This window comes from Rattus norvegicus, chromosome 5 (genome assembly GCF_021556685.1).
Source record: "Rattus norvegicus strain SHRSP/BbbUtx chromosome 5, alternate assembly SHRSP_T2T, whole genome shotgun sequence".
In the NCBI taxonomy this organism is placed as follows: Eukaryota; Metazoa; Chordata; class Mammalia; order Rodentia; family Muridae; genus Rattus; species Rattus norvegicus.
In genome coordinates, this window is record NC_141538.1 from 145,479,723 (window position 1) to 145,616,711 (window position 136,989).

Below are 136,989 nucleotides of genomic sequence, written 5' to 3' on the forward strand. Positions count from 1 at the left end.
ACAGTTAGATATTGCAGATGGATCAGGATAAATGGCACAGAGGATTCTAAAAGCCACTGAGGAGAACTCAGCTATGCCTGAAAGGGGCGGGACTCATGGACCAACTCTGTCAATAGTTCCCAGATGACTGATTCTGGGTACAAAGCACAGGGATGAGCCTGAAGTTAACTCCAGTCACACATCTGTTGGCAGGTGTGTATCCCGAGAGGCTTGGGTTATGATTTTGCACCGGAAGAATTAAATGATGGGTCTCAAAACATCACGGGGGGAATTTGTTAGCCTTGCTGTGACTCCTTTCATCCATTACACAGCTCCAGGAGTCACTCTCTCGTTGCCAAGGACTTTCTGCAGTGGGGTGTCCAAGTTCTGTGGCCTTCGGGCTGTAGCTGAATTGCAGCTCCACCAGCATGTAGCGCAGCCGAGTTCCTGCTTCGCTGGTTCCTGGTGGTAGCATCGATGATAACATCAGCGGGAATGGACTTTCAGCAGGAGGATGACTCTCCGGAATCATTAGGGCCTGGGGTTACGGAGCCCCTGCCTGGATGTCCATGGCGTTGAGCAAAAGAACAATGTAACTAACGGCTCAAGCAATTTTACTCTGGGACCTCTCCAACCGAGCACGGCACAGAAAAAGTATTCTTTCCATTTCACAAGAGATAACTTTAATCTCGGGCATCAAACCAAAGCAGCAGTGTTTCAATTCCACTAACAATGGCACATGGCAGCGACGGGAAGTCAGCGGCCAGGGCTGGGCAGTTTCTCTTCCCCGAGCTATTGAGTCCTAAGCCGGCACGGTGCTGGCTCAGCTAACAGTGGTCTAAACACTCCGCATCTTTCCTGCTTGCAAAATTCAGCGCCTTAAGTTCCTGAGATTTAGTTGCATTTAAGCGCGTGCAAATCGTCTTAATTAACCAGTAATATCTGAGGTTCCTAGTTAGGTTTCTGGTTAGCTTTGAGAGATTTTATAAAAACATTTCTCAGAGTGAAGGTCTATGGCTGGGCACAGCGGTGCACATCCTAATGCTTGGAGAGTGGAGTCAGGAGGATCGGAAGCTCAAGGCCGTTATTAGCTTATATATCAAGTTTAAGGACAGCCTGGGCTACAAGAGAGCCTGCCTCAAACAACAATAAAACCCTATCTCAACCAAAACAAAAGAAGAAAACTGAAGGTCCGTGATGCAGAAAGTAATGAGAAACAGGCCAAGCGTGTTAGGACGGACCTGTAATTCCACAGCTAGGGAGGTTGAGGCAGGAGGATCTTTTCAAGTTTGAGGACAGCCTGGGTTACATATTGAGAACCCCACTAAGACAAAAAGAAAAGCAAAACAGGACAAACAGTACAGAACTCTGGGTAAATAAAAATAATCCTTTGCTGTGCAAAATAATAAATCTGGTGGCTTTCTCCAAGGAAAAATTAAAACAACTACACACACACACACACACACACACACACACACACACACACACACACTTCCACTGCCCTCTGGATTCCTTTACTGCTTTATTAAGCCAGTTTTCTGGCTTTTTTTTTCAAGTTCTTTTTCTTCTTCCCCCGCCCCCCCTCTTCATTTTTGAGACAGGGTGTCACTGGGTAGCCCCGGCTCAGCTTACATTACATAAGACCTTGGGGTTGGGGATTTAGCTCAGCGGTAGAGCGCTTGCCTAGCAAGCGCAAGGCCCTGGGTTCGGTCCCCAGCTCCGGGAAAAAAAAACAAAAAAACAAAAAAAAACAAAAAAAAATTACATAAGACCAAGCTGGCTTCAAACTCATAGCAATCTGCCTGGGTCTGCCGCCAGAGTGCTGGGATTGAAGGTTTGCAGCACCACGCCTGACCTCCATTCTTGAAAGAGCCATCTGTTCTCTAGTTTGGTTTTTGTTGGGTTTTGTGGCACAGAAGATAGAACCCAGGGCACCATGCCCTGGGGGTAAGCTGGTTAGCTGTTCTCTGTGGTCCCTCTGGTTTTTCTTTCACTGTGCAGCTCTGGTTGGCCCAGAATTTTATATATAGACCATCCATGTTCACCTCAAACTCACAGAGATCCACCTGCCTCTGCCTCCCAAGCGCTGGGATTAAAAATTAAAGGCTTGTGCCACTGGGTATTTTTTTTAAAGCTTTATTTATTTTATTTACTTATTTCATGTATATGTATATATCTGTTGGTGCCATCAGGGACCAGAAGGGGGCATTAAGTCATCTGAAACTATAATTATAGTCAGTCGTGAGGTGCCTCACATAGGTGCTGGAATTTGAACTCAAAATCTCTGAAAGAGAAAAAAAATGCTCTTAAATGCTGAGCTGTCTCTTCAGCCTACAGAGATTCTTTTTTAAAAAGATTTATTTATTTATTTAATGTATATGAGTACACTGTCGCTGTCTTCAGACGCACCAGAGAGGGCATCGGATCTCTTTACAGATGGTTGTGAGCCACCATGTGGGTGCTGGGAATTGAACTCAGGACCTCTGGAAGAGCAGTTGGTGCTCTTAACCACTGAGCCATCTCTCCAGCCCCCTATGGAGATTCTTAAGTGCCTGGTTTTTTTTTTTTTCTTTTTTTTCCGGAGCTGGGGACCGAACCCAGGGCCTTGAGCTTGCTAGGCAAGTGCTCTACCGCTGAGCTAAATCCCCAACCCCGCCTGTTTTCATCTTTGATTTTGCAGTCTTGTTATAATGTTGAAGCACAGACACACCTTAATGATAATAGTAATAATACTTTTTAAAATTAAGTAAAACAATTGCTCTCATTCATCCCTTTACCAGAAATATATACAAAATCCAGTTGGCTCACACTTTGTCTAACGCTTAGAATTGTCAAAAGTAAAGAAATTTGCCAGTCTAGGGCTGGAAATGGCCGTTAAGGGAGTTCTCTCATGGAGGACTGGAATTCAGTTCTCTGCAGCTCACAACCACCTGTAAATCCACCTCCCGAGGATCGGATGCCCTCTTCTGGCCTCTGCAGGCACTGCACTCATTGACCAAACACAGATATACACGCACACACATAATCAAAATACAACTCAGATCTTTAAAATTCTGCACCACTTCAGCAGGTGTACACGGTGCCGGTGCCCAAGCTCTGCTCTTGACAGGCACAGGCCACTGATGGATTTGAACTCATTTCCATGTGCACAGCATTCAAACATTCTGCCTGTAAGGTTCTGTGCTCACTCTCTTTTCCCTACCTGGTTATAGCTTAAAATTGTCTTTAATGAGCTCACGTAGATTGGATTAAAAGAATCCTTAATATCAATTCTTAGCCAGCTACATGTGTGACAGGATCTCCTAATTCAAAGCTTGTGTTTTTGCTTCCTCTCTCTCTCTCTCTCTCTCTCTCTCTCTCTCTCTCTCTCTCTCTCTCCTCCTCCTCCTCCTCCTCCTCCTCCTCCTCCTCCTCCTCCTCCTCCTCCTCCTTCTCCTCCTCCTCCTCCTCCTCCTCTTCCTCCTCTTCTTCCTCCTCCTCCTCCTCTTCCTCCTCTTCCTCCCCCTCCTCCCCCTCCCCTCTCCCCTCCCCTCCCCCCTCCTCCTCATTCTTCTCCTTTTAAAGACAGGGTCTTTTTACATAGCCCTGGCTGCTCTGGAACTTGCTCTGTAGACCAGGCTGACTGAATTCACAGAGATCTCCCTACCTCTGTCTCTCAAGTCTTGAGATTAAAGGCATGCACCATGCCTGGCCTTCAAGGCCTCAGCTCTTAAAACAAAACAAAACAAAACAAAACAACAACAACAACAACAAAAACAACAAACCAAAAGTAAGCAAACAAACAAACCCCAAACCAAAACTACTTATAGTTCTAGAATGCGCTGGCTGGCCAACGTGCCACAAGCTAAAGTCATTTTAGAAGAGGGAACCTCAACTGAGAAAAGGCCACCATCAGTTGGCCTGTGGTACATTTTTTTTTTTTTGAGTGGTGATTCATGTGGGCGGGTCCAGCTCAGTGTTAGCAGATGCCACCTCTGGGCAGGTGGTCCTAGCTTCTATGAGAGAACCGTGTGAACAAGTCACACGGAGCAAGCCAGGAAGCAGCACCCATCCACGCCCTCTGCATCGGCTCTTGCCTCCAGGGCCCTGCCCTGTCTGACTTCCTGCCTTGACTTCTTCAGTGATGGACTGTGATGTGGAACTGTGAGCTGAACATGTACCCCCCACCCCATTCCCCTGCTGCTTTCGGTCAGGGTGTTTTATTACAGCAATAGAAACCCTATCTAACACAGATGGATCTTGCTATCTGCCAATTTAACTGGGCTTCGGCGTGCCCAAATACTCAGTTGGCTAGTGTTTCTGGGTGTGTCTGAGAGAGCGTTTCTTGTGAGGTTACCATTTAAGTCGTGGACTGGAAGCTTGCCCTTCTCACTTGGACGGTCTGACTAGTCTATTGAAGGCTGAGGAGATGTAAGATCAGGCCATGCTCTCTGTATGCTACACCGGCTTGTAGAGAACAGTGGACAGCTTTTGGGTGTGCCTTGTACTGACTGTTTACAAAGCAACAATTTGCTGCAATGTAGTCCCGAACGCTGAGGCAAAGATTCCACCTCTTTGTGCAAGTAAAGCCCTGAGCACGTGCCCAGCACAAACCATAAGGCACAGGCTGCTAATTTATCTACGCAAATAAAACACCACCATCTATAAACTTACCAGATCAAACCAGGAATGCATGGTGTAGTGATTTGAAAAGCTTAGCCCGGGGGAGTGGCACTATTTGGAGGTGTGACCTTCTTAGAGTAGGTGTGGCCTTGTTAGAGGAAATGTGCCACTGTGGGCATGGGCTTTAAAACTCTCATCTTAGCTGACTGGAAGTCAATCTTCTCCTGTTTGCCTTTGGATTAAGATGTAGAACTCTCAGCTCCTCCAGCCCCATAAGTTCTTGGATGCTGCCATGCTCCCCACCAAGACGATAATGGACTAAACCTCAGAAACTGTAAGTCAGACCCAATTAAATGTTTGCCTTTATAAGAATTTCCTTGGTCGAGGTGTCTCATTACAGCAATAAAATGCAATCTAAGACCCATGGGCACACAGGCATGTAAAAACCCTATCAGAAAACCCGGCCTGTGAACTTACCAAACACACTAGACCAATGATTGATTTTCATGTGAAAGGAGACACCTAACTCTCCTGATGCATACACACCCAATACTGGGGAAGACTTCAGCCTGTCCCCCAACCTCCGTCTCATTCCCATACTACTTAGCGTGTTCCCGTTTGACACAGCCCGTTTGAATTGCTGTTCATAAGGATCTGACTCAGTGTGTTGTGGTTTGCCCTGGAGTTATTTGTATTTTGATGCTAATTCCGATGTCCCAAGGACAGCTGCCTAGTCAAATACTCAGGACTCAGGTGACTTCACCAGAACCTTCTCCCCATTGAATTTGTAAGATGATGGGCAGGTACAGGATAGAAGGAGGCCTGTCATTGGAGGAGAAGGAAGGATGGGCGGGAGAGAAGTTTGAAGGAAGAAGAGGAGACTGGAACGGAAAGGAGGAGAGAAGAGGGAGAAGGAGAGAAGCCGTGGCAGGATGATGGAGGCTGACCTTAAGATTCCGCTCTGTGGGGCTGAGGATTTAGCTCAGTGGTGGAGCGCTTACCTAGGAAGCGCAAGGCCCTGGGTTCGGTCCCCAGCTCCGAAAAAAAGAACCAAAAAAAAAAAAAAAAAAAAAAGATTCCGCTCTGTGTATTTGCAGGTTGTTATTAATGTTCTTAAGGGATGGATGGCACCGGGCTTGTATGATTAAGTGGGCAATTATATCTTATCAATTGGGTCAAAGATTATTGTGTTGTGTATGTGAGGGTTTGAGTGTAGGAAAGTGTGCGGCGGCGGCAAGAGACACTGGGCTGCCATGGAGTTGGGATGTGTTTCCGCCATGATATCCAGCAGATATCTTGGGGCACTGCAGTGCTGAACCCAGCGAGGTAAAAGACAACCATACTTTTTTATTTTTTATATTTTTACAGCAGCATCAGTGCCTTGAGCCAATTCTGCTTAGAACCAGCTCAGGTGCTGAAACTCTGTGGCTGGGTTCTTATGTGAACGTCTCATGTAACCACCTGCATCCACTCTGCTCCCACGTAAGCTCTTGTTCCAGTTCGCTCTCTTTGAACCCTGTAAACTCTTCAAACCCCCTCCCACCTCTTCTTTGGTTTTCTGAGCCAGTGTTTCTCTGTGCAGTTCTAGTTGTCCCGGAACTTGCTCTGTAGACCAGACTGGCCTCAAACTCAGAGATCCACCTGCCTCTGCTTTCCAGTGCTGGGAATAAAGACATATATTTTGTGATATGATGTGATGTGTAGTGGTGTGTGTGTGTGTGTGTGTGTGTAACAGTAATGTGTAACTTGAGAGTTCATATTAAGTATTAGGGTCAGGGGCCAGCAAGGTGGCTTAGTAGGCCACACAGCCGGATGACCCGAGTACAGCTCCTAGAACCCACATTGTAGAAGAAGAAAACCGACTCTCACAAGCAGTCTATGACAAGTGCACCCACACATCCTCACACATACAAATAAATAGCTAAATACATAAAAACATGAATGTAATTTTATAAGAATTAAAAAGTGAAGGTTGGAACCAAAGAAGCTGTGACGGCCAGTGGCCACAGCTATCAAACGAAACCTGTGGTCTGTGGCGGCGAATCGGAGGCGGTGAAATCTCATTGTCTGTTACTCAGTGAATTCTGATAGAAAGAGACAAGCCTGTTTCTGATGTCGCTTTCTCATGACAGAAGGAAAGAATTCTTTCTCTCTGCCTGACTGCCTTGTGGTCTTTGGGACTTTGTCTCTTGATTTGGGACTCGGATTGGAAGAAGGTGGTCAGTTCTCCTCTTGGGCCCCCAGCTTACCTCACACAGACCCCCCAGACTTCAAAGCTTCCATAACCACGGGAGCCAACCACTTATAATAAATCTATCTTCCTCTCCTGGTCTGTTTCTCTGCAAAACCCAGATTAATATAACTTCTATTAATAACTTCATACTTGTCCTTTAATTAATTAATTAATCCAATCCAAGTGGAGTTGGTGTGTGTGAAGTCAGAATTCAATTAATTTTTTTTTCCAAATCGGTGGCCAATTTTCTCCTTTCTCATCTTATCTGCTACACCCTCTCTGTCAATCCAGTTTCCATATATAAATCCTCTTATGATCTCTAGTTCATTGTAGTAAGTGTCTTGCCTCTCCAAGCCAGCACAGACCACATGGCCTTTTAAAAAAAGATTCGTTCTTTGTTTTTATTTGAGTCTCTTGTGTGGGTTTGTGCCAATAGAGACCAGAAGAGGGCATCAGATCTCTTGGAGTTGCAGTTACAAATGGTTGTGAGTCCCTAGAAATGGATGCTGGAACTGAACTTAGGCCTTCTGGTCCATCATCTCTCCCACCCCACACACAAGGTCTTGATAGTGTATGTTCTTCCTAAGTTCTGATGTATGATAGGGAACGGTGTATCTCTTTGGTCTTCCAACAGTGTTTAGAGTACTTAATGAGAACTCTGTCTCAAATTCGAAACTTTTAAGACCACTTCAAAGTAATGGCACCCTGGATCATTAGGGGGAAAATGCTCTGTTAAGAGCTAGTACAAAATGAGTTGAAACACTTTTTTATTTTATAAGGCAAGGAAAAGTCCAAATATCTTGGAGTTAGTGGAGGACTCAGAAACCAATTGAAAGAGTCCACCTTTACAAACAAACAAACAACAAACAAACAAACAAACCGGGAACGGTGGTGCACACCTTTAATCCCAGCACTTGGGAGGCAGAGGCAGGCAGATCTCTGTGAGTTGAAGGCCAGCACCTGGTCTACACAGTGAATTCCTGGGCAGCTGGGGTTCTGTTATACAGAGAAACCTGTCTCGAAAAACCAAACCAACCCAAACAAACAAACAAAAATGGCAACCTTTGGTTCCCGTTGAGAAAAGAGCAGATAAGTCAACTTGACAGGGAGACTGAGGACACTTCTGTCTCTGCTGGGAGGTTCTCAGGGCAGCCTCCTACTCCAATTTGCTTATTGTGTCCCATGCCAGGAACAGCAAGTGAACAAATGGATCAGTGACAAGAAGAGTTTGGGGAAAGAAAGATCTTTGTTTTAGAGATTTACAGAATTAAAGAGCATCTTGCCTGGGTCTTTAGGATCAGCGGTGCATCTTCCAAAACCCTCCCCCCCACCCCCCACCCCCGTAACAGTGAACTCATCATCAGCCTATCAGACCTATGGCTACTCCTTAAGTCCCTGTTGAGCTGGATGGTGATGACTCAGACCTTTAATCCCAGCACTTGGGCGGCAGAGGTAGGCTGCTCTCTGAGTCTGAGGCCAGCTTGGTCTACATGGTGAGTTCTAGGACAGCCAGGGCTACACAGAGAAACCCTGCCTCAAAAAAACAAAACCCAACCCAAACCAAACCAAACCACTCTTAAGTCAGCTCCCTAGCCAAGCAGATACCATGACAAGAGGTCTCCCACTTCTCATCTAGCTGTCATTGTTAGATAGCTTGTCTTGCTTACCCCAGCACTTTGTATCTCAATTTAATCAGCAGCTGGATTGACACCCAGTGTCTGAAGATGGTTGCGATGGACTGAAATATACCAAAGAGGGGACTGTAGAGATGACTCAGTGGTTAAGAGTGCCTGCTGTTGGGCTGGAGAGATGGCTCAGCGGTTAAGAGCACCCGACTGCTCTTCCAGAGGTCATGAGTTCAATTCCCAGCAACCACATGGTGGCTCACAACCATCTGTAAAGAGATCCGATGCCCTCTTCTGGTGTGTCTGAAGACAGCTACAGTGTACTTATATATAATAAATAAATAAAATCTTTAAAAAAAAAAAAAAGAGTGCCTGCTATTACTGCCGAAATTTGTTGTTGCAGAATTTGGGATCTAGCATCCACATCGGGCAGCCTGTAACTCCAGTTCAAGGGGATGCAATGCTCTCTTCTGGCCTGAAGTGACCCACCCTTGCATATCCACATATAATAAAACTAAAATAGAACAAATATAAAGAAAAATAGAACAAAATTTTTAAGGTGGTGGAGGGCACTGGCGGGATGGTTCTGTGGTTACAGCACTGCCTGCTCTTGCAGAGGCCTGGAGACTGTGCTCCAGCCCCCACATTGGGTGACTTAGAATTGCCAGCGACTCCATGTCTTGGTTCCTTTTCTAGTGTTGTAAAGAGACACCGTGACCAAGGCAAGTTGTGGGAGAAAGAGTTTATCAGGGCTCCGTGTTCCAGAGGGTTAGAGTTCAGGACCGCCATGGTAGAGAGTGTGGCAGCAGACAGGCAGGCAGAGTAACCACCCCCAGTGACACACCTCCTCCAACAAGGCCACACCTTCGCTTTCCAAACAGTTTTCCCAGCTGGGGCCAAGCGCTCTAATTTATGAGCCTGTGGAGGCCATTTTCACTCCTGCTCCAGGAGATCCAGTGCCCTCTTCTGGCTCCCGGGCCATGCACACAGAGACACAATGCAAACACACAGAAATGAGTCTTTAAAAATAATAAGATAAAGTAAATCAAACCAAAGATGTTTATTATGAAGTCTTTATCAGTCACCTTTGGTACACATTAGTGACCCAAGATATTTTATTTTATTTTATTTTTTTTAGTTTTTTGAGACATGACAGCCCTGGCTGTCTTGGAACTCACTCTTTAGACCAGGTTGCCCTCAAACTCACAGAGATCCATTTGCCCTTATGTCCCAAGAGCTGGAATCAAAAGCATGTGCCACCATCACCACCACCTAGTGCGTATTTTATTGTTTAAGCTATAAAAATACAGATAGCAAAATACATGTTAACTGTCTCATCTTGACCATTTATTCGTTGGAAATGAGGTTTACTCACATTGCTTAGGCTAGCAACCGTCTGCTGCCTTCAGTGGATCCTCCTGACTCAGTTCCCCAAGTAGTGGTTTGGTTATAGCTTCCCCTTGCTATGCCTGGAATGGTATTTTGTAAATATTACTCTTTATATGTACGTGTGTATCTGTGCATGCTAGTCAAACACCTCCACCAACTCAGCTACATATAACTATGGGAGGTTTCTGTAGCCCAGAGTCTGTTTGTAATGAGCTCCCAGGCAACATTAGTGGGAAAGGTGCTGGCCTATGGACCACACTGTAAAAAAAAAAAAAAAAAAAACTTTGAAAAAGATTTATTTGTTTTATGTGTATGAGTGTCTTGCCTACATGTATACATGTGTATCTTGTCCAGGCCTGGAGCCCAGAGAGGTCAAAAGAGGATGCCAGATGACCTGAACTGGAGTTATAAATGGTCACGAGCCACCATGTGGGGGCCTGGGACTGAGAACCAAATCGGGGTCCTCTGCAAGAGCAAGTGTTCTTAGCCATCTCGTCAGTCCCCTAGCTACTACATTTTGTGAAGCTAGACTACTAAGTTCTACAGGAGAGCAGTTTTTTTTTTAATGTTTATCTACTCTGCAACTGGTTTTGTAGACCAACCCGACCTGACGCTTCTGTTAATTCCTCCTGCCTCAGCCTTCTAAGTGTTGGGAACCCAGGGTTGAGGTTAATCATTGTTTTCTCTTCCTAAAGTTTCTATCTGCTGCATGGTTTTTCTAATTTAACATTATCGTATACTCTAACCTTGTTTTTCCCCCACTGGCAGACCTTTTTGTCGTTTCCAGTTGGGGTGTCTGATATCTCGTCTCCGTTGTCATTTTGGCTGCATCTGCAATCAGCTGAAGACACTGAACACGCCTGTGATGGATTTTCTTAATTCAGTTATTCGATGCTGGAAGGACACATGCTAAATCTGGGCCACACCTTGTGGCAGTCCAGATAAGAGGCCGTGGAGGAAGGAAGCTTTGAACTTCGCTTGCCTTTCTTCTCACTGGCAATCATTTTATCTTGCTGTTGCATCGTCCCTTCACCAGTGTTAGAGCTGACCTCTCAGGGCTTCCAACGTTTGCTGAAGACCAGCAGCTCTCTGGGAATCCCCCACGGCTTCAGGGCTAGGTTGAAGACGTTGAGACTTCGAGCTTCATCGATGAAAAACTACTGCGTTCTCAGCCTCTTTAGCGTAAAACGTCCACTGTTGAACTACCCTTCACCTCATAAGCCAGTGCAATAAATTCCCCTTTAATATATGTATATATAATCAATTTTAATAATATGTATGTGTTACTAATACAGGGCCCATTGTGAATTAAGTTGCTGTGGGCATATCTCTCTCTCTCTCTCTCTCTCTCTCTCTCTCTCTCTCTCTCTCTCCAGAGTTTCTCTGTGTAGCCCTGGCTGTCCTGGAACTCACTCTGTCTCTTGAACTCAGAGATTTACCTGCCTATGTCTTTAGAGTGCTGGGATTAAAGATGCCAGCCACCACTCAGGACTTCCTCCTCCCACTGCAACCTCAGATTGCTCTCTGAGACGGTTTGTATGTGCTTGGCCCACGGAGTGGCACTATTTGAAGGTGTGGCCTTGGTGGAGTAGGTGTGTCACTGTGGGTCTGGGCTTTAAGACCTGCATCCTAGCTGCCTGGAAGCCAGTATCCTGCTAGCAGCCTTCAGATGAAGATATAGAAGTCTCAGCTCTGCCTGATTGTGTCAGTCTGGATGCTGCCATGCTCCTGCCTTGATCATAATGGACTGAACCTGCAAGCCAGTTCCAATTAAATGTTATCCTTGTAAGAAGTGCCTTGGTCATGGTATCTGTTCACAGCAGCATAGCCCTAACTAGGCCACTCTCTTATAGAGAACTCCTACCAGATTAGCTAACCTGCCTCCTGGTTGGTGCTCTATATAATAACGTGCTGAATTTCTGGGCTGCTGCTGGTGTGTCCCCTTCATAGCCCACAGCCCACCCAATCCCAGCTTTTCTGTGCTGGTGTCTGTTATTCCTTCATTTCCCATCCTCTTAGGTGAGTCAACCTCTAATCTGTGAAGACAAGGTCTCAGGTATCCCAGGCTGACCTTGAATTCACTCTGAACCTTACAGCCAACCTTGAACTCCCAATCCTTCTCCCTTCTCATTCTGTTTTCTTTCTTTCTCTCTTCCTTCCTTCCTTCCTTCCTTCCTTCCTTCCTCCCTTCCTTCCTTCCTTCCTTTCTTTCTTTCTTTCTTTCTTCCTTCCTTCCTTCCTTCCTTTCCTCCTCCTCCTCCTCCTCCTCTTCCTCTTCTTCTTCCTCCTCCTCTTCCTCCTCCTCCTCCTCCTTCTTCAAAAATATTTTTTATTTATTTGAGTACACTGCAGCTGTCCGTGAGCCACCATGTAGTTGCTGGGAATTGAACTCAGGACCTCGGAAAGAGCAGTCAGTGCTCTTAACCACTGAGCCATCTCTCCACCCCCCAATTCTAAGTACTGAGGTTACAGATGTGAGCCACATCTGAGCCCCTCTACCCGTTTATGTGGCTAGAACACAAAGCTTCATGCTTTCTAGGCAAGCACTCTCCCAGCCAGCAACATCCCCAGCCTGATTTACTGTTTTTACTGGTTGCGTTAGTCAGAGCTCTCCAGAGAAACAGACCTAACTGGGTGGAGCTCTACACCCAGTTTCAGAAGAATGGGGTTACACAGCTGTGGGAGCTTTGAGACTTCCTGACATGCTCTCTGCATCTGTAAACAAGAGCTATTAGAACAAATGTCAGTCTGAAGCTGAAAGCCTCAGAAATCGAACCCCAATATCTAAAGGCAATAGAAGGGGATGTCTCAGGCTAAGACAAAAGAAAAAAAGGACATTTCTTCCGTCTTCTCTCTTGTACTAGACTCTGGGTGAATTGGGTCATGCTTACCAACATAGGTAAGAATAGATTTTACCCAGCCTGCTAATCTCTTTGGAAATACACTTATTGACCTTATAATACACTTATTATTATAGAGAAAAATAACATTTAGGGGTTCTGTTGTTTACCGCTAGCTGTATATCTCTTAACCTGTTCAAGTTGATACATGAAATTACCCCTCACTAGAGTTCTTATGCATGAAGACATATTTCCTTTCGTGTTCAGTGACATTTGATTGCTCATTTTCTTTGGAACTTTATTGGTGGAAATAATTTTCAATCTTAGGGGAAAAATGAGTTTACTTTTGAGGGCACAAATCGCCATGTACAGCCCAGGCTCCCTATGTAGCTCAGGCTGGTTTTGAACTCACAAACTCACGGTGATCCTTCAACCTCCTCTTCCTGAGTACTGAAATTAAAATAAGGAACTATCCCATTACGTTTTGCTAAAGAGATGTGTGTGTGTGTGTGTGTGTGTGTGTGTTCTGCTAAAGAGGTACGTGTGTGTGTGTGTGTATGTGTGTGTGTGTGTGTGTGTTTCTGTGTAGGTGCACATATACATGTAGGTCTATGTGAAAACCAGAGGTTGACATAGCGTGTCTTCCTCTGTTGTGATCTACCTTAGTTTTTTCCTACCTTATTTTTTGGGACAGGGCATCTCACTGAATCTGGCATCACTAGTTCTGTAACTCTATTTGGTCAGCGAGCCCCAGCCTCTACCTGCCTCTGCTTCTCCAGCCTAGGGTTACGGATGCTTACCGTCCTGTCCATTGTATCAGAGATCTGCACTCAGGTCTTCATGCTTGCAAGGCCATCGCCATAGAGTCTGAGACAGATCCCTGGTCTCCTAACGTTTGCTTCTGCCAGGCTCCTGGAGCACCACCTCCCCGGGATGATTTTCTGCTCATGTCTGCATTGAGTTTCTCTAGTTTCTCTAGACTAAAGAGTGAGCCAGTCTGGCTATGCTTGGATTCTCCAGAAGTCCAGAAGTGATTGTTTCTCTTGCACCCATTGCCAAGTTTAAGGGAAACACTTTTCTTGAAGTTTTCTTCATGTGATGATCAAGTGAATTTCTTTCATTTCTGTACAGTCAAACGATAGCCCTCTGGACTTTTATGTATGTACAGAAGAGTATTTGGACACTTTGGGCAGACTCTGGGTTTTGCTATTTTGTCTTTTTGTTTTTGTTTGTTTGATGGGAGCTGAGGACTGAACCCAGGGTTTCATGCTTGCTAAACCTCCAGCTCCCATACTCTAGGTTTTAACTCTTTCTTCCTTTCTTCCTTCCTTCCTTCCTTCCTTCCTTCCTTCCTTCCTTCCTTTCTTTCTTTCTTTCTTTCTTTCTTTCTCTCTTTCTCTCTGTCTGTCTTTCTGTCTTTCTTTCTTTATTTTCCAGAGCTGGGGACCGAACCCAGGACCTTGCGCTTGCTAGGCAAGCGCTCTACCACTGAGCTAAATCCCCAACCCCATCTTCATTCTTTCATTCCTCGGGAGATCATGAAAACTGATTCAATTCCACCTTTCAGCCAAGGTCCCTGTGTTGATTACTTACTGCTTCACTGCTGAGGTGTGAGGCATAATGCAGTAACTAACAAGCCTTTACTGTTGCTCCCGTGTTCTTTTTTATCTAATTAATTAATTTATTTTATGTATGTGAATACACTGTAGCTATATCTTCAGACCCACCAGAAGAGGGCATCAGATCTCATTACAGATCGTTGTGAGCCACCATGTGGTTGCTGGGAATTGAACTCAGGACCTCTGGAAGAGCAGTCAGTGCCCTTAACCGCTGAGCCATCTCTCCAGCCCTGCTTGTATGTTCTTGACTTGGCTCCCTGTCACCTGTTGCTATGTCTTCCGTGGCCTCCCCCTCGGACTGAAATCCAACATAAGCCCTTTCTTCTGTAAGTTGCTTTAGGGCTCGGTGCGTTATCGCAGCAACAGGAAAGTCACTGATACAGTTGGGATGCCCCGGCTCTCTGACCTCTTGCTACCATTCTCCGGTGTGCTAGCTTAGGCTTCCAGAGGCTGGAGGTCAAGAGAAAGAGTGGATTTCCCACTGCAGACTGCCAAAGCTAGTTAAAAAGTCACAGATCCACCCAGACAGAAGGGAAAGCAGAGTCTATCTCTTGGCTAGACAGTTGCAAAGTCACATGGCAAAAAAAATAAATAAATAAAAGCGCTATTTAGAGACAGTGGAAGAATTCGTCACTTAAAGTATTTCATTGACAGAGATAAATGGAAGAAGAGAGGTTTGTTGGTGGAACGAGCAGTACTGGGGTCAACAAATTCCAGAATCTCGGTTTTCCCATTTCTCTGTTAGTTCTTCTTGAACTACTTTCCGTTTAAGAGTCTGGAGGCCAAGAGTCCACTCATTCACAGCCCTCACGGTTTTCTGTCGACTAAAACACTGAGTGAAAAATATGCCCTGTGTCTCAGGTACCTCTGGAAGATGGACATGACCTGGGCACCTTACTGCTCTGCTTCCCGCACCACATCTCTTTCTCCAGGGTCTCAGTTTTCTAAATGTTTCCTCCTCTTCCAATTACGCTCACTGCAGTACGCACAATGGTTCAGAAAGTCGTGCAGTGCTCAGTTTCATGGAAAGGGCTGAAGCCACCGCAGAAGACAACGACCCACGACTCGCTGTGTAGCAAGAACTGGCTGGTCCACAGAAGACAAATGCTTGGGCACCTTCCATGTAACCCAGCACGGAGAGCCGCAAATGACCCCCTTTTTGCAACAGTTCTACCTAGATATCAGTGCTGGAGTTGGCTTTATGCTCTATTCTCTTTTGGTTCTGTCTTCATTTATATTTGGTACTTAGTTTTCTTGCTAGTACATTGATATATTTAAGAATATATTTAATATATTTAAGCTTTTAAAAAAGCTTAGCTTACATCTTACTTGATATATATATATATATATCTTATATCTTACATCTTACTTGATATATATATATATATATATATATATATATATATATATATATATATGGATGGCATGGTCTCATGTATCCCAGGATGTTTCAAATTCACTAAGTCGTCAAGGATGACTTTGTACTTCTATTCTTCTTGCATCTACTACCCAGGTTTGGGGATTGCAGGTGGTTACCACCATGCCTAGTTTTATACGGTGCCTTTAAGGATCAAACTCAGAGCCTCATGCATGCTAAGCAAGCACTCTACCACTGGAGACACATTGCTAGCCCTTACCTGTCACTTTAAAGATTTATTTGTTTTTATTTTATGCATATGAGTGTTTGCCAGCATGTACGTATGCATGTATGTATACACATTTACGTGTGTGTGTGTGTGTGTGTGTGTGTGTGTGTGTGTGTCTGTGTACCACAGGCATGTCTAGAGCCTCAGAGGTCAGAAGAGTGTGTGTGTGTGTGTGTGTGTGTGTGTGTGTCTGTGTGTGTGTGTGTGTGTGTGTGTGTCTGTGTACCACAGGCATGTCTAGAGCCTCAGAGGTCAGAAGAGTGTGTGTCTGTGTGTGTCTGTGTGTGTCTGTGTGTCTGTGTGTCTGTGTACCACAGGCATGTCTAGAGCCTCAGAGGTCAGAAGAGCATCAGATCCCTTGGAACCGGAGTTAACAGGTGGTTGAGAGCCACCATGTGGCTGCTGGGAGCTGAATCCTGGTCCTCTGCAAGAGGAACAAATGCTCTTAATAGCAGTTTCTCCAGCCCCCTACCCACGATTTATTTTATTATTTACTTTGGCTTTTCAAGACAGAGTTTCTCTGTGTAGCCCTGGCTGTCCTAGAACTCACTCTCTAGGCCAGGCTGCTGTAGGACTCAGAGATCTGCCTGCCTCTGCTTCCTGAGTGCTGGGATTAGAGACATGCACCACCTCTGCCTGGTGCTGTGAGACTGTGTATAGCTGAATGGATTTGAAATAATGACCTCCTTCCTTAGTTTGGAAGGCTTAGATAACAGATATGTGCCAACATGCCTTGCTTGGTTGACCGTTGAGTGACATATCTTTTTTTTTCTTTTTCTTTTTTTCTTTTTTTTTTTTTTCAGAGCTGGGGACCGAACCCAGGGCTTTGTGCTTGCTAGGCAAACGCTCTACCACTAAGCTAAATCCCCAAATGGTGACATATCTTTGCACATATGTTCCTACCTGAAACTTTTTCTTTCTGGTTCTACTAAAATGCCTTCTATATGCATCCTTGATTGCTGTCCTTAACCTACACAGAGCTAACTATTTCATACAGACTTTAAAATTATATTATTTTATGTGTCTTGCCTGTATGTATGTTTGTGTACCACATGTGTACAGTACTCTCAGAAGCCAGAAGACAGTATCAGATCCTCTGGTACTGTATTTTCAGATAGTTGTGAGCCAACTCTGTGTGGGTGTGGGGATTGAACTTGGGTCCTCTGGAAGAGCAGCCAGTGCTTTTAATTGCTGAGCTGTCTCTGCAGCCCCTGCTTCTAGACTATAAAAATATGTTTGTGTCTACCTGTTAGGCATAGAATTTCTAATCTCGGGGTCATACTTTTCAAAGTTTAAAGCCCCATGTTAAAAATGTATTTAAATTTCAAGATGGGCTGGGAAGATAGCTCAATTGGTAAAATGCTTGCTTTACAAGCACAAGGTCCTGAGTTTGGTGCCCAGAACACATCTTTTAAAACAAAACAAACCTACTTGTTGAACTCCAGGACAGTGAGAGACACATCCCCTCAAAAGAGTGGATAGTGACAGTCCACTAGAGACAGTCCTAGACAGTCCTCCGCGATTACATGCATGTAACCACATGTGCACGAGCACCCTCCCCCACATACATGTTTTCACACACTCAATCTAAAGACAGTGATGGCAGGACAGTGTGAGAATGAGGTCCTTCTCTCTGTGTGAATGACTGCATAGGCAGATTCCCAGGAAGAAGGCTCAGAGAGCCTTTATTATTGGTTTAAATAACCATTGTCCTTATTAATTACTGGATTGGTGTTCTCTATCTGAGGTAAACCTGTTTGCTTAATTACTAATTCCAGGACGGAATTACTAATTAATTACTTAATTCCAGGACGGAAACTCCATCATGTTCTTTCTGGTTTTGTTTGAAAGGTCTAAACTTTAATAATTTATTTAGTGTGGGGGGGGGCATGGGATAGTGCAATTGTGTGGAGGTCCCGACAACTCGGGAGAATTACGTATTGTCATCTCCTTCTACTGTGTGAGTTTTGGGGATGCAACTCAGTTATCAGGTTGGACAGCACGAATCTCTGCCGAGACACCTCACCAGCCCTTAGGTCCTCAATTTGAAAACACAGCTCTTTGGTAACAGAAAAGCAGGAAAGCTATATACTAAATGCCCATGTTCATTGTAAAATGCCTTCCGGTTTACAAAATACATCTTGGAACTGACAGAGTATGGAGGTACCTTTTAGCATCCTACATGATGGCCGTTCTTATGCTCCATGAGGAATGAGACATTTCTCTCTGCTCTACAAAGTGTTCCTGGACCAACTTTCTATCTTACTCTCTCTGACATCTGCTCTTGGCTGAATAAATGCTGGTCTGGGAATTGTCTGTAGCCTCAGTACATGATTGAAGGGACGATGAAGTGGTCTCGTGGGCGGAAAGATAGTTGGCCAGTCTGTTCATCTCACTAGACTGTTTGGTTTCCCGCGGGAGAAGGGTTCTCCAGGTTCTTTTTTGTCATTTACGTAATGTGGCACCTTAAAAGATCTCCCTGGGGAATTGCTGTGGGCTTGGCTCCAGGTTCTAGCTCGTTAGGGCACATGACTTCTACTTACCGTGCCTCAGTTTACCCGGTTACTCAGGGAGGGGAGACAGTGACCCCAAAGGGATACAGAGAAAAAGGAGTCATTGTTGGGGATCTTGACTCAGAACATCTCCCAAGGTCTGTCCCTAGGGTGGTGGACTGTCTCTCAAGGCTCTCAAGCCCACACCTCACCACCATAAGTTTTCAGTACTAGCCAAGGTGGAGGACGTAGCTCGCCCTCTACCACAACTTGGAGCGCCGGAGGCAGCGTGTCCTCACACCCGCTGGAAAAGTCAGAATCCAGAGTCGGCCCCTCCCCCATCTCCTCAGCCCCTCCTCCTGCGGCTTCCCCACGCGGCCCCCTCCCCCCCATTACAGCATCGCTCTGGGCGCCAAGACGGATTCCAGCCAGGGACTGCTGCAGTCCGCTCTCCGCGCTTCTGCAGCCTGTGTCCTGGCTCTGCAGCTTCGCGCTGTGCTTCGGACAGTCCCCTTTCCCTTCTCTACCCCACCCCCGCCATGGCACAGCCCCTGGCTCGGGGCCCAGAGGTGGGCGGGCACAGTGGGCACGGGTGGGGCCCCCAGCTAAGACGGCAGGTATAGCGGGGTTCTCCCTGCACACCGGGGATTGCCTCCGCTGGCGGACTGTGGGTGAGGGACGCCTGTCAGAGACTCGGAGGCCGGGCACAGCGCCCGGCCCTGGCAGGGGTGGGGCAGAAGGAACTGGAGAAGGAAAAGGGACTCCTAGAGCCCAGGCCAAGAGCTTAGGTCGGGGTCCAGACCCGGGAAACTAAGGACAGTAGTCTAAGGGGACGTGCCTGCGAGGGGGAGGCTGTGTGTGACATTCAGGGTGTGACTGCCTCGGTGAGGCTGCCGTGTGTCTCCCCTGCTGCCCGCGCTCTGGGCTTGGGTCCCGGTGCCCAGGTCTGCTGTGCGCGGTCGTGACACCGAATGTGCTGGTTCCTGGGTCCTCGGTGCACACCGACCCGGGGGACCTCATTCGCACCCCCGAACTGGGCCTCCCCGGCGCTGTCGCTCAGAGACGCCGGCGCTCCTCCGGGACCGCGGCGGCCGCTCGCCGGCTGCGACCTCGGTCCTCGCGGGGCCGCTGCGGGGGCGGGGAGCGCGGGCCCCCTCCCTGTCGCGGGTTCCTGGCTCGGCCGCCCTGCGCGGGGGCGGGGGCGGGGGCGGAGCGCGCGGGCGGGATCCCCCCGCCTCCCCGTCCTGGTCCCCGGGAAATCCAGCCTCCGTGGCTTGGCCGCCTCCGGCTCCCGCGCCCGCGGCCGCTCAGCACTCGCTCGGGGCTCCGCAGCCGGCGCAGCCCCTCCGCCGGGGGCTCCGCAGTGCCGGGTCCGGGAGCCCGCACTCGCTCCCGCAGCCGCAGCGCCCCCGGCCCGGGCCGCCGGCACCATGTAACCCCGACCGGAGCCCGACCGGGCCAGGTAAGCAACCGGGAGGGGTGGGGACCGGGCCGCGCTCGCCGCGCCCTCTGCAGCGCCCCCCAGGCTCGGCCCCGCTGCAGCCCCGGCGCCGCCCACGCCCGGGGCTCCAGCGGCCTGGGCTCGGGCCCCGAGATGGGGGGGAGGGGCTGGGCCTCTGCAGCCGCCCCCGACCTCACCCAGGGCCTGGAGGCCGGCATGACTGACCCCGGGGACGGGTTGGGGACCACGCGCTCCGCAGACGCGCTGTCCTGGCCGGGGCCGCGGGAAGCGGGCCAGCGCCCGCCCAGCCCTTGCCCGGCTAGAATGGAAGCTTGGATCTGGGAGGGAGTAGCCTGCTGGCTGTGGGGGGAAGTCGTGGTGTTGGGGAGATCCGGAGAGAAGTTTCCTCTGCAGGTGTGTGAGCGTGCGTGTGATGAGGGTGTCGCCGTGTGGGTCTGTGGGTGAGTGAATGTAATGCAGTGAGCGTGCAGGGTGTTAACCGTCCATGAATCTGTCGACATATGTGTGGTTGAGTGTGTGCTGTCACTGTGTGTGGCTGTGTATGTAGGTGTCTGAGTGTGTATGAATGGACGTGCGTGTGCATGTGCGACTATCTCTGAATGGGTCTGGGTATGTGTGCTGTGTGACTGTGGGAATATATCCAAGCAGGGTTCACCCACACCTGGGCTTTGCCCCGCCCCCATTCCTGGTGGGACTTAGCTCTGGAAGATCATACTTTTCCGAGGTCAGACCGCCCCCTCCCTCCAGGGTCTCCTTATCTTGGACCCAGACAAGAGAACTCTGCACCTTCATCTACTTCCTGGGGCACCCTCTGCGAAGCCACTGGTATCTTTCCCGGCATGCTGGGTCCCTGCTGGTGGTGAGCCTAAGGCTGTGTACCTGTGTATGGGGATACTTTTTTTCTTTTTTTGGGCGGGGGTGGGGGGTGAAGAGTGCTAGGAGCTTGTGTCATTTCAGTGATGCTTGGCCAAGGCCCTTTAGAGTCAGACGCTGAGGAGGCCAGGAGGAAGCCCTTACCTTGCAGGTGGCTTTTCTCCCAGAGTTCCAAGTCCCTCATCTCCAAGTTCTGGGTCATTGGTTTAGCTCACGGTTCCAGGTGGGTCTGTATTTAGCTCCTTGAAGTCGGAATAGAAGAATGTACTTGTATCAGTCTAGGACTTTTGAGAAAACGGTCTTCTCATTTCTTCCTGCTTCTCTAACCGCCTTGGAAGCAGGTGGGGATGCCGTCAGGTTAAGCCATATGAAATTGACAGTATTGAACTGGTTTTTGAGTTTGTTTTTTTTTTTTTAACCTGCAAAACAGCCATTCCACACGGTTCAATCTAGTATGATGCCAGTTTGCAAAAGAGGGTGTTGAGGCTTGGGAAGTGCATTGCATCTCTCAAATCACACATTGCCAGACAGTGAGTGGTAGAGAAACATTCTCACCCAGGTCTTCCATTGACCCAAGGAACCCAGCTAGGCCACGGCTGGAGAGTAGTACTTTCTAGTGTGTTTTCTCTGACACTGGATCACTGCCCTCCACTTCTGTCCACTATTCCCTGAGTGTGTGTGTGGGGGGTCTACTTCTGTACCCAGCTGTCAGTGCCTAAAAGAGAGATGAGGGAGAAGAGAGGAGGGAGGGGAGGGAGAGCTTCGTGAGTTGGCAGTGAATCAGGGTCTAAAAAGAGAGCTGGGAGGGCTAGGGTGGCAGGTGTTTCTAAAAGGAACGTGAATACAGGATGAACAGCCTCAAATGCAGCCCCCGCACTCCCCCCACTGCCCCACTGATCTGGCAGGCAGTGCCCACTGCATTTCGTGCCAGGGGGCTCACATCCAAGGAGTGAGCTTGCATGAAGCTATAGAGTGATAGGCAGAGGAAGAAGAACCTTTTACAGTTGACTTGGTCCAACCTCTTAATTACAAACTGGGGAGTCTAAAAGAGAGGAGACCTACTCAAGGTCACACAGTGAACCTGTGGATTCTCAGGCTAGTGTGTCCTCACAGGTAATTTCCTAACCTTCTAACCTTCACGTTCATCCTTAAACTCCCCACCCTCACCTCAGAGCTAAATGTGCAGGCTGGGAGGGGAAATGAAGACTCAATATGTCTAAGGCTGTCAATCTGTCACCCTGGGACTCCTCTCTGAATAGAGGAGGCTACAGGTATTCCCGGGGATGGGGATGCCTGGCAGGCCCACCACAGAGGAAGGCCATGGCCTTGGCTTAGTTCCAGCTGGCTACCAGCAGTTGCTGCTGTAGGCCCAACCTCAGACTTCCTTCTTTCTTGATGCCTGCTTTCAGCAGCTGCCTGGCATGCAGTATCTCTTGCAGCTGATGTCGGTTGGTGCTTTTCTTTGCCCCACAGTTTCTGATGCTCTTTGCTTCTAGCTGGGCTGACAGTGGTTATTTTTGGTTTTGGTTTTTTGGTTTTTGTTTTTGTTTTTTTGTTTTTTTTGTTTTTTTTTTTTTTTTTTTTTTGGTTTTGTTTAAATCTTATTGGGCTTCTGCCGGGTAGAGAAACTTTCATCCTGCCTGATTGAAAAGGCTGTATAGCTGCCTGGACCCTTTCTGGACCAGTCTTCCAGGAGTTTAGAGCAAATGGTAAACATAATTGCCCTCATTTTTACTGGAGAGGAAACTGCAGCTGAATGAGGGGCTTTCTGTTTGGTTTCAGGTGGCTGAAATGAAGGTGTGTGTGTGTGTGTGTGTGTGTGTGTGTGTGTGTTGGGAGAGGGTATAAGCATGAGGCTTTTATTGAGACAAGCTGTAGAGACTTTCCCAGTGTCTTCCCATCCCTATGGTCAAGAAGCCTTCTCAGAGTCTGATTTTACACCCACTTGGGGGAGTCAAAGCTTTGTTTCTCAGCGGGGGGGTTGGAAGAACAGCTGTGTACCCTCCACTCCGCAAGCATCATGTCTCAACTCCCTCTTTATCTACCCCCCCTCCTTCAGTCTGAAGGCTGCTGGCTCAGCGGGCCTCCTGCCGTCTGGGGAGTCTGGGTTTGAGCTGGGGTGAGGCAGTGGCACTATCGTTATGGTAACGAGCTGCCAGCTCATCGTTGCTAATAACTTGTCAGGGGCCCCTGGGCTCAGTGCAGCATCCTTTCCCATTAGCCCTTCTTCCCATGTTACAGACAGAAAAAGTGAGGCTTAGGAAGGAGGGGCCTGGGAAAAAGAGTCTGAGAAGGCTGGATGGCTTCTCCCCTGGGTTCCTTTGCTGGAGAGCCATGGCGAAAGAGGTGAGGTGGCTCGGGAGCTGAGTTATGAATGTGATCACACAGGTTTGATTCCTTGGGTTGTTAGTGTGTGACTAGATTCACGCTTTCCTAAACTTGTGCATGCTAGCTGACATGTTCGTGCGCATATACACAACAGCCCACAGGCAAGCACATTCCAAGCATCCGAGCACACTTGTGTATGAATACTGCCTCTGCCATCTGCACATAAGGCACCCAAGAAATCTGGGTTTGTGGGGGTGTCCAGGTATGTGGGTGGGGATCCGATCTTTTTCTGATGCAGCTTCAAAGTATCTTGTTAACAAAGGGACAGAATGGTCCCAGGGTTCGTCTTCCTTCCAGTCCAGAGCTCAGGATGGGAGTGGGCTGGAGGGTGGTACAGGGAATCCAAGCTTTCAGCTCTCCAAGTCTTCTGCCTCTGTGCCCTTTGAGCTCAGGTAGCCCCTGCCCCCCGCCCCCGCTCTCTATTCTTTCTCATCCTCTCCTCTTCCTGTGTGTAAATATTAAAGAGCTGAGCCTGCAGGGCTGATGTAGACATGGGGAGAGAATGAAATTAAAAAGGATTCCCTCGCCCCCATCCCAACACCCCCGCCCTGCAGTCCCCCGCTCCTGTTTCTTCCCCTCTCTCTTCCCCTCACTCAGTGGTTCCACATGCCTCTCCTCCCCCCAGTCCAGATGGGAGCTGGCTCCTTCAGAAAGGGGGTTCAGGACAGGGTGTGGGGAGCTATCTCTCTCTTCCTCCTCCCAGCACATCTGCCTACAGGGCTGAGAGCCCCCACGTAAGTATCTATTTTATTTTGGGGTGGTGGTTAAGAAGGAGAGTGCTTTTTAGAACCAGCTGTGAGTGGTGTTGAGAGGCTCAAGACTGAAAGGAGGTGGGTGGGGTCCTATCTCTAGGCTTCTTCAGGGAAACTCCGGGTCTGGGTTTCTTTTCTCTTTTGAGACCTCCAGGGAAGGGAGGGATGTGAAGTGTGCCAGGGGACTGGAGCAAAGGTGGGAGTTTTGTGGTTAGCTGGGTTTCATTGGGTAAAGCTTCTTTCTCTCTTGCTGTCTGGGTTTCAGAAACCCCCTGGCAGAATGACTGTGGGAACTGTCCTCAGTGCTGAAGGATACTCGGCCGAGAAGCGCTCCTTTGGAGCTGTCCAGGGTTCTGAAAAGGGTTTGCGCCATTGACGGAAAGTTGCCTGGGCAGTACTGAGAGTTCACTAGAAAAATTCTCCCAAGTGACCCACTTTCCAAGGGCAGAGTCCCTGGATAGAATTATAAATTCTGAGGTCATCCTTATGAATTCAGGTCTCACAGTTGTTAGTGGCATTTGGTAAAACGACTTTCTTTTCCCTATTTGAGTTCGCCTTCCTCTTGCCAAAACCTGTTAGTGTGGGGCTAGGTAGGGGCAATATGCTGTGGCTGTGAGCTTTATTCTTCTGAGGTCATATTAGTATAACAAACTTATGGACCCTGGGTGAGCCCACATGTTTCTTTTTGGGTCCCAGAAATTCAGACTCAAGACATTCAGAGTTTGAGTCTGACAGGGTAGACCATGGTGGATGGAGTTCAGGATAATTGACTGGCCACTTGGTGCCAATCTGCTAACCATAACTTTAGACTTGAGAAGAGGAGCCCTAAAATATTCTGCAAGTCTGCTTGTGCTCTGCCCATCCCCAGCCTTAGCTCAAAGCATCATTTTGGAGCGACTTTTGTTGGGGAGGAAGATTTCTCAGCAAAGGATTCAAGGAGTGGGTGGGGTTGTTCAGTGCCATGGAGAAGAGGAGGAGGAGGCTACTGGAGACAGGGCAGCAGGGAAAAGGAAGACCTGGGGGAGTAGAAAAATATCCAAGTGGAAGGATGAGTTCTGGGTTTCAACACTCGGCTCCTCCAGATAGCTTTTCCCCTACTGACCTGCGGTCGGGGTCATGTGCAATGCCCGGGTTCTTCTGCTTTGCTTTTGTAACCGCGAAGGGAATAAAAGCAAGGAGTTATTTCTCCAGGTCCCTTTCCTTGTCATCCCAGGAGGATGAGAGCCAAATGTCAGGACATGCAGATGAGAGTGCGTGTAGGGGGGAACAACAGGCAGGAGGGGTTGATGGGAGCTCACCTCCCATCCCCAAGAGCACAATCAAATATTCAAATGGGATCCTTCGGAGGGGGGGAAGGGAAGGGAATGGTTTCCAGATTACTCTGGGCAGCCATTGGGTGTGGCAGGAAATTCAAGACATGAGAGGGATTTCCAGAGGTCTCACACTGAACCAGTCTCTCCTTCCCTGACAGGACTCCTGGTTAACAGGGGGCCCTTCACCCATCATGTGTTTGATGTAGCTCAAGATGATTTCCCCTTCTTGAGCTGCTTGAGAGGAGCCGAGTTTTCGTATGCTTGTGGGTGCTGGGAGGTGGTGGGTGTGGGTGTGGGTGCCTGTTTGGGGAGGGGAGGTGTTTGTGCTCCACTCGGCTCCCTTGGTTACATAACAGCTTTGATAAAGCTCTGGAGCTGCTGTTACTGCCTGAAGCAGTCACCCCTCCACCCCCTCATGGAATGCTTGGTGTCCACCCCCTTCTCCCTGGCCCCTTAGAGAGTCCTGCTATTCATGATCCAGTGTTCTAGCAATTGTGTCTCTTCCAGGAGGTGGCCACAGCCTGCCTTTCTGTCCCCGAGTGGCTCCTGTTTAGAAATGCTTGCTTTTATGATTTCCAGCCCGGGTCATCCTCTTTACATTTGTGAGATTCCTGGTCTGTCTGCCCTCTCCCTTGTCAGGGCTCTCAGGCTGCCTTGGGAACCTGGACATCCTGGAGCTACTCTGAAGGGAAGAAGAGGGGGTGTCCCAGGAGGCTTCAGGACACAAAGTAGTTCATTTACTGTTCTTTCTCCGCCTCGATATCAGTTTCAGAGTTTGGGAGTAGAGAAAAATACTCAGGAGTGTTAAGAGAAAAACTATCCTTTCCCTTCTTCTGCAACTAAGGGATGTGGGCTGCCTCTCGGATAGGATGAGTTATACCAACTTTATTGCTATCCTCACCCAAGTTGTCTAAGCAGATACTGTTTTTGCCAGGCACGGGACAAGGGAATTTCAATATGTGCCCAGGAGTTGGGTGTACCTTAGAACTAACAGGAACTACTTTGTGAATGGAGAGGTGGGAGACTTGCAAGTTGCAAAAATAAGTTTGTTACTAAGAAGTATAATGATGAATTTCTGACTTTGTGGACAGGGTAGAGATGGGGGGAAGATGCCTATGCTGTGAGTGGATCTGTGATGATGATGATGATGATGATGATGATGATGGTGATGATGATGATGGTGATGATGTGTGTGTGTGTATACATGTGGGCACATACATACATGAGTGTATGTATGACTTTGTATACATCCATTTATACATGTAACTGTGAAGGCAGCTAAACCAGCAGATGAGTGTGCGATGTGCTCACCCAGGGATATAGATGCATGCACATGTGTACGTGAACATGAATGTGGGTCTGTGTATGTTCTTATGTATAAGTAAATACATATTTACTGAATGATTTAGGAGCACATGAATATATGTGCATAAACTTGATTCATAAAGAGAGGGAGATAGATATTGAGTTTAACTCAACATTGGCTTCGTCCAAAAGTTATTTTCCAACTAGCTTGAACTTGATCTACTCCGATGTCTGTGGCTCTTCTCCAGAAAGCAGGTGTCTCTAAGTCCCATGTCCTGGGAAGCCAGCTAGTGCCCATCACCATTCATAGGAAGGCAGTTGGCAGAGGGAATTCTTGAAGACAGCTGTGAAAGAGATCTGGTCCTGATGTTGTCCAGATGCTGTGCTGTTTAGGGTGTTTTTGGAAAAGTGTGGAGGAGAAACATCATCACTACTGTAGAGGTTTCATGAATTAAGAACACGCTAATAGAAGAAGGGGACAGGGGGTTGGGGATTTAGCTCAGTGGTAGAGCGCTTGCCTAGCAAGCGCAAGGCCCTGGGTTCAGTCCCCAGCTCCGAAAAATAGAAAAGAAAAAAAAAAAGAAGAAGAAGAAGGGGACAGGGGATATTAAAGAGGCTCAGTATGTGTGTGTATGTGTGTGTGCCCACATGGGGCAAATAGCAATGTGTGTATTGCTTATTTATGGTAATATATGCACATATAACATCAGTGTACTTTCTAAGATGCATATGAAAACAAATTTACACACACACATATGCACATGCCCATAAATGTTAACATACACACATATGTGAACAGTGTGTATGAGCTGTCCCAGTATATGGTGACTGTGACCAAATGGCAACTTGTGGCCATAAACCTCTGTATTTTACTTACTCAATCTTTTGTGTTTTGAGACAGAGTCTCTCACTCTGTACTTCAGGATAGCACAGAACTCAATATGTAGCCCATGATGGCCTCAGATTCATGGCAATCCTCCTGTCTCAGCCTCAGTTGGGATTACAGGAATGAGCCACCATGTCTGTCTCATCCAAGGCTGATGCTGGCTTTTCAGAAGTCCCTGTTCCATCTCTCGAGCCTCCCCTCGGGCACCTAGTCGCCCAGGCCATGTCTATTTTATGCTGACACTAATTCCACAGATTCTACTTGATACTCGAGATGCTCTTCAACTTGGAGTGACTTGCAATCTAAGGAGGAAATGTGGGGGCATGTGAGCATAAGGGGCACCATGAACCCCAGGAGAAAGTTAGGTCAGCTCAGGAGTGGGAGGGAGGAGTTTGGCAGGGACCCAAAGAAGGTGGAGGGGGTGGAGCTAAAGCTTAAAAGGAGAGCCAGCTTTTGGCATGGGAGCAAATGAGGGGACAAGTGGGGGGACTGGTATTACAGGGCAAGAAGTGTCCAGCGGGGCTGTGAGATGGCTCAGTGGGTAAAGACATTTAAATGACTCCAAACCTGATGAGTTCAGTCCCCAGAACCTACATGGTGGAAGGAAAGAACCACCTTCCTCAGATGCTCTGCCCTCCAGCATGCACACCGTTCACACCACAAGGGAATAAATATACACATAAACAAATGTATAAAAATATATGAAGGAAATGTCCCGGCCTGTCTCCCATCCTCCACCCTTGCTCCATGGACTCGGGGTTGAAATAGGATAAGGCTATACCATACCCTCCCCCCACTCTCTTCTTCTTCCCTGCCTCTTTCCCACCCCTTTCTGAGACAGGGTCTCAAATCGAGCTGGCCCCAGACTCACCAGACAGCAGAGAATGACCTTACACTTGTGCTTCCCTCTGCCTCTACTTCCCATGTGTTGCAAGTACAGGCCTGCACCACCATGATAGATTTTAAGTAGTGCTGGGGATCGAACCCAGGTCTTTCTGCATACCAGGCAAGCGCATCTTTGGCTATGGTCATGCTTTCTCACCGGGAGCAACATCCAGAGTGCAGAGTGGGTGGGGCCCGAGTATTAAGTGTAAAACCAATGCCCATCGCCTTCCTGGTCCCAAGGGGCTTCCTCTCCATCCCATAAAGAAGCTGGAAAGTTCCACCACGAGGCTTGATCTTTCCTTTCCCCTCAGCCTGAGATGCTCTTTTAGCCATTCACGCCACCCTCCCTCCCTTTCTTCAAATCTTGGCTCCAAAGTCTGTCTTCTGCAGAGGCCTCCCTCCCCAGCAGTCTAACTTAAATAGCCTCTTGTCACTCTACTCCCTCACCCCAGTTTATATATATTTTAAATTTTCGCTCGCTCGCTGCCGCCGCCACTGCCGCCACCACCATTACCTCATATCTCGGTCTCCCATCTCACCAGACCATAAACTTCCCGGGCATGGGAGGTTCGTCTGCCTTGCTCGTTGAGTCCTTGACTGTGTCAGGAAGCGTATCTGGTTCCGAGTAGAGCACTCTCAGTTTATTCGTAACAGATTATAGAGGGATCACACTAGAGGCTGGTAGGATGCCCGGATCAAGGTGTGAGGCAGGGAGACCGGTTTGGGATGCTGTTGTGATAGCCTTGGTGAGAAGTGAGTACGAGGGTGGCCTGATGTAGGATATTAGCCGTGGGGGAAGATGAAAAGAGAGAGTGCACACACATGTGCACGCTCACGTGCATGCACACACGGAGAAGGCAAAGGAGGGAAGTAGAAGTGTGTGTGCACGTGTATGCATATGTGTGTGTGTGTGTGTGTGTGTGTGTTCTGCGTCTGTGTCACGACTAATACCCCCATGAGAACCTGGACACCCTCCAGCTAACCCTGGCTGCCATTCTCCCTTCCTTTAGGATTTTGTCACTACCAACCCACACACGCCCACCTCTGCCAGCCAGGCTGCAGAGGGCTGCTAAGTAGGGTCTCTGTGGCTCCCTGGCATCCGTGACACAAAGCTCCTGCCTTAGGGAACTGACTAGAAAGCAAACGGGACACTGAACAACAGGGAGAGCCTTAGCAAGGCAGAGCCATAGACACAGCCTTGGAGGCGGGGAGCTGGAGAGCAGGCACAGCTCAGACTTCCTGAAATCAGATGTGGTATTCTCTCTGACCAGTCCAGCCCCTCCCCTCGTGGCGTGGGTGCCATAACCAAAGATGCTTGAGAGCTGTTGGTCATGGGCCTTTGATGTGATGTCAGGTCCGGTTTCTATAGGGTGGTCTGGGCTTGGCAGTATGGGAGGAATTTCTCTTTGTGTTTTGACAGATGGTTTCCCCCTCTCTCATGAGAGCCAGGGGCTTTGAGCTTGCATTGTAGAATTGGGAACTAAGGTCAGACCTCGGGCAGGACCAGTGGGCTGCTAGGAAGAAGGGACCAAGACAGTCTGTGATTACTGATGGTGAGAACTAGAAAAAGAAATGGGGGTGGTGGGTCACCCTTCCCCCACCCCCTGCCTGACCTCTGGGGAAAGGGATTACTCAAGGCTAAAGATCTCTTTGAGTGTTCATCCTGCAGACCTCTACACCTAGGACTGGGTTGTTTTGCAACAGAGAGGCTGGTACTAAAACCCATTCTCGGTTGTGGGGTGGAGAGGACCCCTCTGCTGCTCTCCTATCTCTTTGGGGACTGCAGCCTCTCCCTTCCCACCTGGGCTGTGAGCTTGGGGGTTGGGCCGAAACAGCCGCCAGAGCCGCCCACCTGCCCGCGGTGTCATGGCAACGACTCTGCCCACGTGGACGAAGAGGAAAGGGAGGAGAAGAGAGGAGAGGTGTCGGCAATGTGAAGATGGGAGGGGGCTTCTCAGAGTTCCTTATGCTAGGGTCCCCATTCCTCAGCTTGGACCAGCCCTAACTCCTTTCTCCCCAGGGACCCCAAGGGAGGGTGTGGTTGTGTTTCCGTCCAGGCTACAGAGTGTGCTTGTCCTTGAGTGGCCTGAGTAATGATGACCTTGGCCTCTTACACGTGGACCTTGGCTGGGGTTCTGAGGAACATGGGGTTTTTGCACATGCACACTTCTCCATGTCTCCCCATACAAGACGCGGGGTGGTGCCTGGGGCTGAGGGGATGAGAGCCCGACCTACTTCTCCATTTTCTCACTATTTTTCAAAAGGAAAATGACCCACTTTTCAACCAATCGGACTGGGGCCTGTTCCCAGGCTGATTCCCTGAGCCCCCCTGCCCGGGCCTCTGCCCCGTTCCTCAGCCTCTTCGCCACGTGCTGCCCCCACTTCGTGGGGAAGCAGGTGCACCAGTGTGGAGGGGTCCTTCGATGCCATCTGTATGTACTAGGTTTGGGATCCTGCTCTGCCAGGGGGCGGGGTGCGGGGCGGAGAGTAGGGCCAAAGCTGGTCTGAGAGAAATTAGCCTCTTGGGCCGATGTCCTTGACTGCCACAGCCCTTGGCTTTTTTGAGTGTTCTTTCTCCTAGCCCCGACAGTCCCAGGATACACCTCCCATTTCACAGAGTGGCAGAAAGGATTCTGGGGATGGTGGGAAGGCTGTGCCCTCACCCAGTTTGTTTCCGTGGCTGGTGGTAACCTGGCTTCCAAGACTGTTCATTTCCAAGTGAGAAAGGAAAGCTTGCTCACGCTTGCCTGCCTGCCGCAGTTCCTCCAAGAGACCCCCTCAAAAGGCTTCTGCCCGGGCCTTGTTTCTCAGCCCTTCCTCTTCTAGGATATTGGTCTGGGCCTCAGAGCTCCCCCTCCCTCAACTATATTGGCCTGGGCTGGCTTGGGGGGGTGATTAGGGATTTAATTATTTAGTTTCTCTAGCTCAGTAGATTAATTCCATCCATCACAGGCAGGCCGAGCCTTCTCTCCTTCTTTGGGCTGCCTGGCCAACCCCAGAGGAAGGGAGTGTATTGCTCACCTGGGCCTAGTATCGGATCTGGGAACGATGGATAAAGTTCTTGTTGGGGGAGGATTCGATGTATGACACTGAGCGGATGTGGGTGCCTGTGAGACAGGTGCACACACATAGCACTCTCCTAGGGAGATAAGGGTGGACGTATGTGCACCCAGACATCAGTGTCTTTTGGGTGATAATCAGACGTAGAAGAACTCTTGTGGGAACGGCGTTTCTGTATGCCAAGTGCCCAGGACTCTCTAGGAGAGTAAGTGCTGTGTAAGAGGTGTGTGGCTGGGCACTTAACATCGGGATGAACGTGAGGGGAAAAGTGAGTGGGCAGTTTGAGGTAATTGTGTGGCCACGAGTGAGGGAGAAGTGGGAGGGGGGAACTTTCCTGAGGTGAATGCTAAGCCAAACCTATGGGGGGGGGGGTGTCTCTCGGCTGACCTCATCAGAGAGCTTGACTCAGAAAGATGTTTCTGATACATACCCGTTCAGTCTGAACCTGGTTTCCTTGAGGTTCAGAGGATCAGTTTTCTTTACATTCTAAGCTCCAGTTTTCTTATCTGTAAGGTGGGACGGAGGGTGGCGCCCACCATGGGCAGTTGTGGTAACCGTGTGAGAAAATATTTTCTCCTGTACAGTTTAGCACCATGCTTGTTACATGGTTATAGCACTCAAAGAGCTGAACTCCTGTAACCCCAGTACTTGGGATGCTGAGGCACAGAGGGATCATAGATTGATGAGTTTGGGTCTAGCCTGGGCTATACATTGAGTTTCAGGCCACCCTAAGCTATATATACTTAGATGTCTCAAAAACCAAAACAAGGGGCTAGAGAAATGGCCCCATAGTTAAGAGCACTTGCTGCTCTTGCAGAGGACTGGGACTGAATTCCCAGCACCCTCACTGGATGGCTCATACTTGCTTGTAACTCCAGTGCCCTCTAGTGCTCCCTATGAACATTGCACGTATGTGGCGCAAGTGCAGAAGAGCAGTTTTACACACATATACATAAATAAGAGTGAATGAATGGATGGATGAACACTGTTTAAAGTAGCCGGGCATAGTGGTGCATATACGAAAGCCCAGCATTGGAGAAGCACAAGCAGGCGGATTGTTGGGATTTTCTGTATGTGATCACCATGCAGGGGATCAAACCCAAGGCCTCGTAGATGCGAGACAAACATTCCACCACCGTCCTATCTCTCAGCCTAACTTGTGGTTTTTGAGGTCAGCTTTGTCTATGTAAGCCCAGGCTAGCCAGAGATACATAGCGAGACTCTGTGTACCTCCGGATGTCCTGGAACTTGCTCTGTAGACTGAGCCAGCCTCGAACTCAGAGCTCCATTAGCCTGGCTTTTTTTTTTTTTACTCTTTCTTTTAAAATTAAAAATAACAAAATCTGGGCATGGCAGCACACACACCTTTAATCCTAACACTCGAGAGAGGTAGGTGGATCCCTGTGGCCTACATAGAGAATTCTGGGACAGCCAACGGATATAGCTCAGTCGGTAGAGTGCGCACCTGACATGCATGATCCTGTGTTCCATTTCCATCACCACACAGAGCTCACCTGAAATTCCAGTAGGCAGGAGGCAGAAGCAGGAGGATCTCTGTGAATTCGAGACCAGCCAGGTCTGTCCATAGTGAGTTCCGGACTAGCCAGGGCTATGAAGCGAGACTCTGTCACAACGAGCAGACAAACAAATGACTATAACTACCACTAATACTAATGCCATTCTTGGCTACATACCAAGTTCAAGGCCAGCTTGGGCTACAAATCCTAGACTTCCAAGTTAACAGGCAGGCAGCTGAGGATTTTCTGTTCTGTGCTGGACTCTGCTTGGACTCCTCCCTGGGAAGAACACAGACTCTGTCTGCTCTGGAAGTCTGGCCCAGGTGCAGCGCATCAGCTGCTGGTTGCTGCCTCTTGGTGACTCAGTCACTGAAGCTGAACTCATTGAGAATGTACTGTATGCTTTGCTTGGCCATGGAGAAATAGATATCTGATCCCAGCCTCTGAGGAGTTTAACGCCTGCACCCCACATTTATCCTGTCGCGCAGAATAAGGGATACGGGACAGAAGAGGAGGTAGCGTCTGCTCTGTCATGGGCTTCATGGGAAGACAACTCGTAGTTATTACTTCATTCGGGGCTGAGATGTAGCGGAACTGACAGAATCCTTGTCCAGCCTCTACAGAACCCTGAGCTAGAGCCTCAGCACTGCGTCAACTGGGCATGGCGCATGCCTAGGATTTCGGTTCTTGGGAGGTCAGGTATTTATGGTCCTTTCAGCTACAAAGTGAGTTTGAGGCTAGCCTGTGCTACTTATGAGCTTGTCTCAAATGCATCAGAGGTGCATCTGACGGGGAAGTCTGCTCTGTGGCTGGCCGTTACAGTTTATACTGTTTCTTGCCTGCTGGGCTCCTCACCCTTCAGCTTCCCCTTCTGTTCTCAGATCCTCAAAGTCCAGAGGTTCAGAGGAGAACAACTGGGCTTGGGCATCCCTGCAGCTGGGACAGGGTCAGCCGACTTCAGGCAGAGCAGAAGGGTAATGGATTCCAACCAAGGGTCAGCCAACAAGAGCCCCTTCTAAGGGTCCAGCCTTGTACTTCATTCTCCTGTGGCATGGACCCAGAAGGAGAGGAAGGGCCTTTGAGCTAGACATCCCTGTGCCACTTACATAGACGGCTTGGGCAGATGGGTCGGTATGTTAACCCTAAGCTGTAGGTTTCATGTTAGAGACACATGACCAGTTGGCGAGGCTGGAAGTAGAAAAGGCCGTGGACTTGGCTTGGCACAGAATCACATGTCCACTGGACCCCTGCTGGGACTTGGCCTCTGCCTCTTGTTCTCTGGTGGCCCTGGCAGGCTCCAGTCTGGCGTCACTTTGGAGGCCAGAGTGAGTCACACACAAATGAAAGAAGATGCTATGGTGTTCCTGTTAGAACAGACGTGAGGATGGGGATCAATGCACTAAGTCCAATTAGTTGACCAATTAGTTATGGGCGGTCCACAACTCAAGGAGGCAAATAATGTTGTCTCCATTTTACAGATGAGAACATTGAGACCCAGGCAGAGAAAAAAAGCTATTTAGAGTTCAACTGAAGTAGCACAGGCGTGGATAGATAGCATCCTGTCAGCCCTCAGTGTGAGACTGTTGAGCTCTCTCGTCTCCGTCTCTGGAGTGGGAAGAGAGATGGCGTTTATAGCTACAGAAGACTCTGGAGGTTTGTCCCTGGAGGTCTGTGAACCTAAGGGCTCTGATTCCCTCAGATTCCTCCACTTTGGGACACTGGGGCTGCTCTGCTGCCTTCTGCGTTTTTGAGATGTGCGTGGTGTTCGAAAGCATTCCAGGGAAGCGAATTTCTGGACGCAAAAAAAAAAAAAAAATCGAGAGTTTCCACAGCACCCATTTCTAATACACCAGGCATAGCTGCAGGTCTCTGCCCAAGGCTGTCTGAGAAATCCTCTTCAAGAGGCCGTGCATTTAATTCTCATGCATTTAAATGGCTTCCCCTTCATCTACAGCCAGCCTTCCGCACTGTGCTGGACACCTTACAGTGTTACTTTAACCCCTGTAGCATTGTAGACCTGAGAAAGAGACCATTTTGTCTCCTTTTTGAGCACAGGGGGACTTTGTCAGAGAGGAAGACGATTCCTTAAGGCCTATGTCTGGTGGGCTTTAAACCCGAATTGTTTAGCTCGAAACTTAGAAGAGACACTCTCTGTCACTAGCCACCACTAGATAGAGCCTCCTATGAGTTCTGGTCCTGAGGCTCCTCTCAGCAAAGGGGAAGCTCCCAAACTTGGGCTCTTGGAGACCCTTGAGGAGTTGGGGTGGGGTGAGGTGTTGGCAGACATAGCCGAGAGCAGAGGGACTGGAAACAGTTGACCTTGAGGGAGAAGGTTGGTCAGCATGGCCTTTTGGAAGCCCTGGAGAAGGAGGAGGAAGCTCACACGTGTTATGCAAGGCTTCTTGGCTCCGTGGACCCAGCTACAGAAGGAGCTGGGATCGAACAAGTCTGAGTGACGAGACCTTCTCCGGGCTGGTGGTGGGCACTGAGCCTGGCTTCTACGACTCAGTCAGTCTCTCAGAGCCTCCTCGAAGGAAGGCTCGTCTGTCTCTGCAGCACTCGCCGTAAGGGTCATCCCCTTCCTTCTGTCTTCTCCACCATACCCTCCCCGTGCAAAAGAGCACATCTGACTGATAACAGGCACACAGCAAGAGCAGGGCTGTGTTTAGACACAGGATTTTGAACACTGGTCTTTCTGAGCTCTCCAAAGCCTTTGGAGGGAAGGCTGGGGAGGTCTTTTCCTCGGGCTTCTGTGCACAGAGAGTGGGCGAGGGCAGCAGGGAAGCCATTCATTTCTGTCTGCTAGTACCAGGCACTCCGGATCACAGACAGCTGCAGGCTTAGTCACTGCCCCCTTGGAGGTGATGTTTTGCCACTGGAAGACACACCATGAAAACGTAATAGGTGAAGAAAGTAATTTCAAAGATCCCCTAAGTGCTTCGGGGCAGCAGAGCTGGGTGGTGTAGAAAGAACCCCAGGGAGGACAAGGCTGCACCAAGTGAGAGTGAGTGGTCAGGGAAAGCCTGTCAGGACCGAGCCCAGCAAGATGAGACAGAGGAAGCCATAGGAGTATCTGGGGCAGAGTGTTCTGGCAGCGAGAACAAGTGCGAAGCCCCCCTGAGGTGGGACTTTCAAAGAGATTAGAGGTGGCCTGGGTTATTCTCAGGTTTGCATGAGCGTTGTCAGACGGGTTGGGAGAGGCATTTAGACTCAGCCCTGCCGAAATGTCTTGAGTGTTTTGGAAGAGGAAGCCCATTTTCAGCAGCCCTCTTGCCCCGAGCTCCCAGAAAGGCTTGATTAAATAACGTAACTAGGGCAAGGGGATTCCCTGATTCCATTCTGTTCCCCCTTCCCCATTTCCTGTGGCAGGGATGGTAGGGGAGGCATTTTCTTGGAGTCTCGAGGACTAGGGATGGGCCATGGGGCTGGCTTGAGAGAAGTCAGGGACTTGGGGCCCCCACCTAGCAACACAGATGCTGATGGGGATACCAGAGCCAAACTAAGGTCAGATGGGTTAAAGGGGGCTCAGATAAGAGTGGATGTAAGAAGAGGCGAGGGGGCGGGAGGAATCCATGGGCGGAGATAAACCATTGTGGACTTGTGGGCCAGAGGTTCCATGTTATGTATGGTTCAGGGTGCCCCCCTCCCCGCCTTTCCTGTGGGCATCTAACTGCTGTCAGGTCGAGGAGTGGTGGAAGGCTAAACAGGGAGCCAGGTACACTCCTAGCTATATTAGTTCAGTTGACACAGGGAAAGGGGATGGTTAAGCACAACCTGAAGCCAGAACTCCCAACAGCACATGTGGTTCACTCATAGGCATGGAGGAAGCCAGGCTCCCAGCAACAAAGCAAATCCTAGGCCTCACTTGTTAGGGAATCTGTTCTACTTAAACCAGTATGGAGAGGACCTAATACGGGCAAAGAAATAAGGCTGACACCTGTCAAAGAGCCCCAACATCTGTTTACAACTATCTGGACCACCCCGTCTAGTTCTCCCAGCAGCTTCCCAAGGAAGGGAGGAGTCAGTTAACATTTAATCTTTACCTAAGCCATCGCATGTGTAATGAAAACCCGAGGCACTGGTTTTCCTTGAGCACATCTGGATCCCTGGTCCCCAGATACCGACCGTGAAGAACAACTTGTCTTTTGACTAGCAGAGGATCACCAGCCTTAGGTGGTTGTCTCACAGAGAGTAAACGACCTGCTCAAGGTCGCCCTGTAAACGGGTGAAGGAAAATAAAGCTGTACATCATGCTAGCCCCTTGTGCGGACTATTTACTGTGTCAGCTAGAGTGCTAAGGAGTTGATGTGCTAAGCATTAACCACGTCATTAACACCTTCACGGTGGCTCTAATGTCCCCATTTTATAGATGAGAAAATGGTGCAAGCTCAGCGAATCCCTGGTCTGCACCCCCCCCACCCAGACACAGCTAGCAAGCGAGTAGCAAGGGATTTGTACCTAGATCGTGAGGTGGCAATTCCACGCCAGTGAGTGCTTTGATGAGGGGTGGGCGTGGGAGTCACCTCTGTCTTAGGAAAGGCTTGTCACCCGACCCTGGGGCAGGGGACGAGGTAATCTGACTTCGATTGCACCTCCTTTCCTTCTTCCATTTTTCCATTCTTTTTCTGGAAGGTAATTGCTTGGGGCAGTGACAACCTCCTGGCGAATTACACAGCTGGCTTCCCAGTGAGATTTGTAACAACAACTTCACCAGCCTGGCAGCCCCCAGCAAGTTCCGGTTTAAGAAACTAATTGCTGGATTGTGTCGTTGGTGCTAAATTGGGTAATTTCTTGGTGTCGGCATCTGTGCCACCTTCTTCCATCCCCAGATGAGGTCTATCACGGAAGAGCCTGTCACACACCAGGTCCTCCTGGACTCCCCTCCCTTTCCACTTCCCAGGCAGCCACAGGTGATTGTCAAAGTGGCCGCCTTCCAGGCTCAGAGGTTCACCATCTGGGCCTCTCTCTCTGTGACATGGGATGAAGAAGAAAGGTGACTTGATTTGGTAAAATGGAAAAAAAAAACAGGGCTGGGGATGTAGCTCAGAGAGTAGAGGGGTTTGCCTAGCATGCAAATACATCACCCAGTGGTTTGGCCCTCAGCACCACAGGAAACAGACTTCAGGCATGTCTCTAATCCCAGAACTCAGAGATAGAGGCCAGATGGTTACAAATTCAAGGTTAATGCATAGTGAGTTAGAGACTAGCTCAGGCTACCTGAGACCCTGTCTTGGGTTGGCTTGGCTGAAGAAGAGCAGGCAAGGGTGGTGTGTGTTGGGAGAGGATGCTGGGAAAGCAGAAAGGGCCAGGTATGTGGCTCGGTTGGCCAGGTTAAGAAGCTAACTAACCAAGAAACTTCAGGGAGTTTCCGCTGGTCTCTTTATTTGACCTTGGGCTTGGCATGAAGTTATATTCCCCACCTAGAGGAAAGTTAAACGAGGGCTCTCATTAGCTGTGCGGTATGTATGCAGTCTTTCTATTTGTTCGGTGGCATTAATACCTGTTACTTTCAAATGACATTTTACAAGCTCAGCTTCTCAAGGCTAATCGTGCAGGCTGTAGCAAAGCCATCGGGTTGTGGAGCTGGGCAATGTTGGCTTTGCTGTCAGCTCTCAATGTTGTCTTGGCAGCTTCAGATTCCGCTTCTTCAGATGAGAATGTATGGGGGAATGAAGTCACATCCTGGGGTAGTTTTGGGGATCAAATAAAATGCCTGAAGTCGGAGGGCCTTGTTCTTTGCAGGCATACTCAACAAATACCTACAACTCGACAAGCATTGTGCCCAGGGGCTGGGGGAATTCGCTGAAGATGGTCAGAATTCCTGTGTGGAATTCACATCCTATTGGGAGAGAATAGGATAAGACAGTCACAGAATCACACAGCTTTAAAATGGCAACTAGATTAGAGAAGGGTACAGGATGCCTTGAGAGCAAACAGCAGGGAGATCTGACCTAGTCAGCGAGGCCAGAGAAAGCTTCCCCGAAGAAGCATCAACCGAGCTGAGATCTGAAGGGGAAACAGAAGTCAGCACGGCAGAGGTGGGTGGGGAAAGGCTCTCTGGACACAGAGTAGGCCCCATGATGTGAGGGCCCATGGAACTGAAAAAAGGCTGGTTTGGTTGAAGCAGAGAGAACAAGCAAGAGGGGGAGCATGTGGGGAGAGGATGCTGGGAGAGCGGAAAGGGCCAGGTGTGGCTCTGTTGGCCAGGTTAAGATGTTAACTAACCCAAGGTTATTGGGCGAAGAAAGCAGAGAAGCAGTACGGTCACATCTGCATCTCCAAGGGATAATTTGGGTTACCAGAACGGGGGAGACAAGCTATGAGCCTCCTGCATATGTCCCAGCAGAAGGTGATGTTTGAGGTGCAGCTGGATTCGGTAGCACCGCTTTCTGCCGCAAACGCAGAAAATCTGGCCAACCGGGGTTTAAAATAGAGTTTGTTCCTCATCGTATACAGGCCTGGAGAAAGGCAACTGCTTGTGTTGGTTGTGTGACTCGATGGTGTCAGTGCTAACATCTCTGCGACTTTCTAAGTCTCTCTCTCTCAAGCCGGGTACCCCGGATCTGACCATCATTGTTTTATCCCAGGCAAGAAGGCAGGGGGAGGAAGGATGGCACCTGCAAACCCCAACCCTTGTCACAAAGGCAGACTCTCCCCTCCAGGAACCTCACATTTTCATGTATAAATCACTAGCCACCGTGGAATGGCCTGGCTTCATCACAAGGGAGGCTGGGAAGAAGGGAAAGGGGTTTGGGAATCAGTCTCCGATCCTCCGCCGGCAGTGATTGGTGGGCATGGGACTCAGTGGGCACGGCTATTTTTAGGATGCAAGGGGTGATGGATTGGACGATGAGCTCTCTCCTTGATTGGTTCTCCCTCCCATTCACTGTATTTAGCGATGAGGTGGGGGCCTCGGGGGAGGCATGGGATCTGAGGAATAGGAGTTCATAATTAAATCTTCCCTTTAAAGCTCGGTGTAGTGACAAACAAATGCTATCCTAGCGCTCTAGCAGGAGGATCAGAAACTCAAGGTCATTTTTGGCTGTGTAAGGAATTCAGAGCTGGCTTGGGCTACTTGAGAGTAATTTAAAAAAAAAATACAGGAAAGAAATATCCCCTTCCTTCAGTAACCTGTATTTAGTTATATTATTTGCTGTTTGTATGTTGAAGATTTTAGACACCCAAATAAAGGCTTCTGGTGGATTTGCTTGGACAACTGTAACCCCGACTCCCAAGTGGCCGAGGGAGGAGGGCCTGGAACTCAGTCTGTAGACCAGGCTGGCCTCAAACTCAGAGCTCTGTCTCTGCCTCCCAAGATCTGGGATTATAATGGGTGTACCACCACCACCAGGTGGGGTTTTAAACTTTTAATTTTAATTTTATTATTTGCTTAATGTGAATGAATTCACTGGGGGTGTGCACACATGTCACGAGGCACATGTGTGTGTGGGGGGGTCAAAGGTCAACCTTTGGGACTCTCGCCTCTCCTTCCACTTTGTGGGCTTTGGGGAGCCAACTCATATTGTCCACTGAGCCTTCCATCTCATCGGCCTCCATCTTCCAGGGCTATCAAATGGTTTCCTAGGTATTGTGTCGTTCGATGTTCACTAATGTCCCGGATGACATTAGTGTGGACAGATGGATTAAACTTGGAAGATCACACCGTTTGTCTGATACCATAGACCTGGTCTTGGGGCGGTGTTTTATTCCTGGACAGTTCTTCCCTGTAGGGAATGAGTGCTGGCGGTCTACCTGGAGAGGAGTGATTACTGGGGCTTCTGTCTGAGACCTGAGCTAAGGGAACATGGATTGGTGAGAACGAGAATCAAGTTTAAAAAGAACTTGAAGACAAGACACCTATAAACCCAGCCCTTGGAAGGTGGATACAGCAAGGTCATGAGTTCAAGGTCACTCTTGGTTAGAGAAGGGGTCCTAGGCCAGCTTGGGAGTCCTGAACCTTTTGCTCCAAAAGCAAAACCAAGAGGGTGGGAGGGACAGATGCTGCCTAAGAGCACTTGCTAGGAACTGTGTGTTGGCCAGCACCCATGCTGTGGCTCAGAATGATCTCCAGTTCCAGGTGATTTGACACCTTTTTTCTACCTCGGCAGGCATCAGGCACACGTGTCACGCACGTACATGCAGGATGGCAAAACACGGATACATATAACATGCATAAATCTTAAGAAAAAAAAAAAAGAAAAGACCAAAGCAAAACAAAACATCCTAATGGCAACCCAGCAGCTTGGTGGCAGCAGGTGTAGGAAGCTGGTGGCAGGGAGCACCTTCGGACTTGGACGTCCACTGTTGGGAAGTTTAGTGTGAGGTCCAGTTTGATATGTGCCCCTTCTGGGTTAGGAAAAGAACATGTCACAGACAAAGCTCCAGAGTATTCAACGCTTCATCTACGTTGGGGATGATGCTTTGGTCAGTTTCCTCCACAGGAGGTTAAGCTTCTCAGTCAGACTTCCCTGTCTTATCCTGCCAAAAGGACAGTAATGCGAATCGCCGTAGAGCCAGGCTCTTGGTATCAACAATGTCACCACAGTGTCTCTCTAGGCAAGATAACGAACGAATATCTCCTTTGGTCCAGGCCCTGGATCTGGGAGCAGCTTATGTCTGAACCTTTCCTCTATAGACTCTTCCACAATCCTTTCCATTGTGTCACAATCCTCAGGGTCAGGAAGTTCTTCCTCATGTCTGACTGTGTCTCTTTCACTATTATTAATCATGACCCCCAAAGCGAGCTCTTCCCTCTGACATCCCCGTCTCTAATAATGGCATCATTAGTCTTCCAGTCACGGCTACCGAAAACTTGAGAGTCCTCTTCCTCCCTGACTCTCTGTCTTCCAGTATTTGCCAAATCCTCACCAGCTTCTGGAATGCTCCAAGCCTAGCCCTCAGATTTTGGTATTTGCACTTTTTTTTTATCTGCCTTGTAACCGCTGTTTTCTCCCCTGGGAATTTATCCCACACCCAACCTTTGTCTACCCATATCGTGCTTCAAATACTCTCTTCTCCAGGAAGCCTTCCTTGATTCTTCTCTACTGAATCTGCTCTAGCTGTTAATCCAAGCCAGACTAATATTTTGTCACCTCTCCAGCACAGCCATTCCCTCACCCATAGGGAACACTTACTTAGGACCAGCTCAAGTCAGAGATGACTGGAACCTATTTTCTTTCTTTTTCTTCTTTTTTCCCCCACCTTACTGGAGAGTGGTAGTGGCAAATGATTTCAATCCTGTGATCATGCTGTTTCTTGGGGGTACTAGGAGTGTCATAAAAGCCCAATGAGAGGCAAAATCCAGAATAAAGAGTACAGGAAGTCTCCACGGGAAGTTGAGGCTCCTTGTGAGGAAGTGTTAGCCAGGAGGAGAGCTTGGGGGAAGGGGAAAGGAGAACCAGGGAGGAAGGAACAACAGCTTGCTCCCAGGATATAGGGACCTGATAATTCTGTCCCTGTAGTTCTTCTCGTTAGGCTACAGACCCTTCAAGGACAGGACCGCACTCAAATGACCTCCGTACGTTCAATCTGCCTTCCGCTAGGTAGGCACTCAACAAATGTCTGTGGAACTCGGCCATATTTAAGGGCAATGAAAACGCTGTAGCTGAGCCTCATGGACAGATCACACAGACACCTGCAGTTGGAGGTAGTCCAACCTGTGCCCAAATTTGCATACATTTGCATAATGAAGCCAACTTCATTTCCCTGAGGGTCTGAAGCCTCTGCATCGTGGGGGATCCAACCAGTCCTGGTTTGGGGGGGTTGGGAAAGAAAATTGCCAGGGCAGAGACCTGTCCCGAGGACTCCAGGAGGAACGTCCTTCCTTGGCTCACTACCTCTCTCTTTCCTGTCAGGAGCCAGTGGTCCTGCGCCTGCTGAAGTTAGGATTCTGCCTGGTGGTGGGGATCCTGACATCAAGGATGGGACGCCCCGGATGGTGAGTGTTAGGAAATTTGCTATATGGGGGTTATATTTGGGTTCTTGAATCCAAATACTTGATAGGCGGTGACTCACCCATTTACCGGCTTTTTCATCTCCCCATTTTGAGCTCCATTTTCTCACGGTAAGTGTGGATAATGTCTACAAGACAGGATTTTGAGTCAGCTTAGAGACTGATGTGTGCACCATACCTGGTACATCACCAGTGCTAGGGAAATAGTGGATGAGCTGCGGGCAGGATCTCGGAGAAACCAGAGGTAGAACGGGTGAGGGGAAGCCGTGTCGGGAGGAAGGGAGATTGAGTCTTAAGAGGTGCTGCTGTCTGGAGTCTTTGAGACTGTCATCTCCTAGTCAGCAGATGGCCCAGGAGCTGGTCTAGAGTGGGGGAGGGCTCCGTCTGCCAGATCCTCTGTCCCTGTCCCTCCTGCTGTCACCTCCTCCTGCCATAGCTCCTGTCCTGGCAGCTCCTGGAGTCCTGATTGGAGGCAACTCTTGCTGAGAGCTGACCTCTCTTGTCCTGTCGCCTCGGCAAGCCTGGGATGAGGGCCAGGCACACTGGTTCCACAGTGGCTTCTCCACTGGCTTCCAGCTTCTCCAGCCCACTGTTCCTGGGAGGAAAAACTCCTGGGTTCCTTTCACAGTCCAGTGGTCCAATGTTGCCTGCTTTAGCCAGGAAAGCCCGGAGACTTTCCTCCCTCCAAGATGCCTTCTCATGGTCAGGGAGGTTGGCAAAGGATAATTGGCAAGGGGAGAGGGCGGGGACTCCAGTGGTTAGTGTCGGGAAGCCAGCAAAGGTGGGAGGAGCCAACTCTAGTTTTCCTGCCTATGGCATTCCCCAGAGGAGGGGAGCGGAGGAGCCTGCAGTCGGAGGTAAGGAAGTAGACATGGAAGGAAGAGGGGTTCTATGGAGTGGTGTGGAGATGTAGACCTGAAGTTAGTGTTCTCTTCCTGGAACCTGCAGCAGGGGGATGCGGGATAGGGCTGAGGTGGCGGAATGGCTGTGGATCAATTTGCTTCAGCTTAGCTTGTTAAAAGCCAGTTCACCTAATGACTGGTTTCTTTGAATATGTGGTCTGTCTGCTTGGGCTGCCTTTTGTTTTTGATAATCTAAAGATATTTAAAAGCCCATTTGGCTGAGAGCATTTCCTCTTGTGGATGAGTATTTATCAAATTTGCAACCGTGATGAATGATGGGATTATTCTGTGCCCTCGTGTCTTTGTCTATTATGACTGTTTTAAGGACTTTTCAGTCCATGTGTGGAAAGATAGTATAATTAATCACAATAAAATTGGTAGGCAATACCAACAGGGATGCCACGGTGCCTAGCGAAAGATGATTTTAGGTAAAGTGCCTGTTGTTCAGTCCAAATCCCTTTTCTCTTCTATTTTCTCAGGAGGTTCCTGGGGCCTGGCCCCCAACAGTATGAAGAGCCTTTACTGAGGCCATGAGGGGTTACCATGGCGACCGAGGCAGCCATCCCCGCCCAGCCCGCTTTGCTGACCAACAGCATATGGACGTGGGCCCAGCTGCCAGGGCCCCGTACCTGCTGGGCTCCAGGGAGGCCTTCTCCACCGAGCCCCGCTTCTGTGCCCCGAGAGCTGGCCTGGGACACCTTTCTCCAGAAGGGCCCCTGAGCCTGAGTGAGGGTCCATCATCTGTAGGCCCCGAGGGAGGCCCAGGGGGGGTGGGGGCTGGGGGAGGCAGCAGTACCTTCCCCAGGATGTACCCGGGCCAGGGCCCCTTCGACACCTGTGAAGACTGTGTGGGCCACCCACAGGGCAAGGGTGCCACCCGCCTGCCTCCCACACTCCTGGATCAGTTTGAAAAGCAGTTGCCAGTTCAACAAGATGGCTTCCACACACTCCCATACCAGCGAGGTCCGGCAGGGCCTGGTCCTGGACCTGGATCTGGCGCTGCCCCTGAGGCTCGCAGCGAGAGTCCTAGCCGCATCCGGCACCTGGTTCACTCTGTGCAGAAGCTCTTTGCCAAGTCCCACTCTCTGGAGGCACCTGGGAAGCGAGACTATAATGGGCCTAAGGCCGAGGGAAGAAGTAGCTCTGGGGGAGACAGCTACTCTGGTCCAGGCTCAGGAGGCCCCCCCACCTCCCACCACCACCATCACCACCACCACCATCACCACCACCAGTCCCGCCATGGCAAACGGAGCAAGAGCAAGGACCGCAAGGGGGATGGGCGACACCAGACCAAGGCCACAGGCTGGTGGAGCTCTGATGACAATTTGGACAGTGACAGTGGCTTTCTGGGTGGGAGGCCCCCTGGAGAGCCCGGAGGTCCCTTCTGCCTGGATGCTCCAGATGGGTCCTACCGGGACTTGAGCTTCAAGGGGCGTTCGGGCGGGTCAGAAGGCCGCTGCCTTGCCTGCACTGGCATGTCCATGTCCCTGGATGGACAGTCAGTCAAGCGAAGTGCCTGGCATACCATGATGGTCAGCCAGGGCCGGGATGGATACCCAGGGGCCGGGCCAGGCAAGGGGCTCCTGGGTCCAGAGACCAAGGCCAAAGCCAGGACTTATCACTATTTGCAGGTGAGGCTTGGTGGGGTAGGGGACCATGTTTTGAGTCCTCACCAGTCTGGTCAGCTGGGGGAATGATGGATATAATTGGGTGGAGTCCAGCTGTCCCCGTATTGGAGGTCTTGAAGGAAGGAGGCTCTGCCTCATGAAAGCTTGAGCCCCTTTGGGGCCTCTCTTTCCTCATTTGTACATTGGAGGGACCCCTCTAATCTGACCAGTGATGTTGATACCAGGAAGACTTCTTGGCTTGGATGAGATGTGCTGACCACTGTCTTCTGGGGTGGAAGAAGGCGGTGGACAGGACATAATGGCATTGTCTTTGAGCTTGGGGCTTGGGAGTTGGAAAGAAGTCTCTTCTGCCCCAAGCCCTTCCCTAGACCTTTTATATGCAAATCCTGGTGGTCCAGTTCATTGGAATATGAAGGTCAGATTCCAGAACATTCCTCTACTTGGGTTTGTCATCTGGGCTGTGGTGTGGTGGGACAGTCCAGAAAATTATGGAGGACTCTGGAGGAAATGCCTCTTGGGGGATTTTCCAAGGCTGGCAACACACTGGAGTCTGAGTCCTGTTGTCATTCAGGCAGTGTGGTGGAGTGGGTGGGCAAGTGATGGCCGTGACCCTCTCTCATCCTACCCATATAACCTTGTGGTCTTTTTTGCCACAAGGAGCTCTGAGCCCTTTCCTGGGGCTTTCATTCCAGCTTCAACCAGCCCACATTGATTGTGTGAATGTTCCCGGTCTTTTAGGGGGAAAAACGTCAAGTTTTGGAGGTCCACAAGGTTTAGGGTTATCTCCAATGTGGGCATTTCTCTTGGGTTGTTGATCCACATCCATTCATTCAGTGAGCACATCCTTAATACAGCAACCGAGACCCTGGCTGCCGAGGGCTCGTGGTTTTTAGGGAATAGACCAGGAAAGAGATGGTAGGTTATGTGATACAAGAGAGTCCTGGGTCCCTGGAGAACACAGAAGAGGCTCCTCACTCACCTCTGGGCGGTGGCTAGGGGTGGCTCCAGGAGGCTCCTGTGAGGAATGTCTCCTGAGCTGAGTCTCAGTGGAGGAGTTGGAGTGCAGATTGGAGCTGTTCCAGGAATTCCTACAGCGAGTTGGAGAGGTGAGCTCCTCGTGTGAGCCTTTGGGGTGACATTGGCCTTGCCTGTAAGTTGTACACATGTTAGTGCTCTCCTGTGGGGAATCACACGAAAGCCCAGGAGAGCAAACAGCACTGTAGCAAAAACGGGATGAGACTTCTGGGATTTGAGACGGGGTAGGTCAGCTTCAAGTTCCCTCCCTGGGTGGGGAGGGGCTCTAGGCTGAGAACTGAGGAGTGCAGGGAAAAACACACCGTTCCTCCCCTGTAACCAGACCTTGCTACCATATTGCTGCTCCCTGCTGCTTCTCCAGGGCTGTCCTGACCTCCCTGGGGGCTTCCTTTTTAACATGCGCCTCACAGTGTCCTGCAGTGGTTGTGGAGTGGGAGCCCTGCAGTGCGTGCCCTCACCTCGCCTCCTGCCACTCCTCTCTGGAGAGGATTGGTGGTGGGGATGGCTCTCAGGGCCTGGGCTTCCCGAGCATCCTAACATGATGGGGGTTGAGTGGGGGCCTGAGCCCAAGGGTGGGTGAACCGAAGGCTGCAGGGACCTTCCAAGAGAGCCTGATACTCCCCTGTCACATAAGCAGGGGAGGTTGGTTCTATGTGACATGGTAACTTTATTGGGATTTTCCCCTCTGGCTTTTTTCGTTTGTTTGTTTTGTTTTGTTGTTTTTTGAAATAGGGTCTCATGTAGGCCGCGGTGATCTCCATCTCCCTGCGTAGCTCAGGCCGCCTCCATGGGCTTCCATTCTGCCTCCTGGGTATGGCAGGGATACTTCACCATACCCTAGCTTCCTACTCTTTAATGTAGCCTGGTTTCTCCCACTGGACACCGGTGTGTCTGTGAGCCTTTTCCAGATCCCTGCATCCCCCTCAGAACAACATTCATTTCCCTTCGGATGGAGCTCTGGCCCTCGCTGAGCCTGCACCCTTATGAGGGTCTCTTCCTGAACCTTCTAGCCTCACCCTTACCACTCGCCCCACCCCCACCCCCTCCCTAAGCCTGCCTCCTTGGAGCCTCTCCTTGCTCTGCTTAACCTCTTCCGGACTGCATGTGTTTTAAAGGCCCTGCTCCTCCAGCCTTCTCTCCTTACATTTCATTCTTCACCGTGTAGGGGACCATCAGAGACTCCAACCCATGGAGCTGCTCCTTCCCCAACCAGGGCTCCTCAGCCACTGCATCCCTCAGCTGCCCCTGGAGTTAGAGACTACCTTGACTGGCTCTTTTGAAAACACATCCACGGCTGCTTTTCTCCTAAAACATTTCTCCAAACCTTCACCCTCTCCCACTCCCTGCCATCCTTTTCTACTTAAAGTCTCAGAGCATAGACCTCTTCCCTCCATTTCCCTCACCTCTCACCTCAGTCAGATTTCCCTTGAACTTGCCCTGGGCATTGGTTACTGGTGGTCTCTGGGCAGCAGTTCCCCCCAACAAAGCCTTCAGCGCCTGTAATAATAGCTAGCATTTACGGAGCGATTTCTGTGTTGCAGGCTCTCAGAATTGGTTGTTTATCTTACCCACCGACCATTCCGGTGCAGGTATAATTACTTTTACCAATTTACAGCCCAGGAAACTGATTCTTAGAGCTTAATTAGCTTTGCTTGAGTTCACCTAGCTAGCAAGCGACAGGGCCAGGATTTGCCCTGGGTCTCCTAACTGCAGAGCACAAGTTACTGACCTTGGAGAACACTGTGGCATTTGACATAATCGACTCCCTTTTCTTCTTGAAATGTCTCGTTTCTGTGACATGGCATTCTCCTGACTCCCTCCCACCCCTCTGCCCACTCCTTCTCAGGTGACTTCACAGGCCCCCTTTCCCTGCTTTGCAGTCCTTTTTAAAATGTCAGCGGGTCTCTCCTCAGTTCTCTCCCTCTGCCCCCTGGGGTGTCTCCTTTACTCCGGGGCATCTGGTTACCACCCTTGATTTCTCCAGTCTGCCTCCTGCCCATCTTTACCAGTAAACCCCAAGACTGCACGTAACACCTTCTTGGGTGTTCCTGGCCCGACTCAGGGCCAGGGCTCAACTCTGAACCTGTCACCCCTCCCCAGATCTGGACTTCTGTGGCTCAGTGCAGGACAACACCCTGTACCCCCAGGTCCTCAGCCACCGCTCTTCTCAGCCATCTTGGACTCCTCCCGGGCTCCTCTTCCCTCCCCCACTAATCAGGCTCACGGATGCTCAAAGCGCATCACATCTCCTTCTCCTCCTCTTTCCCTTATTCTCATTGTCTTAATTTAGGCCTCATCATCCCTTGCCTGCAGAACAGCCTCAGCCTCCTAATTGGCTTCCCTCCTGCCACTTGAGCTTCTGCCCGGGGCCTGATCTCCTGACCATCTAGCTTTGGTCTAGAAAACACCCTGACACATTCCCTTCAAGTCCCCTGTGCCTACTCAGTCAGTGCGGCTCGCTCCCCCAGCAGGGCAGAGCGCCCCCTACTGCCCTACTGGAGGGTGCTGATACGCTCCCTGCCTGATACCCTCTGTGGTTCCTTGATAGCTGGGAGGGAGTCGGGAGGGCGGGAGGGCGAGCGGGCGAGCGGAGGCCTGTTCAAAGGATGGAGGAGGAAGGGTGAAAGGTCACTGAGGTCAGGCTATCCTGCACGGATGAGGATCATGATTGACAGGCCACTCAGGCCTCTGGTCTTCAATGTCTTGGCATCTTGTCTCTTCTGCTGACCCTCTTTTGAGTAGCTAAAGGTCTCCGGAGGATGATGCAGCAACCCCCACAAGAGAGAGAAAACACCCTGACACATTCCCTTCAAGTCCCCTGTGCCTACTCAGTCAGTGCGGCTCGCTCCCCCAGCAGGGCAGAGCGCCCCCTACTGCCAATGGGAGGAAGAATACCCTCTCCTCTAAGCCGACTAGTAACAGTGTCTGAGGGACAGAGGCCCTTGTCCTTGCAGGTGCCGCAAGATGACTGGGGGGGTTACCCCACGGGTGGCAAGGATGGGGAGATCCCCTGCCGCAGGATGCGGAGCGGCAGCTACATCAAAGCCATGGGGGACGAGGAGAGCGGAGACTCAGATGGTAGCCCCAAGACGTCTCCCAAAGCACTTGCCCGACGCTTTGCCTCCCGCCGTTCCTCCAGCGTGGACACAGCCAGGATCAAGTAAGAATGGTGGGGGAGGGGTGTCAGAGGCGACTTCGGAGTTCCTGCAGGAACTGTATGTAGAGGGTTTTGGATGGGTAGTCCTGCTTAGGATTCAACAGACTATTTTGCTCTGCTCCAAATGGAGTCATAGTCTTTGTCTTAGTGTTTCTTTTGAGTGTGTGTGTGGGGTCTGGGTGGGGTGGAGTCCAGGAGGGACCTCACACTCTGAGTCTCCTGGGTAGTCTCTTTGTGTTTGTGTGGGAGGAACAGAACCTGGTCAGAGGCCCTGATATTATCAGGCCCTCTCTCCACCTGCTAGCGTCCTCCCCTTCTAACTCTGGTATTTGCCTTTTTCAGCTGCTGTGTCCCACCCCGGATCCATCCCCGGAGTTCCATCCCTGGCTACAGCCGTTCCCTTACAACTGGACAGGTAGGGAGTGGCCCTGTATACATGGAGGGAAGGAGAGGAAAAGGGGAGTCAGCTCCATGTGCTCTTTCAAGGCTGCGATGGTCAGTCTCTGTGAGGAGAGAGAGCAAGTCTGGTTATGGGAAAGCCCCGAAACCTGCCTGTGACTTCCAGATCTGCTTTGGGCTGGGGATCTCGGAGAACACACCCAGGAATGCTCAAAGTGGTGAGCATGCGTGAAGGCAGCATCGTTTCTATTGGGTTCTCCATTCTTCTCCAATCCTGGCTGCCCCAGACTCGTAAATGGCAGAGCATAGGCAGAGATGAAGTCTCCTGGGCTATCTAGGCCTGAGTTCTGCAGCCACGACCTCTACTCCCTTGGACCCCACCTTCCCTTTAAACCCCCCCCCCCCCATGTTTCCTACCTAGTCTTTGAAATGACAAGAGTAAACCTGAAATGATGGCTCTGTAATCTTGGCATGTGGGCGGTGGAGGTGGACAAGTTCATGAGTTCAAGGCCAACCTTGGTGTAAGACTCAGCTCTCAAAGAAACAAAACCAAAAGGCAATGTTAGTGTTGACTGTCTCTCAGGGGATTTGTAGGAGTTCAGTGGAAAACATTCAAACAGAAGGCGCTGGTCCAAAACCGATGTTCTATAAAGTGAGTTCCAGTGCTGGGAATGTAGCTCAGTTAGCAAAGGGCCTAGCATTCATTCACAAAGCCCCGGGTTCAATCCTCAGGGATGCATACAACTGGGTATGGAGGCACATGCCTATCTCAGGAGACAGATCAAAAGCTCAAGGTCGTCCTCAGTTAATTAGCAAGTTGGAGGCCAGCCCGGGGCCCAAGAAACCCTATCTCAAAGAAAATAAAGTGACTTCTATACCTAAGCGCAGACCTCCCCTTCCATTAAACAGAGGCAATGGTAGTTTATATTTGAATGTAGGAACAGGGTTGAATAGAGGCTGAACTACTTACCGGCTGAGTGACCTGGGGCAAGCTACATGACTTTTGAGCCCCTTCCTTCCCTATTTAAAAATAGGCATCATAATAGCATTCTTGGCACATAGCCAGTGCTCAATGAAGGTTAGCTATTTTTACTGTTTGCTGGGGGGCGGGGGGTGCCGGGAGAGCAATGCACAGAGCCACGCAGAAGACCGTCCATCGGCTCCCATTGTGAGCCTCGGCAGTCTCTCAGAAACTCTTTGTTCCATTTCCTGAATCAGGGATTCTGATTTGGCACACACAGCTGTCTCTCTGCCTCAAGCCAGCCTCTGTTCCTAGTCCCACCAGTTAATGCCCAATCTTCATGTTCCTTGCCCGTTGGTGACATCTAACATACTTGAGGACCCTTCTTCCTGGGACTTGTCTTCTCTGGTGGCTTTTGGCCGTCCACCCCATCTCTCCCCATGACTGTGGTGACATGGATGTTTCAGGATGTCACCACTGGAGTTTTCCAGGGCTCTGTCCCTTCTCTGTTTTTACGCCCACTCCATGGGTGATCTCATCCAGGCTGTAGCTTTGAATATTACTGAGAACCTGACGACTCCCAGATGTATAACTACAGCCCAGGCATGCACATGGAACTGTATATTGGAGCTCACTTGGCTAGCTGCTGCAGACACTCCCCGCCTCCTCCTCCTCCCCCTCCTCCTCCTCCCCCTCCCCCTCCTCCTCCTCCTCCCCCTCCTCCTCCTCTTCTTCTTCCCCCTCTCCTCTCCCTCCTCCCTCCCTCCCTCCTTCCCTCCCTCCCTCCCCTTTTCCCCTCTCTGTGCTCTGATTAAACCTTACTCTTGTTGAGCACACGCTCCACTCTATCACAGAGCTATACCCACTATCCATGAAGCCAGAGTGCTCTCCCTGCTAGACAACACCCTATCCTTCAGTCCTTCAGCAAATCCCCTTCACAGCATTCCCAGGCTCCATCCACCCTTCAGCAGCTGCACTGCAGGCCCCCATGGGCTTGGTCAGGGCCGTTATGCTGCCTTCTTGTTGGTCTTCTGTGTTTGTCCTGACTCTAACTCATTCTCTGTCAGCAGAGCCAGAATGGTTATTTAAAAATATAACCACATCTGTTTGCCTTTCTGCTCAGAGCCTTGGCCTTTCTCAAAGTAACCAGTCAGGGCTTTGCTGGGGTTTACAGAGCCCCGTGTGAGCCGGCCAGTGTGATTCTGTGTTCATCTCCTAGCTCTGTTCCCTTCCCTTCCTCCACCATACTGTACCTGCCTGCTTCCCAGACATGGACGTTGACATTCTCCAGCCTTAGAACTCGAGCATTTGTTACTGCCTGGGTGTCTCCTTCCAAGATTCTGCTGTGGTCCTCTCTCTCTCTCTCTCTCTCTCTCTCTCTCTCTCTCTCTCTCTCTCTCTCTCTCTCTCTCTCTCTCATCTTTTCCAAGTGTTCTGAAATTTTAATCTAAACCTTCCAAACATTTCCTATTCCTCGCCTTCCTCCTCCTCTCTCTCCTCCTCCCACCTCACATTATCTAACAGTGTATATACTTGGCATATTTCTCCTGGAGGTGTGACTTAGAGTCCTTGCTTTACAGAAGAGGAGAGGTTTAAAGCAGCAAAGACACTGCCCTGTTGTCTCTAATGATGCTTGTCCTCCTGAGTGGATTCCTCTCTTTAGTATTTGCCTTGGACATCTTTTTCCATCTGTGGCTTTAGAGTCTTTTGTCCCGTATGCTTCAGGTATGTCTTTTTAAATAGTTTACATCCACTTGCTAATTGCCCGAGAGTTTTGTACGTTTATATTTATTGTGGTATGCTTGGCTTTATTTCTGTCACCTTACTTCGTGCCTTCTTTTATCCTGCTGGGGTTCGGGAGAGTGCATGCTGGGGTGCATGTGTGGAGGTCAGATGACAACATGGAGGAAGAATTGCTTCCCTTCTTTCACCACGTGGATCCCAGAGATTGAATTTAGGTCATCAGGCTTGGTGGCAATCCCCTCCACCTGCCAAGCCCTCTTGCCTGGCCCTTTCCTGCTTCTTAGATGATACTTTTCTTCCTTCCTTTATGTTGGTCTGTCTGTCTTTCTTCCATTTTTGTTGTGATGGTGTCTCACTGTGTAGCCTAGGCTGGTCTATAACTTGCTATGTATGTAGCCCAGGTTGGTCTATAACGTGTGACCATCCTCCTGCCTCAGCCTCCTGAGGGCTGATGACAGGTTTACGTCAGCACATCCATCAGAGTCGGTGCTTTTCTGCCCCTTTGGATTGATGGAGTTTGCTTTATTCTTTTCTCTGTCAAATCCCACGCTGGTTTGACAGTTACATACCCCATTTTATCCTTTATGGTTTCTCCTGTAATTTTAATGTGCACACTTGACTTAGTCTGCAACCGACAAGGCTTCCTACTCTCGCTCTGAATAATGCACGGTCCTTAGGGTGCTTTAATTTTGATGGCCTCTTTCTTCCCCTTTTAAGCCATAGAAATTTACTTGGGGGTGGGAGAGAGAGGTTCTAGCTCAGTGATGGAATGCTTGCCTAGCATGAACGAGGCCCTGGGTTTTCTCCTCACTGTCCACACAAAAACACTGTTTTCCAGAGACTCTGGGTACTGGAAATGTGGCATTAACATGTCAGCCACAATGCTTTCCTCTGCTGAGGGACTTGTGTTCTGGTGTTTGAACAACAACAACAAAAAAAGACATTTTACTGTCGTTATTGGTATTACGTTTATTTATATATTATTCGTTTACTTGTGTATTTCTGCCTGCATTATTTTGTGCTTCCGCACACATGGGGAGACCAGAGGACAGCTCGAAAGAGTCAGTTCTGAGGCCACCCGTCTTGGCGGTGGCAATCACCTACGTTCTGTGTCTCACAGCGTGAAAGCTCACCGTCCGCCCTTGAGTGCTGGGTCCTCGCATGTCTGCGAATGTGCTGTCCTACTGCGTTATATCCCCAGAATTCTTTTGTTTTTTTATTTTTTAAGTCATATTTCTATATTAGTGCGCGTGTCCTACAGTGTACGTGTGGAGATCAGAGGACAACTTGTGGGGGTCTTGTTCTTTCTCTCATGTGGGTTTCAGAGATCAAACTCAAGTCACCAGGCTTGGTGACAAGCGCCTCCACCTGCCCTTAGAACCCTTCTTGCTTTTTTATTTAAAGAAATCATTTTTTTGTTGTTGCCACTGTTGTTTTGTTTTTGAAACAGGGTTTATCTGTGTAGCCCTGGCTGTCCCAGAACTCGCTCTGTAGGCCAGGCTGGCTGCGGTCTCAGAGATCCACCTACTTCTGCCTTCCAAGGGCTGGGGTTAAGGGCATGTGTCACTGACTTCCGGTCTCATTCAAACTAATCTTGAAATTACTATCCTCCTGTCTCGACCTCTTGAGCAGCTAGATGACAGCCCTGTACCGTCAGACCCGATAAATCACATTCACTTTAATGGAGGTGTCTTAGTTAGGGTTTACTGCTGTGAACAGACACCATGACCAAGGCAACTCTTATAAAGGACAACATTTAATTGGGGCTGGCTTACAGGTTCAGAGGTTCAGTCCATTATCGTCAAGTGGGAGCATGGTAGTATCCAGGCAGGCACGGTGCAGGAGGAGCTGAGAATTCTACTGCGATTTGGTCTAGCTGAGAGTTGATCAGAAGGCAGACAGAAGACAGACTTCCAGACAGCTAGGAGGAGGGTCTCAAAGTCCACCCCCACAGTGACACATTTCCTCCAACAAGGCCACATCTACTCCAACAAGGCCACACCTCCTAATAGTGCCACTCCCTGGGCCAAGCATATTCAAACCACCCCAGGAGGTAGATCTCATAAATTTTTATTTTTTTTCTCCCAGAAAATTCATTTTAATATAAAATGAAATCTTTGCTTTAATCCAAAATCACAACAAAATTAATGTCTCTTACATTTTACTTTAGGCATATGGTCCATTTTGAGGGTGTTTGGGGTGAGGGCACATGACATGTGACATTTGATTTTCGTTTTTTGAGACCAGGCTGGTTTCAAATTCACTGGGTAGCTGAGCGTGGTCTTGAACTTCTGATCCTCTTACTTCTACCTCTCAAGTGCCGGGATGACAGGCCTGTGCCACTATGCTTGGTTTTAGGCCATCCTGTGGATGGAGCCCTGGGTTTTGTGCATTCTAGGAAAGTGCTCTACCCATGAGCGGACCCCAGACCCTTGTACATTTTTACACTATTACTCCTAAGTCATATACACCTCTCTCTCTCTCTCTCTCTCTCTCTCTCTCTCTCTCTCTCTCTCTCTCTCTCTCTCTTCCAGGTCATATCTTTGTCTATGAGTTCCTTCCACCTAAAGTGTATTCTTTAATTTCTCACTGGTGGTTGGTAGCGTGCTGTGACAGATTGATGCCATTTAGCCTGTTGGGGGACATCCAAGTCAGTGTCAGTCCCTCTCACTGTCTGATTTAAGAAGTCCGCTGCACCGTGACTGTCTCTGTGTGCACTTCCCGTTCTTCTCTGGTTGCCGTTGAGAGCTTGCTTAGGCTTTGGCGTCTGCATCTTTCCTGTGGTGTGAGTCCCTAAGTCTGAGGGTTCGGGGCTTTCATGACTTTTTGGAAAGCCCACCCTGCCTCCTTTGTACGTACTGGCTTGGTAGGCCCCCACTCCCTAGCCTCTATTCTCAAGTGACAGTTGAACCTACGGGCCTGCACACGTCGGGGAAATACTCTACCACGGAGCTACATGCCCCAGCCTCCCTCTTTGTCCAGTGTAGTGGTATGTACCTTTAAATCTCAGTCTCCGGGAGGGAGGCGGCTTGTGGTGGGTTTGAGGCCAGCCTATTCTACATATCAAGTTCAAGGCCAACCAGTGCTACTTAGTGAGAACTTGTCTGGACAAAAGTTCTTTTCTTCTTGAGACTGGATGTTTTGAATTTGCCCAGGCTGACTTCGAACTCAGTCTTTAGCCCATGTGGGCTCTGAGTTTATGGTCCTTCTGCCCCAGCTTCCTTATGTTGGGTCATAAGGTTGTGGTACCAGGCCTGCCTGGTTTCTGTGGTGGTGGAGGTTGACCCAGATGGTCTCCAGTAATAAGAACTCCACGAATGAGCTACACTGAAGCCTTTGGCCTCTCCTTTCTCTTCCTCTTCCTCCTCCATTGTCTTTCTGGGTCTCCCATCCCATGCATGTCTGTTTGCTTGCTGTTGTCCCGTGTTTATATTTTCGAGAGTTTATTTTCCCTCTCCACTCTTTAGATTGGACAGTCTGAATTGCTTTGTCTTCAGGTTTGCTGATCACATCTTATATTAAACCTCTCAATAGAATTTTTAATTTCAGTGAGTTTACTTTCCAGTTCTTGAATAGATACTTATATTTCTTTCTTAAATTTTACAAATTCTTTGTGTGTGCGTGTGCGCGCAAGTGCATGTGTGTGTGAGTGTGTGTGTGAGAATGTGAGTGTGTGTGTGTTGGTGCACGCACATACCACAGCACTCAGTCGCAGGTCAGAGGGAAACATAACGGTGTCAGTTCTCTCCTTTTCTCCTTTATGCGGGTTCCAGGGTTGGAATGAAGAGAGCCAGGCTTTCTCGTCAAGCGCCTTCACCCGCTGAGCCATCTCGCTGACTCCACATTTGTTTTTCTTTAAACAAATTAATAATTATAAGGGCCCAGTGAGATGGCTCAGCACTTAAAAGAGCATACTGCTCTTACAGAGGACCCAGGTTTGGTTCTTGGAAACTACATTATGCTCTAACTCCAGCGCTCCTGGGGAGGGGCAGAAGGGAGAGCCAGTGCTCTCTTCCGGCTTCTGAGGGCACCTCAATGCACATATACTCATAATTTTAAAATGAATAATAATAATAATAAAAGGTCTGCAGTTTTGAAAAGCCAATGTAGAATGATGTTGAGTTTAGTGTCAGCTGGGGCTACTCGGTGAGTGAAACTGGCCCGGGCACTGCCGGGAGACACTGTCTAGGCCCCTCCCCCTCCTTTTCATTTGATGATTGTGATTTGTATCCATGAAATCACTGTTACCATGCCTGCCTTTCAGTCTTTAAACATGGCTCCCTTTAGCTCTTTGAATATGGTTGTAATAACCACTCAGTAGCTTGTGTGTGATAAACCCAACATTCGGAGACCATTTATACTTTCTTCTTTATTTGCATGACAAAATATTTTGTTGAGTGCCGAGCAGTTTAGGTAATATAGTGTGACAATTCTGGGCTCTTATTTTTACCTCCTAAAGACTGCTGTTACTTTGTTTATTTGTGTTAATTCCTGGAGGGAACCTGTGAAGTCTGCTTTTCCTGCAACACGGAGTCTCTGATTCTTCACGTTTCTTTCTTTTTTTCTCTCTTCCATTTCCTGCTGCTTTTAAAGCCTCGTTTCCTAGAGAACTGTTCCAGTGTCTACATGGCTTTGTTTTGGCCAAAGATGGGGTAGAAGTTGTCCTCAAAACCCTTGAGGACAATGAGGTTTCCTCTCTTGGTTTATGGTTGGTTTCAAGCCTCCCCGGCTTTCATTCATCACCAAGGTCTCTGGGGCTTCCTGTGCACATGCGTACGGATTCCCTGCTGAGGGATGCTGGGTGATGGTGTACAGGTTTCCAGACCCTTCTCTGTGTCAGTCCCAGAATTCTCTGTAAAGTATCAGGCCAGGACTGGTGAGGTGACCCCGGTGGTAAGCCTGTCGACCAGGGTCTCATCCCCAGAGCCCAATAAAGATGGGAACCCCCCCCCCCAGAATAAAGCCCAAGTGTGCAGACACACAATATACATAAACAACAAACAGAAATCTTAAAAAAAAAATAGGTCTAGTTAGCCGGGCTGCTGCTTGTTGCACAGAGTAACACTGAGGCCAGCCTTCCTGTTCTTGACATGCCTGATGGTGCTCCAACTTCAGGGGGGCCTCCAGCTGCCGCAATAAAGCAGCTCCGTGGATAGCCTGCAGCATTGCGCCTGGAGTGCTGCCACCTGAGAAGCTGGGGCCTTGGGGACTGGGGACAGGATCAGAGTCCTTCTCACCCAAAGCGAAGTAATTTTCCTGTGTGCCTTTGATCAGCCTTCAGAGTGACAAAATGGTTGTTTCTGACATCATGTCCGTCTTTCGAATTGTCTGGGTACAAAGATTGGTTGTTCTCATTTTGTCTGAAGTCCTGAGCAAGTCTGGGGAATTCGCAGCCTGGGCTGTCTCTACACCTTGCCTTCCCCACAGTGCTCCTGGTGTCTCCATCTTGACCCATACTTGTGCAGGGGACCTTCCCTCCCTGTACTGTCACCTTCCCTTGAGGCTCCCCATCTCTTTGCTTCCCTCCACTGCTTCTTGTTAATAAAGGTGTTGACGCTTTATTAAAATTTCTTCTATTATTTCTTGGTTACTATTAACTTATAAATTGTGCTTTAAATTTCACTGAGGGTTTTTTTTTAAATTTTTAGAAATTTTCTGGGGTTCCTTTTCAAATCTTTAATATCCATCCCCAGTCCAAGTTTTTGGTTTTGTTTATATTTTCTAACTTTGTGGGCTTCTTTCTTTCTTTCTTTCTTTCTTTCTTTCTTTCTTTCTTTCTTTCTTTTTTGAGGCAGGGTCTCATGTAACTCAGGCTTGTATAAAACTCAACTGTAGTGGAGGATGTCCTTGAATTCTTGATCCTCCTGCTTCCACCTCTGAGGTGCTGGGACTGCAAGCATTCACCTAGTTTTATCGTTTAAAGTATAAACTCTTAAACATAGTTGATCCTGGGTACAATATAGCCTCAATACTTAGGAGAATGAGGCAGGAGGATTGTTTAAGCCTAGCATTTTGGGGCTATCCTGGGCAAAATAGAGAGACAACATTATTTAGCTAGGCATTGTGGGAATTCAAGGCCAGTGCTGGCTCCATTGTGAGTTCAAAGCCAGCTGGGGCTACAGGAGACCCTGTTTCAATGACAACGAACAAGGAACTCAAAAACAAACAAACAAACAAAAAAACCCACAACAAAATTCAAAACAAAGCCAAACAAATGAATAACAGCAACAAAAGCCCTCACAACCACAAAGTACAGCATGGTTTACACGAGATTTTCTTTTTTGTTGTTGTTGTTGTTCTTTTTTTCGGAGCTGGGGACCGAACCCAGGGTCTTGCGCTTCCTAGGCAAGCGCTCTACCACTGAGCTAAATCCCCAACCCCTACACGAGATTTTCTTATAGCCAAGGTAACGTTAGGTGCAGAATGCCTAGCTTCTGGATGACTGAGCCCAGGAATGATTTAGTTCTGTTTTTATGCCATAGTTTGAATTAGTTACCCATGGCTACGTGATGAATTGTCCAAAGAGCCTTACATTACCTCCTGATTTCTGTGGGCTACCTTAGCCCTGAGCACCTGGGTATGGTGTCCCACAAGGCTGCAGTCAAGGTGGTGGGCAGGCTGCAGTTATATCACAGCCTTGAAGAAGACTTGCTGGCATGCGTACCCTCGGCCCTCCATGGCTTATTGGGCAGTGATAAGAGTTTTACCTCCTTTGTAGTAATGGTAGAGAGAGGTTGCTGGGTGTTTGTGTGTGTGTGTGTGTGTGTGTGTGTGTGTGTGTGTGTGTGATTATCTGTCTGTCTGTGTCTCTGTGTTTGTCTGTCTGTCTCTCTTTGTGTCTGTCTCTGTGTGTTTGTCTGTCTGTCTTTGTGTGTGTGTGTGTCTGTGTGTGTGTGTGTGTGTGTGGGTGGGGGGGCGCACGTGCATGTGCAGAGAGACAGAAACTAAGGTGAAGCCACTCTATCTGCTACATTTTATTCTTTAGAAGGGGACCACTGGATCTAGCCCACATTCCAGAGGAAGCATGTGCCATTAAGGGTATTATTAACCTGTAGACCAGGTTACATTGTCTTGGATGCAGAAGAAGTAGTTATCTCCTGTTCAATGTGGCGTCCTCTAGGTAAGGTCAGAGCAATTTCAATGCTGTGTGATCTCCTGGGATACATTCTGTGGTTGTTTCTGTTGGAACATTCCTGATCTGAGACTGCTTCGCGTTGATTTTTTAATGTGGGCCATGCAAGCCCATGCACACACACAGTCCTGAGACTGTGGGAGGACTGGTTAGTGCATACAGATTCATAGAGGACGGCTTCCCTTCCTCTCCTCGGTATCTCAGCTACGGACTGACTTCCTCGTCATGGGCCCGTGGTTATGACTGATAGTTCTTCTTTTCGTTTTAGTCTACATTATCATTAAGGTTTATGAAGGTTCTCATTTCTGCGTCTCATTTGGAATTCACAGAGGCCCAAAGCCTCACTCCTGCACCAGAGTGGGTGGTAGAACGTAAACCTTTGGTTGCTGAGACCGGTAGCCCCTGCCTCCAGCCTCCCCCCTCCTCCACCGGGCTGTTTGCAGCATTGGCACACACAGTTCATATTCTGATTTCCCAGACTTCTCTTTGCATTGGTCCCCTGGGGACTGATCTGGCTTTTCTTGTGAGCTCAGCTATGCATATAAAACAATGCTGGTTATGTTGAAGCCAATGTCATAGACTGCCTTGGAATCAGAGGCATTTCCAAAGGTTAGCTAAAACGAATACCGTCCTTTGGGTGTCCAGAATATTGCCCGGCCTCCGGCTGGACCCACCAACTCTAGCATGGACAGTTTCCAATTAGATCCAGACAGAGTATTTTCCTCTCTGAGTGAAAACAGCCTGTGGTTCTGACTCAGGTTGAAGTCAGGCCGAGGATCTTATTTCCCAGGAGGACTCTAACTCTCCTGCAAGTGGGTATTGGGAGGAATAGAGTGGAAGTCCAGGTAGGGAACGGGAATATTCACAGTAAAATGCTATCATTTGATAATCACAAGTAGTATGGGTCAGTTCCTGGAGTTTCATGTGCCCATGGTTTCCTTGGGTCCTGGTTCATTGTCGGGACCAAGTCATCTCTTGGCCAGTTCTATTGGGAGATGACAGCTGCTTTCTCTCTCTCTATTCCCTCTGTCTGCTTTGGATGGAGTTCATTCAGAGCATACCTGTGGGTAGAATTTTAAGGGCTTGGTACCCCCGCAAGAGAGAGGCCTCTCATGCTGAGTGGTCTTGTCAACATGATCCAAGACGCTCTCCCTGCTCATAGGCGTCTCCAATGTTTATTGAACGTCTACTATGTCCCTCATGCTTTATGCACGGGAGAGGGCTGGAGTTTGCAGGGCATTGGGATTTAAGAGATTCCTTTCATCTTGGAGGCCCCAACAACTCAAGCCAAGAACACCCTTGACCAGGGTTAGATCAGCTCCCCAGTGCTCCAGCAGAACTCTTTGGGCTGGATAGTTTCAGCAGAGCCTCTCAAGGCCAGGAAGAACAGTTCGTTGAGCTCCTGCATTTTAGGAGCTACCCTGGCACCATGCTGTTCTTAATGCCCTGGAGAGAACTGAGCCAGGTACTGCAATCCCAGGAGAGCCACGGCTGGGAACTTCCATCCTCCAGGATGGAGGATCTGCAGAGTCTTTGGACGTCTGCATACTGGCAACCAAGTTGCTTTGGGAAAAGCCACAGGAAGTCCAAAAGACACAGACACAGTCCTGTGCCATTCCTTGGGTCTGCACAAGAGCCACCGAATATCTTTAGCAGTTTTGGTTCTAAGTAGCAAAGCAGAGAGGAACAACGGTACCTCAAGGGCAGGTGCCACAAGTTCCTCAGAGACTCTGAGGACCGGCCAACTTTAAAGGCGACCCAAGACATAAGCTGCTGCAATCCAGTTTTCCTGCCCACCAGACGGGCATCCTTGGACATTTTATCTGCTTCCATGAGCCTGACAGATGGGCTGGCGATGCCTGCTGCAGTTGAGCAGTCTAGTGAGATCCCATACAACCAAGGAGGCTGAGTCAGGGAAACACTGAGCTGTGTTCTACTTAGGGACTCTTTCAGGTTTGTCACGACAGACCTCTTTCCAGAGAGAGGGAGGTCACAAAATGCACTTGCTGTTGTAGTGGCCCTGGAATGTTTTTGAGAACCTCAGCCAGGACTTGGTCCAGTGGCATCAGCCCGGGGCTTGCCCTTGGGCTCAGTGGTGACAGTGGTGTAGTCCTCATGAGCACCTGGCCTGTGTTTACCAGGTAGGCCCTGGGATATTCACATGCCATGGCGGGTTCACACTGTGCCGGTCTCTGCTCCGAAGGCCTTGCATATCTATTTCAATCCTCTCGGCAGCCCTAACCTAGCGCCCTTAGCACTCCCATGGGACAGGTGAGCAAACCGAAGCCCCCAGATATTTACACACCCCAGGCCACACTCTAAGAAAATGGTGGCTCTCGAGTCCAAGCGAGTCTACACTATGACTCATGAAGGAAGTTCCATGGTTTGGCTGAGTGGAAGCTTGAGGTCAAGTTCAAATCCATGGAGAGTGACGCTTGGGCTTTGTACCCGTGATGTGCCTGTGACATATTCATGATGGTGGGAACAGGGCAGTGACCAGCAGGTTAAATGAGAGCCTAGTTAGGTGTGTATAGCAGGGAGTGGCTTGGGGCACTTTGGGACACTTTGCACCATTACCTGACATTGTCTACCTGCCCCTTGCCAAAGCTCTTTCTAGCATTGCCTTTTATCAGTTTCTAGCCAAGCATGGTGGTGATGAGCACCTGTGATCCCATCCACTAGGGAGACTGAGGCAGGAGGAGTGCTCTGAGTTCTGCTGCCCACCAGGGTGACAATGAGCTTGGTCTTAGAAAAAAAAATAAACAAAACCAAAATAATGTCATAACAAAAAGCGTTCACTCCTGCAGTCCCACAGTCTGCTCTCCACCAGAAGCTGGCCCAGGAGGGTGGATGTTAGTTCCTGGTTCCCTCTGCCAGGGTCAAGTGAGAGAAATATGAGGCATGGGACTAGGTGGAGGTCTAGAGTCTAGCTAGCGTACAGCATCCCTGAAGGGAGGTGTAGGTTGGTGTTTGTAGGTCTAGGGGTTAGAATGGACCACAGTAGCCCCAAGGGTCGCACAGGGTCGGGGCTACTGTAGACCTAGGTGCTCTCCAAAGCGAAGCTCCTAGTTGATCCTATCCTATCTCAGCATCTCAATAAAGGGCCTCCTGGTTCCCTCCTCAGCTAAGCGAAGAGTTTAACCAGCAGCTGGAGGCCGTGTGCGGGTCCGTGTTTGGGGAGCTTGAGTCCCAGGCCGTGGACGCCCTGGACCTGCCCGGCTGTTTCCGCATGCGGAGCCACAGCTACCTCCGGGCCATCCAGGCCGGCTGCTCTCAAGACGACGACTGCCTACCCCTCCTTGCTGCCCCTGCCTCTGTCTCAGGGAGGCCCGGCTCCTGTGAGTTTGCCCTCTGTTTGTCCCTGACCTCCAGTTACTCCCACAGCTTCTCTCTCTGGGTAGGATTAGGCGGGAGGAATGGTCCTTGGCCACAGGGTCCTGTGTTACCACGTGGGTGTGGCTGTGTGTGGGATGATGGGCGACCCTCTGCATCCCCCGTCTGCAGCCTTCAACTTCAGAAAGGCCCCGCCCCCTATCCCGCCGGGAAGCCAGGCCCCACCCCGCATCTCCATCACCGCCCAGAGCAGCACCGACTCTGCCCACGAGAGCTTCACTGCAGCAGAGGGCCCGGCCCGGCGCTGCAGCTCCGCGGACGGACTGGACGGCCCCACCATGGGCGCACGCACCCTCGAGTTGGCACCGGTGCCACCCCGGGCCAGCCCCAAGCCCCCCACACTCATCATCAAGACCATTCCTGGCCGGGAGGAGCTGCGGAGCCTGGCGCGACAGCGGAAGTGGCGGCCGTCCATTGGGGTGCAGGTATGGTTGGCAGTAATAGCTATCCAGGGCTCTGGCTCTGTGTCGTTGAGAATAGATGGAAGGAAATCACAAGGGACGTCTGCATACACAGACCTTAACAAACCATAAGTAGACCCATCTTGCTCATCGATAGATAAGGCTGCCTGTAAACATCGTCCTTCTCTGGTCTCATTTGTTTGGGACTTGCTTGGTACCAGCCACTTCTGGCCGTTTAGTCCTATGTGGACCATGTGTTTCTTTGGCTAGCGACTGCCACTGACACCTCCACCCTGCCACCAGGTGGAGACAATCTCAGACTCGGACACCGAGAACAGGAGCCGAAGAGAGTTCCACTCCATTGGCGTTCAGGTGGAAGAGGACAAGAGGTAGGTCACAGTGTGCGTGGGTCTCTCTCGGGTGTTGTTGGGGTTTGAGAATGAAAGGAAGCCGGGACTTTGTAAAGTTTGTTGGCCTACTCTTCTTGCACATGCTATTTGCCTAGAAGTGAGAGTACACCTCTGTGTGGTGCGTGCGTGCGTGCGTGCTGTAGGTATCAATGCTGGAGAGTTTCAGGAGTTGTTCTTCTGCAATGATTTTATGAGGCATTTGCAGCAAGAGCTTCTACCCTCTGTGCCATCTCACCAGCCCACCTCGTTTTCTTGACACAAGGGTTGTACTCACCAATTAGGTGAGACAGGCTAGCCACCAAGTCCTAGGAATCCTCCTGCCTCTGCCTTCCCAGTGCTGGGATTACAAGGACACGGCATCATACTTGGCTTTTTTATGTGGGTTCTGGGGATAAAAACCTAGGTCTGGGTGCTCGTGTGAGAAATGCTTTTCCACTGAGCTCTCTCCCCATCCCTTTCTGCTGAGGAGGAGTCAGGGTAGATACGTGTTGTACACCGATGTTGCCACGGTAGCTGTCAAGTCTCCATTGAGGGCTTGAAATCCTGCCAACCCAGCCGATCAGAGAGGCTGCAGGAGAGATGCGGTGGTCAGGGGAAGGAAGAGGGCTGCAGGGGATGGGCGTGGGTGGGTTATAGGTTGGTGCTGAGCAGGCCTCCGGCAATTGTCCTTTAGCAGGAGATAACAGGATTCTGCCAGTCCCTTGTTACATCCCGTGGTGTACAAGAATATGAGCTCAAAAGAAACAAACAAACAGGAAGATTGCCTCTCCTGGGTCCCTGGCAGTTATAACACTCCTCCTCACTTGGCTCGCACAGGCATTTAACCAGTGGGGGGTACCTATTATGTGCCTGAATTGGTGGTGAATCAGAAATACTAGAATTGCCAGCAGCCACTGTTCTGGCATTAGGTGGCCTCCGAAACATTGCCTCCTTAATTTCCAGGTGAAGAATTAACATCGTGAGCTCCAGAGGGAGTCCTGGAAAGTGTCCTCTCTGCTTTGGGGGGAACCTGTAGGGAGACACTTCCTCTAATGACCAGGTGGCAGTGCCACTGTGGCCCTACATGTCCTCTGGGCTGCAATGACACCAGGCTGGCAGGCTGGAGTATTGTGGCTGGGAACCTTCTTGGCACTGGCTCTGAGGGCTTCATGATAATGGGAGACATTAAGGCAGTATCCACGGCAGGCAGGAAACTGGAGCCTGGGTAGCAGTTCTTCATCGCTGTTCCCAGGCACCATTACAAGGCTTTCCGATCCTCCCAGGGTTATCCCAGTTTCTGAGACTCCCCTAAAGCGGCTTCGTTGGGTGCCTGGTCAAGTCTCGAGGTTCTCACTGTTTCTGTCCTCACCTAGGACTTTAGCTCCACGAAGAACTGTGTGCTTCTGAGATGTTGGGGTGGCAAAACCAGCCCTGTTGCCTATTGTATTCCTGCAGCTACTGTCCTCCAAACCCTTAACATGCCATAAAAATGATAGAGCGGTGGTGCCGCGTGGCAAAGTCCATCAGAACATGGAATCCCCCAGAGTGGTAACAGTGACGGATGGAGACAGTTCTGTGGTCCACATTCTTTCCTGACTTCCTTTAAAACCAACCCACAAATCTTCACTGGTTCTCTGGAAGGCCTTTTGACTCCTCATCCAGATAGGTCCATCCTGGAGGGTGGCCCTCCATTCCTCCTATCAAGCCAGAAACCTGCAGTGGTGCAGCAGGCCTTTGATGCGTGCTCAGCCCTTCACTGATGATGTCATTCAGCAGATAATTACTGAGCCTTGGAACGTGACAGCTCCCGGGCTGTGTATTGAATGCCCTGGGGAACTGTCAAAGACATGAATTTTGCCCCATAGAACTTACAGGCTAGAGGGGAGTCAAGACAGTAAATTAACCATGATTAAAACCAGGATTCTATGTAACAGTATAACGCAGGAGCTACAAAAGAAAAGGGGACAAAGTGAGCTTAGAGTAGCAGGTGAGGAGCCCACTGGGCTGATGATGGGGGCGAGCATTTTGGGGAGATGGAATAGCATACGGGGAGGTGGAAAGACTTGGGCATGTGTTGGGATCGGGGGGGAAGGTCAGTGTGGAGGGGGTGGGCAGAGAGTTGGATAATGCCTGGGCCAGGCTGTACAGGGCACAGGCTAAAAGAACTGGGCTCTAATTATAGGTAATGAGTAGCTATTGAAAGGTTAAAGGAATGGCCCGACACACTTTAATTTATGTTTACAAAAGAGCATTAGCTACTGATTTGCTTTCTTCCTTCCTTTCTCTCTTTCTTGAAGATAAGGTCTCGTCCCTAGCTGGCCTAGAACTCACTTGTGTAGCCGAGGCTAACCCTGAGCCTCCGATCCCCCTGCCTTCAGTTCCCAAATGCTGGAATTGTTGAGCATCCCACCACATCAGGACCAGCATTAAATGGAGAATGAGTCTGAGGAAGAAAGAGAAGAAATGAAGTTCACCAGGGTGACTTTCATGATGCAGAAGGATGGTGGTGGGTGGTGGGCGTTGTTTTGAACTCTGGTGGCTATTCCAACAGACCTTCCTCCTGTGGTGTTTAGAACTGGCCAGGAATAGTGTTTGTGAGCTGTTAAGTTCTGGATATTTCTTTTGTATTCAGCAGTCTTGCTGGTCCTTCATCGAGCCTCAGGTTACCTGATAATTGTGATTGATTCTTCTATACAGTTAATTTGTTGTTTTCAAATCAGGATATTTCTTTCAAATCCATATTTTTAAGTTTTAAGTTTCTTTACTGGGTGTGATGATGAATGTCTTTAACCCAAGCATTTGAGAAGCAGAGGTAATAAGCAGATTCCACCTTCGTTAGTTGGAGGCCAGCCTAACATACATAGTAAATTCCAGATCAGGTAGGGATACAAAGTAAAACATTGCTTAAGTGTTTTTTCTTATGACAATGTGTCAGGTGGGACTTCAGCTCCCTGTTGAGTGGTGGCGGGCTCATCCCATTCCTAATTTATTTGTGCATGAGTATGTGGCAGTCATAGGATAACTTGCATGATCTGGTTCTCTCCTTCCATGATGTAGGTCCCAAAGATCAAACGTCAGACTTAACAAATGAGCCTTTACCTGCTGAGCCATCTCACTGGGCCCAAGATGCACTTACATTTTATTTAATATGTATGGGTGCTTTGATTGTACCACACCATGTGTACCCAAGATCCCTAGACGCCAGAAGGTGTCCGATCCCTAGAACTGTAGTTACAAATGGTTGTAAGCTGCCATCTGGGAGCTGAGAATCAAACCTGGGTCCTCTGGAAGAACAGCCAGTGCTCGTAACCACTGAACCATCTCTCCAGCCCCCAAGATAGACTTCTAAATTTGTTACAAGTGTCAGTGGGTACCATTTTTGTTGTATTTAGGAATTCTCTCCTAGTCCTACTCTTCTTCTATGTGCAATGTGATGTAAGAGATGAACAAATTTTCCATGTTGCTCTGGTCTTTCAAACGTGGGATAATCTCAGCTTGATCCTACCGTGTGCTTAGATGAAATCTGGCCTTATGGGGTGTCAGTAGTGTCATAAACAAGTGTATTTCTTGCTTTAAAAAAGCTAGTCTTGACATAGGTGACGTAGTGTCAGGACTCCTAGGCTCCCTCTTACTTCCTGATCTTCCACTTTCTTGAATGACTTCAGAGCCCAAAAAAAGTGTAGTTCAAAAATTATATTTACTGAGTCTGTATCTTAGCAGTTGGGAAGAAGGTGGAAAGAGGAGGATACTGTTCTCTTTTATAAAAGAAATTACAGCACCTTCACTTAGATCATATTTACTGTAACCATATCACATGGGAGAATCTAGCTGCAAGAGAAGCTGTGAAGTATAGTCTAACCCATGAAGCACACGGCTAACAATCAGGGCTTTTTCTGTCTAAAGACAAAACCAAAAACGGATATATGGAGCCCTCAGTCTTGGCTATATTTTTTTTATATATAATTAGATCTTTGACTATTTACTCCTTGAAGATTTCTACATACATGTTCATAAGTACTATTGGCCCATAATTTTTTTTTTTTGAGCTGGGGACCAAACCCAGGGCCTTGTGCTTGCTAGGCACGTACTCTACCACTAAGCTAAATCCCCAACCCCTGGCCCATAATTTTTAAAAATACTATCTCATGTAGTGCAGGTTGGCCTTGAACTCTGGTCCTGCTTCTGTCTCTCAAGTGCTAGGATCACAGGTGTGTGCCAACATGCTTGCACCATACTTTTGTTTCAGTTGTTATTCAGTTTAGAAATCAAGCTCACGCTAGACTTCTAACATGAGTTTGATAGATTTCTCCGTGTGTTCTTAGAAACAGTTTTATAAGCAGGGTGATCTTTTCCCTAAGGGTTACCAAAAGTTGCCATAAAACTTTCTAGTCTAGTGTCTTTTGGGGATCGAAGAAAAATTTAAATTATCTTTACTTATTTAGTGGTTATTAATCTAGTCTGGTTTTATTTTTTTCTTCTTCTTCAGTCAGTATTTTTAAACCACTGTATAAAAATGGACAGTTTACAAAACTTTGGCACAAAATATCTTTTCTCATGCTGTTATGATGCTATAAATATTCGTTCTTTCTCTATGTTGTTTTTATTTATTTTTTGCATTCCTAATACCATGCTGTCTTACTGTTTCTATTGCTGTGAAGAAACACCATGATCAAGACAACTTATAAAGGAAGGCATTTAAATGTGGGCTTGCTTATAGTTTCAGAGGGTTAGTCTATGAGCATCATGGCAGTGAGCATGGCAGCGGGAAGGTAGGCCAGCCTGAATGGTGCTTGAGCAGTAGCTGAGAGCTTTATTTCTTGATTGGAAGGCAGCAGGAAGAGAGACAGTCAGACTCTGCCTAGTGTGGACTTTGGAAGCTCAAATCCCACCCCTGGTGACACACCTCCTTCAACAAGGCCACACCTCCTAATCCTTCTAAAACAGTTCCACTGACTGGGGACCAAGTACTCAAACATATGACCCTATTGGGGGTGGGGATTCTCATCTAAACCACCACACGTATTTATGCATGACCTCTCTTTCTTGATCAGCTTTGTAATTTTTTTTTTAGCTTTTTATTTTTTAACACTTAAACATGTTTTTAAGTATTCTTATTAGTTTTTGAACCTTGTCTTTTAGTATTGATGAGAAGTATCTCCTACTTCTTAATATGTGCTGAGAGGGAGGAAGGGAGACTCATGTAATTTCAGCTGCCAAGGATGACTTTGATCCCTCTGACCCCACCTCCCAAGTGTTGGGATTTCAGGCACATGTCACTATGCATGGCTTTTAATGTATGCTTTCACTGCTCTAAAATCCATCTAAACATATACTGTTATTGTTGGATCGTCTAAGTGCTTAAATTTAGTATCTTTTATTGCTCAGTTTTATATAGTTTATAACTTTCATCATTACTTTCCCTCCCTCCCTCCCTCTCTCCCTCTCTCTCTCCCTCGCTTTCTTGCTTTCTTTCCTTCTTCCCTCCCTCCTCCTCCTCTCCTTCCTCGTCCTCATTCTTAGTTATTGTTGTTTATTTTAATTTCTTTGAAACAGGGTTTCTCTGTGTAGCTCTGACTGTCCTAGTACTCACTCTGTAGACCAGGCTGACTTCGGAACTCAGAGAGATCCACCTGCCTCTGCTGCCTAAATCCCGAGATTAAAGGTGTGCACCACCACCCATAATTTCTATTTTAACTCGTGCATCATGTAGAGTAAGTCTGCTGTCTTTTTATTTTCTGAATGTATTTTTTAGAGGGAGGGAACATATATTCTCATTATTAATTTCTGAGTTTGCTACATGTGTCCATAGTATGTGTTCTGTCTGACTTTCATTCTTTAGATTGTTTCCTTTTAAATATTTAATTTTTAAGTTTTATCTTTTATGTATATGGGTGTACTGCCCACATGTATGTCTGCGCACCACATACCTGCATTGCCTGTGGAGGCCAGAAGAGGCCGTTTGAACCCAGGGGACTGGAGTTACAGATGGATATGACCTGCCTTGTGGGTGCTGGGAATTGAATCTGGGTCCTCTGGATGAGCAGCCAGTACTCTTCAGTGCTGAGACATCTCTCCAGCCCAGTTTTTTAGATTATTGAGACGGTGTTCTTCACGCATACATGCATATAGTAGATGTATCTTTTTGTATACATTAGATATCTTATACATGATTAGAGTTAAAAATTATAACTTCCAGGTGCTTATCTTCCGTTTTCTTGATACGTTTAATTCACAAGTTCAGGCAGAGAAGTGTGTAAAAATTTCTCCCGTACGCTAGGCCATCAGGAGTCAAGGCCAGACAGACCTGTGTGAGTTGGAGGCCAACTTGGTTTACATAGCTGGATCTAGACCATGCAGCTCCTACAGTGTGACCCTGTCTCAAAAACAAGGAAAGAAAAACAGATTCACACAAGTACTCCAAGAATTTGAAGCTAGCCTAGAAAAGATAGTGAGACCCCCTTGTTTTTTTTTTTTTTTGTTTTTTTTTTTTTTGTTTGTTTGTTTTTTTTTTTGTTTTTTTTTTTGCAATCAGCAAGAGGGTTTATTGGAAAACACAGGTACCTGCGGGCACACAGTCTCTTCGGAGGACTTGCGCGCCCAGCAGCTCCAGCATGGGGCTTTTATAGGGATTGGGGAAGCAGAAGCGGGCGTACAGAAGCAGATGCATAGTTACAGGGATTGGTGGATTCAAACGAGGCACATAGACATGTTCACATATGATTGGCTATTTCACATGATGAGGTAATAAGGTATAGCTACACACATTGGCAGGTTTGGGGCGTCCTGGATGTCGGGGGCTGGGGGCTTATCTCTTCCTGCCAGGTGGCCTGTGAGTCAGATCCGGTACTCCTGGTCTGTTCTGCATTCCTTTCCTTATCTTTATGGCTTGCCAGTCTTGCCTAGACAGTGTTTCCTGTGCTCCTTTATCTTTATGGCCTGCTAGTCCTGGCTGTAGGGCTTAGCCCTCGGTCTGTGACCTTTTGGGGTTTATTCTTTTAATTTTGTATCTGTGGCCTTTTGGGGTTTATTCTTTTAATTTTGTATCTCCAAACCTAGAATTCGTATAATTCTCCTTTCATTCCCTTCTCCTTCTACTAAATAATTCTAATCTTAGAATTTTGATATCAAGTCTTGTATTTGGCCTCCCCCGTTGTCCTAACTGACTGGTACTGTTGTCTCAGTCACACAGGGTCCAAAAACTAAAACCAAGAAAATTATTAATAATGGCCCAGCTGTAGCAGAGAGTAGGGTAGTCATCCAGGGAGACTGAGTGAACCAAGACTCAAACCAACCTTGTTAAGCGTCTCTATCTTTTTGTAGGAGTCAAGCCTATTAACTAGTTTCTTTAACATACATGGACCTATAATCAGGAGCAGAAGCAAAACTAAAAAGGGTCCCATAAGGGAAGATATCAGAGTAGTTATCCAAGGAGATCTACTAACCCAGCTCTCGAACCATTCCTGATGTGCTTCTCTGTCTTTCTGTCTTTTATCTAACCTTTCTCTAAATTTATTCATGGAGTCTTTAATCACTCCTGAATGGCAGTTCTGAATTCTCTATAAGCCTTGCATTGCAACAGCAGATGTCCTTGTGCTGCCCTTGCAGCACCTAGATAGCCTTAGCCCTAAGTAATTCTCAACTCCTTTTTTTTGTGTCTTACTAAGTCTTTAGCATCAGGATTCCAATCTGGACACTATCTGAATCTATACACCAAGGTCATGACTGTCTTTCAGAACTTCTAAACTCATACAGGTTGTGATCCCTGAGGCACAGTCCCAAGAAGTGTTAGGAGTACTAACATATGCAATGTTACATCATTTGCAATAGAAATCAAGCCTATTTCCACACCTATCCCGATGGAACAAGGGCAAACATGAAATTCTTGTTTCTAAAGCACACTCCTCAAGTGAGCATTATAGCAACCTCCCAGTCAGTTTCTGATGTATCCACTTATCTGATGTGTAAGTCTAGGGAGCTTTTTGAAGATCTGAGTGTCCCTCTAGGTCTCAGCTCTCAGCCCCAACAGCTAGTATGTGGCTGGTGAGGGCTGAGAATTGACGGCTGTCAGGGTGGTCAGTAGCACCAGGTACAGTCCTTTCCAGCGATGCTCGAGTGTCTGGGCTCAGTGTAGCTGCTTCCGACCTGGAACTGATGAGATGTCTCAGGGGTCTCTGGGGCATAGGCTGCTGTCAGCTGTGAGCAGATTTCTTTCTGTATCACCTGTAGGTCTTTTAGCCTGGCACACAAATCATTATTACTATGGCACTATGACATGTTGGTTCAGTAACATCATCTAATACAGTCAGGGGGGCTGAGGCCCCATAAAAGATCTCAAAGGGGGTAAGGCTGAATCTGGAAGGGGTATTTCTTGCTCTGAAGAGAGCAAGAAGGAAGGAGTGCCACCCAGTCTGTGCCAGTCTCCATGGTCAATTTGGTCAGGGTCTCTTTTAGAGTTCTATTTATTTACTCTACCTGTCCTGAACTTTGAGGTCTGTAAATACAATGTAATTTCCAATCGACCTCTAAATACTTGGCCACACCCTGGCTTACCTTGGCAACGAAAGTAGGGCCGTTGTCTGACCAGATTACCTTGGGCATTCCAGACCTGGGGAAGATTTCTTCCAGTATCTTCTTGATGATTGCAGAGGCTGTCTCTTGTTTGGTGAGGAAAGCTTCTATCTATTCCTGAAAAAGTATCTACAAGCACTAGGAGATACTTGTGATTATATTTTTTCTGGTTTTATCTCAATGAAGTTCACTTCGACTTTTCACTAAACTCTCTAGGTCTCTTTGCCCTGTTTGCTTGCTAAGCATTCACTTATTGTCATACCTTATACTTTCTACTGCCTCTCTGGCTAAAATCTTAAAGTCTATTACATACACTTAACTACTTGGACAAACTTTTTATCTCCTAAATGAGTCCATTTCTGTATTTGGCAAAGTGAGTCTTTTCTTTGTTCTCTGGGGAGTATAGCTTTCCCCTCAAGTGCGTCATTGTCTTTTTTTTTTTTTTTTTTTTTTTCGTTTAAGCAATTTGGGCCTTTTCTTCTGTTTTACATTCTAAGTGAGGCCATCCCTTAGTCCGATCCTAGTTCTCAGTGGCTGTCTCTTGCAGGCCTTCAACCAGGATAGGCTCCTGCATAGCCATTTCCCGAGCCACTTTATCTGCTTTGTTACTGCCCAATGCCACTGAATCTCTTCCCTCCTGATATCCTGAGCAATGAATAGTACTCACAGTTGTTGGCTTCACCAGGGTATCCAAGAGATGGCAAAGGCATCTGCGGCACTGATGTACTGGGGGGTTGAGGTTCAGCCATCCTAGATGACATTGTGTTGTCCACCATGGCAGCACCCACTTATCTCTGATCTTCATGAAGAGAACTGTTCCCGTCTGTGGACAAGGTAGCCTCGGCTTTCAGCAGGGGTCAATCAGCCAGTCGCAGAGGTCTTTCCTCCACCCATGGGCTTCTGCCAGTGCTTGACACTCGTGTTGCAGTGACTCCAGATCCGGATTGGGCAGCAAGGTGACCAGATTGTCCCCAACCGGTAGAGAATCTAGTCCATGGCAGCTGACCAGTGGTCCCATCTTTTGGGACACTATTCAAAGGCAAGACATCAGCCACTCTATCACAGTTTAAGTCCTGGATTGGGTGATAATTGTTAGTGCCCAGCTGGCAGGAGTGATATGTTCCAAGTAGAACAGCGCTAAGCCATTCATCTCCCAGCATCAGGTACTGGTGCACTGAGACAGGTCTTAAGCTCCGCATACACAGTCTGTAGATATGCATACACATGGCCTCACCCAGCCATTTCAGCCCACGCAAGCCATTTTGGGGAGCAATTTTCTCATGAGCAAGGGATGGGGGCAGTCAGGGATGACTATGAACTAGTGGGTTACCCGGCCCACGCCAAGGTCCACTGTTCTTCGGGCAGTCCATAAGTATTGTTTGTTGCCAGTAGGCCCCTGTACCCAAGGTCTTTGGATACTGGCCCACTGGAGCATAGGAGCACAGAGCATTGGGTCCCTGTATCCATAAAACAACTGGGTAGGCTTCCCTCCTATCTCTGCACATAGCCAGCACTCCAGGACCGAGAGGCTCTCCAGTGTCCCCTCTTGTTCTTTCTGGGGCAGTCCCTGACCCAGTGTCTTTTTTTTCTTTGCATTAGGCACACTGATCTTTAGCCAGGAATTCTCTTCTGTTGCCAGGTACTGTCTTCCTAGGTTCCCTAACTACTGTGGCCAGTATATGTTCCTCTCTTGTCTTTTATCTCTCTTTAGCTCTCTAGCTTCCTCTTCTTTTTGTCTCTTTTCTTCCCTAGCTTTCTGCTCTTTTTACCCTCTTTTCTCTTTCTCTTTGTTTAACGTTACTTTCTCTGTAACTTATACTAACTCTCAGCAACTTAGCTTAACCTTCAAATTTCTGTAACTTTCTCTTCATACCCTTTCCTTATCTTAGCCAGATTGGTGGGGCATTTTCCAGCCCCTAGGAGACCCACCCTTGGAGCCTGGGGGCAGACCTGGAGCACTCCCTACCTTCAGGCGTATTGAAGTCAACAGTCAGGAGCCTTCCATCCATGTCTGGAACATTCTTTCTGGCCTCTAGCAGGATTCTGTCTTTCCTCCCGGTGGGTGGTCGGTGATCTCTGGGCGGAGGGTCTCCAAACCCCGGGCGAGCCCCCATAATGAAAGACCCCCAAAGAGGACCTTTCCCTCAGGAGGAGTCCCAAGCGCCCAATGACCGAGCCGAGTCCACTCGGATGCAATCAGCAAGAGGGTTTATTGGAAAACACAGGTACCTGCGGGCACACAGTCTCTTCGGAGGACTTGCGCCTTGTTTTTGTTTTTTAAAGAAGCAGGTGGAATTCTGTGAGTTTGAGGCCAGCCTAGACTTCATAGCAAGTACCAGGCCATCCAGGATAATACAGGGAGACACTGTCTCAAAATACAATGTACAAATACAGTCGACAATATTTACCCTCAGTTTTTTTTCTAGTAACACACTTAGTCAGTGGTCCCCTGTAGACATAAACAAGAGCCTTGGGATGCTTTATTTCGTGGAGGTTTTCATGGAGGGGGCTGTTCTGAGACAGGGCTAATCTCGAACGCGTGGTGATCCTCCTGGATCAGCCTCCGGTCTGCTGGGATTGTAGGCACACCTACCACACCCTCTTACTTCCCTCTTCTTAGCCTGCGTGTGTGCTTATGTAGCATTTTGATTACACCTCTTCAAAGGGCCGTGCTAATCAGCCGCTCTGTGCTTTGTGGTCTAATTGTGTAGATTTACAAACATGTCTGAGTGACTTGTGTGCTCAGTCTGTTACTGCCCACTCCTTCCTCGGGCGCTCCATTTCTTCCTCTCTGGGGTAACTACTTGAGCGTTCGATCCATTTGGAAATTAATATCTCAGCTTGAAGTTTCTGTGTTTCGCTGATAGAACACACTGGAATCCCACATCCCCATACAAAACAGCTTTCATGTTCTGGTTTCCCAGCATCCTCCTTCCAGGCCGCCTTCCAGAAACATCAGCACCAGATTCTCCTTAGTCTGCATTTATAAACAAAGCTGACCTCTTTGGCTGTTGGCTTTACACAGGAAATCTCCTTCCAACTCCCCGTGGTGCATAGGTTTGGGGTTTCTCCTCTCTCCCTCCCTTCCAGCCTTTAGCATATGTCTGGCTCGGTCCTCCTGTGGCTTACTTGGCTTCGAAATCCACTTACTACTCGGGTTTTAAGTCTGCTTTGTGTTTCTGGAGCCTGAAGCTGTCTCCCATTTTCAAGCCTGGTACCGGAGCAGAAACGCTGTTCCGATTTTTATCTTTTCCAGCTCTTCTAGGTGACAGGGTGTGGGAGGGCGCTTCCTCCATTCTTTCCCCTGTACTGATCAGTCATTTCCACGAGGCTGATAGCAGCCAACCCAGGGAGAGGTGGATCAAACAGAGAAGCAGGTTGAAGGAAAAGGGAAGCCGGCCCGGGCAAGGCAGACTGACAGGGAATGTGGTGAGGTCTTGGTGCTGAGGGTGGGGGAGGGGAGATGATGAAGAACTGACTCTCAGGGACAGGTGCTCACACTGGGAATTTAGAGGGAGTGACAGGTGGGGACAGGGTAAATCTGGCCCATCTCTCTGGGCAGCCTTCTTTGCTTGTCTGCCGAAGGCGTCCTTTCTTACACACTCTCACAGCTCTTGCCATCCTGTCTGTCCCTGTCCTTTAATTCTGACTCACCACACACCACGCCCCAACTCCTACCTAGAGGTGAGCTGTGAAGTCCAGTAGCCTTGCTAGGCAAACTTCCAGGGCTCCCTCTATCCACTGTCATACTAATTTTTAAATCTAATTGGGGGTTTCTACCTCTGCCTTTGATCATTCAGTTCTCCGATAAAAACCACAAAACTTTTATATTTATAATAAGCCCTAATCAGCACTAGGGCTGGGCAGATATCTACCCTCTATGCTATTATGGTTACTTCCCTGCCAATAATCCCAAGATATGACTTGCCATATTCTGTCTGAGCCTCTCTTACTCAGACTGGCTAGCCCTCATGGCCAAGTCTCAAGATCATTTACCTCACGAGTATTCTCTTCTCTCCACCTTCTCTCTTTCCCTTCCCAGCCCTCCTCAGATCCCCAGCCTGGGAACTGAAACCCCACCTACCTCTCTAGGACCCCGCTATAGGCTGATGGCATCTCTATTCAACCAATAGTTTTAAATTAAGGAGCAAGGTCACTTAGCATCATTTGGTGTACTCAAGGCATCTCTCCTCTCTGGCAGCAATTAGCCCTTGGGGGCCAATATTCACCATTACAATACGTAGTAACAGAGCAAACTCCAACAGCTGCCACCCACTTTTCTGTGCTTTGGTCTTAAAAACTGCTGGGCATCGTCAGCGAGAGGGTGCCTGCTATCAAATCTCACAGCCCGAGTCCAGTCCCTGGAACCCACGACGGAAGGAGAGGACCAACTGCCGAAAGCTCTCCCATGATCTCCATTCTGCAACTGGGGCATGCACCCATGCACAGAGCAAACAAACAAATATGAAAATGGTGCCTGTCAGTGTGCCCCGTATTAGCTCCTTGGGTGGGCTTCCAGTGTACTGCCCCTTCTTTCTGAGGCTTGTCTGTGGATACTTTCAGTGCCCGTCATCAGTGAGACTGAAGCCTCCAGTTCCTTCTCTTCTCTCCCTCATCCCCACTTACCTGCTTTCTGGGTCCTCCTTACCCTCGTCAAGTACTGCGTAGGTACCAGGCTACTGAGGTGAACCAATCGAGACTGACCCCACCCCCACCCCCACCTTTTGAAGCTTAGCCTCAGGGTCATCTGAGACTCATAAAAAACAGAATTAGACATTCCTACTGCACATGTTTTCCCAGCCCCAGCCCCCTGGACTACAATTAAAAAAAAAAAAAAGGGACAGTATATGCAGAAAAGCTATTCTGGGGACCCATGGGACCAAAGAAAAGGTGATTTTGTTGTTTTTGGTTTTGATATTTAGGAAGATGGTGTCCTATAGCCCAGGACTCAAAATTCTGTATCCCAGCACTAGGGAGAGCAAAGGCAGGTGGATCTTTTCTACTTTAAGACTGATATAGCATTGTACCTTGCCTCTTCTTCCTCTTCTTCTTCCTCCTCCCCCTCCTCCTCCTCCTCCTCCTCCTCCACCTCTTCTTCCTCTTCTTCCTTACCCTCATCTTCATCCTTCTCCTGGTTCTTCAAGACAGGGTTTTTCTATATAGCCCTGGCTGTCCTGGAACTCACTTTGTAGACCAGGCTGGCCTCGAACTCATAGAGATCTGCCTACATCTATCTGTGCTGGGACTAAAAGTGTGTACCACCATGGCTGCCCAGCTTGGGATCTTTATCTTTTATCTCTCCTACTCTTTCTTGTTCCCTTGTCTTTCTTTTTTAAAATCCCTTCTACACCCCCTGTCTCTCTGCTCTCTGTCTCTGTCTCTCTGCCTCTCTCTCTCTCTCTCTCTCTCTCTCTCTCTCTCTCTCTGTCTCTCTCTGTCTCTCTCTGTCTCTCTGTCACACACACACACACACACACACACACACACACACACACACACACACAAATCTAGATTCTGCATCTGAGAAAACCAGGGCTATTTTGTGAGTCTGACTTATTTGGCTTAACACAATGATGTCCCTCGCCTGTAAATGTCACAATTTCACTCTTCTTCATGGCTGTCCAGAGAGGTTGTTAACTGACCCCGTGGCGTCTAAGTCTGTCTTGCTGGATCCTGGCTTGAAGTCTCGGCTGCTCTCTCAGAGATGAACTGCTTCTCCAGAGATCGGGTGCACTGACACGTCCCTATTCCCCCTCCCCTGCCCACTCCTCTCCCACCCCCGCCATCATGCTGCCAAACACTTCTGGCAAAACCCTTGCTAGTTTGTGGGTACTGCATGTTCTTTGAGTACTATGTCTCTTGGGGTAATCCAATTTCTGCCCAGAGAGCCACAGAAGGGACAACTCCCTGAAGTAGCCATGATAACGATTTCCAGGCTTCAGTTTCACTTGAGTGGAAAACCAGAAGCCAGTTCCTATCTGGTGTTTACATCTGCTGAAGACCACAGCCATGACTATCAAGTCCAAAACCAAATGGGGATGTAAGTTCTGGACCTCGAGCCCTTGAAAATTCATCTTATTTTTTTAGGCTTAGGTTTGGGCATGAATGATAGAAAACCCGTGAAAGACAAGAGACTTAAATATGGCAGAAGTTGCTTTCTTGCTTGCTGAGGTATCCAAAGGGCTGGGTGGTGTTCCACAGGGTCAGAGCCCAGGCTGTTTCTGTCATACTCCTTTCTCCACATGGTGGCTCATGTTCTAAAATGGTTGCTTGAGGTCTAGTCATTGAGTCTACATTATAGTCATCAGGGAGGAAGAAGGGACAACAAAAAAGGTTATAACCTTCCCCTTTTCACGTGTGTGTGTGTGTGTGTGTGTGTGTGTGTGTGTGTGTGTGTACAGCTTGTGGGAGTTGGTTCTCAGAGACGGAACTCCTATGGTTGGGCTTGGTGCAGATTCCTTCACCCACCGAGCCATCCTGCTGCCCTCTACCCTACTTTTTAAGACATTTTCATTATTATGGCCTTGTGCACGCTTAGGCAAAGTTCTCTCCCTCGGAACTGCATGCCCAGCCTCACACTTTGTTTCAAAGAACACTTTCCGGAAGTTGTACACAATAGTTCTGCTTACATCCCATGGGCCAGAACTTTGCGGCACCGTGTAAGCTATAAGGGAGATTGGGGAATGAATTATTATCCCAAGTGGCCACCTGTCCAGCTTAAAATCATGGGATTCTTTTACCGAGGGAGAAAGGGAGAATGGATGTTGGGGATAATTAGTACTCCCCACACCCTAGCAGCCAACCAACCCATCAGCCACGCAGCCAAGAGTGATGTTTGAGGAACTGCTCTATTTAGCGAGAGAGACGGATATGCAAATAACGGACTCTGTGCCACGTGACGGGGAAGAGAAAGGAGATTTTGTTCCGAGTGCTGCGGGAGAACAGATGGAAATGATCAACGGCAATCAGAATAATTAATGACTACAATGCCTGAGCTGGGGCCTGCAGCGCTACACTGGGCTATTGTGTTCGGCCCGCTCCTTTTCTCTGTGGCAGTGAGAGCCACAAACTTCCCTACATCTCCACAATAGCTCGCACAATGGTGGGCCAGGTGCTGGCCCTTCTTCCCATACATTATCTCCCAGCACCCTGGAGCTGGTGCAGTTGTCATTCCCACTTAGGAGATGACAGGCTCCAGCCTCCCAGCTGGCTTCGGAGCCAGGCAGTCTGGCTCTCGAGCACCCAGATTTAACCCCTCCGGTATGATGACAGCCCCCCAAGACCCAAAAGCTCACTCTTCTTCCTCTCCTGACCCCCATAAATCCCCACAGGTGCCCTCCCCACGCACTTCATTGTGATAACCCAGACCATCTTCCAGGACCTGCGTCCAACCTCTGCACTAACTCCTACCTTGCTTGGACCTCTTCCCTCTTCTTAGCCATCAGCCCTGCCTCAGTGGTCAGGCAACTGATTACTGACCTCTTCCTAAGTATAGGGTGGCCTGGGGTGGGGTGCAGTGACCTGAGGTGACTTGTGCATGGACTGGGTCACTGTCCCATCTCAGGAAATCACTTTGCCTGTTAAGGGAAGTTTTTCACATCTGTGAATAGGGATGGTACTGACACCCTGATGCTGGGCCTGATTGTGAGGACACAGAGTGTTTAGTCAAGTTAGGCAAAGTTCTCTCCCACTGAACTACTCATTAACTTAGCACATACTAAGTGCTCAGAAAATGTTATCACATCCCCCACTTGGACTGTTTCTCTTCTCTGATTCATTCAATTTATCTTTACCCACTGTGTTTGTTTCCCATCCCTGCCATGATAGGTGATGATAAAATTATATATATATATACAATTTACATATAATTTAATATATAATATAATTTATATTATATCTATTATGTCTATAATATTTATATCTATATCTATCCTACACTTCTGGGGCTCAGAAATTGTTCCTAAATTTACCTGGGCTAACATCAAAGTGTTAACAAGACAATGTCTCTTCTAGAGGTTCAAGAAAGAAGCCATTTTGTGGCTTCTTCCTGTTTATTCTCCTCTTTATTTTTGTGATATCGGAGATTGAACCCAGAGCTTCACGCATGGGTGCGTGAGTGTGTACCTGCGTGCGTAGCAACTACTCTTCCCCCCAGCTGTATACAAGTCCTTTGTTTATCTCCTTCCTGTGTTTTTCTTTCTCCATCTCCTTCCCGGCCTCCCTCTCTTATTTAAAAGGACCCATGTGAGTAATTTGGACACATCTGGCACGTTTCTCTTCCTTCGTTGCTGTTATAAAGTGTCTATTAAAGCAACTTAAAGAAAGAAGGTTTCTTTGTGATTAGGGGACATGGTCCTTTAAGTTGGGGAAGGCAGACAGCAGGAGCCTGGGGCCTCTGGTCGCATTGCATCCACAGTCAAGAAGCCAAGAGATGACTGCCCAGAATAACAGGGTGCCTAATAGGCTTTCAGTTTGCCTAGGGTGCTTCTATCCCCCTCAGTGAACTGTCTCCAGAAGCACCCTCACGGACACGCCCAGAGGTGCTTCCTGACTGATTCTGAAACCCAGACAGTTGACTAGTAAGACGAGTCATCGAATCTGGATAATCTAAGATAGTCAGCTCACATGGAGCCTGAACCTGGGCAAGTCCACAAAGCTCCCTTTGCCATGGAAGGTAGCATACCTACCGGGGATTAAGAAAGGGGCCTCTTGGAGCCGGAAAGATAGCTCAGTGGTTAAGAACTCTAGCTGCAGGGCTGGAGAGATGGCTCAGCGGTTAAGAGCACCAACTGCTCTTCTAGAGGACCTGAGTTCAGTTCCCAGCAACCACATGGTGGCTCACAACCATCTGTAATGGGATCCGATGCCCTCTTCTGGTGTGTACTTAAAGACATAAAGTAAATAAATAAACCTTAAAAAAAAAAAAAAGAGCACTAGCTGCTCTTCCAGAGAACCCAGGTACAAGTCCCAGCACCTATGTGGAAACTCAAAACAGTCTGCAGCTCCAGGGGTTCCAACATCCCCACACAGACATGTGTGCAGGCAAACACTGATGCACATAAGATAGAAGAAGAAGAAGAAGAAGAAGAAGAAGAAGAAGAAGAAGAAGAAGAAGAAGAAGAAGAAGAAGAAGAAGAAGAAGAAGAAGAAGAAGAAGAAGAAGAAGAAATGGAAAAAGAAAGGAACCTCATTGGGTGCCATTATCTCACCGATTCCCCCAAGTTTCCCCACCTGTTCAGGGTATAACTTTGGAGAGCTTCTCAGACACCATCTTTGATGAGCTTGTTTTATAACTAGTTTCTCCCATCTCCTGACAGCCAATGCAGCCCACACTGGCTCCCACATCCCACCAAACCTGCTCTGGCTGTGGGCAGCAGGAGCAGAGCCTTGACCAACCTTCATTCTCTATCAGGTTTAGTTGGGCCTTCTCGAGGCCTTCTTCCCCTCTGTCTGCCTTTATATACTCCTCCTGACTTAATGGTTTTTTTTAATTGTTTAATCTGTGTGTATGTATGCACACAGATATGCACATGCATGTGCACCACGAAATGTCAGAGGACAACTTGAAGGAGCTGATTCTCTCCTTACACTCGGTGGGACCTGGGGCGTGAACTCAGGTTGCATGGCTTGGCAGCAAGCACTTTCACCTACAGAGCCAACTCAACTTCTCCTGGCTCCGCCCCTTCCCCATCCTCCCTGGTTGCATTCTTGCTATGTCTTCACCTACCTGTGAAACGTCCAGGTTTCCTTGGGGTTTTAGATCCTTGATGCAGTACTCTTTTTAAAATTATGATCTTGCCCCATGCTAATGCCTAGTCACAAGGCTGGCTGACAGGAGTCACTGTCCTGTCCTGTGCACTTAGGACTTTTGGCTGGGAATGATACTTGAGGGCTGTGCTTCAAAAAGCGCAGGAGCTCAGCTCCCTCAGCCTTCCTCAGGGTATATGGGTTGAGATGGTTTCCCAAGGAGGGCGACTTAGACCCATAAAGCCTAGTGCACTTGGTGTTTCTGTCCTAGAGAGTGTGGAATCGGATGAGAGGAACCCTTCCCGGACTTCACAGAGGTCAGATGAAGGCGTCAGACCAGTGGAGCCCAAGAGCTCAGTGTGTTTAATGGGGAATCACTTTACACAGGCAACTTCAAGGAGGAACACTTTACTTTGGGTTGAAGTTTCAAGGAGTGCAGGCTGTCACTGGGGGCAGGCACGATGACATGAGTTTATGGCCTGTTCATCTATTGCCGTTCAGGAAGCAGAGAGCCCAGGCCTGTATCAGAAGTAGAATAGGGGGTTGGGGATTTAGCTCAGTGGTAGAGCGCTTGCCTAGCAAGCGCAAGGCCCTGGGTTCGGTCCCCAGCTCCGGAAAAGAAAAAAGAAGTAGAATAGATAGCCCTCAAGGGCCCCCGCACAGTGACCCATTTCTGCTACTCAGGTTCCAGGTCTCAGAGCTTCCACAACCTCCCAAACACTGTCAACAGCTGGGGACCAACTGTTCAAACATAAGAGCCTGTGGGGTTGTTTGGGACTCAAAGCTTTCAGCAGGAGCTAACTCCTGGTGACACACACCTTTAGTCCCAGCACTGTGGAGGCAGGTGGATCTCTGAGGCCAGCCTGGTCTACAGAGTGAGTTCCAGGACAGCCAGAGCTACACAGAGAAATCCTGTCTCAGAAACTAAAAACAAACAAACAAACAAACAAACAAAAAAAAAACCAACCAAAACCAGGGCCAGAGAGATGGCTCAATGGTTAAGAGCACTGACTCCTCTTCCAGAGGTCCAGAGTTCAATTCCCAGCACCCACATGGTGGCTCACAATCATCTGTAATAGGATCCGATGCCCTCTTCTGGTGTGTCTGAAGACAGTGACAGTGTACTCACATACATAAAATAAATAAATCTTTAAAAAACAAAACCAAACAAACAAACAAACAAAACTTAAAGCAGGGAAAACACATTGGGATGCTACCTCTTCAGAAATGTAGTTGTTGGGAAAACATATCACAAGTCCTGATGTTTGCAAATGCTGGAGCTTGAAAGGAGTTCCAGGGCCAACTAGAGTTCAAAAAGCACAAATATTCACAGTGAACCGAGGTACGTACTGAGAGTGTAGTTAGACATATGTGGCTGTCACCAGAAAGAGAGACTAATTAATCAAAATAGTGGGTGGGGTTGTTCTAAATGCGGGAAGACTGCTGAGGGGCTACAGAACTGATGAGTGACCTTGAGAGCAGACGGGGGACTCACAGACCAAGAGGGGCTTAAGCAGAGAACGGCCGTGGAGCCAGAATGAAAAAGGCCATGTCAGGCAGGGGAACAGCATACTCAAAGAAGTTGGTGGTCAGGATGTAATCTATTTAGGGATCAAAGGAGAACACAGAGAAGAGGCTGAAGATGTGAGTGCATCCAGAGTAAAGGCTTCGAGGTCGAGGCTTGCACAGAGTTTGAGCTTTCCCTTGCTGGCAGTGGGGAGGCATGGTAAGGGTTTTGAGTAGGGGAATGACCTAGAAGAGCTTACCATTAGGAATCATTGCTGGCCTCCAGGTTTTAGCATACACAAGATATTTAGACAGGAAATACATCGGCATCTATTGTGCCATTCCTATGGGATATTAAACCACATTCCCACGGTTTTATATGTGTGAATGTGGCACTTGTTCTGTATATGTATTTATACATTTAAAATCAGACTATGTGTTATTGTTTGAGGCAGGATCTCACTATAAAGTCCTGGCTGGCCTGGAACTCGCAGAGATCTGCCTGCCTCTGCCTCCTGAGTCGTTGGGATTAAAGGTGTGTGCACCACCACTTGGGGCTATTTGACTGTATTTTACATGCAACTTCACACATATTAGATGGCCTGGATAGAAAAACGTCCCTAAGGCACAGTGACAAAGCTAGCATTAGAGCTCAGGTGTGCTCCCTAGTCCAGGGTTCTTCCTCCCCCTTCACTATACTGAATATATGCAGAGATGTCTGATAGGAGGTGGCTGGGCCAGTAGTGAACATGGATGGTGCCCAGGGCGGATACCAAGGTGAAGGGCATGTGGGAAGCAATGAAAATATGGTTTTTTTCCCCTTTCTCTGGGTGGGGGTGGGGACACAGGGCTCGTTGGAGACTGCACATGAGCGCATCTCTCTTTCCCCGAGTCCTGCAGCATCCTTCTGGGTCTGGTTTCTATGGCAACAGGCTCCCAGCAGGCAGCCTGCCAGCTGGAAGGAAGCAGGCAGGCAGGCTTGGAGAGAAGGCCTGGGCCACAGGAGGAAGGTTGAAGTTGTAGGGGTTGGGGTGGGGGAGGTTGGGAGAGTCTCCTGGGAAGCTGGACAAGCCCCTGGAGATGTCCCATAGGACCCTGTTCTCTTTTGACCACGAGGAGGCGGAGGTAGATAAAGACCCATGGGCCTTTCCTTTGAGGTTTTTGAATTCCCAGACTATTTCAACTTCTGTTCATCTTTGCCCTGCGCACCCCCACCTACCTCCTACTTCTTAAAGGATTGTCTGGCCCCAACCTTATGCTTCATGGGGCTCATTGACTTCTTTGCAGAAAAGAGCCCCTACTCTGAACTCAGAGTGGGAAAAATGAACAAGGCCAATTGACTTTCTGTTTTGCATAGGATTTGCATATAATTAACTTAAAGGCAAGAAATGTTCAGGCCCTGTGTCATTCCTGCCAACAGCTTAATTCAACTCCACTGCTTCTGGCAGACTGTCTGGCCAGGCTCTGGGCTGAGCCGTCGGGGTCCCCAGGGGTGAAGTCTTCCGTGCTGCCCACCCCCCTCCATTCCAAGCTGCTCCCAGGCATTCTTCTTCCTTTAGCTGGTGCTGCCGAGAGCGCAGCCCTGGGCCAAACCCTTGGCTCTGCCTCTGAAGCTGGATGACCTGGGACCCCCTTAAGCCCCACTTACTCACATCTCTGTAGGCCTAGGGAGCACCGTACAGCCAGTGTGAACCAGCTTTTCTAGAATACTCTATGGTAAGCTGGGTGTGGTGAGTCAACACCAGTACTCGGGAAGTTGAGGCAGGAGGATTGCTGTGTGAGTGAAGCCTGGGGATCCGTTGTGAGTTCCAGGTCAACCTGGGTACAGAGTAAGACCTTGTTTCAAAACAGCAAAATTCCAAAGAAAAGAAATAGCAAAAAGTTTCGGAATGCCTTGGTCAAGAGCTACCACCCCAGGGCCCCAAAGCTGGCTTCTGTAGGTCCGTGTCTGCTTTGCCTGGAGTGTTTTGGCATCATAGGTACAGGTAGTTAACTATTTTGACTGTCATTGGCTGTTTAGTGTCAGTTATACTAGGTATATTGGGTACCTACCAGCTTCAAGGATTAATTGATTTTGAGTGTATGGATTGGTGGCCACCGGTTTGTAGGTCCCTCATCGCAATAGCCTTCTTTTTTTTTTTTTTTTGGAGTGGAGTTTGGGGTGAGGGGGGTGACCTAAGGTGACCTGAGCAGAAGCAGAAAAGACAGGCATCTCCCTCCACAGGCGGGCGAGGTTCAAGCGCTCCAACAGTGTGACAGCCGGTGTGCAGGCAGACCTGGAACTGGAGGGCCTGGCTGGCCTGGCCACTGTGGCCACAGAAGACAAAGCCCTGCAGTTCGGACGCTCCTTCCAGAGGCACGCCTCTGAGCCCCAGCCCGGACCCCGGGCCCCCACCTACTCAGTCTTCCGCACGGTCCACACGCAGGGCCAGTGGGCCTACCGCGAGGGCTACCCACTGCCGTATGAGCCGCCGGCCACCGATGGGTCGCCTGGCCCTCCCCCTGTCCCCGCCCCCGGCCCCGGGTCCGGCCGCCGTGATTCCTGGATGGAGCGGGGTTCGCGTAGCCTCCCCGACTCAGGCCGCACGTCCCCCTGCCCACGGGATGGCGAGTGGTTCATCAAGATGCTGCGGGCAGAGGTGGAGAAACTGGAACACTGGTGCCAGCAGATGGAGCGGGAGGCGGAGGACTATGAGCTGCCGGAGGAGAGTGAGTCCGCCGCCATCCACAAAGGGGAGAGGGGCACCGGCATCCTGTGCTGGGGTGCTCGGGCACGGGGTATGGTAAGGGTGGTCCTGGCTGCAAATGCACCAGCGGGCCCCTCCCTTCTCGCTTGGGCTAGTCTCTCCCTTGGTTCAGTGCTAGAACTTAAGGTTCCTACTGGGAACAGAGCATGCTAGGAGCCCCTGAAAGAGGACCTCTTTAGAAGCCAAGGCTAGGACCCAGGAGGATCAAGACCAGGCAAGATGCTGGATTTTCTAGTAGGTGGCTGCCAGTCTCAATCACTAACTCCATGGGGAACAATCTGTCCAGATCTTGAACAAGTGTACGAATCCAGTGCAAGCTTGACAGTGAGGCTGGGACCACGTGACAGACATTCTGATGTGAGCTAAGATGGGCTCTCCCAGGGGATGCTGGGATTCCTCAGTGAAAGAGGAATTCAGAGGAGGCCGTTCAAGTGAAAACAAGCTTGAGGAAGAAATGGAGGGTCGGCATGGACGAAAGCCCTGTCACAAATGGTATATACCCCTTCCCCGTGAGGCCACTCTGAGGGGAGCCATAGGCTTCCCATAGGACCCCTAAATCGATGGGTTGGTAACCAGGAAGACCAGCTTCAAGTCCCTGCGATGAATTAACAATCTTTAACAAACCAAGGAGGCATGCACTGATTAGTGACCGAACATGGCCAATGAAGGACCGTTGAGCTGGTGCTCTGGCCAAGGCTGGAGGGCTAGACAGGGGGACACAGGTGGAAGGCCTTCTTCCTACAGAAGACCCAGCACTTGGTAAATGCAGGTTGGGTAATGGAAGGGACTCCATTGAGGATGAAAGTCTTCTCAGGGTATCTGGATAGGAGCTGTTGTCAACAAGATGGGAAAGGGGCTGGAGGAAATGAGCCAGTACACTAGCCAGGAGGTGAGCACCTTAACTTCCTGGGGGCTCAGCAAAGAGGGATCTCATTCCCCCACCCCCCAGAGCCTCCTTCTGTTCTTTAGTCTTAGAGAAGATTCGAAGCGCCGTGGGCAGCACACAACTTCTCCTGTCTCAGAAGGTCCAGCAGTTCTTCAGGCTGTGTCAGCAAAGCTTGGTGAGTGTCTGTGAGGGGAGAGCGGGGTGTGTCTATCCGACAGGTGACCCAGCGTGACTTAGAGAGAGAGGAACAGGTCTGTGGACTTGGAGGGGTGGATTATGTGTAGCCAGATGTGATGTGTTTGGAGTACTGGGCCTTGAGGTTGGGCCCATTGCGCCCAGGCTGGAGAGACATGGGCATTTTCTTGTCCCTGTCTCCTACTCCTCAACCCATCCCCTAGGCTGAGTTTCCTAACATTGAGACTACGCATGACTTTCCCTGAGCCTGCCTGGGGTCAGACCTCCCTGACTGGCTGCCTCCCCTGTGTGTCCCACCACGGCAGGACCCCACTGCGTTCCCTGTGCCCACCTTCCAGGACCTGGCCGGTTTCTGGGACCTCCTGCAGCTCTCCATTGAGGACGTGACCCTCAAGTTCCTGGAGCTACAACAACTCAAGGCCAACAGCTGGAAACTCCTGGAGCCTAAGGTGTGTTTGTGGGCTCCGGTAGGCCAGGAAGCCACACTCTGTAATGTCCTTCTCAGAAAGGTGGGTGTGTGGGTGTGGAGAAGTCATAGGGAAACAGACGCGCGGGCAGCAAGAATAGCTTTAGATACAACAGCCATGTTCCTGTGCTTGGTCCAGCTGTTCACACTGCTGCACAGTGGCCACCTCTGGCCAGCTGCAGTGTGGGGAGTAGAGCTAGGTGTTTTTAGGTGATGTTCAGCCTTCTACTGGCTAGACTTAGGTCTGAGATGAGCGGCGCAGGTGAGACTGGGCAGGCCCCTGGAATCCTTGACAATGCTCCCCACAATCCCTCAGCCTGGATGTAGGCGCTAGCTGTTGAAAACGTCTCCACCAGGGGGCGCTCGAGTCCGTCCTTATTTGGAGACCCGTACCCGGGCTTTGACCGCCTTTGACCTTGTGGAAACACGTGCGCCTGCAGCCTCTGGTCCTGGCGTTAGTGGCCAGATCTAGGCGCTATCCCGTTGGGAGACACGAATTCCATCCCTTGGGGGAACTTGCATGGGGGTGGGCGGGGCGCGAGTAGGGATGCTGCGGTGGTCCCCACGGCCCAGCTCAGCTCTGCGCTCCCCCGACAGGAGGAGAAGAAGGTCCCTCCGCCGATACCAAAGAAGCCCTCGCGGGGGCGGGGCGTGCCGGTGAAGGAGCGCTCCCTGGACTCGGTGGACCGGCAGCGGCAGGAAGCGCGCAAGCGGCTCCTGGCGGCCAAGCGCGCCGCCTCGTTCCGCCACAGTTCGGCTACTGAGAGCGCGGACAGCATCGAGATCTACATCCCCGAGGCCCAGACCAGGCTGTGACCCGCCCGGGCCGCCAAGCCCGACCCGGGCCCGCGGTTTTCTACCCGTACTGTACACCCAGCGTCGAGGTCACTGTGAACGCGGGCTGCTCCGTGCGCCCGCCCTGCCGGCACCGCACGCCCCGGCTCCTGCCCGCCGCGCTTTCGTGGGTTTTTTACCTTCCTGATCCCACGCAAAGGCGCCCGGGCTAGGCTGGGGGTCGTGCCTCTCCGCCCTGCGCCCCTCACTTGGAACTCCCATCTTCCTGGTCCGACGCTTTGACCCCCACCTTTTCCCCCCATGGGCACCATCTCTGTCATTATTTTACCCCTCCACGGGCCAGGCCGGGCCGGGTCCCCCATCTGGGCTCTGCGTCCCCCCCACACCCCGCGGGGCTGGGCTTCGTGGGGATCAAGCTTCGTGGCTTTTTATGAAGAATCCCGAACCCCGCCTAGGAGCCCGCCCCACCTTCCCAGGGCTCCACCCTCAGCCCTCTGCCCACAGGGCCCAGGGACCACAGTGGCTGGACCAATCCAGGACCAGGGCGCCTGGGCCTCTCTCCTTTCCCACATCTGGGGAGGGGAGACAGGGGCTTTCCCTCACCACACCTGTGGCTGTTCCCACATCCCTTTGAGTATCCCAGGAAAAATAAAACGCAGAACTGCACCGGAGCCAGCTCTCTCCAGAAGAGACCACCCGGGGGAGAGGGGTTGTCTGATAAGATGGGGGTGGGAGGGAAAGTAAAAATGTGGGCCAGGGGCTTGAGCACTTTTGATTCCGGGATCTTAGGGGTTGCCTGAGCCCTTTCGGGGAAGAATTAGCTGGGAGAAAGGGGATTCTGGTCGTCCCAATAAGGACTTGTGCCTGCTGGGAGGGGTCCTGCGGTGTGTAAAGGAGAGGGAACGAACCCATTTGTCCCTCATTCAAACCCGGTCCCTTTGCCTCCTAGCCGCACGCGTACAGATGAGCATAGGTGGGGTGGGTGGGTGGGGCCCTGGTTATTGTTAGAAATCACCGAATGCGCAGTCGCTTTCCACAGAGCAGACAAGTGCTCTTCCTAGCTCCGGTCTAATCCAGTCAGCAGCTGCAAACTCCAGATTCGTGCTGCCATTTTCTCTGATGCCTCCCGTGGGTGGACACTTTGCAAGAGTTATAAAGGACACAACTTCACTGAGAAACTTAAAGAAGGCATGGCTAGAACTAGGTCTGTTCTGAATGCCTCCTGATGGTCAGCCAAGGGAACCAGAGCCTCACTGATAAAGGGCTGAAGCTCATGGAGGCTTAAGCGGGCTCTCCAGAGTCACAAAGCTAGAAGTAGTGGGCCCAGTCAGGTCCGATGCCAGTTCATGACATTTTTAGATCTAGGATGTTCTCAATTTAGAAGGAACTTCACAACAGCCCCCACCCCACCCCCAAAGCCCTTTTTATAGTCCCTTTGGGTTGATGCCTTACCCTGAGGCAGGAGGAAAAGGCTGCCTTTGGTGTGGGCTGTTGTTTGGGTCCACACTGGACCAGCTAATTCTTACATATTTTTTCAGCAAATGTTAGCCTCTGGCAGGCACCACGGAGGTAGCTTCAAGCCCTATTCTTTTTAAAGTAAATGTGTGTGTGTGTGTGTGTGTGTGTGTGTGCGCGCGCGCGCGCGCGCGCGCGTGCACACGTGTCAGTGGTTGCTAGTGCCTTTGGTTATTTTCCACCTTCATTTTGGAGATTCAGACTTACAGTTTGTCTATTCTGCTCTAATGGCTGCCACCAACCCCTTCTATCTTTGCTTCCTCGGTACTGAGATTACAGGCAACCACTTCAGTGCCATGCCTTTTATGTTCTGGGTTTCATTTTGTTTTTGTTGTTCGTTTTTCGAGACAGGGTTTGTGTAGCCGTGACTGTCCTGGAACTTGCTCTGTAGACCAGGCGGACCTCGAAATGATAGAGCTCCTCCTGTCTTTACCTCGCGAGTCCTAGGATTAAAGGCATGCATCACCACTGTCGTCCCCCCTCCCGCCCCGCCCCACGACTTTACATTTTAATTTTATGTGCATTGGTGTTTGCCTGTATACATGTATGTGTGTGACGTGTGTACCACAGACTTCAGACGAAAGTTTAGATCCTCTGGAAGTGGACTTTGGATGGTTGAAACTGCCATGTGGGTGCTGGGGATTGAACCTTGGTCCTCTGGAAGAGAGGCCAGTGCTCTTAACTGGCGAGCCATCTCTCCAGCCCCCTCCAGTGTGCTTTAAACAATGCTGCAGGTGATTCTGACACACAACCGAGTATGGGGACACTTAGACTAGAAGGTGTCTATTTTCTTTTTTTTAAAAAGATTTATTTATTTATTATATATAAGTACACTGTAGCTGTCTTCAGACACACCAGAAGAGGGCATCAGATCCCATTACAGATGGTTGTGAGCCACCATGTGGTTGCTGGGAATTGAACTCAGGACCTCTGGAAGAGCAGTCAGTGCTCTTAACTGCTGAGCCATCTCTCCAGCCCGAAGGTGTCTATTTTCTATTGGGTTTCCAGATGGGGCCTGAGCTAACATTACTTCTCTTGAGATGGCTTTTTTTTTTTAATCCTGAAATTGGGATGCAAGTGAGTTTTGACTGGTTAAAAACAATTCTGTGTAGCAGGCTTTGCGATTTTCAGATTAGGAAACAAGTTTGGGGAGCTTAAACTCCTTACCCCTAATCCTGAAGCTAGACTCAGAGTCTTCGTTATACTCAGACCACATTACAGAGTTCAGAGGGGTCTGTGTCCTTCCTTGCTCAGAAACAGGGCTAGGTTTCCTGAAATCATGTCATAGAGGCAGATAGGCAAAGGGAAGCAGTAGGTCTGGTCATCCTGTCGTGAGCATAGGCTTAAAATGTCCCTAGGTGCCAGGCAGACTCCTAGCACTTGGTAGGAAGAGGCAGGGAGGTCTCTGAGTTTGAGGCTAGCCTGGTCTACTTAGCAAGCTTCAGGACAGACAGAGCTACACAGAGAGACCTTGTCTCAAAACTATCGAAATGAATAAAATGTCCTCAGGGGTTGAGACTATGGGCTGGTCTCTTGGTATCGGTCCTTCGACCTGAGTAGTATTCTGTGCCCTGGAAGAGATAGTCCTTGTGTCCAGGTGGTGCTCTGTCTGACAGTGACCAGGCACAGGAGCAGAATGCTATAGTTCGAAGAGGGACTGATTCTCAGAGGAGCTGAGTGGGTGACACACACAGCCACAACAGAACGCTGATTCTAGATGCTTTATAACGGACAGAGTTCTGGAGCTGAGAGGTCTTCCTTCTAGATGGAAAATGCTAGGGGCGAGGTCACGTGCTTGTCATTCCAGCACTTGCGAAGTGGAGGCAGGAGGATCAGAAGGTTGAGGTCATTTGTAGTTCCCTAGGGAAGTTGAAGCTATGCTAGTATACATGAGATTCTTTCTTAAAGACAGGGTTTCACCATGTAGAGCAGGCTAGTCTTGAACTCACAGTGACTCCACCCACCCCTGCCTCTGGAGTGGTGGGATTAAAGGCATGTATGACACCTCGCTCAGTGAGACTGTCTTAAACAAAGCAAAACAACAAACACAAGATAAAAAATACAAAAACAGGGCTGGAGAGATGGCTCAGCGGTTAAGAGCACCCGACTGCTCTTCCAGAGGTCACGAGTTCAATTCCCAGCAACCACATGGTGGCTCACAACCATCTGTAAAGAGATCCGATGCCCTCTTCTGGTGTATCTGAAGACAGCTATGGTGTACTTATATATAATAAATGAATAAATCTTTTAAAAAAATACAAAAACAAACGCCTACGGCAAGGCACAATAGTGTGTACCTGTAACCCTGCCTACTTGGGGGTCTGGACAGGTGTAGCATTTGAGCCTCCTCCAGAGCCAGCGGAGCTAACGGATCACAATCCCATCTCCTCAGTAAGTAACTGGTAGTGCTAGAGAGTGAGTTCAGTGGTTCAGGCCACTTGTTCTTGCAGAGGATTGAGATTTGATTCCCAGCACCCACTGGCCGCTCATGGCTATCTGTAAATCCTAGTCCAGGAGCTCCGATACCTTCTCTGGCCCCCTCGGGGACCAGACATACATGTGATGCACATATAGCCACATAGATAAAATACTCAGACACACAAAATAATAAACCTTTAAAAAGCACCACCACTAATAAAACAACACCACCGGACAGGGTGAGGCCTGGCTGTGATTCCAGCACTTGGGGGCCTGAGGCGAGAAGATTGCAGTGAGTTCAAGGCCAGTGTAGGCCACACAGCAAGACTGACTCAAAAGGGATCTGAAGAGATGGCTCATCTGTTAAGAGCACTGGCTGCTGCTCTTCTAAGAGGAGCCAAGTTCGGTTCCCAGCATCTACATGGTGGCTCAAAACTGTCTGTAACTCCAGGTCCAGGGGATCCAACAGCCTCTTCTGACCCCCCTGGGCACCAGGAATGCATGTAGTACACAGACATACATGTAGGCAAAACACTCATAATTTTAAATAAAATTTTAGAACGACAAAGAAAACGACTATTTAAAAACAAACCAACAAACACAAAAGGCTACCAGCATACCAGTCATCTCAGCTGGAGGCTGGATGGAGGGTCAGACGTTCAAGGCCAGTATGGATTGTACGAGCCCCACCTGTTCTTAGATTCTTAGAACAAACAACACAGTGGCCTCCTTCCTGAATCCCCCCACGCTGGAAAGCAAGAGGAAGAAAAGGAGCTGAGGGAGACCAACACTCCTTTACAGTCTCACCCATAGATTTGGGGTCCTTGCGGCCTGCTCCCTTTTAAAATAAGCTCCAACCTCTTCACATGCTTACAATGGTCGTTAGATTTCAGCGTATTTCTAACAGGAGCGAATATCCATCTATGGCACAGTGAGTTTGGAAAGCCACGTGATCTGTTTCACTTGCATAGGAGACATGGAAGGGGGTGGGGGAGGACACTCAGTTCCAGCCAAGGGACTAGTGTGGGTAAAGGCTTGGAAAGATGACCGTGTTTGGAGTGATTGGAAAAGCAAGCTAGAACAAGACAGATCAGCCCAGGGTTAGATGGCAGGGCCAGAAGGAATCCATGGCTAAACTGGATTCCTTCGTTTTATTTAAATTTTGAAGGGTTCTTTGGCCAAAGGAATGGTCATGGCGTTGAAGGGCAGTGGGAGGGTGGGTAGCTGCTAATGTGGCCCAGGTAAGAGGTAATGGTGTTGATTTTGAGGGGTAGTTAGAGGCATTGGTAGGCTGGGTGGGGGGAGTGACAGAATGGACAAACTTGAAGCTATTACTGGAATTTTTTCCATTAGTGAATGGACCAACATTGGAATGAACATTGAAGAAAGAAGCATGGATTTTGGGGATCATAACATGTCCAGAAGCATTCATTACCAAGCACTGATTGAGCAGATGCCAAGAACTGTGGCAAGCACTTTCGTCACATTAACATGGTTTTAAAGGATGTCTTAACAAGGTTTTAGAGGATGTCTTAACAGTTTTTATTACTTTTTTGTGTGTGGGTATGTGAGTAGATTCTCACATGTCACTGACCCTATGGGGAATTCAGAGGACAACTTTCAGGAGTTGAGAGTCTCCTTCAACTATGTGGGTCCTGAGGATTGAACTCAGGTCATCAGCTTGGTGGCAAATACCTTTTATCTGCTGGGCCATCTGGCTAGCCCTAGGGTATTTTCTTATTTTTTTTCTTTTTTCTTTTTTTTCAGAGCTGGGGACCGAACCCAGGGCCTTGCGCTTGCTAGGCAAGTGCTCTACCACTGAGCCAAATTCCCAACCCTGGTATTTTCTTATTTTAAAAAAAATACAAATAGGGCTTTAGAGATGGTTCGGTAGTTAAGGGAATACACCACTCTGCAATGAGCCAAGTTTGGTTCTCAGCACCCATGTCTGACAGCTCATAACCTCCGGTGTTGTCAGCTCCGGGGCATCTGACATCCTCTTCTGACCTCCACAGGTGCCTGCGACCATCGCACCCCCCCAATACACATCATTAAAATCCTTTTTAAAAGGTTATAAATATATTTTCCCAGAATAGCAGTCCAGAGAGTCAAGATTTGAATCCACAACTAATTCCAATGTTTGGTATTTTATTTTATATTATTTTATTTTTAGACAGGGTCTCAGCATGTAGTTCTGTGTAATCTGAACGTGCTAAGTAGACAGAGCTGACTTTAAATTCACAGAGACACACCTGCCTCTGCCTCTGCCTCCCTCAGTTGACATAGACTCTTGGCGGAGGTTGGTCTTATGCCTCAGGACTTCTCAAGTGCTGTCGTTTCCACTTAAGCTGGAGCTTCTGTGCTTACCAGGATCTGCTGGAGGGAACTGCCAGTCACTACTGAGATCCAGCTTAGGGATCTGTCCTTCCAGGGGACCTGCGCTCAGTGTCTTCTGTCATGACATTTTGTGGGCCTACCTGTTTCCTCTTCATCCAGAAAATTCCCGATGGCAGTCCCCATTTGCATTCAACTGTTTAGCCTGTAGAACGACTGACTAAATAAATGCCAGTCTGTGTTCTAGACAGTTCTGATCTCCTCTTCCCCACAGATTCACAAGTAATCAAGGTCTTCTAATTATGGCTGCTAATTTCTGGCAGCTTCTTCCTCCCCATCTTTGCTCTCAGGCTGAGCTTTTTGCCCTTTGATTTAAAATAGGAAGAGTCTCTGACTTGACAGTACAGCCTTGAAGAAGCTTCCTATGAGAGTACCCATGACCTTGAGAAAGGACACGGCTAACTTAAGGGAGTACTCCAGGTAGATGAAAGAACGTGGACACACAGGCTTCGAACGTTGATTTTTTTTAGTGTGTTATTAGCTGTGAGGAGACTGGTCAGGTTGAGATCAGTGTGGGCAGGGTGGGAAGGCAGGACTATATTGGGTAATTAGAGAGCTTGGGCATGAAGCTTTTCCTATATGATAAATATGTCTTTTCAGGGACAGTGGAAACACGGAAGAGAGTAGGTACTTGGAATCAGAGGGTCTTGGTACTTTCAGCTATTTGTAGACTCGCCAAAGCTAAAATCTAGCTCCCTGCGTGATGCGTGCCTGGCACAGTACTTTACAAACATTATCTCTCACAACATCTCTGCGAAAATGGGTGGTGCTGACGCTCATTATGCAGAAGAAATGAGGCTCAGATTAATTAATGACGTTCCCAAGGACACACAGCCTGAAAGCACAGATCCCAAGAGGTTTTAAAGCACTAGGTTATCCTCTACTAAGGGAGCTTCTGGAGGTTAGGGGTTGGGCTTTCGGTTTCGGTAACACCGGATCAAAGATGCCTAATGAATTTCATTTGGATCAATGAAAGTTGACTATTCACAAGCTTGTGGCAGCATCACCGGGGAACCTCCGAAACGCTAGGGGGCACTATACTGTTCTCCGTTTAGCTCAACACGGGCGGGTGCCTGTCTTCGTTTCTTCTGTAGCTTGGCCGGAGCTCAGCCAATCACTGTTCCCCGAGAGAGCCTGGACGCTAGTAGGCGGGGCCTTGGGCGGCGCCCCGCGGGCTACTGGGAACCCCGACGTTCGTGTTGCTCCCGGCTAGCGGGCGCAGCGCGGGGCCGGTCCGGGTTGTTCGGGCTGGGCCGCAGGTGAGTTCCTAGGGCTGAGGGCACTTCACTTCCCACGAGGACGGCTCCTGGCTGTGACCTCCTAGTTGAGGGAGCGACGTCTCTGTAACCGTCTCGGCCTCGGCCGGCTCTAGGTGGCCGAGTGTGGGCTGCGGTCAAAACTTGTCCGCTTCAGGCACCTGCAGGCCAGAGGGTGACGAGGCCACGCGTGTGGCATGACCGGACAGGGAACAGAAACTGATGACCCGGACCTCACTGGTCCTCCCATCCCAACTTGACTGGAGTAGCTGTCAAGGCGGATTGTTTCACCTTCTCAGACCTCTTATGACTGTCCTCGAATTTGGAGTGTAACTTCCGGTGGGCCCAGGCACTGGGACAGGTTTCCTGGCGCACGGTTGACCTGGACCTGGACCCGGACCCTTTGGCTGACTCCCCTGCGTGTCTGGCTGGAAATAGGCGTCGCAGTATTAGGGAAACACTCGTGTTACTTACAGTTTGATACCCTGGGGATGACTTCATGAAGGCTAGCTGCTTATCGTATCCCTACCTCTTTGTGAGTGTGGGTGGAAGACTGCTGTAGTCTTCCATAAACAAGGCAACTTGTTTATGCTGCCTGTCATTCATTCGACCAACAAGCATTTTTTTTCCCCCTCTGAGCCCTTTGCCAGGAAGGATAGCAAGGGTGAGGAGAGGCATAGAGCATAGGACGATCCGGACGTCCTTTGCTCTTGGCTCTTAAACATCTGGAGTTTCAGGGTGTTTTGAGAGATGTAGACAGGTAGGGTTGGTCCACATAGTGGCTGCCGCAGAGAAGGTTGTGTTAGATACATGGATGACTGGAATATGAACAAGACCACATAGAACTTGTGCTTTATCTGTACAAGAATAATACTCATAGACTGGTGCTTGATACGCCCTAAGACAGATTGGAAAATTGAGAGTCCCTGCTCAGGCAGAGTACAGAGGACTTGCACCTGGTGTGAACCTGTAATCATAAGCACTTGGGGACCGGACACAGGATCAGCAGGGCAAAGTCATCCTCAGCTACGTTGAGGATTTGAGGCCAGACTGGATGACAAGAGAACCTGTCTTAAAAATAACAATCCCTGTGGTGGTGGCACAAGCCTTTAATGCCAGCACTCAGGAGTCAGAGGCAGGCCAGTCTCTGAGTTCGAGGCCAGCCTGGTCTCCAGAATGAGTCCGGGATGACAGTACTACACAGGGAAACCCTGTCTCAAAAAAACAAGAACAACCAAACAAACCCCAAAACTTAAAAAAACAGAAAATAGAACGGAGGATTAAGTTTGGGGTTCTTCCAAGCTCCCCTCTTTGTTATTGTGTACATTGTAGGAGAAGTCTTTCAGTGTAATGAGATGCTAAGCTGATGGAGCTGTAGGAGGCGTTTGAAGGGACACGACACACACATCTGCAGGGTGTTCCTTCTGCCCTCAAAACCAGTGGGCCTGCCGCTCGATGATTTTGGCAAGCCGACATGGTGTTTTTGAGCCCCTATGGCCTTAGACAAGAATTTGAACACATAGTTCCTACATCATAGAGGTATTGTGAGGGTCAGGTGATGACCAGGGGAGATATGGTAGAGCATAGGGCATGGTGTCAGGTCAAAGGACCAGGAAGAGAAACTCGAATCTGCCACAGTTCTTCACCTTTGACGGTCCATGTGTAGTCTCGGGCCCACAAGACACCCCAGTTCCCCCAAAGAGAATCAGAACTAAAGGGAGAAAGGAGGAGCCTTTGAATCCTCCATGAGGTCTGGGTGTCTCACCTTAGAGCAGAGGGAGAGAGAGAGAGTAGTGTTGGAGAAACAGTTATGAAAGCATAAACACAGGCAAGTGAGTTCATGTCAACGACTAAGGCATGAATGTGACGATTAGAGATCATTGTGTGAAGTGCTTAGCCCAAGGCCTGGCTTGGAATAAGCACTCAGTAGATGGTGGTAGCTAGCATTATTACGTTCATTGCCAGTGGCCTTCTATGATTGTAATGGTAATTAAACAGTGGTATAAATAGTAGTTTAATAGTGGTAATCATTTGTGACTAAGTGGCCATTTGAGTGAGTGGGTTTGTAGATTATGTTGGTGTTTGATTGCAGGAGGCCCTAGGCGCAGCTCCACAGTTTTTGTTACATTTATTTTACAGCATTTTCCACAGGGACTTTGTAAGTATTGGGGCTCTAAGGCCTCTAGAATACTGTATTGGTTTGTGATGTTTTCAGGGCCATACAAGCATGAGGCTGTGAGTGGCTGCAGGCCATGGATTGTGAAGTTGTTTTGATCAAGATTTGTTAACTATAGGTTATTAGGAAAGCCACGGCAGGAATAGGCTTAAAAAGCCTCTATTTTAGGTCAGAATAGTTAGGTAACGGACCGTAGTTAAAGAAGCCCCTTGTGCTTCACCTGAGGGAAAGGAACTACCTAGCATCAGAGAGCCCGAATTCACACTGAGGCCCTGTGTGTGCATGTGAAGTTTCACGAGCAGAAAAGACTTCTTTTCCCTCCCAAGATGTTGACAGACATCTGGAGGAGGGGACCTGGGGTCATACCAGGTTTGCAGTTCCCTTAGGCTCCTTATGAGGAGCATCTGCACCTAGGAACACTGTGTGGTTCATAGAGATTTTTACCCCCTTCCTTAACAGTCACATCTTTTGCAACTTCCTAGAGTATTTCGGGGACCCAACTGTTGCACAAAGCACAGTGGCTGCTTGCTGCTCTGCGGGGTGGCTGCTCAATTATTAGGTGCCAGGCTGCCTGGTAAGTAGAGCACGCTGTGTGCTGTCTGCACTTGCTAGAGGAGGAGACGCTCATAGCGCCCTAACACTCTGTATTCTTCTGCAGATGTCATGTGGCCTGTGCTTTGGACCGTGGTGCGTACCTATGCCCCCTATGTCACCTTCCCTGTGGCCTTTGTGGTCGGGGCTGTGGGCTACCACCTGGAATGGTTCATCAGGGGAAAGGATCCCCAGCCTGTGGAGGAGGAGAAGAGTATCTTGGAGCGCCGAGAGGACCGAAAGCTGGATGAGATGCTAGGCAAGGACCACACTCAGGTGGTGAGCCTTAAGGACAAGCTAGAATTTGCCCCTAAGGCAGTCCTGAACAGAAACCGCCCAGAGAAGAATTGATGGAGGGCCCAGGTCCCTGTGGTGCACAGGGAGATGCCATGTCCTGCCTCCACACCACCCAGCTTCAGAACATGCATCTGATTTGCTTTGCTGCTCACTCCGGCCCCTGTGCACTCACAGCCACACCCGTACTGCCCGGTCCTTTATGGCTGTACACCTGCCGCAGTAGGGGCCAGCAAAGAGGAAGACGCATCTGCTCAGCGGGCTCTCTCCATGGCTGGGCAGGCTGCTGATCTTTCCTGGGAGCACTGCAGGGAGGAGCCCTGGGGCATGAACCCTGGTCTCAGGCTCCCTGGGGAAGGGCTTGGCCTCAGCTGGGAATGATTGGGGTTTATCATTGCCATTAGGAGGGACACCTCCAGGTCAACTAGTCTTTGCACTGGAAAAATTTCAGAAATGCCCCTGCCTCCCTTGATGAGTTTCTCTTATTTTTCTGTGTGCATCCTTCCCTGTGTTGGCTCAGGCATGGGATTCTCAGGGGAAGGAAGGCATGTTTCTACTGTGGGGAGCGAGGTTGGTTACCTCAGGGCTGATGGGGCTTAGCCTGGAAGCAATCACTGTCTTCCACCCTTCCTCACTGTGGTGAGGACTCAATTAAAGTGGCACCTGGCACACGTTGATGGAGCTCTGTTTTCTGCACGGGGTCTGGGGGTCCTCCGAGTTAGTGCGGACATTTGGGGTATGTCTGAGTATTGTCTGAGGACTTCCCAAGGCTGCACACAGCTGGAAGCTGTGTTTTACTGAGTGCTAGCTGAGTCTCCCAGAGACAGATCCCAAGAGTCTTTTCATCGTGATTGCACAGGGCTGCAGCATCCCCAGGGTCTGAATCGGTGGCACACACACTCAGGGATATTTTCACAGTAATGAAATCTGGTAGGAATGAGAAGAAGGAAGGGATCATCCTCATTCCCAGTGCTCCAGTGGGCTGCTGGCCACACTTGGTTGTTTTCCCTAATGTCTGTGTGGGTTTTAAATATTGCTTTGTTTTGAAACAGTCACTGTGGCCAGCCTAGAACTTGCTACATAGACCAGGGTGGCCTCAAATCCACAGAAACCTGCCTGCCTCTGCCTCCGAAAAGCTGAGATGGAAGGCATCCCCCCCCCATCCCCCGTCCCTACAGCTGTGTGGGCTTAAGGAGTTCCATGGTGATCCTTTCATATTGTTTTTGCAGATCATTATTTCCGACTTACCATATGGTGGTTGGCGTTGTTCTCGGAGTGCCGAGGTTGCTGAAGTAGAGCTCGGAGCCCCACACACGTTAGACAGTTCCTGTCACAGTTCAAATTCCTCCCTGTTTCAATCTTAAGAAACAGTCCTATCAGGTTGCCAGGATGTTCTTGACTTCTTAGTCCTCCCCGCCTCAGCCCCATGAGTAGCTGGGATCATAGGCTTGTGCTACCAAGATGGATTCTGTTTGTTTTCCACACCGTGTTTCTAATACTTTGTATTATTATGTTTTACATTCATTGCTGTTTTGCCTGCATGTGTGTCTGTGTAAGGATGTGTATCCTGGGGCTGGAGTTAACAGACAGGTGTGACCACCATGTGGGTGCTGGGAAGAACCCAGGTCCTCTGGAAGAACAGTCAGTGTTCTCAGCCTCTGAGCCATCTCTCTAACCCCTCTAGTACTTTAAATTTATTTGTTTGTTTAGTGTGTGTGTGTGAGCGTGCGTGTGTGTGCACACACAGGTGTGAAGTGCAGAAGACAACTTTTGAGAACTGGTTCTTTCCTACCATGTGGATTCCAGGGACCAAAGTCAGGTCATCAAGGTTGGCAAGTAGGTACCTTTACCTGCTGTAACATTTTTCAAGCCCTCTCCATTGTTTTTGTTTGCCTTAATATTTACTCTGTGTGTGTGTGTGTGTGTGTGTGTATGTATGTGTATATGAGTATATGTGTATATGCGCGCACGCGCGCTAGTGTGCTAGTGTCCCCCACTGAGGCCAGAAGAAGGTGTTAGAACCCCTGGGGTTAGAATCACAGGTGATTATGAACCGCTTGCTTCTGGGTGCTGAGAGCTGAATGCAGTTTCTCTGGAGGAGAGGGGTCTTAACCACTGAACCACCTCTCCAGTTCCTTTCATTGTTTTCTTTAATAGCTGCACAATTAGGTACCCGAGTGAAGCTCTAGCAAAAGCTGGTTCTCAAGTTTCCCTACTGTTGGATGTCAGTATTGTTTTGCTCAATGACTGTCGTATGTGAGGCTCCCCCGAATTTTGAGTCAGTGGTAGGAAGAGCAAATGACCTTGGATGAAGTATGTCTCAATGCATCATACAAAACACCTTTCCAGAAGGACTGTAGTGCTTGTTACTGTAACTCGGCATATTGCTGGGGAGGCTGTGTAGGGACTGAGAGCAGAAGACTAGAAGAAGCAGGTGCTAACCGGTATGCAGAGAAAGTATCACGAGCGTTTATTTGATTAAGTATGAATCTGCCTCTAAATGAGGAAGGCGCTTCTCCTGCTTACCTCAGGAACTGTCTCCCCAGAGGTCTGATGGATGACGTCAGGTGGAGAGGCAGCTATGGATTGAGTATCCTGGGGAGAGGGGCAAGTGGTGATGTGGAAGAGAGGAAATCCAGTCAGCAGCATCCCCTCTGTGCCTACGGGAGTTGCTGAGCTGAGCCTTTGTTGCTCAAACAGATCTTGTGGGGAGACTTAGGAGCGACTGTGTACCACCTAAGTAAAGACGGAAAGATTGCTGGTTCTGAAAGCACCTAAGCACCTCTGCAAGCCTTGGCTAGGCCAGCGATGTGCTTCATCAGTAGCCTGGTGCTGCCACTCTGTGGTCGTTCTAAGTACTACCAGGCCTGTGATTGCTGCACTGGGCTAAACTTGAGTCAACGTGGATGCCTGCAGGGGGCAGTCAGGTGCCAGGTGAGTGACTGGGTTAGCCAGACTGGAAAGTAGAAACCACAGGCCTGTCCATAGGGGGCAATAAAGACCCAGTTTCCCATTTGTTTAGGTCACTCAGGGCACCAGGTTTTCCCTATCTCCTCCCTTAGATGCTAGAAATGGAATTAAGTTGTTCTTATTATTTCTATTTATGCCTGTTTTGTAAATATTGACAACCCATTAGAGCAAAGCTAAGGTCAGACATTTAGTTCGGTAGGTAGAGTGGTTGACTATTCATGCATGAAGCCCTGGGTTCTGTCTTCAGCACCATATAAACCGGGTGTGTGTGCTGTGGGCATGGCTGAGATCTCAGTGCTTGGGCGATAGAGCAGATCAGAATTTCAGGGTGAGGCTAGTGAGATTGCTCAGGGGTGATTCGGTGGCCTGAGGACCAACTCCACCAAGTTGCCCTCTAGCCATCATCCGTGTTGTGCCGTGGCATGTACATGCAACGTGCACACCACATACAAATAGTAAAGCCTGTATTAAACAGTTCAAGGCCACCATTGACTTGGTGACTTCAAGGCCTGATATATAAGAGATGCTGTTTCCCAACAACAAAAACAGCCAAAAATAAAACGTAAGGGTCAGCAAGATGGTTCAGTGGGGAAAAGGCACTTGCCACCTGCATTTGATCCTTGAATCCCCATGGCAGAAGATGGGAACCAACTTCCTCCACAAGTTGTCCTCTGATTTCCACAGTAGGATGTGGCGAGTGTGTGCGTACACAAGTGCAGTCAGTAGGAATATAATTAAAATATAAAGTCAAGCTTGCGGATCTTCGACCTCTCGAAATGCCCCTCTTCGGGAGCATGTGCTCCAAAATGTTCCAGGCAGCACCACAAAGGAAAAAGTTCCCTCCCTGATAAGATCGAAGGGGGATGCCTTTTGACTACACCCCAGAGTTGGATTTCCATGGAAAGATTTGGAGCCAGGTTTGGCAGGGAATGCCTATAGTCACAGCACTTAGGAAGCTGAGACAGGAGGATGGGAAGCCTTGGCCATATAACTAGTTTAAGTCTAGCCCGACTCCATAGTGAGACGTGTGCCAAAAAATCAAAGCAAAACACCCCCAAAGGAAAACAAAACAGGCATTTTTGAGTATCCTGAGCGCCTGAGTGCATGCAGCTCCATACAGGCTGGGTAAAACGGTGAGGGGTGGAAAGAAAGATGCAGAAACAGAAAGGGTTTCCCATGGACATTTTTAGATTTTCCGATTATTTTAGAATAACCCTGTCCTCACGGGTGCCCCTCCTACCCACGCCTCAACAGCCATCTTTGGAAGTCCAAGTGTTTCTTCTAGTCTCACTTTGCCTCCTTTTAAATAATTTCATTTCACTGCCTCCAGTGACTATTAATATTCTCAACCAGACCGTTCTTTCCCACGGGTTGGCTGAGGTCTGTGGCTACAGAAGCAGCTGCCTGCTCTTTTGCCTCAGTGCAGGTGACGTCTTTTGAGTTGCAGGGCTTAGGTGCATGCGGCCAAATGCAGGTCAGGGTTGCTGCGGCGAGCAAAGTAATCATGGTGAATCATGCTGATTCACCTTGGAGACATGTGGCCGTCTATGGCCTGGCCCAACAGTCAGGGATCACTGACATACATTACTGAGTGGGTGTGCTTGGAACTTTTTGCTTGCTCTCCGACCCTCCCTGGGTCTTTCCCCAGCCCTCTGATGAAGTGCCTTTGGGGCAGGGTTATCCTGTCTGAGCAGAGCTGGACTTGCTTCTGTCCCCTCGGTGGCTCACTGGTGCTTTTCCACTTTCTAGGCTCTTTCCTGTGTCTGTTGGCTGCCTTAGCACACGGCGGCTGGGCAGCTGCCAGGCCAAGCCTGCCAGGGAACACGTTGGCTTTTGTCAGCTTCTCAGGGCCCTGGGTCGCTGAGCCTGTTGGAGCGCAGACTTCTGAGCTAGTGAGGAATTAGCTACACAGGAGTCTGGTTTGGGAACCAGGCATCAGAGTGAAGAGGTTCCCTGTGCACATGTGCATACATGTGTGTGTGTGTGTGTGTGTGTGTGTGTGTGTGTGTGTGTGTGCACGCACATGTGCACACCTGCTTGCCTGTGTGTAGGAGTCAGAGGTCAATGTCAGGTATCATCTTCATCCTGTTTTTTGAGATGAAGTTTCACAAGGAACACAGAGCTGGACAATTGAGCTAGACTGGCCGGCCAGCAAGCCCCAGGGATCACTTTGACCACCCCATCTCCTTAGCCCAAGTGGCTCTGTCTTGATTGACATGTTCTCTCTCTCTGGGTTGTCCCCTGTGCTCACTGAGCTGAGCTAGGGAGTGGAACAGAAGGGAAATGGAGCCATGTGCAGACGTGGTGTTTGTCTTCTGCTTGAGCAGCTAACTCTGATCTTCTCTGAGTCCCTGAGACTTTCTGAACCTTGGTGTCTTTGCCTATAAAAGGGGTAAGAGTTTCTAGTAGTAACATGAAAATCTCAGCAGTGGTTCTCAACCTTCCTAATGCTGCACCCCTTTAATACATACAGTTCCTCATGTTGTGGTAAACCCCCAACCATAAAATTATTTTATTGCTATTTCATAGCTGTTGTTTTGCTAGTGTTATAAATCATAATGTAATTATCTTATATGCAGGATATCTGACATGCAACTTTGCAAAAGGGTTGGTTAATTCCCAAAGGGGTCTCGACCCACAGGTTGAGAACCTCTTCCCTCATAGCTGTATGTGATCCTGGTGAGTGGGGAAGAGGATAGAGCAGCCTTTGCTGAATGGTGGTGACAGAGGTCCCTCACAGACTTAAGGACATCTTATCTCTATAGGCTCCAACTTGACTGAAGGGATCAGAGAGTTCAGGCTTCAGCTCTTAGTGTGCAAAGTCAAAGCTTGAAAATGAGGAAGCCAGCAAGAGCTCACGGATCTGGAGAATGGGTGGGTGGGGGAGACAGAGCCCTGGACTTGAAGACAAGAGAACTGGGTGGTGTAGGGTTCACCTTCCTGACTCCTGGCTCCTGGTTCCCCACTGCACAACATGGATGCCATTGCTAGACCCCTGCTGGTAATACCCCAGGAAAGCGTCCCTTCTCTCTTCTGTTTGAGTGGGATGGCAGCCAGGCCGAGCAGTGAAATATAAGCAAGTGGTCTTTGATTCTGACACTGTACACTGTACACTTTTAAAAGTGTTTGCTAAATAGAAGTCTCTAGAGGGGATCAGCTACAAAGTCAAGAGTAATTAGCAATTGGGAGATGAATTTTCATCCTGGGCCAGCAGTGGCTCTCATCCTCTTAGACACAGTTTATTCATTATGAATTACATTAGTTGACATTATTTATCTGCTTTTAAAATCCTTTTTAACACAATACCAAGGCAAACCATGGCTTTCAAAGCATATCAAATGAGTCCTGGAAATCACTGAGGTTTGCACACATCAATAGCTTCCCTGCAAGGGTGGCTTTGTTGTTGTTGTTGTTGTTGGAAAAAGCTCAAAGGTGTTGTTTGTGCCCCTTCCATTCCCTCTGTGCCTCATGCTCAACTCCATTTCCCCTGATCATCCTATTTGCCACTCAGTCTGAGCTGCTAGGTGCAGCTGGAGCAGTTAGCATCGCCAGTCTGCCTAGCACTGTCCATTTGTGACTTTGGGAAGTGACATCCTCTGAAAGATGTGCAGCCAGGCCTCTTGAAACCCTTCAAGTCCCTGGCACAGTTTCTGCGTTCAGCCCTTTGCCTCTTGCATGCTCCCTGTTCAGCCACTTCAGGGCTGAAGGCATTTGGGCTAAAAGCTTTTGGGGTGGCAAATCCGCTATCCTCAGGTTAGCCTCAGTCATAATCTCTCTCTTTAGTGGTTGGTGGTGTCTCTGTGGCCATGTCCCTTGACATTGACAGCACTTCTGTGTCCCATTTCAGCTCTCCCTGCCACTGAGCCCTCTGTCCTTCCAAAAAATTACTTCATACCTCTCCTCCTCCCTTGTAACCCCCACCCCCGTAGCCAGACTTTTGTTACTTTGTGGGTTCCTTTTTCTTCTACCCTTCTCCATCCCCTTTCTTCCCTTTTGACCCCCTAACACTACACTAAGTAGGAGAGAAAAAAGGACAGAGGGAAAAGAGGGCAGTAATATCATTAGATTTATCATTAGATTGCTACCTGCTGATTGGGGGCATTGAGTTCTTTGGGACAAGTTTGATTTTCATCAGCGTATCTAATCTCTTCTAGTCTCTTTGCCCATGACTACTTGACAAACCACAAAAAACTGTAACAAACTTTATCCAACCACCAGCGGGTCAACCAGTCCCATACCACAGGGTTCTATCTTTTAAATATCTTCTGAAAAGTGCCCAGAATTCCAGATGTCACACTCACAGGAACTATCTGCAGCTGGCAAGACCACACCTCTGCTAGAGCATCAGGCAAATCACAGTCACCTGCTATGAAGCAGCCTCATATCCTACACCTGGGATTAAAACAAAAACACATTCTCATAATATTTCTGGGTTTTTTTATAACAAAAAATTCACTATACCACCCCAAAAGAAGAAAGAAGAGAAGAAGAGAGACAAAAGTCTCAATGAGGAAGCTGTAGTGTATCACACAGTACAGCCTTCTTTACTAGCAAGTATTGGTAGTCACTAGTCTGGCTGGAGGCCTCTGGCTTCTGCTACACACAATACTCGATGCTCACCTAGACTCCTCTCAGATATTCTGTCATCACCCTGTGTCATGAAGACTGCAGCTTTGGATCTGTAGGTCAGGCTTACTGCACATACTCCTGCAGTTCATAATAGGGTAGATGTTGGTTGAGTTGGTTCACCTGGATCTGGGTGTCAGCTGAGGCCAGCCCACCAGCTCTCCTCCACCCCACCACCAGGGGGAGTTCTCCTGCACTGCCCTGCCTAGCTCGCCCAGTGCTGCAGCTGGCAGGGGGCAGAGCCAGCTCTCCTGCTCTCATGCCCTCCAGGCCAGCAGGACCAACTTCCTGTGCTGCCCAGGCAAGATGTGGGGTGGCTCCCCCGAGTGCTGCAGCCAGTGAGTGGCAGGGCCAGCTCTTCTTCATGACCCTGGGGCCAGCTCTCTTGGCTGCCACAAGTGGTGAGGGGCAAGGCAGAGGTGGGGGCCATCTCTCCCTTGCCCCATTACCACACAGCAGGCAGGTGGCAGGGCCCGCTCTCCTGTGATAATGCCCTTGTTGCCGGCTCACCTGATGCCCTTGCAACCAGAACCAGCTCTACTGTGTTCCTGTGTGCTCCCTTCTCCCAAGTGCTGCCACTGGTGAGAGGTGGGGCCAACTCCCCTTCTCTCATGCTTTCGGACTAACTCTCCCTTGATGCCCAGGTGAAGGTTGAGGCCAGCTCTGCACAGCCCTCAGACATCAACATGGCCCCAAGCAGCTGCTTAGACTAGGTGTGCCCAGGCTTTGGTGATAACAGACCCCCTCTGCTGCAGGGCCATGGACCTAGACATGACCCACAGAGCAGCATGGACGAGGACCTCATCATGGCCTTGGGTGGCGTCTTGGGCTCCTCACATCAGGCTGTTCCTACTACTCTCAAGTCTCCAGTTCTGCTTCTCTTCCTTGTGCTTCTGCTTCTCTTTCTCTTCCATTTCTCCACCATTTACTTGCTCATCTTAGTAGCACCCGGGGCCCTGGGTGTCAGGGGTCATCTCAGGTGTGCTATGCCCCGCCTGTACCGTGTGGAACCAGGCAGAGGCCATTTTAAGCCTGGTCTGCATGCCCGGGCCCTGCGGCATCAGGTGTTGTTGTTTGAGACAGGGTGTCTCCGTATAGCCCTGGATGTCCTAGAATTCACCGTGTGGATGAGACTGGCCTCAAATTCACAGAGATTCTCCTGCCTCTGCTTCTCAAGTGCCGGGATTAAAGTCGTGCCGCTGCTACCCTGCCCTTTGATTTGTTGCCCATCAGCTGGGACGCAGAACCTGATTTTTGCATCTCCTGCATGTGCTCTGCTTGTTGGAACCTTGGAGCTTCTGTGTACCCTGTGCTCTCTCAGTCAGGCCTCCCTGGCTCTTGCCTCGCTGCCTACCAGAAGGACTCCTGGTTATCCATGATTTAGCCTGTGGAGCCAGACCCCACTTCTCCAAATAGAGATCAGCAGTCCCTCTCTGGGCCTGTGGTCAGTACTCTTTGGCTGTGTTACCAGGCACCTGATTGCCATGTTGCCTTAGGTCCTTGAGGGCAGAGGCCCTCTTCCCTCTGCCCCGGGAGCAATGTCTCATATTTCTCATGCTGTCAATAAATGCTGAAATAAGGTCCCTCGAGTGGTTCTGAGAGGGAGAGGAATTGGCCTGAGTGCAGAGACAACAAGGGAGCAGGGTCAATGGTTTGTGTGTTGAGGGGCCAGCGGGGTGGCACAGGGCAGGGAGAGCAGTGTTCTGCTTGCAGCAGCCTTGTTGTCCCCAGCACACACTGCTGGTTTAATTTTCCAAGGGAAGTGGGGCTTGGGCACAGGGTTGTGCGCCCCCCCCCCTCCCCCGTAGGGCCTGGACCAGCCCTGCCGGCCGGTGATGAATTTGACCCTGATGACTCTGCAGTGGGGAACAATGTCCTCAGGAAAGCATTCAGGAAACTCTTCGTGTAGTGGTGATCAAAGCCCCGCAGCAGCTCAGCGGGGTAGACAGGGAAACTCCAAGGCACCCAGTGAGGACCTGGGCCACAGCCCAGGGAGCCACTTAATGCACTTGCCAGGTGGAGCTCACAGACTCAGCAGGTCCCAGAGGCCTCTGGGCTGAGGAAGTCCTCGGAATGCCATCTGGAAGAGCCTGCGGGCGCTGGCCTGGAATGCCTCCATCTTTTCTTCATTTTCTCCTTAGCACCTTCTTCCCTCTAGCTGAGTCCCCAAGAGACGGGCAGACTGGCAGGTGAGGCTGGGAAAGCAGGGCTCCCAGCAACAAGACTTGGGCTCCCCGTTTCACCACAGCACACATCAGTAATTCTACTCCAGTTTCCTCCTCCTCCTCCCCCTCCTCTTCCTCCTCCCCTTCCTCCTCCTCCTCCCCCTCCTCTTCCTCCTCCCCTTCCTCCTCCTCCTCCCCCTCCTCCTCCTCCTCCCCCTCCTCCTCCTCCTCCTCGTCCTCCTCCTCCCCCTCCTCCTCTTCCTCTTGTTCCTTCTCCAGTTCCCCCTCCTTTGGTTTTTTTCAAGACAGGGTTTCTCTATGTAGCCCTGGTTGTCCTGAAACTTACTTTGTAGACTAGGCTGGCCCTAGAACTAAGATCTACCTGCCTCTGCCCCTGCCTCTGCCCCTGCCCCTGCCCCTGCCCCTGCCCCTGCCCCTGCCCCTGCCCCTGCCCCTGCCCCTGCTTTGCCTCTGTCTCCTGTGTGCTGGGATTAATATGTCCCACCACTGAAGACTCCATCTTAAGAAAGAAAGAGAAAGGAAGAAAGAAAGAAAGAAAGAAAGAAAGAAAGAAAGAAAGAAAGAAAGAAAGAGAGAAAAAGAAGGAAGGGCAGAAAGAAAAAGCAAGAAGCAAAAGCTAAACAAGCAAAGCCTGACATCACATACAGCCCAGCAGGGTTGTAGCACAGGGACAGAGCACATACTTGGGATGTATGAGGCCCCAGATTAGATACTTAACACAAGAAGGAAAAAAAGATTTCTGCCCTTCCTTCAGTGGTTCCAAGTCAGCAGATTTGGAGCCAGGTTGTGAGTTTTCTTTTTCACCAGGACGAGTGGTTTCGTGGTGGAGTCTGCAGGTAATACTCATGACATCCTAGTTTTGATCCATTAGCCCAAAAGAAATCAAACAGCAGCCACAACAAAAAACCAACTTGGCAGGCCGAACTGGTATAACAATTTTTAGGCTTCTCCAGAACCCTCTTTCCACATCTCCTGGTCCCTGAGGAATTCAAAGAGAAGAGACAACAACGGGCATTGACTGGTTCTCCTCAAACTAACAGAAGGGCTGAGGCCTGCACGGGAAATGGCTCGCCCAAGATAACATGGGAATCTTGGCAGAGCCTGCCCTGAACCTCACCCCACCCCCTTCCCAGCTTGCTTCTCATCATCACACCAACCGAGGTCAGCTCTGGCCTGCTAAGTAGCTGATGTGACAAAGGGACACCCCAAGCGCCTGCTGGCTGTTGGTGGGTGCTGCTGGGCTGGCGGCACCTCTTTGCCCTGCTGCAGGCTGCAGCCTGCTTTTCCTGCCTCTTTGACTTTTGTTTTCCAGTCTGCAGACAAAAGATCAACTCTCAGGGTAACAACTCTGTCCCTTTGATGCTCTTCAAGCTGTTTCCCCCGTGCAGGGCAGGCGGGAGGTCATGGTCTCTCCCACACATGGGAACCCTGAATGTTTATCATGTTGTCCGATGACAGGGGACTGACTGTTCAGCTTGCTCTTGTCCCTAAAGCCCTGTCCTGGCTGCCTCTTACCTCATGTGACATATACTGGGGCCTCGGTGGGCTCAAATCCCAGACTTCTCTTAAGTTTTTCAGAAAAACAAAACAAAACAAAAAACACCAACTATAAACCAGTTCCAGAGTTCGAAGGCTTCCACTCAAAATCTGAGGTTGCCACTTAGAACTGTGTGCGCTTCGGCCAGTAACTTCTAAGTATCTAAATCTGTGTGAAGGTGAGGATCAAGTGCCTAGAGTGACTCGAGGACTGTACACACCAAGGCCCTTTTTGGATCACAATATTCACAAGCGTGCAGCTATAATGAATTGGTTAATGTGATCAGCAGAATATAGCACCATTTAGCCATACTTCAAGACCCTGGTCTGCCTCTGGGTTCTAAAGGGGGGTGCCTAGTATATAGGGAAACAGGCCTGCAGCTGCGGCAGGGGTCGGGGGAGTGGTAAGAACTCTGATTTTCCCCCAAAACCTGTTGGGTGAACTGAAAGAAACTCTGACTAGTTTGTATAGTGTGTGAGGCTCTAACCAGTGTGCGACTGAGTTGGGGGTAAATGCAGAGGAAGCTCCAATCTCTCTCTCTGGTTCCTGGACAAACCAGGAGAGGTTCTAGCTTGCTGGGCTTTCATAGCGAAATGTCAACCAAATGGTTTAAAAGGCAGAAGGCTGTTTTCCCAGTTTGGGGGCCTGGGAGGCCAAGATCAAGGGCAGCACTGGCCTTCCTCCACAGCTTTTTTTGTTTTAAAGATTTATTGATATATTTTCTCTCTGTGTGTGTGTGTGTGTGTGTGTGTGTGTGTATTGTGTGATGTGTGTATATGTGTATATGTATGTGTATATATATATGTATGTGTATGTGTGTGTGTATATGTATGTATCTGTATATTTGTATGTGTGTATGTATGTATATATGTGTGTATATGTGTGTGTGCATGTGTGTATGTGTGTGTGTGTATGTGTGTGTGTATTGTGTGATGTGTGTATATGTGTATATGTATGTGTATATATATATGTGTATGTGTGTATATGTATGTATCTGTATATTTGTATGTGTGTATGTATGTATATATGTGTGTGTATGTGTGTGTGCATGTGTGTATGTGTGTATATGTATGTGTGTATGTTTGTATGTGTGTGTATGCATGTATGCATGCGTGTATGTATATATGCATTGTGTGAATCTGCATGGCTTATGTGTACCGTGTGTGAAGGAGCATATGGGGGAGGGGATCTGGCCCTCTGGGGCTGGTTGTGAACTGCCAGGTGGGTGCTGTGGACCCAGCCTGGTCCCCTGTAAGAGCAGTAAGCACTGTTAATACGGGAACAATCTCTTTAGCCCCTTTTGTTTTTGAGTCAAGATTTGGCAGCCTAGTTTGAGGCCTCCTAGATGCTGGGGTTCTAGGTGCGAACCACTGAGCCTGGCTCAAACCTCACCTTATAAAGATAGCATCACATCATGATCTGGTCTTGGCAACAGAAGCCTATAATCCCAGTGTTTGGGAAGCGGTGGTAGGATGGGGCCCTGCTACATAGGGAGGCCTGGGCAACAATAGGCCCTGGTTAAAAACAAAGAAAATGACAAACAACAAACAAAACAAAACAAATGGAAGAACCTACTGGCAGAAGCCTATAATCCCCTTGCCAGGAAGGCAACACGCGCGCACACACACACACACACACACACACACACACACACACTTAAAAATAAAAATTATTTAAAAAAAAGTTAAACGGGGAGGGGGCTGGGGAGATGGTCATTAGCACATAGATTCAATCCTTAGGGCTCAGCGGTGTAGACACAATGTCAGCTGCTGTTGAAGCCTCCACACTTTACAGCTGTCTCTCCCCCTCCCATACAAACTGACTGGCATCCTACTGAGACATTGTCTGTGAGTCTAACAGACTTCTTGGTGCCAGGATCTCTTACCTGGGAAGTGAGTTTACATCAAAAGCAGCACTGGTCATACACATCCTGCCTCCCATCCCACTCCCTGCCTCCTTGCCTGAGAGCCTGGCTGCAGGCTCTTACTGTGAAGCCTTCCGCATCCTCAGAAAGGCTCCCTACCTCTGCCACATGGACTCAGATTCCTTTCTTCAGAGTCCCTGCCATGCTGTCTGGCTCTGGTGCTGGTGCTGGCGCTTAATGTCTCCTCATGGTGGGTCTCTCCCCACCATGCTCTTGCTCCATCCATGAAGTTGATGTTTCCAATATGCTCTAGTAACCTGCTCAGTGTGCAGCGTTGAGGCCCGCCCCTGCTCCCCTAGCACAGTTGTAGCCATTTTGTTCCATGCCTGCCAGCTATCTCATATTGCTGCTGTAATATGCCCGCCAGTCATGGATGCAGAAAAATAACAATTCAGAGCAGGACCATGCTGACCACATACCCTGTTGCGTTCTGTATGTTGTGAGGTTTGTTAATCTTAAGTTCACAACCATAAGCTTCATGTAGGTTCCATAAAATTAAAGGCCAATACGAACTGTTATGTATAAACTGGCTTGAGTCAGGGCCAACCACTGGGCAGCACTTCCAGCACCTGCGTATGCTTTTGCAGTCTGATCCTTTGTAAGCTGGCCTTGAGAAAGGTCCAGCACACAGCTTTAAACTCTTGAGCTGTTGCCCTGGTCGATCAGTCTTGGGGTGTATGTTCAATAAACCTTCCCTGTTTAACGGAGATCAGTGTGTGGTTTGTGGGATGACTTCTGGACCCCAACTTTAATCCAGCTTTAATATCCTTCACCAAATATCTTTCAACAACACAGTGGAAGAAGAGCTGACTTGTGCAAGTTGTTCTCATTACACACACACACACACACACACACACACACACAGTAAAAATAAAAGTTACCTGGGTATAGATTACTGTGAGCTCCAAGATCAGCCTGATCTACATTGTGAGTTCCAGGCTAGCTCAGGCTACAAAGTGAGACCCTGCCTCAGAACAAACAAACGAGCAGACAGACAAGAGAACTGTGACTGAGCGGTAGAGTACCTGTCTAACAAGCACTAGACTCCCGTTCTTCAAAACAATAAAAACAACAAAAAGCATCAGCCAGATTCTATTAGGGTCCAGTCTACTAGGAACAGTGTAATCTAATCACCATCGAAGGTGCTGGAGTCCAGAACTTCAACAGAGCGGCTCTGGAGGGATTCGCTCAGCCCATGGCTTAAGGACAGATGACAGTGTCTGAGGAATGCTCTATACAGGACACAGCTTTGCCTGTGAAGGTGCTGGCCCTCTGTGAGCAGGTCTGCTGACTCCGGTGGTTCCTCCCACCCAAAAGAGACCTCAGGGTGGGCCGGAAGGTTCTGGGAGTTCATTACCCCTGTGTTCTCTGGGGTGAAGGAACAGTCAGTCAACAGGCCTCAGGCACCATCTCATCCTTCCCCTAGCTTTAGCAGAATGTAGACGCCTTTCCGCTTGCTCCAGACTGGGACCACCAGCTTTTCCAGTCAGAGATGAGATGATTTTGACCCTGGTTTTAGCCAAGCCCTGCAACCCTCTGAATACTCCACTTAGGTAGGACAGAAGCTGTGGAAACGCTCAGGGAATCCAAACATCACTTGTATTATTTTTTCCAGAAATTTTTATCTATCTGGGTTGGTTCAGGTTCACAGTCTAGTAAAGATGTTTGGCTCACGTGTTTTCCTGGAAGAGCTGAGAACCCTGTGGAGGAAGTGATGCAGATGCATGCTGGGAGTCAGTGCTCCTTGCCTTTCTTCCCTGTGGTTCTCCACTGTTTTTCATACAGCCCTACTAGGTGATGTCAAAGTCATTTTAGGGGCTTTTGTGGGTAGGGTATTCTCCCCCAGCCACCCACTACCTTCTGTCCTTCTCGAAAGTTGAGGCAGAAGAATCCCAGAAAAGAAAAAAAGGAAGACTGTTCACTGGACTTCTTCAGGCCGAGCTCTTCAAGTGTCTGGGCCAGACACTTTATATCTCTTTTGGTCATCTGGAGAGCCTTGCCTAGCCTTGACAAGGATACGGAGGTGAAGAGGCCAACTACTTCCCAAATAATACAAGATGTCCTGTGGCAAAGCTGTCTGTCCCTTCCCACTTTACTGTGCCCTTTGTCTCTCTTCCCCTTAGACAGCAGGAGGTGGAGGGTGAGAAGTTGGCTTCCTGTCTCTAGAGACCTCTTTGTCCCCTATTCCTGCACAGGACTCTAGGGGTTCTCAGGTTCCAGTGGCCTAGAAGGACTGAGTGGATCATCACCTTCTGACCTGTCCCCTTTCCCATACCACTCCTCCCAAGCCCAGCAGCTACAGTGGCTTCAGGCCAAGTCAGGGCCTGCTTTGTTGAAAGTGGAAAAGAACTAGGCTCCCGGTAGGTTGGGAATAGTCATTGGTCTTTATGTCTAGAACATGAGTGGTGGTCCCAAGATGTGATAAGAGGGGTTTGATAAGAGAGGAGAACAGTAGCCTCCCCATCCTCGAATCTAAACCTACATCCCTACACCAGGTAGAGTTGTGAGGGTTCTACTACTGGGCTCCAACTCTTGGCAATGCTCCAGCCTCAGCCTTTAATGTTCTGGAATTAAAGGCATGAACCACTCTGCCTCCACACTTCAACAACCAATTGAGAGGCAAAGATCTCTGCACAGTGCCCAGCTTCACACACCATCCATCTTTCTCTTGTTGCCGTTCTCTTTGTCGGTTCTTGGTCTTTTGCCTTTTGGCTAGCCTCGGCTGGGAGGCCCGGTGCAGTGGGGATTAACAACCCTGGGAAAGCCTTTCCCCAGCCCATCTGGAGCAAGGAGATAAAGGAAGACTCCATGCTCACCATGTTTTCTGTCTTGCTTTTCAAGACCTAGAGGAAGCTGAAGGAATTGCGGGGTCGTCCACTCTGGGAAGATAAGGTTGCATTGTGAAACCTTTGTGAGCCCAGGAAGGTTATCATTCAGAGTATAGTGACCAGCTCTGACCAGGAAATGTGTTTAGAGGGCCACAGAGGTACAAAGAAGCCTTTCCCAGCAGGAGAAGGCCTGAGATCCTGGAAAGACGGGGTGTGGCTGGTGAAACTGAGGAAGGTTGAGGTTGTGAAAATCTTTAAAAATAGGTCGTTTTGCTCTGACTGGACTTGGGTGGGGGTTGGCAGAGGAGCTGAAATGTCAGAGGCCAGGAGGAACTCACTCTCCAATCACAAGGCAAGTGGGACCGATGCTGTCCTCAGAATAGTGTAGGAGCCCGGAAGGGGTAATGGGGGAGCTCTGCCTCTACCCCTGCCCCCACCCCCACCCCCACCCCGGTGGCCTGACTGTATTCTCGGAGACAGAGCAGGAAGTGGGCCTTCACAATGTCAGGATACAGGAAGCTATCGGACTATTGAAGGCCACTTCCCGTGAGCTGGTCATTCACATACATTTGTCACTGGCTATCAGGCCTTTCGGACCCTACCATTGTCTACTGGGGCTGCTCCAGCCTGGAGACCGCCAGCAGAGGCCCTTGGACACAGAATGTACTATTGTGCTAACTGGCAGCACCACACAGGGTGGGAAGGAAAGTGGTGGGTAAGAAAGGGGACGCCAGCTTCTCATTGTCATCGGATACACAATGAGGCTGGGGGCTGGGGTCCTTTCTTGTTCGTGGGAGCGTGAACTCAGGAAGAAGGGATGGCCGCCCAGGAGTCTGACTTCAAGTTTAGTACCAGATGGCTGTAAAGGTGTCTCAGGACTTCCTTAGCCCTGGAGCCTTTCATTGGTGTCAGCGGGGGTTTCTAGCCCTCAGCCAGGGGTTATGTGATATAAACTAGGCAGGGAGTCTGGAGACCTGGGTTTTCTGGTCTTTCTCCATCACTGTTCATCACGTTACTTTGGGCAAGTCACCTCACCCATCTGAACTTCCGTCAGACCTTGTAGAATGAGAAGAGTCATGGGTAGCTCTGAGGGCAGATGTCAAGCTAAGCTGTTGAACTTTAACTGGGTTTCTGGTACTTACTAGACGTCTAAGAGATTGTTAGTGCCTTCCTTATCCTCGTCTTCCTCCTCAGGTCACTTCTGAACCCAGTGGTCCTCCAGTGAGTCCATCAGTGTGTGCAAACTGGTGTGTGTGTGTGTGTGTGTGTGTGTGTGTGTGTGTGTGTGTGTGGTATTTTAAGGTGAGCTGACCTTCTCTCTGCTTTCCTTTGCGCCAGGACAACCCGATCCACTTTTATCATCTGGGCTAAAGCTTAGAGAAGCAGCAGATATTTTTTTCTTTGGTGGCCGTGTGCTTTTGCCTTATGTGTGAACCTGGGTGTATTTAGTTTCTAGAAGTTGTAACAGGACAGACTCAGCCCAGGAGGAGATGAACCTACCCAGTTCTGAGGCAGCCCGTGGCTCTGTCCTGCTCAGCTCTGTTCGCTGTCAGTGCCAGGAGGCCGAGTTCTGCCTCAGCTTCTGGGATCGGACACTGTTGTCAAATCTTAGCTTTGGTACGAATAGCTGACTGGGCGAGTTTGTTGGCTTCTTTTGAGTCTCTGTCCCTTTGCTTGTATGGTAGTGCCTTCAGATTTTGCTGTTTTGAGATAGAGTCTCATATTGTGGACTGCTCTAACCTGGAACTCAGGATGCAACCTATACTGCCCTGGAACTGGTGGCAATCCTCCTGTTGCACACTGGGTTACAGTTGTGAGCCACCTTGAAGTCTAGCACCTTTAAGTATTAATGATATCATCTTTGCAGACTTTCTGGGAGGTCATAATAAGAGAATATGTGTCACATTACCTGGCTCTGTTTTCCTTCTCTTCCCACCTTCCTGCTGTTCAGAGAACAGTTGGTGGTTCCAGCATATGGGTGCCGTTAGGTTTGTGATGATGTCCTAGTTAGGGTCACTATTGCTGCGATAAAACACTGTGACCAAAAGCAACTTGTAGAGGAAAGGATTAATTTGGCCCACACGTCTACATTGTAGTCCATCACTGAAAGAAGTCAGGATAGAAACACAACCATGGTAGGACCCTGGAGGCAGGAGCTGATGCAGAGGCCACGGAGGGATGCTGCTTACTGGCTTACTCCCCATGGCTTGCTCAGCTGCTTTCTTATAGAGCCCAGGACCACCAGCACAGGGATGACACCACCCACAGTAGGCCGGACCCTCCCCCATCAATCACTAATTAAGAAAATGTCTTACAGGCCTGCCTACAAGCCAATCTATGGAGGCAATTTTTAAATTGAGATTCCTTCCTCTCAGATGACTTTGGCTTTTGTCAAGCTGACATAAAACTATCCAGCACAGACGGGGTGGGGATTCAAGAGCACATGGACACCAATTATTAGGGACTAAGGAGTTTTCTAGAAGAATCCTTAATGCCACGAACAGACATAGGCAAGAGTAGGGCAGGACTTCAATGAGAAATCAGATTCTAGTACCAGAAACAGAGCTCACGGAGGAGTGACTGAGAGGAATGAGAGCTGAGGCAGTAGGGGCTGGAGTCTTGTATACTTTTTTGAGGAGGGGGTGGACCATCTCCCAGCCAGAGCCTGCAGTCAAGCTCTCTGATCCCCAGGCAAGAGTCAGGGATGGGGTAGAGAGCAGGATGTGGCACACTCCCAGGTGAAAGGTCGTGGCACCGGCAAGTCTGGGGGCCCAAAGACAAGGTCCCAGTAGGGTACCCATCACTATGTATGAGAGGAGGCCTGTGCAGAGGCTGGATTCTGATATCAAATTCTTACATTCCAGTCTTTTGTTATGGATAAAAAGAAATAGAAGATTTTACAAGACAGAGGTGGAGGAGGAAAACCAAGGGGCAGAGGATGAGGGACTCAACTCATGTCCTTTGAGCTGAAATTGGATGTCCTGGGATTAGGGTGGAGGACTCCCCATCTAGAGAAAGAGTTCTGGTCTCTGGGGCAGAGGTGGGTATGCTTATGAGTCCAAGAAGCCTACCTTAGGCTGGAGAGATGACTCGATGTTTAAGAGCCATGGGTGCTTCGGTCCCCAGCTCCGGAAAAAAAAAAAAAAAAAAGAACCAAAAGAAAAGAGCCATGGGTGCTCTTCAGGAGGATCTAGGTTCGATTTCTAGCACCCCCACAGTGGCTCACAACTGTCTACAACTCCAGTTCCAGAGGATTCAATATTCTCTTCTGGCCTTCACAGGGACTGCATGCATGTAGCACTTACGATTATTCAACTGTAAGTCAGGAAGTCCGTGAAGAATTTCTGGGGGAAAGGGGTGCAGGCTGATGGAGGAGCTGATAAACAGGACAGGTGTGAGAGGAGGGAGCGCTCTTAAGAAAGACCTGAAGTTTTGCCTTTGAGGTCATGGGCAAGGTGGAGAGAAAAGGTAGGTCTAGGTAGGTTGCTATAGTTCTTTTTAAAGTTAATCTTATTAAAAAGTTTTTGAGTCGGGGGGCTAGAGAGATGGCTCAGCAGTTAAGAGCACTGACTGCTCTTCCACAGGTCTTGAGTTCAATTCCCAGCAACTGCATGGTGGCTCACAACCATTTGTATTGAAATCCTATGTTCTCTTCTGGTGTGTCTGAAAACAGCTACAGTGTACTCATATACATAAAATAAACAAATCTTAAAAAATATTTTAAAAAGTTTTTGAGTATTAGTTACATGACTGTCGTGCCACATTACAAAGGCTGATGTAGCCCCACATAGTTCCAGCTTTGGACCTGTGACGCCCTAACAGGTCCAGCCTGTTGAAGGTCCAGCCTTTTTCCTCAAGGTTCAGCCTGTGGAACATGGCAGCCATAGTCCCAGTGTAGCTTGGCGCTTACTCTAGAATCCAAAGAAGTTGGTTGACATGTCAAGAAAGCAGACCCTCAAGAGAAAGAAATAGTACTAAGGAAGAGATTTCTTGGGGGCTGGAGAGATGGCTCAACAGATAAGAGCACGTGTCGTACTTGCACAGGACCCAGGTTCAGTTCCCAGCACCCACATGGAGGCTCACAGCCATCCACAGGGAACCGGATGCCCTCTTCTGACCTCCATAGGCACCAGGTGCACAGACACACGTGCAGCAAAACACCCACACACAAAATAGACACAAATAGCTCTAAAGAAGATTATTTTGGGTTGTAATATCTGCTGGTCCTATTATAGTCCAGGGTTAATTACGTATTTTGTTCTCTATCTTTGAAATAACACGGATGTAACAGGAATATTATGGCTAATATTTAAATAATTTTAAAAAAAAACAGCTCTGGAAGGAGAGAAAATAGCAGGTGAGGGCGGCAGGCTCTTTGACCTGGAGGTGATTTGAATCTTCAGGTTCCCCTAGTGTGGAGGGAGTGGAATTGTCCTAAGAAAGGAGTAGCCATCTAATCCGTTGGACTCCGTCAACATACAGCAAGAGGAAAAGTTTGCTTGTCATCTAATGGCTCGGCTTTAAAACTTAGTGAATGAAGTAATTCTTGTACAAAGTGAAGCATTTGACTTTGAGACAAGGAATGTATTTTAATTAATTCATTTATTTGTTTATTACTGCATGTGTACGAGTATTTTCTCTCTATGTATGTGATATATACCATGTATATTGTTCCTGCTTGTGGATGGTCAGAACAGGACGTCAGATACCCTGGATCTGGAGTTACAAACAGTTGTGAGCCACAATGTGAGCACTGGGAATTGAACCCAGGTCCTCTGGAAGAGCACCAAGCATTTGAACCCTAGTCCAGTGAAAGCATTTGAGAACTTGGTTTAGAGAGTTATAGTGTCTGAGAAATAATTACATCAAAAGATGTGGTTAAAGGCTGGAGAGATGGCTCAGCACGTAAGAACCCTGGCTGCTCTTCCAGAGGACCAGAGTTCAGTTCCCAGCACCCACATCAGGGGGCTCACAACCATCTGTAACTCCAACTCTGAAGGTTCCACTGCCTCTGGTATCTGCAGGCCCTTGTGCTCGCTTGCAGTACCCACACACCGACACACGCCTACACACAAGTAATTTAAAAAAAAAAAAGATGGTTAAAGGACACGATATCACCTTTATTTGTAGTCGTACCAAGCTAAGATTAGCATTACTGCTACAAGCCTAACTTTCAGCATCTTTTATTCATTTGAATGCATGTAAGTAGAAAATAGAGACAAGAAACAGATAAATAGCAATCCACCATCAAATGCACATCCAGAACATTTAAAGACATCAACTAAAGAGACCTTGTTAAGACTCCGTCCGATGCTGAAGTTAGTGACCGAGTATCTTTAGGCAGGCAAGCCTCCCTATGGGGAAGCTTCCTGCTGGCCATCCCCAGAGAGGCATTTATGTCATGGGGTAACAGTAATCACATACTGGGAGCAATTTACCTCTTCGTTGATCTTCAAGGCACAGTGCTTTTATTTCCTCTGCTCTTTTCTCTTCCCTTTCCCTCTCTCTCTCTCCTTTCTCTCTCTCTTCATCCTCCTCTCCCTACACCTCACTTACTTCTCCCTGTCTCTCTCCATCTCCCTCTTAGTCTCCCTCCCCTTCTCTCCCTCCCCCTCCTTCCCTTCTTTTCCTCCCCCTCCTCTCCTCTCTCCCTCTCTCCTTCCTGTTACAGAATCAGGGGCCAACCTGTTTCAGGGCAGGTGAGTTTGGAGGACATGTTGAGATATCTGGTCTGAAGTGAACAGGTTCACTTAGCCAGTTTCCAAGTGAGCTTAAAAATACATGACAATTGCTTTTTTTTCTCTTCCATAACTGAAGAGAGCAGGCAGATGTCCTCGTGAGCCTCAGTTTCTCTTCTGGATATGGGCGAGCTTCGAGACTAGCACAGTGAGCCACGGACAGGACTCAGAAGGGTGAGGGGGAGCAAGAACAGAAGTTCTGGTGAGAGCAGAAGCCCAGAAATGAGAGGTCAGCACCTGGGCGTGGTCAGGAGCCCAGGAAGGAGGAAGTACAGAAGCCAGACAGCAGTCAGTGAGAAATGTAAACGTGGGGGTGGGGGAGGCAGACACAGCTGTGGACAGCCATGACCTCATCTGCACTGAGGGTATCCTCTTTGAATTAATGAGATCGTCTGGTTAGGTTTACTTTTATGGGTTTTACTGTGGAGAACTCAAAATTAGCGGCCGTATTTAATTATCAATCCACAGGACAAAAGGACACAATGGGATTTTATATAGCCAGATTGAAATAGACACAAGGGAACTTGTATATTAGGTCTGATTTATATAGTTTTAAGTAGTCACCTAGCAAAATAAGTCTGATGTTGACTATAATTTAGTATGAATGTCTAATATGAAAAACTCTCTGTAGTAGAATTTTTCCTACCTTAGGAAGGTATTTATTTAGTAAAGTAAGGCTTCATTCAACATGAGAATACATTCAGTTTTCAGAAGAGATGGCTCAGCAGTTTAAGAACACCTTTTGCTCTTGTAGTGGGCCAGGATTCTGTTCCCAGACCTACCGGGAGGCTCATAATCATCTGTAACTCCAGTTCTAGGAGATCTGAAATCCTCTTCTGACCAGTTCAGTCACCGGGTAACACACGGTGAAGAAAAACAGGCAGGCGAACACTCACACACATCAAATAAAAGAAGTAAATCTTAACTTAAAAACCCTTATTGTTGCAATAGGAAAGTTAACATCAATTTTGTCACAGTGTAGCAGAATTTTAACCTTGGGAATTACAATTAAGCAATGACCGTACTTATAATCATCCCTTATAAATTTCCCACATAAATCTTTTAATCTAAAGGCATTCATTAAATAAAAACCTCCTTTTTCAAATCAATACTTTATGCCTGTAACTCCTAAGTCTGTTAATAAACAAGAAATCAGGAACCCATCTTGTACTATAGAAATTAGTTATTATCAAAAGCACATCTTAAAGGCAAAAAGCTACAACTAGGAATGGAGTGGGCGGCTCTCTCTGTGTCTGAGCCCATCCTGCTCTTCATAGTGAGAGCTTTCCTCAGAGACGGGGAAAGGAGACAAAGTTACATTTAAACCTTATTAACAGAAGATGTCTTCGAGCAAAACCCCTCTCTACCTTAAACTATTATACACAGAAACATTCACACTTACACTCATAATCACGTATACCACATCACACCAAACGTGTAGCATTTTATAACATAAAGAGATTAGGTCTTATTCTTAATACTTAGAAAATTTAATATTGTTTGTGCACTGCAGTATAACTCAGATAAAACCCCAAATAGTTTAAATCTTAGTTCATCAGTAAGTAATTATCTTATGATCTTCCACAAAACGATTTAGGTCAGCTTTTGTTTTTGCTGGGTCTCTGAAGCCATAGGCAATAAAGATCATTCCTTGAGTATTATGATGATGACGATGACGACGACAATGACGATGACGTTATTTAATACCAGAGAGATGTGGCAGGTCTGAAGAAGAGGGGGAAAGTACAGGACTGGTTTGGAAGGCTAAGGGAGCCTGCTTTAAGGCAATTTCGTGCGGGAGAGGTGTTGTCTTGCGTTGTGGGGAAGTTTTGAACCTAGATGTGGGGAGGGGGTGAAGGGAAAGGCAGGTTCCTTCATTGGATGGGTGGTGTATGCACTCTAAGCAAGGCCCCTGACTTCCTAGAGGCCCGTGATTCTCCCAGGATGCTTAGAGAGGCTATTTACCTCTTTATACAGCATCTGTAAGCACAGGAACTATTGTGAGAAGCGCCTGAAGAAGACAGGGATAGCAAGCTGCAGTGCCTGTGGAACTTAGCACTTCCTGAAGTCCGGAGGCCCCCGGGAGACTGTCACAGACATACTCTCTGTAAGATGGCAGGAAATGAGGTCTCACTATTCCTGTTCCAACCTAACTGTCGCATGAGAAAATGACTAACTCACTGAGCTGTTGAACACAGGCTACTATTATTACTTTTACCTTTCTCTTATGTGTATGAGTGTTGTGTCTGCAAACACATGCCTGGTGCACCCAACGGTCGGAAGAAGGCATTGGATCCCACTGAACTGGAGTTGCAGATGCTTATGCACTGTGATGTGTGTATTGGGAATCAAACCAGGGTCCTTTGCAAGAGCAACAAGCACTCTTAGCCATGGAGCCCCTCTCTAGCACATGTTATTCTTTAGTTTCATCTTTTCTGTGTCCTGCCACTTCCTGGGAGCTTCAGAGCTTGCTGAGATTCCAAGCTCTGCTTTTGTCACTTTAGCTTGAGACGGTGACATACAACAGAGTCCTCAGACACTCCCTAGTTCCTAGACCTCATTAGTATTTTATCACACGTAATTTTAGTAAATTCCAAATTATATCCAAAGCAAGAGCTGTAAATTACCTTGTTACTAAGAAAGGCCAAACAGCAAACAAACAAACCCTTTGTGTGCTAACCTTGTAATTTTGGTTATTGTTAGAATTTTGAAGACTATTTTTTTATTAAAAATGAAAACTTATCGGCTTTGAAATATATCAAATGTATATAGTTTAAATCAGGCAAATGAAAAACTAAAGCTTAGGAAATTAATTTTGAAACAAAAAAAGCATATATATTTTTAAAAATTTTCAATTTTATTTTTTGTGTATTGTGTTTTGTGGGCATGTATGTCTGTGCACCACTTACATGTCTGGTGTTCTCTGAGGCCAGTAGGGGGGTGATGGATCCCCCGGGAGTGGAGTTATAGACAGCTATGAGTCACCATGTGGGTAGTGGGAGTTGAACCTCAGTTCTCCAGAACAGCAGCCAGAGCTCCTGAGGAGCTGTCTCTCCAGTCTCCAAATACCTTTGTCTTGACTTTAGGCAAGTCTCATGAGCTTAGAAGTGACAGGTCTTATTATCTAAATTGATTTTAAAAATAAAATTAATATGCACTGTAAAAAGTCCAGACAGACATGACAACTGCAGGCCAATAGGAGACAATCAACACATTTAAGTTACTTACATAGTGACAGCATGTAAGGGTTCTGTCTTAGGGCTTTACTTCTGTGAGCAGACACTGTGACCATGTCTTATAAGGACAATATTTAATTGGGGCTGGCTTACAGATTCAGAGGTTCAGTTCATTATCATCAAGGTGGAAACATGGCAGCATCCAGGCAGGGTTGGTGCAGGAGGAGCTGAGAGTTCTACATCTTCATCTGAAGGCTGCTAGGAGAAAACTGGCTTTTAGGGAGCTGGGATGAGGGTCTCAAAGCCCACACCCACAGTGACACACCCACTCTAACAAGGCCACACCTTCAAATAGTGCCACTCCCTGGACCAAACACACTCAAACCACCACAGGTTTTAAATCCTTAGCATGATTTTTGCAAGACCCCATTGAAAACTGTGAACAACGAGACAGAACTTTAGCCAAAGAGTGTGTGTGTGTGTGTGTGTGTGTGTGTGTGTGTGTGTGTGTGTGTGAGCACGTGCCAGGCAGATGTAGCAGTGGCTCGCTGGAGGTGGCAGCAAAGAGAGAGTGTGAGCGTGGTGGGATTTCCACTCCCCCCCCCAAAGACAGTGTGAATGGACCAGGTTATAGAGCAGTGTTCTCAACCTTCTTAATGCTGAGAACTTTTAATACAGGTCCTCATGCTGTGGTGACCCCTACCATAAAATTATTTCATTGCTACTTTACAACTGTAATTTTGGTACTTATAAATTATAATGTAGGGGCTGGGGACTTAGCTCAGTGGTAGAGCGCTTACCTAGGAAGCGCAAGGCCCTGGGTTCGGTCCCCAGCTCCGAAAAAAAAAGAACCAAAAAAAATTATAATGTAAATATCTGATATGCAGGATATCTTACATGCGACCCCAAAGGGGTAGTGATGCACGGCTCTTTTGTAGAGAGATGTGGCTACTTTAAACCCCATTAATTAATTAATTAATTAATTAATTAATTAATTTTTGAAAGATGATTTAGGTACTGAGCTGTGACTGGAAGAGCAGGATGTAAATGCTGCAGGAATTGGGAGTGCTGGGCAGGAAGAGGAGAGAGCTTTGTGACTGAGAACTGAGAGGGAGGGGAGGAAGAAGTGGGTGAACAGGGTCTAGCCTGGCACTCCTGTGGAGAAGGGAGTTGTTAAGCACAGACTGGTGTAGGGGAGGGAGTGGGGTGCTTACAACTCCAAGCTGCCTCTTGGAACCTGGAGCCTCTGCAGATGGCCTGGCAGAGAGGTAGAGGGAACATTTCCAGAGAAGCGTTTAGTAAAGAAGGTACCACGCACAGCATAGAGGAGAGTGAGCGAGCTTGCGAGCTGGGCAGAGACCAAGGAAATGGGAACGTCTTTAAGGTAGGGCCACAGCAACATCAGGCTAGACACGATAGAAAAAGGCCATTTGCTGCCATGATGATCTAGTTCTCCGAGTCTATAAAAACTTGCATGTGAAAGAGACCACTTTCAGTCCACTGAGAGCCACTGTATTTATATAGAGGCCGGATGCTGTTACAGAAACGATCAGGTTTCGGTCTGATGTCTCCCTGAGGATAAAGCCTTCTGAGATTATGTAAAAGACATCTGGAAGAGAGTTGAGATGCTACCCATGAGGCCTGGTAAGTTAAGGACATGGGAGAGAGCAAGAGGGACAAGCTTCCTCCTGCCTCTTATGTCTTCTTGGAGCTGTGATGAAATATCACAGATAATGATAGGGAGCAACACAGGGAGCATCCTCTGATACTGTCTGAGCTGGGCTGGTCCTGGGCCAAGCTTGCGGGATGTACACCTGACTTAGCAGGGAGAGTTTGCCAGATCTGGGGATGGGCAGGTGCGACATTTGCTGGAGGAGAATGGAGGTCAATACTGGATACAGAAAGGGCAGAGGGGAGGGACATCCCCAGAATTTCATCCATTTACATGCTGCTCCATATGAGTTGCGGCATCATTGTTGGCCCCACCACATGGGAGAGCCCGGACAGGGCTGAGTAGCATGGAAGCCACCAGCCTACTAGTGACTGTTAAAAGAACCAGGAGCCGAGGTGAGGTCTGGCTTGTCACTTCCTGAGTGCTCAGGTGCAACACTTGTCTAGTGACCATGATGCTGGTCAGCAGAGAAGGAACATTCTGACACCGAGGCTTGTCCTACTGGGTGCTGTGCCAGATGGAGACTGTTTTCTCTGTGTGGTACCTGACTTGCACTAGACCTAGGTTTGCTAGGACCGAGACGTAGCGGAGAGCTGGGTCCACGCTGCACTCCTGGGCACTCTGAGTGTCTCTAGGCCTTGTACTCTTCATCCCCACACCCTGCCCCATTGGTTTGGGAGGGTGCATGGGCTGCCTTGGTAGCTGGTCTAAGAAAGCTGCTCAAGTTGGCCAGACACAGGTCATCTCCTCACTGATAACTACTGTTGTTTTGTTTTGTTTTGTGTGTGTGTGTGTGTGTGTGTGTGTGTGTGTGTGTGTGATATGAACAGCACCAGGTGTGAATTGTGGCTGCTTAAGCCTGTAGAAGCCAGAACCACTATGAGGTTCTTTATCCCAAAGCCTGAGGCAGCTGCTCTTCCCTTGTTCCCTTGTCTTCCTTACGTAGAAACAATAGACGTTCACACGGCTGTTGACGGCATGTTCATCCTATGAGCGTGGATGGTGTCTCCTGCTGGTAACTGTTTGTCACTCCTGACTTGGCTGGTATGCTTGGCTGTAGGTGCTGACCCATGGCATGCTTTCTCGTGCCTGGGTCTGAATGTGCAGTGGATTGTGGACGCTCTCAGATCTTAGCCGTCTAAGTTCTGTGGCACTTGCCTGGTTGGTTGCCTGGTTGGTTTATGGTTTATAACGTGTGCTTACTTCTGACACCTGACTAGCCTTGCCTTGGCCCTTCCTCTGTCCCCCTGCAATAGCAGGGCTTGGCCTCTGTGCCTCTGAACTGTGACCTGACATCCTGCTCTGATCACACCCATCTCCTGAAACTCCCAAATCTCTGTTCTGACATCCACACGCTTGAAGTTCTCACTGGTGTGCTGGGCGACACCACTGGAGGTAGGCTCACTGTGCTCCTGCCCAGGGCCTGGCTTTGTGTTTCACCAACAGTGAAGTCCCAGCATGCCTGGCACTAAGGTTGCTAGTGGTGGGCATGGCTACAAAGGGCCTGTGGGTTTGTCCGCCTTGGGGAGGAAGGTTAACACGCAGCTGTAGTTTTGGGTTTAAGGGCACTGACAAGGTTAGATGCTGATCTGGACTCACATTGGTGACTTACCTCCAAGCCTGGGCTTTCTGATCCTTTCATGTTTGACAGTAGAGGGCTCCTGAGGCTGGAGTAGAGGCCAAACACTCAGGTGGATCAGCCCACCTTTGCTCCATCGAAAACCGGAGTCATTCTCTTCTCCTATATAGAACAGTCTGTTCTTCTGTCCCTGTCTGACCTCTTTCTCATCTGTTCCCGGACAGATAAAGTTGTGGTCATAGAGGTGGCGCCCTAGGCACTGGGAGGTTTCCAAAGACACTAGCAAGTCCCCAGCCATCCATTCCTCCTTGTACCTCATAGAACTGCCACCAAGAGCTGTGGGTATCCGGGGAGGGGTTTTGGTTCCAGAAGCAAACATTGTTGCTACCCATACCATTGTTGGAAGAAGCCCAAGGGACAGCCTGTGCTCCCACCCCCATCCCGGGGTGTGCTTCTCCCCCCCCCCCCCCCCCCCCGGGCTGTAGCTCATTGTCTTTCCTAGTCAAGGAAGGGCCAACCGGAAAGGGCATGCACAGGCCTAAACAAGAGACCTCAGTCTAACCAACCCCGAGACTAACACCTAACTCACCAACACACACACACACACACACACACACACACACACACACACACACACACCTCTGACCTCCACCAAAGTTACCAACTTATGACTGCAAATTGCAAATGGAGTCACCCTGGCTTGAATGCTCCCTTTTCAGTCTTAACTCCCCATCTGTGGACCCCTGACTCCTGTCCACTCAGAGGTGGGTCATAGCTCACATGGTCACTACTTACTGTTTCATAACTGAACTTCCACCCGCACCCCCACAAGCCACAGAGGGGCTACAGGGTGCTTGGAAGAGTCCTCAGTCAGCCTAGGTTCCAGGTGACACCAGGTTTCCACCAGCCCCACAGCATAGACCTATCTATGCAGAGTGTACACCGCTCATGTCTTAGTGGTTCTCAATCTGTGGGCCACAGCCCCAAAGAGCCCATCAGAAAACACAGATATTTATAATTCATAGCAGCAGCAAGATTACACCTACGAAGTAGCAATGGAAATAATTTTATGCTTGGGGGGGCACAACATGAGGAACTGTATGAAAAGGTCACGGCATTAGGAAAGGTGGGATCACTGCCTTAGGTTTTACAGCAGGTGGCTTTGATCCATGGCTTTCTCCTTCTCCTTCTCCTTCTCCTTCTCCTTCTCCTTCTCCTTCTCCTTCTCCTTCTCCTTCTCCTTCTCCTTCTTCTTCTTCTTCTTCTTCTCCTCTTCCTCCTCCTCCTCCTCTTCCTCCTCCTCCTCATTATTATTTATTATTATTAATTTATTTATTTATTTTGGTTTTCAGGTTTTTGGAGACAAGGTCTCTTTATATAGCCATGTCTGTCCTGGAACTCAATATGTAGACTAGACTGTTCCCAAACTCGCAGAGATCTGCCTCTCTCTGCCCGCTGAGTGCTGGGATTAATACATGTCCTACTATGCCTGGCTACGCCAACTTTCCATCAGTCATTACAAAATCATTTGGAGGTCTCATGAAGGTGTGTCTGTGTGTCTGTGTGTCTGTGTGTGTACTGGGGACTCTTCTCATCAAATTCAGGTCATTCTTTGTCTCTGAACCTCAAAATAGCATGCCTGTGAGTTTCTCTAAACATTCCGCAGGAAAGATTGCTTCTTTGGACTCTGTCGTTCTTCCTTTCCTGTCTTAAGGCTCTGACACAGTCCTGGGAGCTAGGCTGGGAAAGGTCATGGTCTCTTTCATACTTCTGCCTCAGGCCACCTTCTAGTGCATGACACTGGGAAGGGGAACATGTCTGACATAATCACACTCTGGATCCTGATGTTGCGTCATCCAGAAAAGCCTTTACCAGAGCAGCAGTTCCCCTGAGAAGGCATCTGGGGCAGTTAATGGAGATACATGGTGGATACTCTCCTTGGGGGCCAGGGTTGCAGTCCTGGCTGCTGGTGCTCGTACCATATATCAGAAGACTAGGGTTAGGGAGGCTCACCTGGCTGAGACAGGAGACCTCAGACTTTGGATGTCCTGTAAGGCAGTGTTTCACCTGAACAACATCCATGTGTGTGTGTGAGTGTGTGTGTGCATGTGTGTGTGCGTGTGCGAGTGTGTGTGTGAGTGTGCGTATGAGTGTGTGTGAGCGTGTGAGTGTGTGTATGAGTGTGTGAGTGTGTGAGTGTGTGTATGAGTGTGTGAGTGTGTATGAGTGTGTGTGTGAGTGTGTGTATGTGTGTGAGTGAGTGTGTGTGAGAGTGTGTGAGTGTGTGTGCGCGTGTGCAAGAGTGTGCGAGAGTGTGTGTGAGTGTGTGCGCGTGTGCAAGAGTGTGCGAGAGTGTGTGTGAGTGTGTGTGAGTGTGTGTGTGAGTGTGTGTGTGTATGCGCGCGCGCGTGTGTCTGCCACCCTGAACATGAAAGAGGAATCCCACCCCTCTGCTGCAGCTAGGGTTGCTGTGCTGCTCTTGCCAGCAAGCCAAGCAGACAGTAATATCTATCTCCCTATGTTAAGATCTTGTGAGAATTTTCTTCTTGGGGGACAGGTCATCCTCTTTAAGGTCCCAGTGACAAACAGAAGCATAATCCTTACTACAGTTCACCCTAGGGATGTAATGAGTTTATTAGGCTTTCTGACAGAGCTGTGGGTATCCCTAAATCTGCTACCCATGAAGGTCTGTATGCAACATGTCTGATGACTCTCCATGGCTCCACTGATGGAGCCCCCTTCCTTCCAGACTTTCCTGGCCAGTGTACTCTACCCTCTCCCGGCGACCCCAGGGCTGTGTGCAGTTAGGGCAGAATTGCATACAGTTGGCTTGGAGGAGAGGCTGTATACTCAGCTGAGGGGCCAGTGACCCTTCATGCCCCTCCTGTGGGGACCTCAAGAAGCCCAGTGTGGTGACTTTTTGAAAGTGGACACAGCTTGTGGCAGTTCTGCTCAGAGGATAGTGTTTTACAACAGGAAGTGATTAAAAAACAAAACAAATCAACAACAACACCACCAACAAGCTGTCACAACTACCACACAGAGTAGGCCGTGAACTAAGGACAAGATGGGAGAGAGGGTTAAAGACAAGAACTCTAAACAGAACCCTGGGAGACCGGGGTGGGGGCAGGACTGAGCAAGGGGAGGGAGGAGTGACGTCATGGAGAAGTCACTTGGGGGTGTTTGGAATCGTCCCAAAGGGACGTCCTTACAGTCAGCTGCTCTGAGTTCTAAAGGTCAGGCCTAAATGTCCTTGAACCCTCCTCTGTTCCCTGGGAAAGGCCCTTGGTGAAAGCTTGTCTGGTCACTCGTTCCTCCACAAGTCAGAACCAAGTCGTTGACTCTGAGGGAACACGTTCCATGGTGTCTTGATGGACCAGGCATGTTAATGGGAGAACAAATGGAAGTTGCCCCAGGAACACTGAGGCTGGAGGGTTCCCAAGGGGATGGAGATTTGTGACGCCAGTAGACAGTCTACTTACCCTCACTCCTGGACCTAAGGCAGGGAGGTGGCCAACCGAACTGACTGTGTGTCTATCCAGCCTTTGGTTCTCAGGAAAATGCATGTAGAGCCCAAGATTAGCCACACGCAGAGATGCACCACAAACGGGCACACACACCTACCCATGCGCCCGGCACAGGCACACCACTCCCTCCTATCTTTGGCCACTTTGGTTCTGGACAGAGTTCAAGGTGGCTTGTCCCCTCCTCCTCTGCCCCCCCAGCAGCCCCACCCCTGAGAAAGTACAGCTCAGGGGTCCCCAGGGCCGCACAGGAAATGCTTTGTGTGCTCTGGGCCAGCCAGGCTATTTTCTGTCCTAGGACTGGCGGGAGGTTGGACCGGGAACAACCCGGACTGACATACTCAGCTGTTCTGATTCTTTCCATGGTCGCCTCTACAGTCGGCAGTGGGCGTTACTGGGTCTCTCCGTGTCTCTCCTGGCACTGTGTTTCTGTTTGAGGTGTCAGGAGTTCCATGGAATGTCTCCTTTTCAGCGAGTTCTCTCTCACCCTTCCTATCCATTTTGTAATCCCTTTCTCTGAGCATAGCCCCACTGTGGGGGGAATTGTAGCCTTGCTTCCCCAGGGAGGCCGAGGTTAGCTACCCTAACTTAATGATGTGTCTTCCCCCCCTTGGCAAGTTTCTGAAGCTCACTGTGTTTTGGTTCAAGAATATTAGTTGTTGGGAGAATGACTAAACATGTCCCACGATCATTCGCAGGCGGTGTGGTGCAGTGCGCACCTCCCCTGTCCTTACAAAATCTTTAGTGTTTGGAGGCTGCATGCACGGTGCTCGCTTTAGGGAAAATGACAAATACGGAGTGTGCTTTGAGAGTTGACAGAAGGCAAAACCCGAGACTGCCCTCAGTAGGGAGAGACGAGAGCTGGGTTTTTAGTTTATCCACTCAGCTGCCTATGCTGCAGGGTCAGCTCACAGATGACAGCTCTTAAGTCACAGGCTGCTGGAGGCCAAAAGTGTGCAAACAAGTGAGAGACATTTTGGCTCAAGTGATGAAGATTTCGAGTCAGTGTGCAAAGCAGGCTCCTGACTGAGCCTGAGGAGAGGAGAGTCTGGGAGGAGTTCCCTGAAGAGGAGGCAGCTCTCGGGATTGCGAAGAAAGAGTAGGAATTCACCAGGGTAAGATAGGCATGCTTATGTATGAAGCCTGGATCATCAGAGGAAGATTACAGAAACACAGAGACAAGATGTCATGACGTGTGCATGTGCAAGTGTGTGTGTGTGTGTGTGTGTGTGTGTGTAGTGTGAATGTGTTCACATGTGGCTGTATATGACTGTATGTATATGTGTATATATGTATGTATTTGTGTGTATGTATGTATGAATGTGTATAGTTTGTGTGTGTATATGTGTATAGTATGTGTGTGTTTGCATGTGGCTCTATGTGACTGTGTATATATGTATGTATTTGTATGTATGAATGTGTATAGTTTGTGTGTGTGTGTGTGTGTGTGCATGTGGTGTGATCTACTTGAAAAGTTTTTCTAGGTCTTTTTTTTTTTTTCTTTTTTCTTTTTTTCGGAGCTGGGGACCGAACCCAGGGCCTTGCGCTTTTTAGGCAAGCGCTCTACCACTGAGCTAAATCCCCAACCCCAAAACAAACATTTTTTTACCCCCTCTTGAGATCTTTTCTAGGTCTTAAGTAGGAAAAGTGTTGCTTCTTATTTGATGTCCAATATGACAATAATTTCACACCTAAAGAATGCTTAATAATTTATTGGATGTTTATAGGAACTGAGTCAACCGGCTGAGGAAACCAAGGCTGAGAGAATGTAGCTTTCTCCAAGGTCACCCGGATGTGTGGAAGAACTAACAGCAGGCATCTGCACCCCACTCCATACCGGGGGACTGAGCACCTGCAAACTGCTGGGCTTGCTTCTGGCTCCTGGGCAGCTGGAGACCTTGTCCGGTTCCCCAGTGTTTCTCATGATATTGTCCCTCTGTCCTGGTGGGGTTTCCCTGAGGATAGAAGTGAGGCCTGCAGGCACAGAGTGTGCATTGTTTAGCTGCACCTGGAGGGTGCTGTGGTCAGCAGGCAAAAGAAAGACTTGGTGCCAGGCTAGGGAGGGTCTGAGTGGTCCCTTGGCCCAAGTCCCGACCTCCATCTCTCCAACTCCGGCTGGGAACTGCTTATTTCCCTGAGGTCTGGGTTGCCTGTCAGGCGCCCTGAGGGCAGGAAAGCCCCTCACTTTCCCTGTCTGATAACAAAGGATAGGTTTCTTGGGTTTCCTTCAACATGGCCTGCCAGATTTAGTCCTACAGAGCACTCTTCAAGAAAAGGATTGTGTGACCATGGGAGCCAATCCCTGGGTAGGCACAGTGCACAGTAGACGCTCTGACGGGTCTTAAAAACATTCAAAGCAGTGTTCCTCAAATGACTTATTTGACCCCTGAACCCTTCTCATATCCTGGCTGCCTACCGTTTCTTGATTCCATTTTGGGAAGTTTTCTAACAAGTGATCTCTAGCTAAGGTTCTTCCTTACCCTGCCCCCAAAATTTGAGCCATTGCATGCATGCGTGTGTGTGTGTGTGTGTGTGTGTGTGTGTGTGTGTAATATTGGCTGCCAAGCACCCCAGCCCTTAGCTTTCATGGAATTTCCTCATAGACTTGGGGGTTGTGGGGAGGAGAAGAACTGTCTCCCTTTTCTTCAGAGGTCAGTAGGAGCAGGATACTCAAGGACATGTGACCTAGTTTAGGACCAAGAACCCAGAGAGGTGGATCCACCCAAACATCCAGGGGTTACAGAGGGGTCATTTGGAGAGACTGTGCCCACAGGCATGAATGGACATTTGTTGTGGCATTCAGCATGGAGTCTCTGCGTTCAGTGTCAGCGACCCAGGGGTCCAGCTACCAAGGATTCCCAGGTGCCTGGGTGTTCTAGGACTCACTTTGATTCTTCCATGGATACTGGGGTTTCCATGGATACTGGGGGTTCAGTGGGTTTCCATTCCGATCAGGCTGAATTGTTACTGCTGTTTGTAATAGGGATCCTGACTGAATAGAGGTGCTCAAGAAACATTAGTTGGATGGTGCTGGGGCACGGCTGGGTTGGTTTCGTGTTTGTCTCACGTGCACAAAGCTCCGGGTTTGATGCCCCAACACTTCAGCAGCTGGACTTGGTGATGCACACCTGTAATCCCAGCACCCAGGAGATGAGGGCAGGAGGGTCAGAGTTCAAGGTTTGGGTCAACCTGGTTGTCGTGGTTTGAATATGCTTGGCTCAGGGAGTGTCGTTATTTGGAGGTGTGGCCTTATTAGAATAGATGTATCACTGTAGGCATGGGCTTTAAGACCCTCATCCTAGCTGCCTGGAAGTCAGTCTTCTCCCAGCAGCCTTCAGATGAAGATGTAGAACCCTCAGCTCTGCCTGCACCCTGTCTGCCTGGATGCTGCCATGCTCCCACCTTGATGATAATGGACTCAACCTCTGAACCTGTAAGCCAGCCCCAATTAAACCTTGTCCTTATAAGAGTTGCCTTGGTCATGGCGTCTATTCACAGCAGTAAACCCTAACTAAGACACTGGTCTACACTACACTCTCAGGTTTTTTGGTTGAATGAATCTGAATAGCCAATTTTGGCACCAAGTTTGTGCCCACTGCCCTATTTTGTCAATGACAGTCCTAGTTTTCTGGCCCCACTGATAACTGAGTATTGGCCCTGTGAGGGGTGCATCATAGATCCCAACTCAATCTGTCTCTGCACACCCCTACGTCGGATATGGGGGAGACTGGCCCGGGCCAGAGTGAGTCTGCCAAAGAGCTGTGGGAACACAGGAGAGTCCCAGCAGGAGACTCTGGAGCTGGGAGTTAGAAGGAGGTGGGTGTGAGTGAGCACAAGATACCCTAGATTAGAGCGCAAGCTAAGCCTCTGGATGCAGGAAAGCCTGGGAATGCTGGCTTAGTGTGAGTGCAACAAGAGGAGAGGCCCCAGAGGCCGCACTGAAGAGAATGGGATTTAGTCCACTGGCCATGGGAAGCCACAGAAATTTTCAGTAGGTGAGGTCAAGGGCAATTTGGTGCATAGGGAAACCCATGGCTTTGAACTGACATCCAGATGGTGCTGTGTATAAACTACAGCTTGGGAAAGTCACATGAACTTTCCAGGCCTTAATATCTTCTTTGAAAAATGGATACAGAGCTGGGGGGTGGTGATATAAGCCTTTAATCTTAGCATTTGCAAGGGAGAGCAGACAGATCTCTGTGAGTTCAAGGTTAGCCTGGTGTACAGAACAAGTTCCAGGACATCTGGGATTATATAGTGAGACCCTGCCTCAAACAAACAAACAAAATAGATATAGGACGAGAGTGTGCCTCAGTGGTAGAACAGAGCCCCTGATTAGTCTCACACACAGATATGCGAAAGAAAGAAAAAGACAGACAGAAATAAAGAAAGAAGAAAAGAGAATAAAACTCCAATATTTGTTGCAAAGAGTTAAGACACTGCATGATATAAAGTATCTTGGTATAAGACACTGGATGATATAAAGTACCCAGTATGGCAGCTGGTAAGGTGGCCCTGCAGGTAAGAGTGCCGGCCACCAAGCCTGACAGTCTCAGTTCCAACCCTGCCTGGAATCCACATGGTAGGAGGAGATAACTGAGTTCTGCGAGTTGTCCTTTGACCTCTTAGCGCATACCAAATAGATAGACATAAATAAACAACCTGGCTTATGCAGGCATCTCATGGAGGATGTGTTGTCATGACTGAGATCCCTGGGCTAGGCCACCAAAGCCCCGTCACTGGCTGCATTTCTGGAGACCACAGTCTGCACCTTTTATGATGTCCTTATTCTCCAGTTGCTGGACCAGAGAACATGTCAGGGGACTCTGAACCAGCTGGGTGGTGGAGTTCTACAGCTGCGGTGGAGGAAGGAATAGAGAGGTGTGACTGTTGGCAGGGAGGCGAGCGTCCGAGGGATTCAGGCAGAGAGTGAGGTCTGACCCTGGGGAAATCCAGGATTCACCTTTTGGCAGCCTTTCAGTGGAGAGGAAGAGGGAGGCTCCAGAGAGCCAGGGGTTCTTGTCTTGTGTGAACTAAGAGAGAAAACAGTCTTTCTTTTGGGACTTCTTAACTAGAAAGGCTCAGTGAACGTTTACATGAAACACCACGAAGATAGGTGTGAAGAGACTGGGTAGGTTGGGCCAGTTCATTCTTGGGGTTGATGTACACAGAATGTAAACTTAAGATACGGGCAGGTTTTGAAATGGGCTGACTGCCTGTGGAGATGATAAGGTTCCTGTTGGTGAAGGTCACGGTATGAGTAGATGACGGGCAGCTGTGAGGAAAGAAGCTAGAACAAATTAACCCAAGAGTTGCCTGGAGAGTGTATCTGTCAGCTTCGGCTGTGTAAGAAGCACACGACCTCAACAATATATATCAGGAGATATTTATGGCTCATAGGCCCGGAGTGACTTAGCTTGGCTAAATGGCACTTTTGACTTCAGATGGGGCCTTTCTAGGTCTGCTGCTGGCTCGGTTGTTGGTGGATCTAGACTATTTTGGCTAGGATGATGGCATGGCCACTTACCTTGCATCTTGCAGGGGAAGCTAAGCTGGTGGTCTTGGCAGGGTTAGAAGCAGGGCGTCCACAGATATGAAGACCTCCGAAGGTCTTGACTCAGAGTTAGTACCTAGTTATCTCTGTTGCAGCTTGTTGGGCCGGGCAGAACACAAAAGGGGAGCATACAGATGCCATCTTGTAAGTGGGAAAAGCCATG

The 136,989-nt window shown here is 49.0% G+C and overlaps 2 protein-coding genes across 7 annotated transcripts; both read left to right on the plus strand.

The window, feature by feature from the left end:
- Window positions 1-18,821: 18,821 nt before the first annotated feature.
- Window positions 18,822-89,539, plus strand: Dlgap3 (DLG associated protein 3). 5 transcript variants are annotated; one of them, NM_001301876.3, is given in 12 exon segments: window positions 19,725-19,887; window positions 42,721-42,803; window positions 44,200-45,351; window positions 49,338-49,543; window positions 49,883-49,955; window positions 62,900-63,113; window positions 63,280-63,593; window positions 63,873-63,958; window positions 86,004-86,488; window positions 87,496-87,587; window positions 87,913-88,056; window positions 88,671-89,539. In NM_001301876.3, coding segments are annotated over 10 exon segments (2,658 nt in total). In that variant the 5' UTR covers window positions 19,725-19,887; window positions 42,721-42,803; window positions 44,200-44,526; the 3' UTR covers window positions 88,890-89,539.
- Window positions 89,540-96,353: 6,814 nt separating this feature from the next.
- Window positions 96,354-100,189, plus strand: Smim12 (small integral membrane protein 12). 2 transcript variants are annotated; one of them, XM_087551116.1, is made up of 3 exons: window positions 96,354-96,454; window positions 99,110-99,201; window positions 99,286-100,189. In XM_087551116.1, exon 3 carries the CDS (start codon window positions 99,291-99,293, stop codon window positions 99,567-99,569), a length of 279 nt encoding a protein of 92 aa, XP_087407242.1. In that variant the 5' UTR covers window positions 96,354-96,454; window positions 99,110-99,201; window positions 99,286-99,290; the 3' UTR covers window positions 99,570-100,189.
- Window positions 100,190-136,989: the final 36,800 nt, after the last annotated feature.

Bases quoted from the DNA above. Each gene is read 5' to 3' on its own strand.
- Dlgap3 (XM_087660592.1), top strand. From the start codon at position 44,251: ATGAGGGGTTACCATGGCGACCGAGGCAGCCATCCCCGCCCAGCCCGC. The intron at 45,352-49,337 runs GTGAGGCTTGGT...TTGTCCTTGCAG, and splicing joins GGACTTATCACTATTTGCAG to GTGCCGCAAGATGACTGGGG. The intron at 49,544-49,882 runs GTAAGAATGGTG...TGCCTTTTTCAG, and splicing joins GTGGACACAGCCAGGATCAA to CTGCTGTGTCCCACCCCGGA.
- Smim12 (XM_087551116.1), top strand. From the start codon at position 99,291: ATGTGGCCTGTGCTTTGGACCGTGGTGCGTACCTATGCCCCCTATGTC.